We start from the raw sequence: 142,075 nt of genomic DNA, 5'->3' as shown, positions 1-142,075 counted from the left end.
ATAAGAGATGAGTTTGCAAAGGAAATAAGAGGCCACATTGTATAAGGTCTTTTCCTTTAATTTAAAAGATTTTTTTTTTTCAATTTACTCGAAAGACAGAGAGACAGAGGTCTTTCATCCATTGGCTTTTTCCCCAGATGCCTACAACAGCCAGGGCTGGGCCAGGCCTTGGCCAGGAGCCAGGAACTCCATCCAAAGTCTCCAGCATGGGTGGCAGAGACCCAAATGCTTGATCCATCATCTGCCTCCCAGGATACACAATTAGCAGGAATGCTGGATTAGAAGTGGAAGAGGCCGGCGCCGCGGCTCAATAGGCTAATCCTCCGCCTTGGGGCGCCAGCACACCGGGTTCTAGTCCCGGTCGGGGCACTGGATTCTGTCCTGGTTGCCCCTCTTCCAGTCCAGCTCTCTGCTGTGGCCAGGGAGTTCAGTGGAGGATGGCCCAAGTGCTTGGGCCCTGCATCCCGTGGGAGACCAGGAGAAGCACCTGGCTCCTGGCTCCTGCCATCGGATCAGCGCGGTGCGCCGGCCGCAGCGTGCCGGCCGCGGCGGCCATTGGAGGGTGAACCAACGGCAAAGGAAGACCTTTCTCTCTGTCTCTCTCTCTCACTGTCCACTCTGCCTGTAAAAAAAAAAAAAAAAAAAAAGTGGGAGAGCCAGAACTTGAACCAGTCTCCAGTATGGGATGCAAGTGTCCCAAGTGGCTCCCTTAACCCCTGAAGCAAATGCCTGCCCCTGTCTGACAGGTCCTTTGACTTTTCTCTGGGTGACATCAAAGTTTGGGATAGGAGAGTGATGTAATAATTCCTTTACATCATTACAATTAAGAGTATCTGGATGATATTGTGAATCTCAGTTCAGGATATCAAACTGTTGGAACAAAATATTGTGGTTGTTCAAGGGTTCCACTGGAGAACTATTCCTCTCACAAATGTGGCAGATGTGGGGCCGGAGTTCAGCCTTCTGTATCACGTCAGGTTCCCCCTGTGGTCCTGTTACACGTGGCTGGGATCTGTAAGTCGCAGAACGAGTCTATACATCTTCAACCTCATCCCCTGTGTCTTCTTTCACATCTTGTGCTTGTTTGTACTTCTGCCTCGTATGTGCCTGCTTCCAGAAAGTGGTGGAGGAGACTTACAAAGAAGCCACAGACACAACGTGGCTGGTAAAATAGCTCTAGCAAACCAAAAAGTCTTGTGCAGGGAAGAGCAAGTCTACCCACAAACTGGCTTCCTACGCACAGGTGTCATTCTGGGCTGGGGCTGCCTTTGAGTGGAGCCAGCTGGGGTGCTCTGGGCTGCAGCTCTCGCTTGAAGAGTCTCTCTCTGCTGTGTGAGTGAGGGAGAGAAGTGGGTCTGTGTGTGTGTGTGTGTGTGTGTGTGTGTGTGTACAGCATGGTAAGAGAAGGGAGCAGAGTTTGTCCAAAATTACAGGAGATGACATTCTTGCATAACTTTTTCCCCCCAAGAATGTGTATTTTCCATGAACATTTTGAAGACCCCCTGTATGCATGGATTTCAAAATGCTTTTATACCAAAATAAACTTATCTTTTCATCCCATTCTTCCACACACTCTTGGAGTTCCCTTGTATGGAACATCTAGGAGGTTTAATGCATTAATAATTGAAGGCACTTAGAATAGGCACTGGCACCTCTGCCTACTGGGCCATGGAAGTGTCAAATCAAAATAAGAGCACAGAGGCAAAGAGGCTGCTTAATTAGCGAAAGGCGGACACATTTGGCAAGAAGTAGATTTGAATACTTCCAAGTATAGCACTGAAACTGAAAGTAGGTTATCAAACACTACCGCAGGTCTCCTAATGGAGGTCACTGTCGGCAGCTGCTCAAATACAGCGGGAGCTGCTTTCCGCCCGCCCTGCTGCCTCTGCAGCTCAGCCTCCCTGCTTCACACCTGGGGCTGCCACACCCTTCTGAGAGCTGGTAGCAGGGCAGAGGAGGCTGCACGGGGAGGACTGACAGAGCTCTGACCTTCCACCCAAAACTAAGGTAGCAAATGGTAAAGAACAGCCTCTGATACAAGGAGAGTGCCAGGACGCTGCAGAGTTTGTGGAAAATGCAAGGGAAAGATGTGTTTAGTTTGATACAAAAAAAAAAAAAATTAAATCCTTGCACAGTTTTTTCATGGTATGCATTTTCTGGGGGCTTTTTGAAGCACCTTCATGGGTAGTTTTTTTTTTTTTTTTGACAGGCAGAGTGGACAGTGAGAGAGAGAGACAGAGAGAAAGGTCTTCCTTTGCCGTTGGTTCACCCTCCAATGGCCGCCACGGCCGGCGTGCTGCGGCCAGCGCACCGCGCTGATCCGATGGCAGGAGCCAGGAGCCAGGAGCCAGGTGCTTTTCCTGGTCTCCCATGGGGTGCAGGGCCCAAGCACCTGGGCCATCCTCCACTGCACTCCCTGGCCACAGCAGAGAGCTGGCCTGGAAGAGGGGCAACCGGGACAGAATCCAGCGCCCCAGCCGGGACTAGAACCCGGTGTGCCGGCGCCGCTAGGCAGAGGATTAGCCTAGTGAGCCACGGCGCCGGCAACATGGGTAGTTTTAAACTCAAGGATGGGGGACTTGCGTTGTGGCATAGCAGGTAAAACTGCTGCTTGCCATGCCGGCATCCCATGTGCACACTGGTTCAAGTCCCAGGTGCTCCATTTCCAATCCAACTCCCTGCTAATGGCCTGGGAAAATCAGTGGATGATGGCCCAAGTGTTTGGGCCCCTGCTACCCATGTGGGAGACCTGAAAGAAGCTCCTGGCTCCTGCCTTCAGCTTGGCTCTTCCTTGGCCATTATGGCCATTCCTCCTCTCTCTCTGTAACTCTAATTTTCAAATAAATAAACAAATCTTAAAAATAAGAACTATATGAGGCTTGTCTAGTACTATCCATATTAGAGTGATATGAAAACATTTATTTCCTTAAATTGTTTAATAGTAATATTATTTATAAATAACATGTTTACTAATTCCTTTCTCTATAAATAAAGGTTAAATGGGCCAGTCACTTTGCCAAATATCTCAAATTACAAATTGATGAAATTTTGCTAGACTAAAACTTGCGGTTATGACCATCTTCACAAGCCAAAAAAAGCAGATGGAAAGAGGTGTGAGATGAAGACAGACGTGTGGGACACTTTGGCACATAGATTGGCATTAGAGTTAGGAGAGCAGGTGGATTACTTCCTGGAGATGACGTAACACAGGGAGGCCTAAAGCAAGCGTTGATTTACTGAATGATTCTGGAGGCTCTGCCCGCTGCCCCAAGGTGTCTCTGAAATCTGCAGAGGAGAGTGGTTCCTTGCCTCCTCCTGGCTTCTGGAGTCTGGTGGCCCTCCCTGGCACAGGCACAGGCGGGTGGAGGGGGTACTTGAATCTCTGTTACAGCAAGGCGTTCTCCCTGTGGGTCTCTACCTCTGTGTCTCTTCTCTACTTAGGGAGACTCCAGCCATTTGGGGTGAAGTGTCCACCGAACTCAAGGACGTCCACCTACAACTGCAATCACCATTGCTCTCCCCAAGGTCACACTCTGAGGACTTCGACATGCCTGTTTGGGAGACACCACTCCATCCGGGACACTGGGGATGATGTCACCAAGAGAGTGAAGATAGAGAGAGGGGACCAAGGGCTGAGGCCTGGAGCATTCCAACAAAGCAAGGGTGGGGAGAGGGGGCTAAGAAGTGAGTTGCTGGGCACCAATAATGAAAGCATTTCTCAGAGGCCAGGGTGCTCAGCTGCAGACAGGCCAAGGACAAAGCGGCCTGAGGATGGATCACTGGACTTGGCAGAGGTGACTTGTGATCCTGATAAGGGCATATACAGTGGGGCAGGGTGGCAATGGGGTGTAGCAGATAAGGCTGCTGCCTGCAGTGCTGGCATCCCATATGGGCACCTGTTCGAGTCCCGGCTGCTCCACTTCTGATCCAGCTCTCTGCTATGGCCTGGGAAAGCAGTAGAAGATGGCCCAAGTCCTTGGGCCCCTGCACCCATGTGGATGACCCAGAAGAAGCTTCTGGCTCCTGGCTTTGGATCAGACCAGCTCCGGCAGTTGTGGCTATTTGGAGAGTGAACAGTGGATGGAGGACCTCTCTCTCTCTCTCTCTCTCTCTCTCCCTCTGCCTCTCTTTAACTCTGCCTTTCAAATAAATAAAAATAAATAAATCTTAAAAAAGAAGGAATATATCTATGTGTGTTGACATGAAAAGTTGTCCGTAACAGAGAAAAGGAAAAAGTTTCAAAAATATACAGGTAGTATGAGCTCAGGTTTATAAACATGTATGTGTCCATGTGCACATGTGTGTGAACCTTAGACATCTAGAAGAGCAGACAGCAAAGCTGGAAGAATGCGTGCACTTCTGCTTAAAAATTTGGAGTTGTATTTGGATGTGGGGTAGAGGGAACAGGCATTTTCACTTTTTACTTTGTATTGAATCCCTTATGGTAGGTGTGTGCTATTTTGTTATCTTAACAGTGTACTGTTAAAATGAAAATGCAAGTTATTTAAACACTTGATTTTAGAAAAAAAAACAAGCATGTTTATACATATGTGTGTTTTCACCTACAACACACATTATTTAAAGTTTTAAAAATTAAAAAATAATTTAAAAGATTTGTTTGTTTGAAAGGCAGAGTTAGAAACAGGGAGAGCCAGAGACAGAGAGAGAGGTCTTCCACATGCTAGTTCACTCCCCAAAATGGCTGCAATGGCTGGGGCTGGGCCAGGCCAGAGCCGGAAGCCAGGAGCTCCATCTGGAACTCCCACGTGTTCCAAATGCTTAGACTCCCCTTCTACTGCTTTCCCAGGTTCATTAGCTAGCAGGAAACTGAATTGGAAGTAGAACAGCTGGGACTTGAACAGGCACCCATATGGGATGCCAGCACCACAGTCTTGCAATGCCAGCCCCTACAGCACATATTTGTTAAGTACGTACCATGAGCTCCAGGGAGCAACAGTGAGCGAGACAGATGAGGATCCGTGTCCTCCAGGGTCCTTCAGTCTAACCGCAGCTACAGTTTGATATCAAGAGGTTAAGGGACGGAGGGTAGTTTTCAATATTAAATAGGGTGGGCAGGCCAGGGCTCGTTGAGACTGGACACTCCATCAAAGACGGAAGGAATGAGGCTGAGAAAAGAGCATCCTATTCAGGTGGCCCTGCTAATGGAAAGGACAGAGTCACCGTCACCCACGCTGCGGGAGTGGGAGGCAGGGGTTAGCGATGGGGTCACAAACTCAGTCGGGTCGCAGTGACTTCACGATGTCTACCAGTCATCCAGTGATAACGTGAAGAAAGCAGGTGGAAAGAGGTGTGAGATGAAGACAGACGTGTGGGACGCTTCGGCACATAGACTGGCATTAGAGTTAGGAGAGCAGGTGGATTACTTCCTGGAGATGACGTAACACAGGGAGGCCTAAGGCAAGCGTTGATTTACTGAATGATTCTGGAGGCTCTGCCCGCTGCCCCAAGGTGTCTCTGAAATCTGCAGAGGAGAGTGGTTCCTTGCCTCCTCCTGGCTTCTGGAGTCTGGTGGCCCTCCCTGGCACAGGCACAGGCGGGTGGAGGGGGTACTTGAATCTCTGTTACAGCAAGGCGTTCTCCCTGTGGGTCTCTACCTCTGTGTCTCTTCTCTACTTAGGGAGACTCCAGCCATTTGGGGTGAAGTGTCCACCGAACTCAAGGACGTCCACCTACAACTGCAATCACCATTGCTCTCCCCAAGGTCACACTCTGAGGACTTCGACATGCCTGTTTGGGAGACACCACTCCATCCGGGACACTGGGGATGATGTCACCAAGAGAGTGAAGATAGAGAGAGGGGACCAAGGGCTGAGGCCTGGAGCATTCCAACAAAGCAAGGGTGGGGAGAGGGGGCTAAGAAGTGAGTTGCTGGGCACCAATGATGAAAGCATTTCTCAGAGGCCAGGGTGCTCAGCTGCAGACAGGCCAAGGACAAAGCGGCCTGAGGATGGATCACTGGACTTGGCAGAGGTGACTTGTGATCCTGATAAGGGCATTTTGTAGGAGTGCGTGGGCCAAAGCCTGGTTGACATGGGTTTACTAGAGACCGGAAGGAGCAAAACGGGATGAGTCCAGAAATTTCTTCTGAGGAGTCTGGCAACAAAGGAAGCGGAGATGCAGAGAATTGCTGGATATGTGAGGTGGGACCAAGAGGAGGTTTCTCTGGGTTGTGTTTCTTTGAAAGATTTATTTATTCATTTAGCTGAAAAGGGAGAAAGGAGAGGAGAGGAGAGGAGAGGAGAGGAGAGGAGAGGAGAGGAGAGGAGAGGAGAGGAGAGGAGAGGAGAGGAGAGGAGAGGAGAGGAGAGGAGAGGAGAGGAGAGAGAAATCTTCCATCCGCTCGTTCACTTCCCAGATGGTTGCAATGACCAGAGCTGGGCCAGGCTGAAGCAGGAGCCAGGAGCTTCATCCAGGGCTTCCATGTGGGTTGCAGGGGCCCAAGCACTTGGGCCATCTTCTCTGCCTTCCCAGGAGCATTAGCAGGGAGCTGATTCAGAAGTGGAACAGCTGGGTCTTGAACACTTGTTCAGATATGGGATGCCAGTGTTACAAGCAGTGGATTAACTGGCTGCGTGACAATCCTACCCACCTTGTTTTCTCGTAAGTATGAGCAAACGGAGGATAAACCCCGGAATTATCATGTAGGAAGGAAAAAATGTTGGTGTAGGAGAGAGGGGGAGTTCCTAGAGCGATGTCCTTGGAGGCTGGAGGGTGCGAATCCAGTGCCTGAGTGGGGGGTTGGCTGAGGTAGGGCAGGCAGAGGTTGTCTGTGGGAACCCAGTGGTGCAGGGGGCGCTAAGGAGTCTGAGGACACTCTCTGCTGAGTGCCTCAATCCTCTCAGAGCAGTCAGAAGCAAGGCAAAATGCCCACATGGTCTGTGAAGGGTCACATGCTGTCTCTGACCATTCATCCACACGAGCCTTTGATGGCATCTCCACAGTTTCTTGTCTTACCCCCGACTCTTCATACACGATCATGCATTAGGACCAGGGCATGTCAGCATGGCCCTTTTAATTCACATATATATTATGTCATGAGATCCAAGATACAGCTGATTGTGAGATACATCACGGTTTCAGGTATGACAAGTGTAAAGAAAATAACTATGGGCCGGCGCCATGGCTCACTAGGCTAATCCTCTGCCCGCGGCGCCGGCACACCAGGTTCTAGTCCCGGTCAGGGCGCCGGATTCTGTCCCGGTTGCCCCTCTTCCAGGCCAGCTCTCTGCTGTGGCCCGGGAGTGCAGTGGAGGATGGCCCAGGTTCTTGGGCCCTGCACCTCATGGGAGACCAGGAGAAGCATTGGCTCCTGCCTTCGGATCAGCATGGTGCGCCAGCCGCAGCGGCCATTGGAGGGTGAACCAACAGCAAAAGAAAGAACTTCCTCTCTGTCTCTCTTTCTCACTGTCCATTCTGCCTATCAAAAACATAAAAAAAAATAATAAAATAACTATGTATCTTTCAGCTAGTGCTATTGGTGTAGGGGGTAAAGCCCCTGCCGCCAGCATCCCATATGGACATTGGTTCAAGTCCCAGCTGCTCCATTTCCTATCCAGCTCTCTCCTATAGCCTGGGAAAGCAGTGGAAGATGACCCAAGTGCTTGGGCCCCTGCACCCACATGGGAGACCAAAAGAATCTCCTGGCTCCTGGCTTCAGATTGGCACAGCTCCAGCCATTGTGGCCATTTGGGGAGTGAACCAGCAGATGGAAGACCTCTCACTCTCGCTCTCTCTCTCTGCCTCTGGGTAACTCTGGTTTTCAAATAAATAAATAAGTCCTTTTTTTATTTTGACAGGCAGAGTTAGACAGTGAGAGAGAGACAGACAGAAAGGTCTTCCTTCTGTTGGTTCACCCTCCAAATGGCTGCTACAGCCGGCACACTGAGCCTATCCGAAGCAAGGAGCCGGGTGCTTCCTCCTGGTCTCCCATGCAGGTGCAGGGCCCAAGGACTTGGGCCATCCTCCACTGCACTCACGGGCCATAGCAAAGAGCTGGACTGGAAGAGGAGCAACCGGGACAGAATCTGGCGCCCCGACTGGGACTAGAACCCGGAGTGCTGGCGCCACAGGCGGAGGATTAGCCTAGTGAGCCATGGTGCCGGCCCTAAATAAATCTTTTTTAAAAAAGAACTATGTATCTTAGAGTTGGTGGGAGATATCCACATATAGCAAAACAAAGTACATGTAGGACCACATATGTATATATATACATGGACCAATATACATAGCTATGGACCCATATATGTATGTGTGTGTGTGTGTGTGTGTATCCCAGCTAATTTTCTAGACCCCTTTACTGAGGATACCTTGTGTGTCCCATGACTGCCCTGATTTAAGGCTTGCCAAATTCCTTGAAACTTTTACTGTATTACTAAGTGAGTATTTTTTCCTGCCACACATTTATTAGCTTTCCCAGGGAAATTGATATCACCGTGCTATCGGTCATCAGCCCAGGGTTACATCCAGAATGGAAACCCTGGACTCCTGGGGAGTGAGTGGCCTCAGTCCCACCGTGAGGCGGTGCCTCGGCTCCACCAGGTCAGGATGAACGAGCATCCCCTCTGTTTCCTCTTCAGCTTGGCCCCCTTCAATCTGACAGGTTCTCCTGGACCCCAGCCTGGTGGTCTGGGTAGGTGTGGGAGGCAGAGGTAAAGGAATCAAAACCCCTGGAGTTCCAGCCCCCAAATCTGGCAGCCACCAGACCCGGCTCTCCCATTTGCAGAAGGTATGACTTCCAGTAGGTCAATGAATATTCCCTCGCCATCCCGTGTGTACACGTGTGCGTATTGGCATGTGGCTATGTACGTTAGTACACATAGACCCTCATGCACACAGTTTAGCATCAGGGTTATTTCATCAAGTTGAAGTGCAGATGAGAAAACTGAGGTAGGATCGTGGGAATGTGGGCAGGGTAACAACCTTGCCTCACACAATTTTTGTCATAGTTGCATGTGGCAATACGCACAGTGCAATAAAAACTGAAAATCCTGGGGTCAAGCTGCATAGTTCAAGTCTGTCACCAGGGGCTGGCATTGTGGTGCAGCTGGTGAAGCTGCCACCTGTGATGCTGGCATCCCATATGGGCACCGGTTCAAGTTCCAGTTACTCCACTTCTGATCCAGCTCCCTGCTGATGGGCCTGGGAAAGCAGTGGAAGATGACCCAAGCACTTAGACCCCTGCACCCACATGGGAGACTCAGAAGAAGCTCCTGGCTCCTGGTTTCACCCTGGCCCAGCCCTGGCCACTGCAGCCATTTGGGGGAGTGAATCAGCAGATGGAAGATCTGTCTCTGTCTCCTCTCTCTCTCTCTCCCTCTTTCTCTCTAACTCTGCCTTTCGAAAACCCACAATTTTTTGAAAAAAAAAAAAAAACACCATAAACAAAGTCAAAAGAATAATGAGAAACTGGAGGGGGAAAAAACATTTGCAACTCATGTTACAAAGGAATATGTGACAATTAGGATCTTGGCAGAGATCAGAATCCACTCCCATATGGCTTGAATAAAGAGGTTTTAATAAAGGAATTCCGTGCAGAGCCACTGGCAGGGTTAAGGGAACACACAGGGGTGTGAAACACCCAGAGAACAGATCATGGGGTTGTCCTTAGCTCCTCTGGAGCCGAGATCCGAGAGGACCTGGTCTGGCGCTGTGGGCCAGGAGGAGCTCGCGGGAGCCCTCTGCAGGAGGGAGCAGTCACTGCTGGAGCCGTGGGAGAAGGGGGAAAGAGCTTGACTGGGCTCTCATTCTTCCCAGCCCCTGTGAAGTGACTTCAAAAGATCACGAAGGTTGGCTGGCGCCATGGTGCAGTGGGTTAAAGATCCGCCCTGCAGCGCAGACTATCCTATTTGGACGCTAGTTCAAGTCCCCGCTGTGGCCTGGAAAAGCACTAGAAGATAGCCCAGGTGCTGGCTCCTGGCTCCTGGCTCCTGGCTTTGGATCAGCTCAGCTCTGAACCAGCAGGTGGAAGGCCACTGGCTTCACTTCTCTATGTAACTCTTTCATAAAAAATAAAAAATAAATCTTCAAAAATAAAATAAGTTCATGGAGTGGCAGGAGGGCCTAAGTTTGACCCCCCAGGGCTGCTCCTGACTCCGGCTTCCTGTTGATGTAGAGCCATGGATGGCCTTCTGCATGGGAGACCTGGATTGAGTTCCTGGCTCCCAGCTTTGGCCCTCGCTGCAGGCCTTTGGGGAGTGAATTAACACATGGGAGCACTTGCTTCCTCTCCCTCTTGCAAATAAATTAATTAAAAAATTAAAAATTCATTTAAAATAGGATTTAAAAATTTCATTTGTCAACATAAGCTGCATCAAGTTAAAGATCCCTTTACAAAAGATTTACTTATTTATTTGAAAGGAAAGAAAGAGACCTTCTATCCACTGGTTTAATTCCCCAGATGCCCACAACAGCCAGGGCTGGGCCAGGCCAAAGTTAAGGAGCCAGGGACTTCACCTGGGTCTCCCACATGGGTGGCAGGGGCCCAAGGACTTGAGCCATCATCTGCTGACCCCAGCCACATATTCCAGGAGCTGGGTATGGGGTGCGGGCATCCCAAGCACAGCCGAACCCACAGTGCCACAACAGCTGCCCTGTCTTGATCCTTCAAGGTAGTGGGAATGTTTTTATTTATTTAATTAATCTGAGAACAGAGAGGTGGAGAACCCTCCTACTGGTTACTCCCCAAAGCATCTTCAGTGGCTAAGGCTGGGCCAGGAATTGAGGACTCAATCTAAGTCTCCCACATTGGTGGCAGGAACCTAACTACTTGGGCCTGTGATGCCTCCAAATATCTGCATTAGCAGGGAGTGGGATTGGGGGGTGGAGCCAGGACTCAAACCCAGGACTTGGGGTGGAAGGCATAATACCCACTGGGCTAAATGCTGCTCCCGTGGTGGGAATTTTGGGGTGGTAGAGGTTGGAAGAGGACCCATGGTGACTGTGCTGGTAATATTCTATTTTTTCATCTGGGTGTTAGTATGTTGACTTTATGGAAATTTAGTGACTTGTACATTTATGCTACGTGTGCATTCTGCACATTAATAGATTTCAATTGTTTTTAAAAACTACATTGTAATAACATATTCACCTATTAGATTCACCAAAACCCTAAAATGTGACACCATGCTAGGTGGCAAGGTTATAGGGAAATGGACAGTCTTACCAATTCCTGGAGAGGGCTTGGACACTTTGCTCATCACCCCCATTTCCTTTTCTGCATCTCTTCCATTTGGCTGGTCCTAAGTTGTTCCTTTTGTAATGAACTGGTAAAAAGTTAAGAACAGTGCTTTCGGAGTTCCACAAGCAGTGATAGCAAATGATTCAACTCGATGAGGAGGCCATGGGGACTTCTGATTTGAACCCAAGACAGTCCAAAGCGCTGCAGGCCTGGGACTTGTGATTGGCATCTGAGGTGGGGATCAGTGTGTGGGATGGAATTGGGACCTGAGGCTTCTGCCCTGACTCAGGTAAGCACTGTCAGACTCAAGCTAAATTCTTGCACATCCAGTTGGGGCTGGAGAATCAGAAAAAAGAGAGGATGTGTCTGGTGTCAGCAGAAAAAAAAAAACCTTCACAAAAATACACATTTACCCTTTGACCTGTGACAGTAACACTTCTAGGAATCTATCTCAAATAGAAAATGTTGACAATAAAAGGCAGAATTATTTGTAATTACAGAAGATCGCAAGCCCTCAAATGTCTGTCAATAGTGTATAATGTATGTTATAATTCAGTAGCAAAAATAAAGGAAGGAAATCTCTATAAATGAGCATGTGGTGATCTCTTTTTAAGATTTATTTTTATTTACTTGAAAGAGTCACAGAGAAGTGGGGGAGGGAGAGAGAGAGAAAGATATCGAAAGAGAGGTCTTCCATCCACTGGTTCACTCCCCAAATGGCCACAATGGGCAGAGCTGAGTTGATCCAAAGCCAGGAGCATGGAACTTCCAGGTCTCCCACATGGGTTTTGGGGGCCAAGGACTTGAACCATCTTCTGCTGCTTTCTCAGGTACATTAGCAGAGAGCTGAATCAGAAGTGGAGCAACCAGGACTTGAACCAGTGTCCATATGGATGCCAGTGCTGCAGGTTGGGGTTTTAACCTGCTGTGCCACAGCACCAGCCCCTGTGTAATGATTTCCAAGAAGCATTGTTACTTGAAAACAGAAGGTATAGGAGGGGCCGGCGCTGTGGCGTAGTGGGTAAAGCCACTGATTGCAGTGCCAGCATCCCATATGGGCACCGGTTAGAGACCCAGCTGCTCTACTTCCGATCCAGCTCTCTGCTATGGCCTGGGAAAGCAGTAGAGGATGGCCCAAGTCTCGTGGGAGACCCAGAAGAAGCTCCTGGCCGCCTCTCCTTCTTTCTCTGTATAACACTGACTTTCAAGTAAATATATAAATCTTTAAATAAAAAAGGTATGGGAGTATTTGTTCTATGTTACCTTTTGTGTGAGTAATAGAAAGAATATGGATACACAGATATTTAATTATATTTAAAAGTGGAAGAACAAACCAAGAAACAATTGATAGTTTCCAATTAGGGAGAGGCAAATGGGTCCTGGGAAGTTTCCTGGGTTGTATGATTTTGATTTTGAAATTAGGTACATATTTTACAAAGTGAAAAAAATGTTAACTCAAAAAAAAAAAACCCTCGAAAAACTGGAGGGGAAAGCCTTAGAATAAATATTACACTACTGGCATAAGACTTCATAGTTTTCTATCACTCCACAAGGATTGCCACGAATGTAGCAGCTTGAAACACCCATTTATCATCTCAGTTTAGAGAGACGTTCATCTGGACTCAGCTGGGTTCCCTATTCACGGGCTCCCAACGCCAGAATCAAACTCTATCCTAAGCAAAGAGTTCAACAAACAGTATTAAAAAAAACTTGTTTCTCAACAGTCCAGACAAGGGCTGTTTAAAGTCACTACATCTTGAAGTGTTAGTTTCACTTCTACAGAATAGCTTTTAGGTGCTCTATTAGTTATCACAGGTCAGAGGAAACATATGATATTTGTCCCTTTGGGACTGGCTTAATTCTATAAGTATGATGCTGTCTAGTTTCATCCATTTTGTTGCAAGCAAAAGGATTTCTCTCCTTCTTTTTACTGCTGTGTAGTATTCCATGGTGAACATATCCCATAATTTCTTTCTCCAGTCTTCAGTTGACAGGCATTTGGGTTGAATCCATATCTTAGCTATTGTGAATTGAGCTGTAATAAACATGGGAGTTCAGATAACTCTTCCATATGCTGATTTCATTTCCCTTGGGTAAATTCCCAGGAGTGGGATAGCTGGGTCATAGGGTAGGTCTATACTCAGATTTCTGAGGTACCTCCATACTGTCTTCCACAGTGGCTATACCAGTTTACATTTCCACCAACAGTGCATTAGGGTATCTTTTAATCCACATTCTCATCAACCTTTGATGTTTGTTGATTTCTGTATGTAAGCCATTCTAATTGGGGTGAGGTGAAACCTTATTGTGGTTTTGATTTGCATTTTCCTGATGGCTAGTGATCCTGAGCACATTTTAATGTGTCCTCTTTTGTTTTTCTTTAAAGATTTATTTTTATTTATTTGAAAGACAGAGTTACAGAGAAAGGTAGAGACAGAGAGAGAGGTCTTCCATTCAATGGTCACTCCCCAGGTGGCCGCAATGGCTGGAGCTGGGCCGATCCAAAGCCAGGAGCCAGGAGCATCCTCCAGGTCACCCATGTGGGTGCAGGGGCCCAAGGACTTGGGCCATCTTCTATTGCTATCTCAGGCTACAGCAGAGAACTGGATCAGTAAAGCAGCAGCCGGGACTAGAACTGGCGCCCAAATGGGATGCCGGAGCTTCAGGCCAGGGCTTTAACCTGCTGTGCCACAGCGCCTGCCCCATAATGTGTCCTCTTTTGAAAGATGCCTGTTCACTCGGATCTGGCTGAAAAGCCCATGAGAGTATTTCAGGCATGGAAAGCCAAGACACTCTGGCAAAAAGATCTCTGTGAGTGAGATCCCAGTGGAAAGAACAGGTCTTCAAAGAGGGAGGTGCCTTTCTCTGAAGGGAGGAGAGAACCTCCACTTTGACTATGACCGTGTCTAAACAAGATAAGAGTCGGAGAACTCAAGGGGCTTCCATAGCCTTGGAAACTCATGACTGGTGCATAGGGAGATTACTGATGCCATAAACAGGAGTGTCAATTGGTAAAGTCAACAACAGGAGTCACTGTGCACTTACTCCTCATGTAGGATCTCTGTCCTTAACGTGCTGTACACTGAGGCTTAATGCTATAACGAGTACTCAAACAGTATATTTCACTTTGTGTTTCTATGGGGGTGCAAACGACTGAAATCTTTGCTTAATGTACACTAAACTGATCTTCTGTAAAAAAAAAAAAAAAAAAAAAAAAAGAAAGAAAGAAATTATCAATTCCCAACTTGACTCTCACTGGGATTAAACATGACAATAGGTCTGATCTGATTTCATCATCATTTTAAAAAAATCATCTATTATTTTTCACTTTGTTTCTGTGTGGGAGCAAACTGTTGAAATACTTAATTAAGGTATACTAAGCTGATCTTCTGTATATTAAGATAATCGAAAATGAATCTTGATGTGAATGGAAGGGGAGAGGGAGTGGGAAAGGGGAGGGTTGTGGGTGGGAGGGACGGTATGGGGGGGGAAGCCATTGTAACACATGAGTCGTACTTTGGAAATTTATATTCATTAAATAAAAGATTAAAAAAAAAAAAAAAAAGAAAGATGCCTGTTTAATCCTTTGCCCATTTTGTAACTGGATTTTGTTGTTGAGCTTCTTGATCTCTTTATATATTGGGGTTATTAATCCTTTATCAATTTTATAGTTTGCAAAAAATTTCTCCCATCTGTCCATTGCCTCTTCACTTTCCTGAGTATATCTTTTGCAGTGCAAAAGCTTCTCAATTTGATGTAATCTCATTTTTCAATTTTGGCTTAGATTTCCTGGGCTTCTGGGGTCTTTTCCAAGAACTCTTTGCCTATGCCAATGTTTTGCAGGGTTTTCCCCAAAGTTCTGTAATAATTTGTAATAATAATTTAATTAATTTGTATCCGGTTGCAAATTTAGGTTTTTAATACATTTTGAGTGGATTTTTGTGTAAAGTGTAAGGTAGGGGTCTTGCTTCATATTTCTGCATGTGGAGATCCAGTTTTCCCAGCACCATTTTCTGAAGAAAATGCTCCAGGGATTGATTTTAGTTCTTTAGTTGTAGATGCATGGGTTGATTGCTGGCATTTTTATTCTGTTCCTTCGGTCTATCCATCTGCTTTTGTACCAGTACCGTTTTGATTATAACTACCCTGTAGTATGTTTTGAAATCTGGTATTGTGATGCCTCCAGCTTTGTTTTTGTTGTACAAGATTGCTTTAGCTATTTGGGGTCTCCTGTATTTCCATATGAATTTCAGCATCATTTTTTCTATATCTGAGAAGAATGTCCTTGCTAGTTTGTTATCACATTGAATCTGCAAATTGCTTTCAGTAGTATGGACATTTTGGTGATATTGATACTTCCAATCTATTAATATGCAAGATTCTTCCATTTTTGTGTGTGTCTTCTTCTTCTATTTATTTCATTAATGTTTTGTAATTCTCATTGTAGAGATCTTTGACATCCTTGGTTAAATTTATTCCAAGGTATTTGATTTTTTGTAGCTATTATGAATGGAATTTATCTTACAAGTTTTTTCTCAGCTTTGGCATTGTCTGTGTATACAAAGGTTATTGATTTTTCTGTGTGATTTTATATCCTGGCACTTTACCAAACTCTTCTAGGAGTTCCAATAGTCTTTTAATGGAGTCTTTTGGATCCCCTATATATAGAATCATGTCATCTGCAAATAGGGATAGTTTGACTCTCTCCTTCCCAATTTGTATCCCTTTGATTTCTTTTTCTTTCTTAATGGCTCCGACTAAAATTCCAGGAATATATCAAAGCAGTTGTGAGTGTGGGCATCCTTGTCTATTTCTGGATCTCAGTGGAAATACTTCCAACTTTTTCCCATTTAATACAACACTGACTGTGGGTTTTGTCATAAATTACTTTGATCATGTGAGGAATATTCCTTCTGTACACAATTTGCTTAAAGTTTTCATCATAAAAGGGTATTATATTTTATCAAATGCTTTCTTTGCATTATGAAGATAATCTAATGACTTTTGTTCTTCAATTTGTTAATGTGTTGTATCACATTGATTGATTTGCAAATGTTGAACCATCCCTGCATACCTAGGATAAATCTCACTTGGTCCAGGCAAATGATCTTTCTGATGTGTTATTGGATTCGATTGGCTAGTATTTTGTTGAAGATTTTTGTGACCATGTTCATCAGGGAAATTGGTCTGTAGTTCTCTTTCTCTGTTGTATCTTTTTCAGGTATAGGGATTACAATGATTCTGGCTTCATAGAAGGAATTTGAGAGGATTCCCTCTCTCTCAATTGTTTTTTTTAAAAGATTTATTTATTTATTTATTTGAAAGGCAGAGTTACAGAGAGGCAGACACAGAGGGAGAGAGAGGTCTTCCATCTGCTGTGTCATTCCTCAAATGGCTACAATGGCTGGAGCCAAGCCAAACCAAAGCTAGGAGCCAGGAGCTCTTTCTGGGTTTCCCTTGTTGGTGCAAGGGCCCCAGGACTTGAGACGTTTTCTACTACTTTTTCGCCAGGCCATAGAAGGGAGCTGGACCAGATGTCAAGCAGCCAGGACCCCAACCAGTGCCCGTATGGGATGTTGGCGCCGCAGGTGGTGGCTTTACCTGCTAAGCCACGGGATCGGCCCCTCAATTGTTTTGAATAGCTTGAGAAAAATTGGAGTTAGTTCTTCTTTAAATGTATGGTAGTATTCAGCAGTGAAGCCATCTGGTCCTGGACTTTTCTTTGCTGGGAGAGTCTTTATTACTGATTCAATTTCTGACTTGATTATGGGTCTGTTTAGGTTTTCTATGTATTCACGGTTCAATTTAAGTAGGTCATATGTGCCCAGGAATCTATCCATTTCTTCTATGTTTCCTAATTTGTTGGCATACAGCTCTTTGTAGTAATTTCTGATGATTATTTTTATTTCTGTTGTGTCTGTTGTTATATTTCCTTTTTCATATCTAATTTTATTAATTTGAATCTCTCTCTCTCTCTCTCTCTCTCTCTCTTTTGGTTAGCTGGGCCAATGGTGTGTCAATTTTGTTTATTTTTCAAAAAAAACAGATCTTCATTTCACTAACCTTTTGTGTTTTTTTTTTTTGTTTATTTCTTCTCTAATTTGATTTCTTTTCTCCTACTAGTTTTGGGTGTGGTTTGCTGTTGTTTCTCTAGGTCCTTGAAATGCTTTGATAACTCATTTGTATGGTGCCTTTCTAATTTCTTGATGTAGGCACTACTTGCTAAACACTTTCCTAGTAACACTGGTTTTGCTGTACCCCATAAGTTTCGACATGTTGTACTATTGTCTTCTTTCATTTCCAGAAATTTTTTGATATCACTTTTTAAAAAAAATTTATTTATTTATTTGAAAGTCAGAGTTACACAGAGAGGAGAGGCAGAGAGAGAGAGAGAGAGGTCTTCCATCTGATGGTTCACTCCCCAGGTGGCTGCAACAGCTGCAGCTATGCTGATCTGAAGCCAGGAGCCAGGAGCTTATTCCAGGTCTCCCACATGGGTGCAGGGGCCCAAGGACTTAGGCCATCTTCTACTGCTTTCCCAGGCCATAGCAGAGAGCTGAATCAGAAATGGAGCAGCTGGGACTAGAACCAGTACCCATATGGGATGCCAGCGCTTCAGGCCAGGGCTTTAATCCACTATGCCACAGCACCAGCCCCTTGATATCATTTTTTATTTCTCTAATGACCCACTGTTCTTTCAGAAGCTTGTTGTTCAGTATCCATGTGTTTTCATATGTTCTAGAAATTCCTGAGTGATGATTTCCACCTTCATTCTATTGTCAGAGAATATGATTTCAATTTTTTTGGTTTGCTGAGACTGGCTCTGTGGCCTAGCATGTGGTCTATCTTAGAGAAAGTTCCATGCACTGGTGACAAGAACGTGTGTTCTACAATGGTAGGATGAAAAGTTCTGTAGATATCTGTTAGGACCATTTGGTCTATAGAGCCAATTGACTGTTCTGTTTCCTTATTGATTTTCTGTCTGGTTGATCTGTCTATTGCTGAAAGTGGAGTATTGAAATCCCCCAATACTATTGTATCAGAGTCTAAGTCTCCTTTTAGATCCAGTAACATTTCTTTTAAATAGCCAGGTGCCCTGTAATTGGGTGCATATACATTTACAATAGTCACATCTTCCCGTTGAATAGATCCTTTGATCATTATATAGTGCCCTTCTTTGTCTCTTTTAACAGTTTTTGTGTTAAAGTCTATTTTGTCATGATGGCTACACCAACTCTTTTTTGGTTTCTGTTAGCATAGAATATCTTTTTCCATCCTTTCACTTTCAGTCTGTATGGATTTTTGTTGGTGAGATGTGTTTCTTGTAGGCAGCAAATAGATGGGTTTTGTTTTAAATCCATTCAGCCAATCTGTATTTTTTAACTGGAGAGTTGAAGCCATTTACATTCAAGGTGATTATCAATAAGTAACAACTTGGCCCTATCATTTTCCCATAAATATTCCTATTATTCAATTTTCATTTCTTTTGTATTTTTACTGGGAGATTTTCTCTCTTTGCCTTCTTTCATAGTGATGACCATGTTTCTGTGTTTCTGTGTGTAGCGCATCTTTAAACATCTTTTATAAGGCTAGTTGGGTGGTGTCAAATTCTTTCAGTTTCTGTTTGTTATGGAAAGTCTTTATTTCACCCTCATTCATAAATGAGAGCTTTACAGGGTACAGTATTCTGGGTTGACAGTTTTTTCTCTTAAGACTTGGAATATGCATATGGGGCTGGTGCTGTGGCACAGTGGGTTAATGCCCTGGCCTGATGCACTGGCATCCCATATGGGTGCTGGTTTGAGACCCGGCTGCTTGCTCCATTTCCAATCCAGCTCTTTGCTATGGCCCTGGAAAGCAGTAGAAGAAGGCCCAAGTCCTTGGGTCCCTGCTCCCACAAGGGAGACCCAGAAGAAGCTCCTGGCTCCTGGCTTTGGATTGGCACAGCTCTGGCAGTTGCGGCCAACTGGGAAGCTAACCATTGGATGGAAGACCCCTCTTTTTCTCTGCCTCTCTTCTCTCTATGTAACTCTGACTTTCAAATGAATAAATATTTTTTTAAAAAAGACTTGGAATATGTATCACCATTCTCTCATAGCCTGTAGAGTTTCTGATGAGAAGTTTGCTGTGAGTCTAATTGGAAATCCTCTGAAAGTAATCTGGTGTTTCTCTCGTGCACATTTTAGAATCCGTTCTTTATGCTTTACTGTGGAGAGCTTGACTATGATGTGTTGTGGTGAAGATCTTTTCTGGTTGTGTCTATTAGTTTTTTGTGCTTCCTGTACTTGGATGTTCCTTTCTTTCTCCAAATTAGGGAAGTTTCCTGTAATTATTTCATTAAAATTGCTTTCTAATCCATTCTGTCTTTCCACACCTTCAGGAACTTCTAAGACCTGTATGTTAGGTCGTTGGATAATATCTCATAAATCTCTGACATTATTTTTTAGTTTTCCTATTTCTTCTACTTCTTCTAGTTTTTTTTTTTGTCTGATTATAAAATTTCCAGAGATTTGTCTTCTAACTTGCGTATTCTTTCCTCTGCCTCACTGAGTCTGTTGTTAAGGTGGCTTTCCACTGTATTTTTTTATTTGTTCTATTGAATTCATTTCCAATATCTTATTTTGATTTCTCTTTAAAATCTCAATTTCATGGGAAAAATTTTATTCTTGTCATGTACGGTTTTCTTTAGTTCATGAATTTGCTTCTGATTACGTCTAAGTAATCCTAAAATCAATTTTTTGAATTCCATTTCTGGCATTTCATCAATCTGCATCTTCACATTCTAGTATTGACGTGTTGTGTTCTTTTAGGATTGTCATGTTGTCTTCCTTATTCTTTTTTGTTGAATTGCTGCATTTATTATGAGGCATTTGTGGTGCTTTTTTTCCCCTATGATGGCTTTTATCTTTGAACTATGCCTCTGTGGATTAGTGGAGTGTCTGCTCTTTCAGTGAATACCCAGAGGCCTGTGCTACGTGTGGCCTGGGAGCTCTGTTCAGTGCTCTAGGGTGAGGGGAGTGTCCAAGATGACACCCAAATTGGGTGTGGTAGATTTTTTTTTTTAATCAGAATTGAGGGTCGGTGCCACAGCTCACTAGGCTAATCCTCCGCCTTGTGGCGCCGGCACAGCGGGTTCTAGTACCGGTCAGGGCGCCGGATTCTGTCCCGGTTGCCCCTCTTCCAGGCCAGCTCTCTGCTGTGGCCAGGGAGTGCAGTGGAGGATGGCCCAAGTCCTTGGGCCCTGCACCCCATGGGAGACCAGGAGAAGCACCTGGCTCCTGCCTTCGGATCAGTGCTGTGCGCCGGCCGCAGCGCGCCAGCCATGGTGGCCATTGGAGGGTGAACCAACGGCAAAGGAAGACCTTTCTCTCTGTCTCTCTCTCTCACTGTCCACTCTTCCTGTCAAAAAAAAAATAATAATAAAAATTAAAAAATTAAAAAAAAATCAGAATGGAGGTTTGTTCTGCTCTGTTGGTGTATTCTCATGCTCACCTCATCTCCTCAAGGGAGACCAATGCCTGGGTATTTTATTTATTTTAAAAATAAAATAAAAGTACAGTTTTCAACTGTGCTGCCACAAGAACCACACAAAGGATCCACACAGTTCTAGGTGTGAACACAGATCCTGCAGCAGTGACCCTCAGCAGGGAATCAGGGAGCCCTGAGCATGTGGAGCCACCCACAGTGACTGCCTACAGTCCCAGCCACACCCTGCGCCCTCCCATGCAGCCACAGTGTTTTCGCAGTCCCAGCACACAAGCTTCCCACAGTCAAAAGACCCAGACCCCATCAATTCTCCCAGCCAGACTCAGTCATCTTCTCTAGGCTCGTTGCTGGTATGCAGACATGAGTTGGCGCAGCTGTTGCATATGTCCAAAACAGCCCTGCCCTCTCTTGGCTAGTTACAGGCTGTCGGTGCTGGTGGTCAGGGAGAGAGAAACATGCCCCCTTTTTTTCCTCTAGGTTGGCAGGTACCGTGTCCCCCACAGGGCTCCAAGCTGGGCCCATGCCAGGCTCTCCCTGCAGTTTTTTCGCCAGTGGCTTGGGCGGCTGTATACTGGTCTCACCTTACTCCAAGGCTGGTGCTGAGGCTCTCGGCTGCTGGGGTCCTGATCTATGCATGTCCACACCCTCCACTAGGTCCACAGTGTCCCCCCAATTTACATGGAGTTTCCTTTGCCATTTTTTCCTTAACCCTCCCCTGAGATTGCATTCTACCCACTTTTTTAAACTATCTTCCCCTAGACTAGAGCAGTAAGTTCCCCCAAAATAACTTTTCAAAGTGGAAACATGAACAACCAAAGAAGACACAGATATGTCTTTGTGTGCAGTTGTTTTATTCAGCTTTAGAACTCAAGAGCCCTTATTGTAAGAGGCACAGTAAACTCATACCTTTCTATTGTTACTGCCATTATCTTTGCTTAAAAAAAAGTCCCTCATGCATGGCTCTTGAAGGAGTAATTACGGTTCTCACGGCAGTTCCCAGGTTGGAAGTCCAAAGACTTGGCTTCTGCTGCTGACGCTGCCCAGGCTTGCTGATGGTGGCTATTCCACAGTGAGGCAGAGATCCTCAGCTTGCAGCACTGGCATCCCATATGGGCACTGGTTCGAGTTCTGGCTGCTCCACTGCAGTGGAGGATGGCCCAAGTCCTTGGGCCCCTGCACCCACGTGGGAGACCTGGAAGAAGCTCCTGGCTCCTGGCTTCGGATCAGCTCAGCTCCAGCCATTCACTTGGGATGCCCACATGGAGTCTCCAGCGCCCGGCTTCATCCTGGCCCACCTAGTGCCGGCATTTGGGAAGTGAACCAGCAGATGAGCACTCTCTGGCTGTCTCTTTGCCTTTCAAATTCATAAAATAAAGGACAAAAATGACCAAGTCAGATCCTGTCGAGTAAAGGGGTTGAAGAGCTCCAGACTCTCCAGGCTGACTGACAGAGAGAAATGCCAGCTAGGTTGGCACAGGGAGCCCAGGAGATCCAGTTCCCCAGGGTGGAGGCACACACAGGGACCGGGAGAATCTGCCTCAGGTTGTTCCAAGGGAAGAGACAATGGTTAATAGCTGAGTGCTGAGAGGCAGTCACCCTGCTAACCCTCAGATCAGGGCTACTTTAATTTTGTGATTGGTTTGTGAGAGGAAGGAAGACTGGACTCAGTGAGCCTTATCTAGTAAGACTGCTAGACCCATGTGTTGACAGCTTGGGGCCGGGGGAGGGGAGGATTGCTACTGGGAGGTGATGCAGCCATTAGGAGATGGGGCCTGTGGGACCATTGATTTGTCTCAAGAGAAGCTGTTTGTGAGAGCCTGGGGGAGACCAGCAGTTCTCTCTGCTTCCTGGCTCTCTGCGTGATCCTTTTCCCACACATGCTCTGTGCTTGCTGTTCCTCGCCCTGAGACTTGACCCTCCAAAACTGTGAGCTAAATAAACCCTTTCTCTCTTTTCAAGGTTTTTTTTAAAAATCTATGTATTTGAGCTGCATAGTTACAGACAGAGAGAAAAGTCTTCTATCCACTATCCATTTACTCTCCAAATTGCCACAATGGCAACAGAGAGCTAGATGGGAAGTGGAGCAGCTGGGACTTGAACCGGCATCCATATGGCATGCTGGCACTGCAGGCCGATGCTTAACCTACCATGCCACAGAGCCAGCCCTGAACCCTTTCTCTTTACAAAGTTAATTGCCTCGGGTCTTTGTTGCATGAAAAACAAACTAATACAGTCATTTTAAACTTGAAAGCATGCTTGTTGCTCGGAGGATTTGTTCTTTAGTTCTCTTTATTTTCCCTCAGTTTATTAGGAATTTTATTTTGAAATTATCCATGAGACTTATTTCTATTAGGAAAGTCAGAAAGGGGAGAAAAAAGACATTTTTCTCTCCCCTTAGGACAAGGGAGCAGAGGGCCCCTAGTGGTCAATGTTGGCGCTGCAGCCGCACCTGCAGAAGGCCGGCTGGGCCTGCTTGCTGTTGGCCAGCCGGAGTCCCTCAGAGAGCTAGCACTTGGTTCCCTGTAATCTTGGTAAAATGGGGTCGGCGTGGGGACAAGGGGAAGGGGTAATGTAAGAGAAGAAAAGCCAATAGAGGTTTACAAAACACACGGTATGTTCAGTATCTACTTTTCACAAATACAACATTCTCTGTGAAAATGTAATTTGTTTTTCTAACCAGAGTAATTGAGAATACTGAAGCATTTTTTATTGATACAAATAACACAAATTTTACAGAAAGTTAATGCTGCTGAAAGAACTGTTCCAGCTTCGGTTTGAATAATGGCCTTACGTCACACAGAAGATTTTGACCGAATCAAACTGTAAATGTCTCATGGCAGATTGCAGTGTTCTGCTGTATGATTGTGCTAACATCAGAAATGGACACCATGGCGCAGTAGGCTAAGCCTCCACCTGTGGTGCCAGCATCCCATATAGGCACCGGTTCAAGTCCCGGCTGCTCCACTTCTGATCCAGCTCTCTGCTATGGCCTGGGAAAGCAGTAAAAGATGGCCCAAGTGCTTGGGCCCCTGCACCCACTTGGGAGACTTGAAAGAAACTCCTGGATCCTGGCTTCAGATAGGCCCAGCTCTGGCCATTGTGGCCATTTGGGGAGTGAACCAGTGGATGGAAGACTCTCTCTGTCTCTCCCTCTCTGTCTGTAACTCTACCTTTCAGATAAAGAAATAAATCTGAAAGAAAGAAAGAAAGAAAGAAAGAAAGAAAGAAAGAAAGAAAGAAAGAAAGAAAGAAAGAAAGAAGGGAGGGGGGGGAGGCAGGGAGGGAGGGAGGGAGGGAGGGAGGAAGGAATCACCAGTGGGGTGGACTGGCAATGGGATACCTGACTAAGGTTGAATGATTAATATTTTCTTGCTTCAAGTCCTATCAGAATGTTTCTGTACTTAGAACGTTATTCAGTGATAAGGTGAAAAGTTTAAAGTTGAAGCCCCTTAGGAAAGGGAGTCTCCATCCATGATCCTCTTGATCCCTGCCCCCTGACAAAACCTACAGTGATGTGAACCTGTGACTCTCTAACCTCATCATCTTTTAGAATTATGGGTAGAACCCTGAAAGTACTGTGGTCTCAGGGTCCCTCCCAGCACCTATGAAAGGGGTGTTTCTGGATGTGGCCTGTTCCAAGGCTGGCATTTGGAACAAGAGTGCTACTGGTCAAGGTACATACTTATATGGCCATGTGGAGTGCACCTGGCAATGTCTGCTACATTAACATCAATACAGTTTGTCCACCCACTCCAGGAATCCTATTCCCGGGTCAATATCCCATAGGGTAACAGCACCACTACAGAAGAACACACATATGCAAGAAACAAACATTGTTTATCGGTGCAAAAACTATAAACAAAGGAAATGCCCATCACATAGGGAAGGTTGAAAGACCATAGAGGGGCTGGTGCTGTGGCGTAGCAGGTAAAGGCACCACCTTCAGTGCCAACATCCCATATGGGCGCTGGTTTGAGCCCCAGCTGTTCCATTTCCAATTCAGCTCTCTGCTATTGCCTGGGAAAGCTGTATAAGATGGCCCAAGTACGTGGGCCCATGTACCGGTGTGGGAAGACCCGGAGGAAGTTCCTGGCTCCTGGCTTCGAATCAGTGCAGCTCTGGCTGTTGCAGCCAATTGGTGAGTGAACCAGTGAATGGGAGACCTTTCTCTCTCTCTCTCTCTCTCTCTGTCTCTCTCTACCTCTCTGCCTCTCCTTCTCTTTTTGTGTAACTCTGATTTTCAAATAAATAAATAAATAAATAAATTTCAAAAAGAAAGACTGGACATTGGATTATAGCACTGAATGACAGAGAGTGATAGCAATTGGCCTGGAAAGATTTTCACGATATATACTGTTTTTAAAAATATAGGAATGGCCGGCGCTGCGGCCCAATAGGCTAATCCTCTGCCTGCAGTGCTGGCACACCAGGTTCTAGTCCCAGTTGGGGCGCCAGATTCTGTCCCGGTTGCTCCTCTTCCAGGCCAGCTCTCTGCTGTGGCCCGGGAGTGCAGTGGAGGATGGCCCAAGTCTTTGGGCCCTGCATCCGCATGGGAGACCAGGAGAAACACCTGGCTCCTGGCTTCAGATCAGTGCGGTGCGCCGGCCGCAACGCGCTGGCCGCAGCAGCCATTGGGGGGGTGAACCAACGGCAAAGAAAGACCTTTCTGTCTCTCTCTCTCTCACTGTCCACTCTGCCTGTCAAAAAATTAAAAATAAAAAAAAATATAGGAAGTAGGGGCAGGAGCTATGGTGTAGTGGGTAAAGTTGTCTCCTGCAGTACTGGCATTGAGTCCCGGCTGCTCCACTTCTGACCCAGATCTTTCTTATGGCCTGGGAAAGCAGTGGAAGATGGCCCAAGTGCTTGGGTCCTTGCACCCACTGGGAGATCTGGAAGAAGCTCCTGGTTCCTGGCTTCAGATCAGCCCACCTCTGGCCATTGCAGCTATTTGGTGGAGTGAACTAGGTGATAGAAGACCTCTCTCTCTCTCTCTCTCTCTGCCTCTGCCTCTCTAACTCTGTCTTTCAAATAAATAAATAAATCATATATATATATATATATGGCAAGGGTCTGCTGTTGTGGTGTAATGGTGCGAGGAGTCAGACTGGTTAATAGATTGATCTTAGTGGAAATGGAGGGTGCAAAATGCTTGCTTCCCCAAAAACTTATTTTTAGCAAGGTCAAAAGTGCCTGCCCCACTCCTTGGGAGCTTCCAGGTTTTACCATGAGACTAGCTAGGGAATGGTGATTCCATCCTTCCAAGCTCACAGTTCACTGTGAAAACAAGTTACTGAGGCCGGTGCTGTGGCATGGTGGCAGGGCCGCTGCCTGCAGTACCCGCATCCCATGTGGGCGCCGGTTTTGTATCCTGGCTGCTCCTCTTCTGATCCAGCTCTCTGCTGTGGCCTGGGAAAGCAGTAGAAGATGGCCCAAGTCCTTGGGCCCTTGAACCCAAGTGGGAGACCCGGAAAAAGCTCCTGGCTTCAGATTGGCCCAGTTCTGGCTGTTGTGGCTATTTGGGGAGTGAACCAGTGGATGGAAGACTTCTCTCTCTGCCTCTGCTTCTCTGTAACTCTTTCAAATAAATAAATTAATCTGGAAGGAAGGAAGGAAGGAAGGAAGGAAGGAAGGAAGGAAGGAAGGAAGGAAGGGAGAGAGGGAGAGAGAGAGAGAAAGGAAGGAAGAAAACAAGTTACCTATCCCACCCCACAGGTGGCATTTTTGTTTAATCATGAACAAGCCAGACAGGGCAAAGAAGGTTACAGATCAGGTCTTTTAATGGGTTTTGTCCCCACCTTGTTACTGATTATCAAGTTGATTGTCACGTTTTTATTTACTTTCTTCCCCAAAATTGTGTTTAAAAACCCTGCTACCACCAGCTCCTTTGGTATCGCCTCTCTTAGAGCCCCTCCTGGCCACCCTGCAGCAGGTTTCTGACTTAAATAAATCCTGCTTTTAAGTAAGTCTTGCTTTTCTCTCTGACTTGTCCGCCTGGAAATTCTTCTTCCATGTGAGACAAAGAGTCGAGGTAATCTTTTCTCTGCCCTGTTTCACCTGTAACAGTGGGTGAAGCCCCTGTCTACAGTGCTGGCATTCCATATGGGCACCAGCTTATGTCCTGGCTGCTCCATTTCTGATCCAGCAGAATGTGTCTGGAACAGCAGCAGAAGATGGCCCAGGTCCTTAAGCCCCTGCACCCATGTGGGAGACCCGGATGCAGCTCCTGGCTCCTGGCATCAGCCTGGCTCAGTCCTGGCCATTGAGGCCATTTGGGGAGTGAACCAGCAGATGGAAGATCTCTCTCTCTCTCTGTCTGTCTCTGCCTCTCTGTCTCTGTCTCTCCATCTCTTCCTCTCCTCTCTCTCTGTAAATGCTGCCTTTCAAATAAATAACAACAAATCTTTTAAAAAATGCAGCAATAACTTAAAAAAGATATTTTGGAAGAGTATGTGAGGGTACTTGAAAACATTTGTGGAGGGCCAGGCATTTGGCCTGGTGGTTAAGATGTGGGTTAAAAAGCTCACACCCCACAATCAAGTGCCTGGGTTGGACCCCTGGCTTAAGTTCCTGACTCCAGCTCTCTGCTAATGCAGACCCTGGGAGGAAGCCAGTGACTGCCCAGTTAGTTGGAACTCTGCCTCCCACGAGAGACCTTTATTGCCTTTCCTGCTCCCAGCTTTCCCACACTCTGAACCTTTGCAGGCACTGGGGAGTATTTATTGGGACTGATGTTGTGACACAGCGGGTTAAGCTCTTGCTTGCAACACCAGCATCCCATATCACAGCACTGGTTCCAGTCTCCACTACTCCGATTCTGATCCTGCTTCCTGCTTATGCTCCTGGGAAAGCAGTGAATGATGACCCAAGTGCCTGGGCCCCTACCACCTATGTGAGAGACCTGGATGGAGTTTCGGGCTCCTGGCTTTGGCCTGATTCACCTGCCGTTGCAGCCATCTGGGGACTGAACCAGTGGATGGAAGATTTCTGTCTCTGTCACATTGCTTTTCAAATAAAAACATGAATCATTAAAAAATAAAAATACAATGTAATCTATAGAATTCTACCTATAGTATCATGGTAAATAAGAAAAGAGTAAGTATACAAATGGAAAGTTCTAGAAAGTGGCAAATGCAAGTGAGCATTGATTTCATTTTTAAAAAAGATTTATTTATTTATTTGAAAGGCTGAAGTTACATAGAGGCAGAGAGAGGAGAGAGAGTGAGATCTTCCATTCGCTGGTTCACTCCCCAGATGGCTGCCATGGCCAGAGCTGTGCACAAGACAGGGAGACACACAGAGAGAGCTTTCATCAGTTGTTTCACTCTCTGGATGCTGGCAATGGCCCAGGGGTTAAAGCTGGGAGCCAGGAGCTCAATCCAGGTCTCCCTTGTGGGTGGCAGTATCTCAACTACTTGAGCCACCAGCCACCACCTCCCAGAAACTGAAATTAGTAAGAATCTAGAATTGAGACTGGAGCCAGGAATTGAACCCAGACACTCTGATGGGGAAGGTGGGATCTTGTCTGCTAGGACGAATGCCTGCCCTGCTTTGATTGTTTTATGAAGACAAAAGTTTAGTGTCTTCTTGGAGTTGTTTTTTTTCATGTGGAATCTGTCATTATATAGGCTTTTAAAATTTGTTTTTGGAGGAAGCAGGAACAGAAACCACTGCTTTAGACTCTGATGAGGAAGGTTTGCTCACTCATACTGAGCAGTGAGAAGAATTTACAGCCAATACTCTCTTGAGCTCAAGTTTTGATACTATTAATTGGGAGCTTTTAAAAAAAATTTTTTTTTTGAGAGAGAGAGAGAGAAAGTGGCCCAGGCTAGGCCAGGCTGAAGCCAGGAGCCAAACAACATGTGGGTCTCCCATGTAGGTGGCAAGAGCCTACATACGGGGCCACCCTCTGCTGCCTTCCCAGGTGCTCTAGTGGGGATTGAGATCAGAGTGGAGCAGCCAGAACTCCAACCAGCACTAATATGGCTAACCAGCTGTGCCACAACTCTGGCCCCACACTTGTGATTTTTTTTTAAGTTTTATTTATTTATTTGAAAGTCAGAGTTACAGAGTGAGGGAGGGAGAGACAGAGGGAGAGATCTTCCATCTCTCCCAGTGATCTTTCATCACTCCCTAGATGGCTGCAATGGCCAAGGCTGGGCCAGGCTGAAGCCAAGAGCCAGAAGCTTCATCAAAGTCACCTATGTGGTTGGCAGGGGCCTGAGCACTTGTGTCATCCTGCACTCCGTTTCCCAGTCCATTAGCAGGGAGCTGGATCAAAAGTGGAGCAGTCAGGACAGGAACCGGTGCCCATATGGAACGCTGGCATTGCAGGCAGCGGCCCCTACACTTGGGATCTTGAGATATTTGACCTCTTTAAGCTCTGCTTTCTTCAGCTATAAAACGGGGCTAGTAATTGTTCCCATCTTATGGGTACAGGGCTTTGTACAGTCTGCACACAGCGAGCTCCTAAGGAGTTAATTATTTGTGGCAGATTAATGCACTGAGCTATGTATTTGTAGTTTATTTTTATTTATACTGCTGTGGGAATATAAAAAAAAAACTCTCTGTATTGTGCTGTTGGTATTTTCCCTCCCCCTATTCCAAAAGTATTGCGTTGGTTCTGTGCACCCATGCTTTGCAGGAGATTTATATTGCTTGGTGGGAAGAACACAAGTCAGCCAGACTGCAATTTCTGCAAAATCAGAAGGGCTGTGGGAGTTGGGGGAACTGTGATAGAGACATTCCAACTCAGTTCAGGTGTTTGGGCACAAGGGGTTAAGCTGCTGCTTGTTGGTTGAGTTTGAGTTGCTCCACTTTGGATGCAGCTTCTTGCTAATGCACCTGGAAAGGCAACCAATGATGGTCTAAGTACCTGGGACCCTGGCATCCATATGGGAGACCTGGATGGAATTCCAGGCTCCTGGCCTTAGCCTGGCCCAGCCCCAGCCATTGTGGCCATCCTCCACTGCTTTCCCAGGTGCATTAGCCGAGAGCTGGATCAGAAGTGGGGCAGCCAGGACTTGAACCTGCACCCATATGGGATGCCAGTTTTGCAAGTAGTGGCTTTATCTGCTATGTCAAAATGCTGGCCTGTCAAAAATTCTTTTCTTGTGCTAAGTAAAACCAGGACCTCTGATCCAGCCATCTCCAGTAACATCCCTACTCTATTTTTCTATGGCTGTGAGTTGGATTTAATTTGTTTGAGACAATAGGTAGGCTGTATCTTTTTTTTTTTTTTTAAAGATTTATTTATTTGAAAGGCTGAGTTAGAGAGGGGGGGGGGGGAGAGATATCTTCCATCCAGTGGTTTACTCCTGAAATGGCCACAATGACTGGGGTTGGGCCAGGCCAAAGCCAAGAGCCTGGAAATCCAACTAAGCCTCCCACGTGGGTGCAGGGGTCCAAGTTAGGCTGTTCTCTGCTGCTTTCCCAGTTGCATTAGCTGGGAGCTGGATGGGAAGTGGAGCGAGCAGCTGAGACACAAACCAGTGCCCATATGGGATGCCGGCCTTGCAGATGGCAGCTTAATCTGCTGCACCACAACGCCAGTGCCCTTAGGCTATCTAATGTGGATGCAAACACCTATCACATTCTCCTTTACTGATTTGCTTCCTTACTGTGTGACACTGGGGGTATAGGTTATCAACTCACTGTCAGCTTCCCGGTCTATAAAATGAGTGGTGATAACCCTCAGCCTGTGGAGTGGCTGCAGGGAACTTTGAGTGAGAGATTCCATATGGTGTCTGTGACTGTCCACGACTGACCACGTCTCTGGCCCTGACCTCATTTTCTCAGGCCTTCTCAGCTCTTGACCTCTGAACGTGATGCTCTGGCACTTGCAACAATTTTTCCTCCTCTGCCATCTGAATCTGATTTTGCTCATCGGTCCTAGCACTAGCACTGTCCATTTCCTAACCGCTAGACATGGTCCTTTCTCTGAGCTCCAGAGGCATTTACCCTGCTCATTCCTTGTTCAAACAGCAGATATTCTTTTTTTTTTTTCTTTTTTGACAGAGTGGACAGTGAGAGAGAGAGACAGAGAGAAAGGTCTTCCTTTGCCGTTGGTTCACCCTCCAATGGCCGCCGCGGCCGGCGCACCGCGCTGATCCGAAGCCAGGAGCCAGGTGCTTCTCCTGGTCTCCCATGGGGAGCAGGGCCCAAGCACTTGGGCCATCCTCCACTGCCTTCCCGGGCCACAGAGAGAGCTGGCCTGGAAGAGGGGCAACCGGGACAGAATCCGGCGCCCCGACTGGGACTAGAACCCACTGTGCCGGCGCCACAAGGCGGAGGATTAGCCTGTTGAGCCACGGCGCCAGCCCAAACAGCAGATATTCTGAGGACCCCCCGGAGCTGCAGGCACACTGGGTGATTGTCAGTGTCCTCACAGAGCTCACATACACAGATTGGCTCCACGTCTTTTTATATGCAGGTGTCTCCTTTCCTCAATTCCTCTTATTTTTTTTTTCTAATTGTATTGGGGAGTGGTGGGTTAAGCCACCACCTGAAATGCTGACATTCCATATTGGCACTGGTTTGAATCCCGGTTGCTTCTTCCAATCCAGCTCTCTGCTGATGCACCTGGGGAAGCTGCACAAGATGACCTGAGAGCTTGGGCTCCTGCAGCCAGGTGGAAGAACCAGAATGAGTTTCTGGCTCCTGACTTCAACCTGGCCCAGCATGGCTGTTGTGGCCATTTAGGGAATGACCCAGCACATGAAGATCTCTCTCTCTCTCTTTCTGTCTGTCTCTCTCTGTAACTCTGCCTTTCAAATAAATAAAGAAGTAAATAAATAAATAAATATTTTTAAAGAAAAGTTTATTGGGACTGATGTTACGGTGCAGTGGGTTAAGCCACCACCTTCAATGCTGGCATTCCTATGAGTGCTGGTTTGCGCCCCAGCTCCACTTCCAATCTAGCTCCCTGCTAATTTACCTAGGAAAGCAGCATAGGATGGCCCAAGTATCTGGGCCCCTGCCACCCCTGTGGGAGACCCAGCTGGAGTTCCAAGTGCCTGACTTCCACCTGGACCAGCCTAGCCATTGTGATCATTTGGGGAATGAACCAGCAAATGGAAGATTTCTGTCTCTTCCTCTCTCTCTCTCTCACTCTACCTTTCACATAAATAATTCAATCTTAAGAAAAAGAAAAAAGTAACTTGTCATCTACTTGAAATATAAAGGGAGATCTTTCATCTGTTGGTTCACTCCTAAAATGGCTGGCTGAAGCCAGGACTTAGGAAAACCACCTGGGTCTCCCACGTGGAAGGCAGAGCCCAAAGCACTTGCACCACCACCTGCTGCCTCTCAGCAGACATTACAGTGGGATACATTAGCGGGAAGTTGGATCAGAAGCTGAGCAGCTGGGTTGCGATCCCCAGTACTCCATATAGGATACAGGTGTTCCAAGCAGGTGCTTAATCCATGGCACAACACCCACTCCTCCTTTCCCCAGTTCTGCACTATCTGCTTCCTAAAGCCATTTAGTATCATCTTTTTGCCTAGAATTTTACAGCAGTTTCTTGAGAATGGAAGACATGCAATGTGTTGCTATGCTGCATAAATGTGCCTTAGTCAAGCTGCCCCTCCTTCTCCTTATGTCCGTACCTAAATTGCCCCTGGGGGTCATAAACTCTAAAGCAGCTGCTCCTGGGTGCTGAGGTCCATATCTCTCCTCTCTATCCCCAGCCCAGCCCAAACCAAGCTCATTCATGTTGGAGTACAGGGAATAATAGCATCTTCATGAGCTGGCTCCCTGAGGACTGAACTGTGCTCCTTTCCAACTGGGCATCTGGGATTCTTGAAGAAGCGCACACCCTTGGGGCCCACTTTTTATCTGCTCTGTCACCTGACCTGACTCTAGGGCTGCTCTTAGATTCCTAGCGGAACAGCAAGCTAAGTCCCTGGGGATTCCTTGAGCTCTGCTTTGGGATCAAATAATAGTACTGGCATCTTCTCCACATTTGCTTCTTAACTAACTTTCCTGCTCAGAAAACAGAGTGGTGTGTTTGAACACTTTCAACTGCTATAAAAATGAGCATTTGTGGAGACAGCATTGTGGTGTAAGTGGGTTAAGCTGCCACCTGCAGAGCCAGCATCCTGTATGGGCACCAGTTTGAGTCCTGGCTGCTCCACTTCTGAACCAGCTCCCTGCTAATGTGCCCGGGAAAGCAGTGGAAGATGGTGCAAGCACTTGGGTCCCTGTGCCCATGTGGGAGAACTGGAAGAAGCTCCTGGCTTCAGACTGACCCATATCCAGCCATTGTGGCCACTTGGGGAAATGAACCAGTGAATGAAAGACCTCTCTTTCTTCCTGCCTCTGCCTCTCCCTCTCTGTAACTCAGCCTTTCAATTTAAATAAATAATTCTTTAAAAAAAAAAAAAACAGATATTTGTGTATCAATGGTTTCTGAAGGGACTTCCACGGAGCAAGTGCAGCAGATAATACTGTTTTGGATTATTACTATTCCTACTCTGTTATGGAAAAGAGATGATGAAACCTTGTCTAGAGTTGAACAGCCAGGATGTAGCGCATTCAGGAAACTGGAGCCTGCTGACTCCAAGTCTTTACATTACATCACACAGTATATGGATAAGAACTTTCCCTGAAGTCACCCTCAGCTAGCCCACAAGCATTTGGTTAGCATTTAGGGAGGGAAGAGCCTGACACACCCAGCCACTTCTTGACAGACCTAGCTTATGGTCAAGCTGAAGTAATCGCCCTTGGTTTCAAACACCACCCCCGCCCCCTGCCATTTATTTGGGGAGGAACCAATAACGCCCAGGTTTAATGCCAGATGTGCTTTTCAGTAGTTAAAAAAGAGGTATTTCTTAGAGGGGTACTTAAAGGGAAAGAGATTAGGAAACTTCCTTTGCTATTACAATCATGTTGATTTCCCTAATTGTGCCTTGATTGGAAAGTACTTATAAACTGAATTACGCTTAGGGAGAAATCAATTAGCTCCAGCTCTGTTAGGAAAAGATAATTGTTTTCAAGCTCGTGTAATAATAAAATCCAGCATCATCAGGGCCTCTTCGCTTGTTCTGCAACGCAGACAGCTGCGCCATCTGAGCATTCGCAGAGCTGGCCTCTGCTTCTTCACTGGGTCACCTCACTTCCAAGGCATGCCAGGCGTGAGAGCAGGCAATGTTTCTTAGTTTTTAAAATAAATTTGTAAACGATCAGCTTCTCTCGGCACCTCAAATCCTTGGAGTCCTTTTCTCTACTTCTCCCAACCCTGTCCTCTGACTAAAATATTCATATCCTGGGGCCGGCGCTGTGGCATAGTGGGTGAAACCGGCACCTGCAGTGGTGGCATCCCATATGGGCGCCGGTTCTAGTCCCAGCTTCTCCATTTCTGATCCAGCTCTCTGCTATGGCCTGGGAAAGCAGTAGAAGATGGCCCAAGTCCTGGGACCCCTGGAACCACGTGGGAGACCCAGAAGAAGCTCCTGGTTCCTGGCTTTGGATTGGGAGCCATTGCGGCCATTGCGGCCATCTGGGGAGTGAACCAGTAGATGGAACACCTCTCTTTCTCTCTCTGCCTCAGCCTCTCTGTAACTCTGCCTTTCAAATAAAATAAATAAATCTTTTAAAAAATAAAATATTCATATTCTGATTCCTATTGGGCTCCCTTTTGGAGGATGTATCTTGCTCTGAATTCTCATTCTCTACCTTTCCCACCTCCCCCCACATCTGGAATCTCCCTATATATTTTGCGTGAGTATTGTAGGGATGAGGGAGTTTACTGAGGGAATGTTACAAGTAGAGCCTTGTTTCCACTGAGCTCTTGGGTGGGAAGGAACAGAGACCCCATCCCAGTTTTCTCAAGCTGCAAGGGGCTTGATGTGAGGGGACACAGCAGCTCGAGGGAGAGCAAGCTCAGCTCAGGGTCCGAGTTGTCGCTGGTCCCCCCTCCCCCGTGAGTGGCTCTCCTGTTGGTAATGGGTGCTTCCTTTCTTCCGTCTGTCTGACGCATTGATGCAGTAACTTCCCTGGGACAACAATTCTCCGTGGGTGGGCTCCTGCCTTCCTCTCTGTACTGTGCTTTCTCTTCATGGAGAGATTAATGGGAAATTGGAAGTTGTTGGAATTGAGGTAAGAGGATGAGTGAAATAAATGGACCCAAGAAGATATAAAGGAGGGTTTGTGACATCATGGTGCCATCCGCTGTATAACGACAGCCTGGGAGAGCTGTGGTTTAGTGCAGTGGGGTTCATTTGGATGATGGAACCATGCTGCTAAAACCCAAAAAGCAACTATTTTGTTGCTCATCCTTCCTCATATAACTCAGAAAATTGGACAGGGTGGAGCCCTGGGTGGTTTTTATCTGTATTTGTGCAGACCCACCCCCACTTCTCCCCTGTGTGAGTTCTAGGTTATCCTTTATCCACCATGGGGATCCTGGAAGAATCCAGTGAACTGAGTTCCGGGCTGACTTTTCCTGACACTTGGAAGGTCCCTGCATTCCAATACTCCCATCATCTGTGCAGGGAAAGTAAAACACATTTAAAATGCTGTCCAAATTATTTTGTTATTGGAAATGGTTTCATTGTTGAGATTTTAGAAAAGCTGAGTTTTAGAAATCTCTTGAAATATATAATGGAATTATTTCTCTACGGATATTAAACTTTCATTAGCTGCATATTTATAGATAACCAAAACCAAAAACACAACAACAAAAATCCCATAATGAAACAGACCTCTAATGGTTATAAGTAATAATGATTGATGCTGGTGGGTTAGAGCTTCCCAGACTACCTGCGGTTCACCACACTTTTTTCTGTTTTTTTTTTTTTTTTTTTTTTAAAGATTATTTATTTATTTGAAAGAGTTACAGAGAGAGAGAGAAGGAGAGACAGAGGGAAAGAGAGATCTTCCATCTGTTGGTTTACTCCCCAAATGACCAGGGCTAGGCCAGGTCTCAGCCAGGAGCCAGGAGCTTCTTCCAGGTCTCCCACGTGGGTGCAAGGGCCCAAGGATCTGGGCCATTGTCCACTGCTTTTTCAGGCTATAGCAGAGATGGATGGAACAGCTGGGAATAGAACCAGTGCCCATATAGGATGCCATATGGGCCATGGCTTTAACTGTGCCACAGCGTTAGCCCCGACACCACATTCTTCTCACCTTCACAAAAGGGCCAGAGACTCCTTTTTTTTTTTTTTTTTTTTTTGACAGGCAGAGTGGACAGTGAGAGAGAGAGAGACAGAGAGAAAGGTCTTCCTTTGCCGTTGGTTCACCCTCCAATGGCCGCCATGGCTGGCGCGCTATGGCCGGTGCACCGCACTGATCCGAAGGCAGGAGCTAGGTGCTTCTCCTGGTCTCCCATGGGGTGCAGGGCCCAAGGACTTGGGCCATCCTCCACTGCACTCCCTGGCTACAGCAGAGAGCTGGCCTGGAAGAGGGGCAACCGGGACAGAATCCGGCGCCTCGACCGGGACTAGAACCCGGTGTGCCGGGGCCGCAAGGTGGAGGATTAGCCTAGTGAGACACGGCGCCGGCACAGACTCCTTTTTTCTTGGCCTTCTTTCAAGTGAGAATGTTATCACTGTTCTACTACAATCAGTAGCTCCTTTCTCTGAATTCTCACAGCACTTCCTAACTTCCTACATGTGTTTAATAGTGTTAGTGGCACCTTGTATGTCTTTGGTTTCTATGTGCAGAAGTAAATTCCTTAAGAGGAAGGACCTTGTCCTATTCACCGTTGATTCCTTGGCATTTGGGTTAGTTCTTGAGTAAACGTGCAAGCATATTGTTATGAAGAAAGGTTACTCCTGGTTCCCTCCCCTACATGTGCTCTTCTGCATGTGCCCATTTTCCCTCCTACTTTTCCACCATGTATAGAGCAGTATCTGGTCCTTACAAAAGCCATGAACATGCAGTCCCTACACTGATGGCGAACTGAAGTGTTTAATTCCTGGAGACTTTTCAAGGCTCCTGTGAACTGCTCTTTGCCCAGGGCTCCACTAACTCACAAACCACTCTCTTCACTCCTTGTTCTTAGGAAGCTTCCTAGGCCTATTTCAGAACCCAGTAAGGATTCCCAACTGCAGTCTCCTCTATTGGTTTTGGGATACCACAATTCCTTTTGAGAATTAAAAAAAAAAAAAAAATCAGACACTTCGTGAAAAGAGGGAGTCAGAGAGTGCATTTTTTTCAGACATGAGTGGAAAATAAAGTGAGGAGGATGATCAGAGTCAAAGCATTCCGAGGTCTTTATGTTGTGTGGGGTTGGGAGGGTAGCATACTTTGAGCATCTGTAATCTGAAAGTCCAAAATCCTGAATGCTTCAAAACCTCAGTCTTTCTGAGCACCTGATCTCATGTGACAAGTAATGGCCAAAACACAAATACACCAAAATAATTGTATAAGGTGTACGTGAAACATGAATGAATTTTCCACTTAGAGCTGGGTCCCATTCCCAAGATATTTCAATATGTAATGCAAATATTCCAAAATCTGAAACACTTTCAGTCCCAAGTATTTTGTATATTTATTTATTTATTAAGATTTTATTTATTTATTTGACAGGTAGAATAAGAGAGAGAGAGAAAGAGAAGGTAAGAGAGAGAGAGAGAGAGAGAGAGAGAGAGAGTCTTCTGTCTGCTGGTTCACTCCCCAAATGGCTGCAATGGCTGGAGCTGGGCTGATCTGAAGCCAGGAGCCAGGAGCTTCTTCTGGGTCTCCCACTGGGTGCTGCTGGAGCCCAAGGACTTGGGCCATCTTCCACTGCTTTCCCAGGCCGTTACAGAGAGCTGGACTGGAAGAGGAGCTGCTGGGACATGAACTGGTGCCCATATGGGATGCTGGCATTGCAGGCAGAGGCTTAACCTGCTGCACCACAGTACTGGTCCCCCTTGTATTTTGGATAAGGGATACTCAACCTATAATAGAGATTAAGTAGGCTTTCTTAACTAGGCATCTGAAAAACTTCAGGGGAACCACTAAATGTATGGAAAGGGAAGACAAAAGCTGAATTGTTGGTTTAGAGACTGTAAGCTGGAAAATGAGGGAGTTTCTGTGGCTGCCTACCATAAGCATCTCTGAACAGCTATAAGGCCGACATGGCAGAAAGTGAGCTGCAGTAATGGTCCTGCAAGTTGCTGGATTTCAGCACAGGTTCAGTTCACATGGTTGTGGATCTCCTGTGTGATTTAGGACATTTATTGGGCCAAGACTGGGAAATTTTGAGTTGGAGTAGTAAGATTTGGGGAGATTCCAAATACCCTGATCCTGTAATCCCCAGCCCCTCTTCTCTCTGATGAGGTTGGTTCTGACTTGACTGAAGACTCTAGAATGACCTCACCTGAGGCTGCTAGCTGGCAAGAGCATTCCAGTTCTCCTTGTGTCCATACTCATCACTTCTCATTGCTTCTAGATCCTGTTCTAGAAGATTCTGTACTCAATCCCTGCACACCCAGATGACAGGCTGGAAAATGAAATCCAGATGGGGAACTTGAGAACACCCAAGGAATTGCTGTGTTTTGCTAATATATACTGGAAAAATTCTGGGAAACAAGTGTGGGAATCAAATCTGAAGTAGCTGTTACAAAGAGGGAGGATCATAATCTCAGAGTGAGTTGAGTGAGTGTATTGATAGGTTATACTCAACAGACATTCTGGATGCATTGTGGTAGTATGAGCAATTGGGACTTGTTTGCTCAGTAGACTGACTAAAATCTGAACTCAACCACGACTCTTGCTGAAAGAACTAGAGATACAGATTTTCCTTGGTTTAATGTATACAGTTAATGTTTAGAGTAACAGTAATGTTGGAGTGGGTTTTACTACATGTAATCTACTTACCCACCTTATCCACTTTATGTCCCTTGGGAGATCCAGAGGACATAGGCTTTACAGAGAATTAGTTTAATTAAAGGGGCACAAGAAGCCTTGTAAAGTGCTTAAGTGGTTGACCTCTGTAGGCTGGAGATAAAGGTGAATGATGCCCCATTGGCCTGAGCTCCTAGATTCTCATGGTTTGCCCAAGATGAGAAAGGCCAAATAGGAGCACCTGATTGTCAAAGGCAATCTGGCTACAGGAAGCAGCAAGAACAGTGTGATGATCAGGGCGAGTTAATCCACAGAGATCTCGGGCAGGGGCAGTAAGTGATAGGTGCTAAGTCAGGAAAACAGTGCACTAGGGCGTTACTTCATCTATACTACCAGCACAACCCTGAGTATAGTAAACAAGTACTTGATTTGAGTCACCTCCCATGGCCCCTTTCCCCAATTGCAGACCTGAAGCAGTTCTTACAGCCTAAACCTTTTGCATGAAGGGGAGGCAGCAAAGACTTGTGCAATGGGCAATTTAGCCAAATTATGAGCATTTTCCAAATCCATCTGTCTGTCTGTCCCAAGTTTTGTGCAGAAAAGAATCATTGTGGGACAGAAAAGAGGCTGTTAAACTACAATGAATGTAGTACACACATTGGAGTGTTGATTTTCTTTGAGGACCATGGTCATGCATTCAGAGTGCCCCTACAGAGACTAGGGAATACAGATACTAGCATTAATTGTCTCTGTGCATTGTGTGTGAAATTTCACATGTAGAAGAACAAAGGGGCTCAGGCGGACATGAGACTCCACACACTCTTCCTCAGAAAATTCAAGTTTCTTCTCTTGTGTTTGGTCATCTCGCCCTCTGTATTATATGTCCTCTTCTTTCTAATCCCTCTTCTACTGTCTTCATTTACACCAATGGTTCACAAGGCCTTTTGATCATGTGCCATCAATATCTGTAAAGTATTGAGCATGTGTTCCAATATTTGTGTACAGATAACATGCATGTGAATGTGTGGTATATTATGAACATTATGAAACAAAGAACTAAAAGAAGAGATAAATACAAATATTAATATATTCTTCCTCCACTCCAGTACATTTTGTACATAACCTGGAGTGTGTGTATATATCTCACTTCAAAGAGTTAAGTTTACATCACCGTGATCTCTCTAGAAGCTGGCTCCTAATCACTTACTGAAACTCTCTAAGTTCCTTAGTGTAGCACCAAGTTCTTCCATGATTTGGCTCTCTCCTATTTTTCTTGACTCACCCTTCCAGTAGCAATTTGTTCGAGCAACCCCCAGCCAGTTTCTGCTCCTTACTCACACCATGATGTCCCACACGTCTACATCTATACATCTGCTGTTCCTTGTCCCTTAAGCAAACGTTTCCTCCAGGTGTGATTTTTTTTCTTTGCCTTTAAAACCTTGTTCTGGGATCAGCTATTTGTGAATCATTCCTACCCTATGCAGAGAGAATTAATTACTCCCTCCCCTCTACCATTTGTATGTTTACATACTATTTTATTGTTTATTATTTGCATTTACTTTTTTAAAATGTGCTTTAAAGTTTATTTGAAAGGCAGGAGAGAGAGGAGGGAGAGAGAGAGAGAGAGAGAGAGAGAGAGAGAGAGAGAGATTCTATCTGCTGGTTTACTCCCCAAATTCTGGCAACAGCCAGGGCTAAGCTAGGCCAAAGCCAGAACCTGGAATCCAATCTGGGTTTCACACAGTGGGTGGCAGAGACCCAAGCACTTGAACTATCACCTACTGCCTCCCAGGGTGTGCGTTAGCAGGAAGTTGGATTGAAAGTGGAGCTGGAATTTGAACTCAAACACTCTAATAGGGATACAGGCATCTCAAGTGGTGTCCTTACCACTGTGTCAACTGTCTGCCCTGTGTTTTGTTTCTTCTGTTTGAGTGCAAACTCTTGAGGTTGCAGGCACTGTGTGATGTAGCTCTGTATCTTTACCACTTGACACAGATGCCTTGAACCAAGTGCTAAAGGCTGAGGAGTATCAGAGCCTATTCATGTTACTCATGGTAATGCCTTTCTTTAAGTATTACACCCTGTAACTTAAACATACATTCGCAGAATAATCAAGCAGGTGGATAGATGAGTGGAGATATAGACAAATGGGCAAAGGAAAAGAGAAGGGGAAAAGCATGAAAGTTGTTTTAAAATTAGAACAGAAAGGAGAATATACCTTTTCCATGCTATGCCAGAGGATGAAACCAGGTTCAGTTAATACAAGTAATAAGGAAGCACAGTTTAGCTTAACCTAAGGCAGACACCCTCATCATTTGAACTTCATAAACAGAGCAGGCCGTTTAGAGATAGGAAGCTTCTGTTTAACAGAGTTTCTATGTTTTAATTGTGTCCACTTGATAAGGCTGCTGAGAAAGAAGACGGTGTGGCTGATAAAGTCTGTATGCTCAAGCCTTTGCCTGCCTCTCTGAACTCTGCCTGGTTCCCTCCACTCAAATCTTAACGTGTGACATGTCCATTGCCTTTAGTGGCCCTGGATACCTGAGTCTCCCTCGGCCTGGAATGTTCTCCCTCTAGATATTCTCCTGTAATCTCCTTGTCATCAGTAGGTCTCTGCTTGAGTGTGACCTACCCAGAAAGGATTCCTTTGATCACTACATCTATACCAGTCTGCTCTCACTCCCCACGCTCTTACCCTCTCCGGCAGAATTTATCAACATCCAACTTCACAAATTTTGTTTCCATTACAGTGTATGCTCCAAGATGAAAGGGATCTTTTCTGTCTTATTTACTGCTGAATCCTTAGTACCCAGAAGAGTTTCCAGCACCATAGTAAGTGCCAAAAAATGTTTGTTGAATGCATACATTTTCACAATAACTGGTTAGTAACCAACTTGCCAGCTGGTTGTTCTCAGTGTTAAATCTTGACAACTAGCAGAATAGATGGTTTGATTTGGTGGCTGTAACATACTTTTCCCAATCTGGTTCAAAATGAATGCCCACCCTCCATCAAGTCACAGCTAATCACTGTATCTCAAGTACCGGCCTTATGGGGCTGGAGTTGCAGCGCAGCAGGTCGGGGTGCTACCGTTAATACCCGCATCCCATATTGGAGTACAGGTTCACATCCTTGCTGCTCCCTGCTAATGTGCCTAGGAAAGCAGATGAAAAATACTCAAGTACTTGGGCCCTTGCAACACATGTGGGAGTCCTGGGTGGAGTATCAGGCTCCTGGCTTTGGCCTGGCACAGCCCTGGCAACTGCGGCCATTTGGGGAGTGAATCAGCAGATAGAAAATTCTCTCTCTCAGTCTCTCCTTCTCTCTCTCTATAATTCTACCTTTCAAATAGGTAAAATCTTTTAAACAAACTCAGCTTTACAAAACAGCTAAAACAAAACAGACAGTTGTTCTATGATGGTATTTAAATGGGCATGAAAATCCCTTGCCAATACCCAAATATTTCTCTAACATATGAGTGCTTGAAATTATACAAAGACAGTCTTTTTTTTAAACTTTTATTTAATGAATATAAATTTCCAAAGTACAGCTTATGGATTACAATGGCTTTCCCCCCATAACGTCCCAAAGACAGTCTTAAAGTCCTCTAATATAATATTGGGTTAGAGGACATAATTGGTCTAATTTTTGGATTTGTATTTAAATAAACAAGTTCCTATTAGAGCAAGTCTTCATTATATGTTGTCTAGGGAAATTTTGGAAAATGATACGTGTTTTAGGAGGGTAGGTTAGGAAAACACTAAGACCTGGATAGGGTGGCCTGGTACTTCTCTATCAAGGTCAATTCATAAATATTCATAGAATATTTTATAATAAAATGGCTTAGACTGTTGTGTAATAACCCTCCAAACTAGTTGGAGGTGTTGCTATTGAACCCCTAAACCTGAGTTTACTTGCATAATATGCAGAAAACCAATTACTGGCACTGGGTGGTGGAAGAAAGTGGGTATTTACTGCAAAGTATAAAGCAAGGAGTTGGGCAGCTATTGCTCACTTCCTGGGCTCCTGAAGGGGTTAGTAGTAAAGGGTCTTTGGATTGGAGATGTGGCTGAGAGGTGCATGTTCAGCTTGTGTCCAAGTTCCTGGTTTGCCAGTGGTGCTTGTGATCTTCTTTTGATTGGCCAATGGTGCCATGCTCTTAAGGAGTTTTTATGGTGGCCAAGTGGGTTTCAGTATGTCTAGGGGGTTACATGTAGGTGGTGTTTACCTTCTGCCTCAGACCTGGAACTTCCTTAAACAAAACTCCCCTGGACAGTACTTGCCAGCAAGGCTTTATCTGTTGCAAAAGCAAATGACTTCTTGAGTCTTGTGATCAGAACTTTGTAGGGCCAACTGTGCCACTCCCTGAATTCAGGGAATTCCTTTTGATAAGTGGTTGGTTAATCCTAAAAGAAAAGCAAGGACACCTTGGCCTAAGGGAGACAGAAAAAGGGTGTATCCTGATTCTACATTAGGGACATTTGTATGAAGATTCGGTCTCCAGGCTAAGATGGATACAATTGATTAAGCAAATCAGTGGCTGTTCCCCTTTCTAGAGGCAGTTGAAATTTTAAATGGAATTGGACAGATGGAAAACACATTTTTTTAAAAAAATTATTTGACAGGTAGAGTTACAGACAGTAACTCCCCAAATGGCCGCTACGGCTGGTGCTGCACTGATCCGAAGCCAGGAGCCAGGTGCTTCTTCCTGGTCTCCCATGTGGGTGCAGGGGCCCAAGCACTTGGGCCATCCTCCACTGCCCTCCGGGGCCACAGCAGAGAGCTGGACTGGAAGAGGAGCATCTGGGACTAGAACCTGGCGCCTATATGGGATGCCGGTGCTGCAGGCAGAGGATTAACCAAGTGAGCCATGGTGCTGGCCCCTGGAAAACACATTTTAAGTAGCAGGAGCTCTGACTTATGTCACTGGAATTATATTTTGATATTCCATTGTGGTTTCTGTTATGAGACAAGGTGTAGGTGCTGTTTGGTAATACAAAGAATCCTTGGCAAATAGCAGGTGCTCAGCTTTTTTAACCTTCATTTGGATGAATGGACAGTGATAACTGGAGTAAGCAAAATTGGCTTAAATGTTGGCTTACAGGAGGAAGTGATTAAATTCATCTCCAGGGCTTGGGAAAAACCTTTTGAAGGAGTTGTGTCAGAGCAAGGTAGATTATTCCAGACTAGTGCAAGGTGCAGAGTCTAGAGAATCTTTATTTTTAAAAGATTTCCAGGGGCTGGTGCTGTAGTGCAGCAGGTTAACGCCCTGGCTTCAAGTGCTGGCATCCCATATGGGCGCTGGTTCGAGACCTGGCTGCTCCACTTCCGATCCAGCTCTTTGCTATGGCCTGGGATAGCAGTACAAGATGACCGAAGTCCTTGGGCCCTTGCATCCGCATGGGAGACCCAGAGGAAGTTCCTGGCTCCTGGCTTCAGATCCTGCACTTCAGGGAGCGCAGCTCCGGCCGTTGAGGCTGATTGAGGAGTGGACCATTGGATGGAAGACCTCTCTGCCTCTCCTCTCTCTGTGTAACTTTGACTTTCAAAGAAATAATAAAATAAAATAAGATTTCCAGATTGTGTCTGAAGCAAGGAAGGTTTTGGGCAGATAGAACCACAGCCATGAGGGTGGAAAGTGCAGGTTAGAAGGGTTGAGGAGTGAGTAAGACAGGTTTTGGAGATACCCTAACATCAAACCACCTCATTTTGAAACAAGTGAAGCCAAAAAGTCTTCGTTAAGTCGTTTGCCTATGAATGCATATTGCGTTGCAAAAGCAGATTTAGGGCCAGGCTTGTGGCATAGCACTTAAGTTGCTACTTGATGGTTCGAGTCCCAGGTACTCCCATTTCAGAATCAGCATCCTGTTGACGTGCCCCCCTGGGAAGCAGCAGATAGTGGCTTAAGCACTTGGATCCCAGCCATCCTTGTAGAAGACCTGGATTGAGTTCTGGGCTCCTGGTTTCGGCCCCACCCAGTTCTGGCTACTGTGGACATTCAGGGAGTGAACCAGCAGATGCAAGATCTTTATCTCCCTGTCTCTCTGCCTTTGAAACGGAATGAAAACTAAACAACAGAAAAAGTGGATTTATTACCACGTCTCTAACGTTGCTTCCACTATACTGGGTGCCTAGGTAGCAGCTAGACCGTGAAAAGTCTTGAAACACCTGGAGGATGAAACATTTGACAGAAGTCTGTCTTAGTCAACTATGGCTAGGTAGCCACTTTCAAATCATGCTGTTGTTTGCACCCCCGAAACTCTGAAGGATTACTATTTTTCTGCTGCAACAGAATGTTGGATATTTCTTAAGATTCACTAATACACGAGGTAACTACACTGCTTTGCGAGGTCTGTAAAAATCCTGCTGCAGTCGTCCACCCTACCCCTGTCATTTCGCAATAACTTCCGCGACGACCTCAACCAAACAGTTCAGAAGGGGCGGGGCGTCTCCAACCACGCCCCTGCCGCCGAAGCCCCGCCCCCGCAGGGTCTCCTCTCCCTCTCTTTCCGGTGCGTCGCAACGTAAGACGCGGGTCACGCAACATTAGCAACTGGTCCCGGAAGTAAAAAGCGAAGGGGCGGAGAAGAAGGCGGAAAAGAGGGCCCGCGTCCGAGTCGGCGGGCCGGGGGTGGGGCGGGGCCGGGCATGGTAACGGCTCGGAAGCCGAGGGGGCTGGGCCGTAGGGAGGCGGAGGAACCGGTGTTGGGCGCCGCCGCCGCCGCCGCCGCCTGTGCCCTGTGGTCCCCGCCGGCTCCGGGTCAACCATGATGATCCACGGCTTCCAGAGCAGCCACCAGGACTTCTCCTTCGGGCCCTGGAAGCTGACGGCGGCCAAGACCCACATCATGAAGTCAGCGGATGTGGAGAAGTGAGACGCTGGGACACGGGGTCCGGGCGCGGGCCGGGCCCCTGGGCCGGGGCGGGAGGCAGGGAGGACTCGAGGCGGCCCCTGTCTGCTCCGCTGGCCTTTAATTGACAATGTCGCCAATTATCCCATCCCCACCTCCATACCTTCGGCGAGCGTTCGCCAGGCGCCGCCGTGGTGAAACTGTCACTTCCACCTGGGATTGAGTAGAGCTTGCCGGGGGGGGTGGACTTTGCCTGCACCAAAGGTCTCTTCCTGCCCCAAGCCTTCGCCTCCCCTCTGGGCGGCGGGGACCTGTGTTTTTGGGGGGTTAGCGATGAGGGTGATACGTAGGTTTAATTTTGGAGCGTGTCAGGTGCTGCGCCAGGCACTTGGGATACGGGTACACGAAAGACGACCGGAACCTCAAGGGAGATAGACATACAGGGTGGGTGATGTGTGCACGGAGCGGTCTGAGCTGTTTTAGGGGGACAGCGCTTCTGGGAGTTGGGGTGCCTTGTACAGAGCCCTCATAGTCTGGCCTGCGGGTGGGTGCGGGTGTGAGGCCTGCAGGCCAGGCACAGGGAGGCGTTGGTGATGCCTGGCAGTTAGGGGAGGTCAGAGTGAGTTGTGATGTGTTTGAAGAACTGTTTGCTTGTGACAGGAGCGAGGTAGCGGAGGGAGAACCAGGAGAAATAAGAGGTAGGCCCTCGGAGAATCAAGATTGGGAGGGGGAAGGATTTTTATGCTAAATTAAGGAGTTTGGGGTTTTATCTGACAACCACCGGGTGCAATTTTATCCAAAAGAACTACGTTTCTCCTCTGGAGGTGGTGTGGCGGTTGGTTTCTGGGGGCTGCAGGATTGCAGGCCGGTTAGTAGGGAGAGAGCCGTTTGATAAGGAAGAAAAAAGGAAGAAGATACAAACTGATGGCAAGGTTTCTGCCGTGAGCGGTTGCATCGCCATTGAATGAGGTGAAAAGCACAGAGGAAAAAAATAAGCGCAGAAGAGGAGCAGATGGGGGCCACTTGGTGGGTAGAGGGAGAGTTGAGTTGGTTGAAATGTGAGGTGCGTGTGGGCCATAAAGTGGAGGTGTTCAGTACCCATTTGGAGATATTTATCTTGGCGCTGGAAAAAGATGACACATGTGGGTTTAGGTTTGGGAATCATCAGCTTACTGGTTGGCACCTGGCACCTCCAGAAGAAAAAGAAAAGGCCCTGTGGTCGAACCCTGGCGAGCGTTCTCATTTGTAAGGCAGAAGGAATGATCAGGAAAGGGGGGGGGTCCCCAAAGGGTGTTTAGCTCCCTAGATATAGAAACCGTGTGCTTCTTGCAGGCTCTTTGGAAGAAAGTTAGGGAAATACAGAAGAGAAAATTTCCCATCGCTGCACCACACAGATTGAATGACTCTTTGTCCCCTCCATCATAACTTTCTGTTATGTGTTGCACCAGATGTAATTGTGCTGTATGTAAAGCAGTCAGCTTCAAATTAGGGTGCTCATCTAACTTGCTTGTAAAATTCTTCCAAGAGTTCCTGTGTTCATGGGACGATTTAAGGGGATCAAATTCATTTAGATCTGTAATCTCATCAGGTATTCTTAGCCCCTTTCTCCATGTGAGAGAAGGAAGGCTTACCTTTACCTATTCCTAAATTTTTCTGTGATGCATCTCGCTAGGGCAGGGTGGGGAATGTCTGGCCCATTGGGCCGTATAAGGCTCATGAAATCATGTGGTCTGGTTCTACTAAGGCAACTGCAGGGGTACTCAAAATTCAATAAATCTATAGCAGGCTAATTTTAAGTTGAAAACTGTGTATGACCTGTGAATTATAAATATCCAAGTGGCTCTTGATTGGGAGGGGGGTTCCCCACCCCTGCCTTAGGGTATAAAAACCTGTAGGGTGCTGTTGAGGCATTTGGGGAGTGAACCAGTGGATTGGAGCTCCCTCTGTAATTGTCTTTACTTCTCAAGTAAATTACAAAAGAGTGAAGCTTGATATTAAAATGGAACATTTTGGCCTGTGTTTAAAATATTCTGAATCTGAGGCAATGTAAGTTAGTAACAGTGATCCTTTTATATGTATAACTGGAATATTTTATAGGACTACCAGATTTTTCCAGATAATTTGGGTAACAAAACAGAAAATAACATTTTATAGTAGTTCATATTTGGTATACATTATTCAGTAAAGTAATTAAGAATTTTTTTTTAAAGATTTATTTATTTGAAAGTCAGAGTTACACAAAGGAAGGAGAGGCAGAGAGAGACAGAGAGAGAGAGGTCTTCCATCTGCTGGTTCACTCCCCAATTGGCTGCAACAACCGGAACTGCGCCAATCTGAAGCCAGGACCTTCTTCTGGGCCTCCCATGCAGGTGCAGGGGCCCAAGGACGTGGGCCATCTTCTACTGCTTTCCCAGGCCACAACAGAGAGCTGGTTCAGAAGTGGAGCAGCTGGGTCTTGAACTGGAGCCCATATGGGATGCCTCACTGCAGGCGGCAGCTTATTGGAAGTGCCAGGACTCAAACTGGTGCCAGTATGGGATGCCGGCCCTGCAGGCATGGGCTTAGCCTGCTGTGCCACAGCACTGGCTTCTCAACTTTCTAAGGATCCAAGAGGACTCCTGAACTGGAGAGTCCCAGCCCCACTTAAAGGGGGGCAATCTCTACTCAACTGTTGCCAATTGATGGTGCATGGCAGTGCAGTGCAAGTCTAATGTTGCTGGGTCTTTTTAAAAATTTTTTAAAGATTTATTTGTTTATTGGAAAGGCAGAGTTACAGAGAGGCAGAGACAGAAGGACAGAGAGGTCTTCCATCCTCTGGTTCACTCCCCAAATTGCTGCAACAGCCAGGACTGGGCCAGGCTGGAGCCAGGAGTTCCATCTGGGTCTCCCATGTGGGTACAGGGGCTCAAGCACTTGGGCCATCTTCTGCTGCTTTCCCAGGCGGAAGTAGAGCAGCCGGGACTTGAACTGGTGCCCAAATGGGATGATGGTGCTGCAGATGGTAGTATAACCCACTGTGCCACACTGCTGCAGTCCTGTTTTTTTTTTTTTTTTTTTTAAGAGAAACTGGAAGCCTAGATTATAAAAAACCCACAGTTTTAAATACTAAAAAATTAAACATATTGTACAGGCCAATAAAAACACATCTGTGGATTACTAATTTGTGGTCTTGGCTTTTTAGTATGTCTCATATAACTTTCTTTAATAAGACTGGCTAAATGAGGTCCCAGTATATATAAAGCTGTCTAGTATATTGGAAAGAGACCTGGTGTTAGCAGTTACTGGTTCCATAATCTTGAGTTAGCCATGCAAATATTCTGACCCTTTCTTAGCTCACAGAATATTTTGTTTGAGTATGGTATTTTTTTTTTTTAGATTTATTTATTTATTTGAAAGGCAGAAATAGAGAAGGAGGGAGAGAGAGAAATTGATTCTGTCTGCTGGTTCACTCCCTAAATGGCCACAACAGTCAGGGCTGGGCCAGGAAGAAGCCAGGAGCTTTTCCCAGGTCTCCCATGCTAGTGCAGGGGTCAAGCCCCTGGACTATCTTCTGCAGCTCTCCCAGGAACATTAGCAGGGACCTGGATTGGAAGTAACAGAGCTGGGACTTGAACTGGTACTATATGGGATGCTGGCACTCCAGGCAAAGGCTTACCCATCAGTGCCACAGTGCAGTTCTCTGTGTTTGTTTTTGTAGCATGCTTTTTTTTTTTTTTTTTTTATTTTTTATTTTTTTTTTATTTTTGACAGGCAGAGTGGACAGTGAGAGAGACAGAGAGAGAAAGGTCTTCCTTTTGCCGTTGGTTCACCCTCCAATGGCCGCCGCTGCAGCCGGCGCACCGCGCTGATCCGATGGCAGGAGCCAGGATCCAGGTGCTTTTCCTGGTCTCCCATGGGGTGCAGGGCCCAAGCACTTGGGCCATCCTCCACTGCACTCCCTGGCCATAGCAGAGAGCTGGCCTGGAAGAGGGGCAACCGGGACAGAATCTGGCGCCCCAACCGGGACTAGAACCCGGTGTGCCGGCGCCGCAAGGTGGAGGATTAGCCTATTGAGCCACGGCGCCGGCCTGTAGCATGCTTTTAAAGTCCTTGTCTTTTTTTTTTTTTTTTTTTAAGTTTGATTTATTTTATTTGAGAGACAGAATGAGAGAGAGGTCTTCCATCTGCTGGTTTACTCCCCAAATGGCTGCAATGGATGAGGCTGGAGCAGGCAGAAACCAGGAACCTAGAACTTTACAGGTATCCCACATGGTGCAGGAGCCCAAGCACTTGGGCCATCATCTGTTTCTTTCCCAGGCATATTAGCAGAGAGCTGGATTGGAAGTGAAGCAACCAGAACTTGAACTGGGGCTCCGAAATGGATTGCTGGCATTGCAAGGGCACTTCACCCACTGTGACACATAGCCTGTCCTATCATAGGGTATTTTGATGCTTGAATTTTGCTGTCTCAGAAGTGATTTCTGATCTTCTTACCTAAAATAGTATCCCCCCCTGCCCCTGTCCCTGCCTGTGGCTGACACTGGCATATTGGGTAAAGCCACTGCCTGTGGTGCTGGCATCCCATATGGGCACCAGTTTGAGTCCTGGCTGCTCCATTTCCATTCCAGCTCCCTGCTAATGTACGTGGGAAAGCAGTGGAAGATAGCCCCAGTCCTTGGGCCCCTGCACCCATGTAGGAGACCCGGAAGAAGCTCCAGCCTTCTGGCTTTGTTTTGACGCAGTTACCTTGCTTCATTTTTTCACATAGCACTTACCACTATCATTATAATATGTATCTGTGTATTGTCTGTCTTATTTAGCCCACTCTCTAATACAGGACCCTATAGATCTGATTATGAAAGATCGGATGTTGAAAGCATTTTATAGACTACAAATATATCATGTTTATTAACTCATCTCATTTAACTCAGTAATGTGGGAAGAATTCTGTTGGGATAAAAAGGTGAGAAAAGTGCCAACAGTGACATAAAATAATCTCACCTGACTTTTGGTTGTGTATAGGTTAGCCGATGAATTGCACATGCCGTCTCTCCCCGAAATGATGTTTGGAGACAACGTTTTAAGGATCCAGCATGGTTCTGGCTTTGGGATTGAGTTCAATGCTACAGATGCGTTAAGATGTGTGAACAACTACCAAGGCATGCTTAAAGTAGCCTGTGCTGAAGAGTGGCAGGAAAGCAGGTGAGAGCCTGGGCAGTTACGGGTTAAACCAAAAGAAGAGTTAAAAGGAATATTTACTAAGGCTCTATGTGTATCTTATTAAAATGAAAGGCTAATGTTATTAAATTTGTAGTTGGGTTATTCTAGAATTCATTTTTCTCAGCCATAATGTGGAAGTTAATTATCTCACTACTTGAATATTTGTTGAGTTAAATTGGACTACAACTGTACTGAGATATATAGGATTTACTTTTAAGCCTTCAGTGTTCCTTGGTCAAGAGTCAGTACACTATACTTTAATGTTCTTGTTTTTAAAGAAAAACACAGTCTTACGATTTACATTGAATGTTTGTGGAACACTGAAAGTAAAAAAAGAAGTGTATGTTCTTCGAAAATCCAATCAGCAATTCTTTGTGCCTACTATGTACTAGGTACCTTGTAGAATACAAAGAAATATAAAGCTTTAAATCATGTTCTCAGGCAGTGTACAGACTCCTTTGAAAGACTACATCGGCCGGCGCCGCGGCTCACTAGGCTAATCCTCCGCCTAGCGGCGCTGGCACACTGGGTTCTAGTCCCGGTCGGGGCGCCGGATTCTGTCCCGGTTGCCCCTCTTCCAGGCCAGCTCTCTGCTGTGGCCAGGGAGTGCAGTGGAGGATGGCCCAGGTGCTTGGACCCTGCACCCCATGGGAGACCAGGAAAAGCTCCTGGCTCCTGGCTCCTGGCTCCTGCCATCGGATCAGCGCGGTGCGCCGGCCGCGGCAGCCATTGGAGGGTGAACCAATGGCAAAGGAAGACCTTTCTCTCTGTCTCTCTCACTGTCCACTCTGCCTGTCAAAAAAATAAAAAGACTACATCAGGACACGAGAAGTTAAATAGCGGGGCCGGCACCATGGCTCACTTGGTTAATCTTCTGCCTGTGGCGCCAGCATCCCCTATGGGCACTGGGTTCTAGTCCTGGTTGCTCCTCTTCCACTCCAACTCTCTGCTGTGGCCCGGGAGGGCAGTGGAGGATGGCCCAGGTGCTTGGGCCCCTGCACCCACATGGGAGACCGGGAGGAAGCACCTGGCCCCTGGCTTCGGATCATTGCAGCGCTGGCCGCTGCCGTTTGGGGAGTGAGCCAATGGAAGGAAGACCTTTCTCTCTGTCTCTCTCTCACTGTCTATAACTCTACCTGTCAAATAAAAAAAAAAGAGAGAGAGAAGTTAAATAGCAATGAATGTGCAGAACACTGTAAGAAGGAGCTTTTGCTAGTGAATCATGGCAAGTTTATACATTTAATAGGATAGTTCATATGATTTAAAGAATATCATTTGGTATGATAGATGAATACAGATATTCTGCATCACCGAATCTGATCATTTTCATTTTGCTATTTGAGGACGGAGGGTGAACACTCCAAAGAGGTTATTAAACCATACGATTGGACCTATACAACAGATTATAAGGGAACATTACTTGGAGAATCTCTTAAGTTAAAGGTAAGTCTATTTTTTGCTTTTATGAGTCATTAGCTGTCTTAGTCTCAGTGTGGGTTATTTTATTTTCCTGTGGCAGGCCTCAGAACCTAATGTTAGTGGATTTTGCTTGTTGAATTTTAGGTGATAAAAGGCCATGTGAAATAACATATTCTAACATAGTGTGCTTGGTAACAATGGCAAACTGCCTTAATCTTATCATCCTCATTATCATGAAACATTTGCTCTTGGTACTGCATTAGGTGATTTAAGTTTTTTATTTATTTAATTCTAAAGATTTATTTATTTGAAAGATTCAGAGAAAGAGAGTCAGAGGCAGAGAGAGAAAGAGAGAGATCAAGATCGAGATCTTCCATCTAGTGGTACTCCCCAGTGGCCAGAATGGCCAGGACTAGGCCAGGCTGAAGCCATGTGTCAGGAGCTTCTTCGGGTCTCCTATGTGGGTGCAGGGGCCCAAGGACTTGGCCATCTTCTGCTGCTTTCCCAGGCGCATTAGCAGGGAGCTGGATCAGAAGTGGAGCAGGTGAGACTTGAGCTGGCTCCCGTATGGCATGCCAGCACTACAGGCAGTGGCTTTACCTGCTATGTCACAGTGCTGGCCCCTAGGTGATTTAGACAGAATTTGCAAACTAGAGGTTTAGAGTTTACAGAAGCACAGATAAGTGGACAAACAGAATTATGGTCAGACAGATTAGATCTATGTCCTGCCTGCATTATGTATGAAATTGGTTTGACTCTAGGCAAGTTACTTAATCTGTCTGAATCTCTGTTTTTATTAGTAAGTTGGGCAAACAGAGATACCTGCCTCACAGCAAAATTTTGACATAGCTATTGGGAAAGTTCTCAGTAAATCCTGAAGCTCTGTATTAATGTGAAATTTTATCTGTATAAGCTTGTCAGAGATTCACTTCGTGGTAAATGATATTAGAAAGGTAGAATTGGTAGGTTTTATATTGGGAGCTTTGCTATATTTTGAAATCTTACAGTATGACTGAAATGAAGAATATTTCCTTAAATTACATGTCTGTCACAGGGAGTCATTAGGATCGATTATTATTATTACAGATTATTATGTAGAGCAAAATTACTTCAGTGGAAATGGTTTATGTTAAAAGTAATTATTGAAGACTCTATGTTGTTATGTTTATGCTTGCACAGAAATGTTGAAGTTGAATGTGGGCTCCTTATCTCTGCAAAGATTTTTGGAGTCTAAAGAAGGTAGACATTCATAGCAGAAACTTAATAATTTTTGTAGTCAGTTTCTGGCTCTCCATCATTTCAAGCTTTAAATATTTCTCTGTGCTTCCATGACAGAAACAGCTTTTTGAGAGAACATGTGTTCAATCATTTAATAAATATTTCTTGAGCTCTACTCTGTACCAGGCCCTAATCCCAAGAGCCAAGGGTGTAGAAGAGAACAGACAAAAATTCCTCCTTTGTATTCTCGGGAGGGCAAAGTTATTTCAAGTCATTACAGCCCTTCATAGATTAGTGTTCTCCTCCTTTACTGAGTGGAAAAGTTTGCAGAGAGGATAGGCCATTCGACGTTTCATTGCAGGAGTGAGAAAATTGGCACTTGTTTTACTTTCATGCAATGAGACTATGAAGCAATATTTTTTTTAAAGATTTATTTATTTATTTGAAAGTCAGCATTACACAAAGAGAGAGGAGAGGTAGAGAGAGAGATTTTCTATCCACTGGTTCACTCCCCAGATGGCTGCAACAGTTACAGCTGCGCAGATCTGAAGCCAGGAGCCAGGAGCTTCTTCTGGGTCTCCATGTGGATGCAGGGGCCCAAGGAGTTGGGCCATCTTCTACTGCTTTCTGAGGCCATAGCAGAGAACTGGATCGGAAGAGGAGCAGCTGGGATTTGAACTGGTGCCCATATGGGATGCCAGCACTGCAGGTGATGGCTTTAACTGCCATGCCACAGCACTGGCCCCTGTGAAGTAGTATTACCTGTGACCAAGGAGCAGAAGCCATGGCAGCAAACCAGGAAGTGTAAGCGTAGTAGGAGGAGAATGTATTTTTGGTGCTCTCTTATTGACACTTCAGCCTGTAGTGTAATTTACCCTAGGGCGTGGCTAGTAAACAGCAATGTGATCATGTGTGCCCTGGTGGCAACGAGCTCAGGCTTTGGCTAAATAGTCGGGTTCAAATTCCAGCACCACCATTTACCATCTTGGAAAAGTAGTTTAATGTTGCTTATCCTTCTTTTCCAGTTTTTGTAAACTGGTAATCACACCACTTGTGAGATATTAAATAAAATTACATATGTGAAGGAGTTAGCACAGCATCTGTTATATAATAAAATCTCAGTAAATGGAGCTGTTATTATTATGATAACATATCTCAAATATCAGGGAACTAAAGTAATATTACTAATATACCAGGATTAAAAGAAAATATTGTCTAAATATTCTTGCTTTGTGGTTTAGAGTTGATGAATGTCTTGTTTTATTGCTTAAAAAACAGGGTGACTCTTTTCCAAGAAAATTTGTTAGGGCTTTGTTGTTTAATTTTCAAAATAACCTTATAGGGTTAATTTTCAAAATAACCTTATTATTTTATAGATAATGAGATAGGTTCAAGTTTTTAAAGCATGTGGCTCTTCTGTGACATATGGTGATACGCAAGCAATATATGCTGTAGCTTATTTTTAAAGAACATTTGTTAATATTACTCCATTGGACCCTAAGGACTTTTGTTTTGTTTTTTTCTTATAATATTGGTTGAGGCTTTTCATTCTTTAATTCTTTTTTTTTTTTTAAGGAATTATTTATTTATTTGAAAGAGTTACACAGAGAGAGAAGGAGAGGCAGAGAGAGAGAGAGAGAGAAAAGGTCTTCCATCTGCTGGTTCACTCCCCAAGTGGCCACTGCACCGTTTCAAAGCCAGTAGCCAAGAGCTTCTTCCGGGTCTCCCATGCAGTTGCAGGGGCCCAAGAACTTGGGCCATCTTCTACTCCTTTACCAGGCTATAGCAGAGAGCTGGATTGGAAGTGGAACAGCTGGGACTTGAACCGGCAGCCACGTGAGATGCCGGCATTGCAGGGGACAGCCTCACCTGCTATGCCACAGCGTAGGCCCCAATTCTTTAATTCTTTAGCCCTTCCTCAAAACACCATTCATAATCTCTGATATGTTCAGGAAGTGTTTGTGTAGGTGGGGATATATATATGTGTGTATATATATATATATGTGTGTGTGTGTGTGTGTGTGTGTGTGTGTTTTTAAATGTTCATTTGAGAGGTAGACCTACAGACAGGGAGAGAGAGAGGTTTTCCATCTGCTGGTTCATTTCCCAAATGGCTGCAATGGCCTGAGCTGGGCTGATCTGAAGCCAGGAACCAGGTGCTTCTGTGTCTCCCACTGGGTATTGGAGCCTAAGAACTTGGACCATCTTCCATTGCTTTCCCAGGCCATAGCAGAGAACTGGATCAGAAGTGGAGCAACCAGTAGTAGAACCAGCACCCATTTGGGATGCTGGCACTGCAGAGGAAGGTTTAACCCACTACACCATAGTGCAGGCCCCATAGGCGGATATATTTTATATGTATAGTAAGAGTGTCAGAATGAGGTATTAAAATGAAGCCTTTCCTTTGTCTTTATTTATTTATTTTTTCTTTCTTTCTTTTTTTAAATTTATTTATTTTTTAATTAATTTATTTACTTGAAAGAATTACACAGAGAGGAGAGGAAGAGAGAGAGAGAGGTCTTCCATCTGATGGTTCACTCCCCAATTGGCGCAATGGCCAGAGTTGTGCCAGTCTGAAGCCAGGAGCTTCCTCTGGGTCTCCCACGCGGGTGCAGGGGCCCAAGGACTTGGGCCATCTTGTACTGCTTTCCCAGGCCATAGCAGGGAGCTGGATCAGAAGTGGAAAAGCCAGGTCTCGAACCGGCACCCATATGGGAAGCTGGTGCTTCAGGCCAGGGTGTTAACCCACTATGCCACAGTGCCAACCCCTCCTTTGTCTTTAAATTCTTGCTTTGCAGTTACTGGAGGCTGGTGTGTGTGTGTGTGTGTGTGTGTGTTTTAGTGTTTTGTCTTTTGGGTTGTTTAACCTATTACTCTGAGTTGTACCATGATGTGAGAAAGGAGAGCCACTTGCTGAGTTGTACTCACCTGGCTGCAATCAAATCCAGCCTCGCCATTTATGAGCTAGACTGCCTTATGCACCTAAGATTATGGCATAAGAATGTGATGAGAAAACAAATCAGTGCTGTACCTGGCCCATAGTAACCTTTTGATGTATGACTGTTTTCTTCTTTGCTGTTAAATAACTGAATAGATTTGTAGGGTAATTGAAGTTAAAAGCCTGCCTCTCCTGCTTGTGCTGTTTTAGGAATAAAACATGTACTTAATGTTCAAGTAGTTAAAAAGCTTTTTTTATTGTTTTTGAAAAAGCACACTGGAACATTTGCCCAGGTCAATGTTCTTTAATATCTTGAGCATTAAATTTAGTATCTTGTCACTAAGTATTGAGTTCAGAAGTGTTAGGTATATATCACTAAGTATTGAGTTCGAAAGTGTTAGGTATATAAGTGTTAGTTGTATAACCAAACTCCAGAACTTTTACACCTTGGAAAACTGAAATGCTACACCCACTAGACCCTCCATTTCTCCCACCCCTGCAACTGCCATTCTCCTTCATATTTATGTGAGTTTGTCTGCTTTAAGTACTTCATACAACTGGAAGTGAAAATTATTTTATCTTCCATCCACTTGTTCACTCTCCAAATGACCACAATGGCCAGAGTTGGGCCGATCCAAAGCCAGGAGCTTCTTCCGGGTCTCCCACATGGGTGCAGGTGCCCAAGTACTTGGGCCACATTCTGCTGCTTTCCCAGGCCATTCGCAGGGAGCTGGATTGGAAGTGGAACAGCTGGGACTTGACCCTGCCCTCAGATGGGATGCTGGCACTGTAGGTGGAGGCTTAACCTCTATGCCACAGAGCTGGCCTTTCCTTCGGAATTTTTAAAAAAGTTCTTATTTATCTCGTTATTTAAACTATTTTGTTTGTAGGTTTGGGAAAGTAGATTGGAGATCTAAGATATATAATATTCTAGTGGAAGATATTTTCAAATTCCAAATGAATTTTTAAAAAGTGGACCTTTTTTTTAAAGATTTATTTATTTATTTGAAAGGCAGTGTTACAGAGACAGGGAGAGACAGAGAGATCTTCCATCTGCTGGTTCACTCCCCAAATCACCACAACAGCTAGAGGTGGGCTGATCTGAAGCCAGGAGCCTGGAGCTTCTTCTAGGGCTCACGTGGGTGCAGGGACCCAAACACTTGCACCATGCTCTGCTGCTTTCCCAGGCCATGAGCAGAGAGCTGGATTGGAGGTAGAGCAGCCGGGACTCAAACCATTGCCCGTATGGGAATATGGGATGCCAACATGGCAGGCAGAGGCTTAACCTACTACGCCAAGGCACCAGCCCCCTAACAGTGGACTTCATAACACAAAATTGCTTTGATCTTTTATAATAGTAGTAATTCATCGCATGTACTGATTTTTAGTTAATTGATTTTCTCATAATAACAAAACATTTGATTTTAATCTGACTTGTATGAAAGATGATAAATTTGATATAATTTTTTTATGAAACTGATATCAGGTATCTGTAATGACTTCAGTGTTTCAAAGTCTGCTGGTAACTGCCAAATTTAGAACTGTGCTCTAGTGTAGCAGAAAAGATGATTGGAGAAACTACTTTCCTGTGTCTCTGTAGTTCCTTACATTTTTTTTTTTTCCTAAAATGCTGCTGCTTAAACTTTTTCTTTTAGGTTGTACCTACGACAGATCATATAGATACAGAGAAGTTGAAAGCCAGAGAACAAATTAAGTTTTTTGAAGAAGTTCTTCTATTTGAGGATGAACTTCATGATCATGGAGTTTCAAGCTTGAGTGTGAAAATTGTGAGTATTATGATTTTTGTTTAAAATCATGTCTGTCTCCCATTTGTACCATTGGACAGAAATAAAGCACTTAACTTTGAAACACACTGAGTCTTACGATGATGATATATATAGTTTCACTTGGGTCTATACAGTGTATATTATTGAATGTCCATTAGAAAATTCACAAAATTTTAATACAGTTTTAAGATCTTATCAAAGCATTTTTAATAGACCTGTCAACTTTGTAATTTGTTTGCTTATTTAAGTTGAATGAAGACTATCAGTTAATTTTTACAGTTTAAGTTAAAAATGATATTGGTGGGATTTTCAGACAGAAGGTGGATATTATGTTTTTAAAATAACCTGTGTTAGAATTGTAGCAAATCATTAAATAACTTCTTCAATTTACAGCATAGTCGCATTGTTTTCTATAAGAGGAAGGTAGATTACTTCCATTCATACTATTAGTGGTGGAATGCACTTAAAAGGAATAGTAGTAGGTCATTGCCAGTTATTTATTTACTACCAAGCTATAATTGGATTTCTAACACTTTCCAAAAGAACCTAGACTGAAGCTTTTTATTAAAGATACAGCTAAAATTCAACTCTTCCGTAAGGCCTTTCACAACTCCCCTAGGCAACATTAAATATCCCTTTTCCATTCTTCCATAGTAAGTATTATTTTTTAAACCTTTTGATTATAGTACTTTTCATGAGCTCTATAGAAGACAGAGACCCCAACATCAAACATTGGTTTTGGAACATATTGATTGTGGATATTTTGATTTAAGCAATAAAGAATGAAAACAGTAATACTAAAGCATTAATAAATTTGTCTTGGAGTCAATTTCTTTTTGCAAAAATCATAAATCTTAGTGTTGTAATGGATTTTTAGGGAATCATTTAGTCCAGTCTAGTTTCATAGACAAGGCCCAAATGATTAGTTTATCTAAAGTGTTGAAGTTGGTTAGCTACAGAGTTTTCTTTGTGTCATCTGATATATATTATTATTCCAGCATTAGATATTTTTTTCTTTTATTTGAAAGAGAGACACACAGATTAAAACTATTGTTTCACTCTCCAAATGCCCACAACAGCTGGTTTGGACCAGGCTGAAGCCTGGAGCCTGGAACTTAATCTGGGCCTCCCATGTGGGTGGCAGAGACCAGATAGTTGAGCTATCCCTGGCTTCCTCCCAGTGTGTGCATTAGCAGAAAACTGGATTGGAAGTGGGTGACTCAAACCAGGCACTCCAATATGGGTTGTGGGTATCCCAAGTAGTTACTTAACCACTGCACCAAATGCCTGCCCTTGGATAGTTATTTTCTCTCTAATTTGTTCTTCTGTATAGTTATTTTCATAGCAACTTACCCTTTGCTCACTTATAACCCTCTTCAGATATACTGTTTTTCACTTATATTCATTCTTCAACCTATCCAGTCATGTACCTCCCCACTTTCCTACCCTCCTAACTGAATTGTCTGTGTTGAATATTCATTATGAGTTTGCATATCTGAGTGACCATTTGCATCCAAGTGAGTGTCTGCCACTATACAGTAAACAAGTGTGTAGGTGTGTGGGAGCCACATGTGTTTTTGTGGATGAGAGAGTTAGGATATGGGCATGAACGTGTATGTCTTAGAGAAAGCAGCCTCAAACCAGAGTGAGTTGTTAACTTGCTTTTTCTTCCTACCTTGTGGAAACTTTTGTAAATTAGGTGATAGGATTGTATTTTTAAGAATGCATGGAAAAAATTTTGTTAGAATAATGTTTTTTTGAGTTGGTTTCTTTGTAACAAGTAGCAGATACTGTTTTAAATGGAATAAAGGGGTAGTTCTGACTTAGAGGTAGTGGGATGTGTACAAATGAAGTTGTTACCTTCTCCACAAGCAAAGACTAGCCTGGTGAATATGGATGCAGGCAGGAAACTAGGAATGAATGAGGAGAGGGGGGAGTGAAACACCATGTTGGATACCTGCAATTTTTCATTTAATCTGCAAAATTCTATACGGCAAATACTTTCATATCCTTGTTTTGCAGATGAGGAAATGGAGGGTCAGAGGTATTAAGTGACTTGCCCAAGATCAAATCACACCTTGAATCAGTTTGACTCTGCTCCTTTTCGTAATCTCTAGGATCATGGGTGGATGGTTTGCCCTTTGACAGAGGGAGAGATGCTTTGGTGCTGATGGGAGTAAAGGGGATGGAATGTAGGAAAGTCTTCCTCTGTTCCAGGGATGCACACCTGGAGTTTATCAGCATTATCTAGATGAATTAGAGATTCAGTTGGCCTTTAGCACTGTTTTTCTTGTTGGGCTATATACATGATATACTTTGTGTGTTTTTGTTGCCTGTAAAGCTGGATAGACATATGTGAGACTGGAGGGAGAAGGCGAGGGAGGTGGCCCCTGAATTTTTAGTTTTATAAGTTTCTCCAGCCAAATGAAGCAAGGGCATAACAGTAGAACAAGATGAACATGGATGTGTTTTCTGAAGTCGTGGTCGTAAGAATTGGTAACTGATTCAGACTGTCGTATTACTGGCCACTGCAAGAATGAAGTGAGATGATCATTTCCAAAGCCCTTGTCAGGTTCTTTCCATTTAGAGCCCACTTAAAACAATCATTTAATTGACCTTTAAAAAAAAAAAAAAACAACTTAATGCTTTCCCTGACTTATATCTATGTTTTCCTAATTGCTTTCAAATACAGTCCTTACCATCACAGGTTATGTTTAGTTTAAGGAGGCTTTTCAAGGAGCTATATATATGTCAAGGACCACCCTGTATCTTTTATTTTTGCTAGGAGTTTGGGGTTATAGAATGTATGGAAATTAGTTTTTTCTTTTTTATCACATGTGAGTTTTCCTTTTTTGTATCATCTGTCTTTCAAATTGTTCTTGCAATCATCAGGAGCAGTGGTGAGAGTTATTCCTTGCTTTTACTTGGTGTTTTAACTTTGGTAGGAAAGTTGCAATATTTTTAATTATTTTAGAATTTCAAAAGTGGTCACTTATGAATGTTTATTTCTTGGTTTCCATAATAATTATGAGATACTCTGAAAATAAATGCTGTTGAAATAATACAAACTGGAACTATTTTTTCCTACCTTAAATTTTCAGTTCTGTATCTAGGTAAGCTTTTTTTTTTTTTTTTTTTTTTTTTACTTTTATTTAGTAAATAAAAATTTCCAAAGTACAGCTTATGGATTACAATGGCGTCCCCCGCCACCCCCCCCCCCAACTTCCCTCCCACTCGCAATCCTCCAATCTCCCACTCCCTTTCCCATTCCATTCACATCAATTCATTTTCAATTATCTTTATATACAGAAGATCAGTTTAGTATAGATTAAGTAAAGATTTCATCAGTTTGCACCCACACAGAACATAAAGTGTAAAGTACTGTTTCAGTACTAGTTATAGCATTAATTCACATTGGACAACACATTAAGGACAGAGATCCCACGTGAGGAGAAGTACACAGTGACTCCTGTTGTTGACTTAACAATTTGACACTCTTGTTTATGGCGTCAATAATCTCCCTAGGCTCTAGTCATGAGTTGCCAAGGCTGTGGAAGCCTTTTGAGTTCACCGACTTCAGTCCCATTCAGACAAGGTCATAATCAAAGTGGAAGTTGTCTCCTCCCTTCAGAGAAAGGTACCTCCTTCTTTGATGGCCCCGTTCTTTCCACTGGGATCTCACTCGTGGAGATCTTTCATTTAGGTGTTGTTTTTTTTTTTTTTTTTTGCCAGAGTGTCTTGGCTTTCCATGCCTAAAATACTTTCATGGGCTCTTCAGCCAGATCTGAATGCCTTAAGGGCTGATTCTGAGGCCAGAGTGCTGTTTAGGACATCTGCCATTCTATGAGTCTGCTGTGTATCCCGCTTCCCATGTTGGATCGTTCTCTCCCTTTTTGATTTTATCTGTCAGTTAGTATTAGCAGACACTAGTCTTGTCTGTGTGATCCCTTTGACTCTTATACCTATCAGGGTGATCAATTGTGAACTGAAATTGATCACTTGGACTAGTGAGATTGCATTGGTATATGCAACCTTGATGGGATTGTATTGGAATCCCCTGGTACATTTCTAACTCTACCATTTGGGGCAAGTCAGCTTGAGCATGTCCCAAATTGTACATCTCCTCCCTCTCTTAGTCCCACTCTTATATTAAACAGGAATCATTTTTTAGTTAAATTTAAACACCTAAGAATAATTGTGTGTTAATTACAGAGTTCAGCCAATAGTATTAAGTAGAACAAAAAAATACTAAAAGGGATAAAGTATTAAATTGTACATCAACAGTCAGGACAAGGGCTGATCAAGTCAGTGTTTCTCATAGTGTCCATTTCACTTCAACAGGTTTCCTTTTTGGTGCGCAGTTAGTTGTCACCAATCAGGGAGAACATATGATATTTGTCCCTCTGGGACTGGCTTAATTCACTCAGCATGATGTTTTCCAGAATCCTCCATTTTGTTGCAAATGACCGGATTTCATTGTTTTTGATGTTGTATGGTATTCTATAGAGTACATGTCCCATAATTTCTTTATCCAGTCTACTGTTGATAGGCATTTGGGTTGATTCCAGGTCTTAGCTATTGTGAATCGAGCTGCAATAAACATTAAGGTGCAGACAGCTTTTTTATTTGCCAATTTAATTTCTTTTGGGTAAATTCCCAGGAGTGGGATGGCTGGGTTGTATGGCAGGGTTATATTCAGGTTTCTGAGGAATCTCCAGACTGACTTCCATAGTGGCTTTACGAGTTTGCATTCCCACCAACAGTGGGTTAGTGTCCCATTTTCCCCACATCCTTGCCAGCATCTGTTGTTGGTAGATTTCTGAATGTGAGCCATTCTAACTGGGGTGAGGTGAAACCTCATTGTGGTTTTGATTTACATTTCCCTGATGGCTAGGGATCCTGAACATTTTTTCATGTGCCTGTTGGCCATTTGGATTTCCTCTTTTGAAAAATGTCTATTGAAGTCCTTGGCCCATCTCTTAAGTGGGTTGTTTGTTTTGATGTTGTGGAGTTTCTTGATCTCTAAGTAGTTTCTGGTTATTAACCCTTTATCTGTTGCATAGTTTGCAAATATTTTTTCCCATTTGTCAGTTGCCTCTTCACTTTCCTGACTGTTTCTTTTGCAGTACAGAAACTTCTCAATTTGAAGCAATCAAAAATGTTAATTTTGGCTTTGACTGCCTGTGGTTCCGGGGTCTTTTCCAAGAAGTCTTTGCCAGTACCTATATCTTGCAGGGTTTCTCCAATGGTCTCTAATAATTTGATGGTGTCGGGTCATAGATTTAAGTCTTTAATCCATGTTGAGTGGATTTTTGTGTAAGGTGAAAGGTAGGGGTCTTGCTTCATGCTTCTGCACATGGAAATCCAGTTCCAGTTTTCCCAGCACCATTTATTAATAGACTGTCCTTACTCCAGGGATTGGTTTTTGGCTCCTTGATCAAATACAAGTTGGCTGTAGATGTTTGGATTGATTTCTGGTGTTTCAATTCTGTTCCATTGGTCTATCCATCTGTTTCTGTACCAGTACCATGCTGTTTTGATAACAGCTGCCCTGTAGTATATCCTGAAATCTGGTTTTGTGATGCCTCCAGCTTTGTTTTTGTTGTACAAGATTGCTTTAGCTATTCGAGGTCTCCTGTGTCTCCATATGAATTTCAGCATCATTTTTTCCAGGTCTGAGAAGAATGTCTTTGGTATTTTGATTGGTATCACATTGAATCTATGAATTGCTTTTGGGAGAATGGACATTTTGATGCTATTGATTCTTCCAATCTATGAGCATGGAAGATTTTTCCATTTTTTGGTATCCTCTTCTATTTCTTTCTTTAAGGTTTTGTAATTCTCATCGTAGAGATCTTTAAGTTTATTCCAAGGTATTTGATTGTTTTTGTAGCTATTGTGAATGGGATTGATCTTAGCAGTTCTTTCTCAGCCGTGGCATTGCCTGTGTATACAAAGGCTGTTGATTTTTGTGCATTGATTTTATATCCTGCTACTTTGCCAAACTCTTCTATGAGTTCCAATAGTCTCTTAGTAGACTTATAGTCTCTTAGTAGACTTCTTTGGATCCCCTAAATAATCATATCTTCTGCAAAGAGGCATAGTTTGAGTTCTTCCTTCCCAATTTGTATCCCTTTAATTTCTTTTTCTTGCCTAATAGCTCTGGCTAAAACTTCGAGAACTATATTGAATAGCAGTGGTGAGAGTGGGCATCCCTGTCTGGTACCAGATCTCAGTGGAAATGCTTCCAACTTTTCCCCATTCAATAGAATGTTGGCCGTGGGTTTTTCATGAATTTCTTTGATTGTATTGAGGAATGTTCTTCCATACCCAGTTTGCTTAGAGTTTTCATCATGAAAGGGTGTTGTATTTTGTCAAATGCTTTCTCTGCGTCTATTGAGATAATCATATGGTTTTTCTTCTGCAGTCTGTTAATGTGGTATATCACATTGATTATTTTGCGAACATTGAACCATCCCTGCATACCAGGGATAAATCCCACTTGGTCCGAGTGGATGATCTTCCTGATGTGTTGTTGCATTCTATTGGCCAGAATTTTATTGAGGATTTTTGCATCTATGTTCATCAGGGATATTGGTCTGTAATTTTCTTTCAGTGCATCTTTTTCCGGCTTAGGAATTAAGGTGATGCTGGCTTCATAGAAAGAATTTGGGAGGATTCCCTCTTTTTCGAATGTTCTGAATAGTTAGTTCTTTTTAAATGTCTGGTAGAATTTAGCAGTGAATCCATCTGGTCCTGGGCTTTTCTTTGTTGGGAGGGCCTTTATTACTGTTTCAATTTCTGTCTCAGTTATGGGTCTGTTTAAGTTTTCTATGTCTTCCTGGTTCAATTTAGGTAGGTTGCATGTGTCCAGGAATCTATCCATTTCTGATAGATTTCCCTGTTTGCTGGCATACAAGTCCTTGTAGTAATTTCTGATGATTTTTTTTATTTCTGTGGTGTCTGTTGTTACGTTTCCTTTTTCATCTCTGATTTTATTGATTTGGGTCCTTTCTTTTTTTAGTTAGTTGGGCCAATGGGGTGTCAGTTTTGTTTATTGGCCGGCGCTGTGGCTCACTAGGCTAATCCTCCGCCTTGCGGTGTCGGCACACCAGGTTCTAGTCCTGGTCAGGGCGCCGGATTCTGTCCCGGTTGCCCCTCTTCCAGGCCAGCTCTCTGCTGTGGCCAGGGAGTACAGTGGAGGATGGCCCAAGTACTTGGGCCCTGCACCCCATGGGAGACCAGGATAAGTACCTGGCTCCTGCCATTGGATCAGCGCGGTGCGCCGGCTGCTGCTCGCCAGCCGCGGCAGCCATTGGAGAGTGAACCAATGGCAAAGGAAGACCTTTCTCTCTGTCTCTCTCTCTCACTGTCCACTCTGCCTGTCAAAAAAAAAAACATTTTTTTTTTGTTTATTTTTTCAAAAAACCAGCTCCTCATTTGGCTGATTTTTTGTAATTTTTTTTTATTCAATCCTATTGATTTCTTCTCTGATTTTAATTATTTCTCTTCTCCTACTAGATTTGGGTCTGGTTTGCTGCAGAATTTCTAGATCATTGAGATGATTTTGAAAGCTTATTTCTTTGGTGCCTTTCCAATTTCTTGATGTAGGCACCTCTTGTTATAAACTTTCCTCTTAACACTGCTTTTGCCATATCCCATAGTTTTGGTATGTTGTGCTGTTATCCTCATTTACTTCCAGAAAGTTTTTAATTTCTCTCTTGATTTCTTCTATGACCCAGTGTTCATTCAGGAGCATGTTGTTCAATCTCCATGTGTTTGCATATGCTCTAGGAATTTCTGAGTTGCTAATTTCCAACTTCATTCCCCTATGGTCTGAGAAGCTGCATCGTATGATTCTAATTCTTTTGAATTTGCTGAGACTTGCTTTATGGCCTAGTATGTGGTCCATCCTAGAGAAGGTTCCATGTACTGCTGAGAAGAATGTAAATTCTTTATGTGTAGGATGAAAAGTTCTGTAGATATCTGTTAGATCCATTTGGGCTATGGTGTCGTTTAAATCTACTGTCTCCTTGTTGATCTTCTGTCCGGTTGATCTATTTCTGAGAGTGGAGTATTGAAGTCCCTCAGTACTATTGTATTGGAGTCTAAGTCTCCCTTTAAGTCCCTTACCAAATCTTTTAGATAAACTGGTGCCCTGTAATTAGGTGCATATACATTGATAATTGTTATATCTTCCTGTTGAATTGATCCCTTAATCATTATATAGTGCCCCTCTTTGTCTCTCTTCACAGTTTTTGTATTAAAGTTTATTTTGTCTGATATTAAGATGGCTGCACCTGCTCTTTTTTCATTTCTGTTGGCATGGTATATCTTTTTCCAGCTTTTCACTTTCAGTCTGTATGCATTTTTTTTTTTTTTTTTTGACAGGCAGAGTGGACAGTGAGAGAGACAGAAAGGTCTTCCTTTGCCGTTGGTTCACCCTCCAATGGCCGCTGCAGCTGGTGCGCTGCAGCCAGCTCACCACAGTGATCCTAAGCCAGGAGCCAGGTGCTTGTCCTGGTCTCCCATGTGGTGCAGGGCCCAATGACTTGGGCCATCCTCCACCGCACTCCCGGTCCACAGCAGAGAGCTGGCCTGGAAGAGAGGCAACCGGGACAGAATCTGGCGCCCCGACTAGAACTAGAACCCAGTGTGCCGGCGCCTCAAGGCAGAGGATTAGCCTAGTGAGCTGCGGCGCCGGCCTGTATGCATCTTTGTTGGAAAGGATGTGTTTCTTGTAAGCAGTAAATGGATGGGTTTTGTTCCTTAACCCAATCAGCCAATCGGTGTCTTTTAACTGGACAATTCAGGCCATTAACGTTCAATGTGACTATTGATAAGTAGTAACTTTGCCCTGCCATTTGCCAAAGATATTTTCTAATATATGCTTTGAACTTCCTGTGATCTTTTGCTGTGAGGTTTCCTTCCTTTATCTTCTTTCATATTGATGACCTTGTTTCTGTGTTTCTGTGTGTAACACATCTTTAAGCATCTTTTGCAGGGCTGGACGAGTGGCGACAAATTCTTTCAATTTCTGTTTGCTATGAAAGGTCTTTATTTCACCTTCATTCACAAATAAGAGCTTTGCAGGCAGTTTTTCTCTCTTAGTACTTGGGCTATATCTCTCCCTTCCCTCAGCCTGTAGGGTTTCTGATGAGAAGTCAGTGGTAAGTCTAATTGGAGATCCTCTGAGAGTAATCTGACATTTCTCTCTTGCACATTTTAGGATATTTTCTTTATGTTTCACTGTGGTGAGTTTAATTACAATGTGTTGTGGTGAGGATCTCTTTTGGTCATGTTTATTAGGGGTTCTATGAGCTTCCTGTACTAGGATGTCTCTCTGTCCTTCTCCAAACCTGGCAAATTTTCTGCTAGTATCTCACTAAAAAGGCCTTCTAATCCTTTCTCCCTCTCCATGCCTTCAGGAACTCCTAGAACCCTAATGTTGGTTTTTTTAATAGTATCCTGTAGATTCCTGACAATATTTTTTAGATTTCTAATTTCCTCTTCTTTTCTTTGGTTTGACTGTATACTTTCCTGTGCTCTGTCTTCTAAGTCCGATATTCTCTCTTCTGCTTCACTGACTCTGTTTTTAAGGCTCTCTAATGTGTTTGTCATTTGATCTATTGAGTTCTTCATTTCATTTTGATTCCTCCTTAAGATTTCATTTACACGAGAGAGATTTTCTATCCTGTCTAGTAAGGATTTTCATAGCTCAAGCATTTGTTTTTGAAAACTTCTAAATGTTCTTATCATAAATTTTTTGAAATCCGTATCTTGCATTTCTCCCGTCTCATCATCTTCAGAATCTTGGCTTGGGTTGTTTGTTCATTTGGGGGAGTCATAATGTCTTCCTTGTTCTTGTTTCCTTGGTTTCTGCGTTTGTTGCTTGGCATTGTGGAGATATCCTTTGGATTCTTCTTCCCTTGCTGTGGTATTTTTTCCTTGTTATACTATGACTGTATTAAGTGGACTGTCTACTTTTGTTGGAGCCTTAGAGGCTTGAGATGGGTGTGGCCCGAGAGCTCTGTTTGGTTCCTCAGAGTTAAGGCTGTGCCAAAGGTGACACTCCCAGGTTATGTGTGGTAAATCTCTCTCTCTCTCTCTCTCTTTTTGATTCAGAAGGGAAGTAATTCTGCACAGCTGAGTGGAATTTAAGGTAGTCAGCTTCTGATCTCTGGCTCCTGTGGGTATCTCATTTGCCTGCACTGCCCTCAGTGTGGGCTCAAATTCGCCTGCAGTCTCCCGCTGGGTTGCCAAGGTTACCGAAGTGTAGGGTCTCTGGAGAGTACTCACTTGAACTCCGTGAGTTCTCTCACCCACTGTCTCTTTTATCACAGTCTCAGTGCATTAGCACCACACATTCACTAGGTCCTAATCTCCTGTTATTTCATCCCATCTGAGTCAGGTTTTTCTGCTTGGCTGAGGGCGGGTGCAGCCTGAGGTCACGCTGCTTTTACGTATGTCCAAGGTGGCGCCTGCTCTTTGTCTTGCTCGCCTTTGAGAGGTGAGCAGAGAGAGAGAAACTCGTGTCCATACCAGTCACTTTTTTTTTTTTTCCTCTCTCTTCTAGTTAGCCTGGTGAACTTTCCCCCATGGGGCTTCAAGCTTCGTTCCCTCTAGGCTCCTCCTTCCGCTTTTCCTGCCAGTGTTTCGGGCTATTGAGGTTCGGCTCACCTCGAATTCCAGCGCTGATGTGTTGATTCTGCCTCTGGTGTCCTGAGCCGTGGGCTCCCATGCCCTCCAAGCAGGTCCACCATGAATCACTAGTTCCGGAAGAGTTTCCTCTGCTGTTTCTTCCCCAACTCTTCCTTGAACCTGCAGTATCTCCACTTTTTTCTTTTTCTTCTTCTTCTTCTTTTTTTTTTTTTTTTTTTTGACAGGCAGAGTGGACAGTGAGAGAGAGAGACAGAGAGAAAGGTCTTCCTTTGCCATTGGTTCACCCTCCAGTTGCCACCGCAGCTGGCGTGCTGCGGCCGGCGCACTGTGCTGATCCAATGGCAGGAGCCAGATACTTATCCTGGTCTCCCATGGGGTACAGGGCCCAAGTACTTGGGCCATCCTCCACTGCACTCCCTGGCCACAGCAGAGAGCTGGACTGGAAGAGGGGCAACCGGGACAGAATCCGGCACCCCAACCGGGACTAGAACCCGGTGTGCTGGCGCCGCAAGGCGGAGGATAAGCCTAGTGAGCCGTGGCTTTGGCACAGTATCTCCACTTTTATTAAACTGTCTCTTCCCGGACTATCAGTGTGCTCCCTTCCTATTCCGCCATCTTGCCCCCCCCCCTTTTTTCTTAAAATAATAATTTCCTTGTGGTTCAGGTCCCCAGAGGAAAGATCAGGTTGAGAGCATGTTTCTTTTGTATTTCTAACTCGGCTTCTCTTGGCAGTGTTTAGGTTTCAGTTTTGTGTCCTTAACATTCTGCTTATGGCTTGTACAGTTGTTCTAATAATAGATAGGCAAAGAGAACCTATTTCATGCATTTAATGTATTTTTAACTTTCAAATGAAGTAATTTTTTCTTTCAAATAATGGCAAGTTCCTTGGTGGTCTGAAATGGCTGTTGCTATTCATTGCAAGTAGAGTCAGGAGTGAATGTTGTCTGCCTCTGCTCCTGTGTTTCACGTAGCTTCCGAGTTTACTGGGCAGCAGCAAATCCTTCATCTTAGCTGTGCAGAGAATTCGTAGTGCCTGTGCCTGTGCACAGAGAGCTTTTGTTAGAAATACAGTCCTATAGAACTGTCAAATTTTACACTAAGATGAGGCTTCGAGATTGTTTCTTTACATCTTTTTTTAAGAGAATTTAACTATTATTTTTTAAAATTTATTTATTTGAAAGTCACAGAGAAGCAGAGAGCAAGACAGAGAGAGAGAGAGAGAGAGGGAGGGAGAGAGTCTTCCATCCCCTGGTTCACTCCCCAGGTGGCTGCAAAGGCTGGAGCTGTGCCAGTACGAAGCCAGGAGCCAGGAGCTTTTTCCGGGTCTCCCACAGGCATGCAGGGACCCAAAGGCTTGGGCCATCTTTTGCTGCCTTCCCAGGCCATAGCAGAGAGCTGCATCAGAAGTCTATCAGCCAGGACTCAAACCGGCACCCATATAGGATGCTGGCCCTGCAGGTGGTGGCTTTACCTGCTACATCACAGTGCCGGCCCCACATCCCATCTTAACAGATGAAGAGGGAGACCTGGGGTGGTTGAGTAAGTTTTGCCTTAAGTTACTGGTTTTCAATTTTCGTCACCTGCCTTGTCCTTTTTAAAAAAATCAAACCTGTAAGCTAAAATACTAACTCATAGATATGTTACTCCCCCAAAGTAAAATTCTTTCTAATAAATCAGCCTTCTTTCTAATAAATCAAAATGATATCCTAATTATAAGATAAAAGGGAAATAAGGGCCGTTGCTGTGGGTAAAGCTGCTGCCTGCAATACTGGCATCCCATATGGGTGCCGGTTCAAGACCCAGCTGCTCCACTTCCGATCCAGCTCTCTGTTGTGGGCTGGGAAAGCAATAGAAGATGGCCTAAGTCCTTCAGCCTCTGCACTCATGTGGGAGACCTGGAAGAAGCTCCTGGCTCCTGGCTCCTGGCTCCTGGCTTCGGATTAGTGCAGCTCCACCCATTGTGGCCAGCTTGGAAGTGAATCAGCGATGGAAGACTCTCTCTCTCTCTCTCACTCTCACTCTCTCTCTCTCTCTGCTTCTCCTTCTCTCTGTGTAACTCTTTCAAATAAATAAATAAATAAATCTTTTTAAAAAGAATATAAAAGGAAATTAATTTAGAATAAAATGATATATATTTCAGTATGTAAATATAATGTGACTGCACTAAAGATGTAATGGAGTTGTCAGAAACTTCTGTTTTATATTGAGTCACTATGAGTGTGACAGCTACAGAAGTAGGCAGTGCATAGCAAGTATGGATGAGTGACTCAGATGGCACAAACGACGCTGCCACTGGGGGCGCAGTTTTCCAAAATGATGGGTGACTCTAAAGTCCTTAATGTTACATTAAGTTCCTTAATGCATAAGGTACTTTTCTCCTGGATAACTGAGTGAATTTTTTATTTACATGTAGAATGGAATTAGGTTCTAAGGCCAGATAATAATTACGAGTAGGTCCCCCCCACCCCCTTATATCAATGGTAGGTGAGATATTTGAAAGTTTTGTTGGGTACAAGACTGAGTGGACTTTTTGTGTAGAGTTGTTCTGTGCATCATAGATCTGTTGTCTCTGATTCTTACTTGCTAAATGTTCAAAAATGCCTCACAAATCCAGACATCCTGTAGGGAGAACGACTGCCCCAAACTGTGCTGTGAATTATGGTAGAACTGGACCTGGCACTGGAGCTCTGCTGTCCTAATTTCTAATCTCGTCACCATGCCATTACCAAAATGAAAGTTCAGCTTGCTGCCCTGCTGTACCCAGTGTGACTGAATAGTTAATTTGGAAATTTGAAGAAATATTGCAAATCGGTTTTTCCCATAAGTAACACTTCTGTTTAATGTAAGGTAATTATGTGCTTTTTAATTTGTGGTGACATCTGATGTTGTTGTAAGTTGGGTTCTTCTCCAGCCTTCATTGCAAGCCTTGGTTTTCAGCCAGTTGCTGATTAGCTGCATCAGAATGTATACCCTCAGAAAAAACCTCTCCCTGCCTCTCCCTGCCTCCCCTTCTCCCTCTCCCTCTCCCTCTCTCTCTCTGTCATACTCACACATGCCTTTTCCTTTTATCTGTCAGTCCTGGGATTATAAGTGCATTTCACAAGCAGAAGCTAATACAGTGGAATGAATAATGTATAGCATGTTTATAAAGTGGATCTTTTTGTTGACTATTACTGCACCGAAGTCGAATTCACTAAATGTTTCTTGAATCGAGTTTGGAACCAGACTCTAGTTAATAATGTTCTTCTAATTGCTATTTTCAATTAGAACAGACCCAGATTTTCCCCCAGCAAAGGTAGCTTTTAGCCTCTATTTCATTCAGCAGATAGTTAATGAGCACCTACTATGTGCTAGATACTTTTCTAGTAAGATATAGAGATAAGCAAAGCAGATACTCTCACCATAGTGGAGCCCACAATGCAGTGGGGAGAGAGGCATTAAGCAAGAGTATAGTTCCAGATCTGTAACTAAGAGAGGATAACAAGAGGAACATGCTGTGGTACAGAATGGGGCGAAAGGCCTCCCTGTGGAGGTGACCTAGCAGGATCTGAAGGGCAGGTAAACTTAGATAATCGGCAGAATATGCCAGGTGGAGGAAAAGTGAGTGTGAAGGTCCTAAGGCAGGAAAGAGCTGGGCCTGGGGCTAACGTTGGTCCAGGCAGCCTCGCCACTGTCAGTACTGCGTTATCCTGTCGGTTCTTCCTTCCTCATCAGTGCTGTCCTGAGCTTAGACGGAGCTCTAAGTGGTTCTCTGGATGTGTCTTACTATTTCGTGTCTTGGTGTTTTTTGTACTATTTGCTGTTTTTGAAATTCTCTTTTCCATCCCCAGCTATTCTGTTCTTTCCATGGTAACTTCAGGCATTGCCTTCTCTGAATTTCTTTAGCAGACTTGGGTACTTCTTTCTCAGGGTGTTCATTCAGCCTTGTACATACCTCTGTTATTGCAACTACCACAACATTTTAACTGTTTGCTTATTTCCCATATTGATGCACTTGTTAAGCACTGAGATTTTATCTTTTCATTTATATATCCAGGACCTGTTATTTAGTAAATGGTCAAGCATATTTTTTCTTAGCAAACATTTACTTGTGAATATCGTAAACTTTTCCTTACAACATATGTACATGCACATAGGCCTGTGTCTTTTCCTTTTATCTATCGATCCATGTATCGATCCATGTAAACACATTTCATAAACAAAAGCTAAACTTGGTGAAATGGTATTGTAGTATATTTATAAGACGGATTCCTGCTGCACAAAAGTTGATTTCACTAAATGCTTTTTGATTTGGCTTTGCAGCCAGATCCTAATTAATAATGTTCTAGTTGTTATTTTCTAAGACTTGGCAAACATGTTCTTTTTAAAGCTCTAAATACCCCACACCCCATCCAATTCCTTCCTAGTTGCCACCAGCACCCATCTTACTATCTCAACTACTTCTGGCTTTCTTCATAGTTACATTTGGAAAGCACAGGAATATGTAGGTGTTCTACAAATGAAAGACATTGAGAACATGTTCTAATGTTCTGATAAGCCTGTCTTTGGCAATATGAAATAGTGTTTAGTGGGTTGGCTGAATTTGAGCCTTCAGTTTAAGCTCTCTTGCCTTTATTTTAGGTAAAGTGAACACAAGTGAGTAGCAACGAAGAACTAGGTTTGTGCATTTTGGTTCTACTGGTGTTGAAGTTTACTCCCAGTGCTGCCATTTTTTAAAACAAGCAGTATGATTTCACATTGCTTGGGATGTTTTAAGTAACTTAAACCTCAATTTCTTTGACCTAGAAAAATGTTTTTCTATTGTAGGAATTGAAAATTAGGATTTTAAACAATTTGCACAAGGTTTTGAGGCTAGTTTGAGCTAGAATTAAAGAAGTTCTGTGTCAGAGAATTTTATTTACAGATAGTCCTTAACTTAGTAGTGGTTCAACTTCAGATATTTTGACTTTACCCTAGGACAAAAACTGTAGGCGTTCAGTTTTCTCCTGGGCTGGCAGTGTGGGTGTGGTGGTCAGTTGTGATGCTGGGCAGCAGCAGTAAAAGCTGCAACTCGCATTCAGCCCTGTGATGGGGAGGCAGCCAGCGGCGTTGCTAAGCTGTGACGTTTCGTAGGTTGGAGTATTGAATGCAGCTTTTACTTAGGATATTCTCAACTTATGGTCTGTCTGTTAGGATGTAGCCCCATCGTGAATCCAGGAGCATCTGTACTTGTAATTCAGCCCTCTTCCATGCCTTTGTTTTTTTACAAAATAATTTTTCCTTTAGTGAATTGATGAAATATCTATTTTTTAAGAAATTAATGCATTTTTTTTTTCAGAGAGTGATGCCTTCTAGCTTTTTCCTGCTGCTGCGATTTTTCTTGAGAATTGATGGGGTGCTTATTAGAATGAATGACACGAGGCTTTACCACGAGGTAACTGTTCTCATTTAATGAACGTACTAATTGATAATGGCCTGTTTCTGTTGTTTTCATTGTCAGTCTTGAGAATTTGAAGCTTAAAAATGTTTTATATTATATGTCAATCATTCTTTTTTTTTTTTTTTTTTAAGATTCATTCATTTATTTCAAAGAGTTACACACAGAGAGAAGGAGAGAGAGAGCAAGAGAGGGAGAGAGAGAGGTCTTCCATCCACTGGTTCACTCCTCAGTTGGCTGCAACGGCCAGAGCTGGGCCAATCTGAAGCCAGGAGCCAGGAGCTTTCTCCTGGGTCTTCCCATGCGGGTGCAGAGGCCCAAAGACTTGGGCCATCTTCCACTGCTTTCCCAGGCCACAGCAGAGAGCAGGATTGGAAATGGAAGAGCCAGGACTTGAACCTGTGCCCATATGGGATGCCAGCTTTGCAGGTGGTGGCTTTACCCACTAAGCCACAGTGTCGGCCCCTCATTCTAACTTTTAACTTTGGGTCTTTCAGACTCACTGTTGACTGCACACTGTTACCAGTCATTACATGCTTTCTGTAAGTCCTGGTGATTAAAAATGTTTTTTAAATACATTTGGTAAAATATGGTTGGGGTAGGAGGCAGGCTTTTGGCCTAGCAGTTAAGACACTACATCCCATATCACAGAGTCTGGGTTTGAGTCCCTGCTGTGCTCCTTATAGGTAGCAGACTTGCATTGAGTTTACTGTTCCTGGCTTCTTTGTAGGCTTTTGGGGAATGAATCAATGGACAGGAGCTCTTTGTCTCTCTACCTCTCAAATAAACAATATAACTATATTGCAACTTTAAAATTTTTTAATATAGGCTGACAAGACTTACATGCTACGAGAATATACATCAAGAGAGAGCAAAATTTCTAATTTAATGGTAAGTATTTAAATTTTAGTTTTGGAAGTTGAATCTTAATATTTTAAGTATGGTATCCCCTAAAACCCTATCATTCTACCCAAACTTACATCTCTAAATTCATTCCCTTGGGGATCTATAGGATAAATCCTACTGGAACATAACTTTTCTGTGCTTATCTCAAATGCAAAAACATTTGGTGTTGTTCTACACCTTAGACACCATCCAGTCTAATTTTCCCATTTTATTCTGGAGACACTCACTGAGAGTTAGATGTGTGACTTAACCTGAGTCCCAGCTGGTTACTGGTGATGCTGAAGCTTGCACCAGCAGATGTCCGTTCCACTTTGCACTCTGTAATTTCTTCCTACTGTCTCCTTTTTTCTTCCCTAAAATGCGATAATCCTGTATCATGACTTGTTTTGACATCACTTTATTTTTGCTTCTTTGAGACTTGTAAAGAGCTGCTTATCATTTAGGATTTTACAATGGGTTTCTTAAGAAGTTACACCTTTCTACTAATTTGGTAATTTTTTATCCTTAGTGCTTGTTTCTCTCTGAGTGTAGAATATACTTGAGTTAGAAAAATTACTCAGATTCTATTGTAGGCTTCATACTGGGCTATAACTGAACAGTAATATTTTCAGGTTACAAAACTAACAGGGATAGGGATTGGATGAAGATGCATTAAATTCTTATGATGTTTATGGGACCATTATAAATTGCATAACCCTGTCATCCCTGAAGAAATCATTCAGAAACAAAATGGAATGATTCAGTAACAGGAAATACCTGTTATTTTTAGGAGCACTTAATCATGCTCTTCGTATGCATATATTACACTGATTTTGAAATTGCTTGTTTATTAATACTTGAATCAAAACATTTTCACTAAGTGTTCATGTGGTAATGGAGTGTATGCTAACAGGATTTATGTATTTCTTAGCATGTTCCACCTTCTCTCTTCACGGAACCTAATGAAATATCACAGTATTTACCAATAAAGGAAGCAGTCTGTGAGAAGCTAATATTTCCAGAAAGAATTGATGCTAACCCTGCAGAGTCACAAGAAAGTACACCTGTGGAATAGAATGTGATACAACATACACTCAACGTGGATCTGACTGGACACCTGGCTGTTTGTAGGGGGATATTTTTATTATGAGAACTGATCGCCTTGTTTATGTGCAGATTTTCTGTAGCCTTAAAGGAAAAAACAATAAAGGATTATTGCAGGCAGATTCCATTCAACTGCTGTTTGTCCTGTCTTCAGATTCATATTCCAGATGTCTGTTTTCTGGAGTTAAATTTGGATTTCTATGATGTCATAAAGTGGCAGCTTGGCAGTAGTGATGCGTTTATGTCTGGAGCAGTGGGCGTAATTTGCAGCCATCATGACAATGTCTTCAAGTGCAGAGGTGACATCACTGAATCCCGGGCTCGTGACTGTGTAGGATTCCTGATTGTGCATGCTCTTCCTTTGGACTTTCTGACAGTAATCACACTTCTGCATATCGTGACTTGCCGCCTAGGAAATTAATCTCATAATTTAATGATCTTCACCCACAGAATTTTAAAAGTATGTTTACCCCAATTTTAAATTGGCTTTAAAATTAAAAGAAAGATTCAAACATAGGAAAAGAGCTAGTGTTTTGGAGAACTTAAGCTATCATGTATCTGGAAATACATGAATGTGGTTTAATCACTGACAGGATGTCAGAGGTGTCTTTCCACCATCTTAAAGTGCTCTCTAGTACAGGACCTACGTAGTACACAGAGATAAATTTCAAATCTATTTGGTTATGTTGATGATAACCCATTAAACATTTTATGTTGTTTTCTACCTTTCTAAGTGATTTTTCATAAAGTGGCTATAAAGCATAGATTTTTGAAAATGTCTTAAATAGTAGGAGGAAAAAATGGAGTCCCTTTGTTGTGATTTAAAATAATTGTGCATATTTCCACCTGATGGAAAACTCTCTAAATAGAATAAAAATTTGAAAGGATTAGCAAAGCTCTTCACGTATTAGTCTGAAGAAAATTGTGAGACAAATAAATTTGGTTATTCATCATTGCTCAGCCAGGCAGGATCACTTTTATTAACTAAATTTGATCACAAATAGTTTTGTATTTATCTGCCTTCTGTGTCTTGCCCAAGGTATAAGAAATCAGGATTTTGTTAGCTTTAAGAAAACACATGGTATGTATACTGTATATTAAATATACTTGTATTTAATATTCTCTGTTAGGACAGGAAAGTGTGTATACATTGTACTCAGTTTTATGTTTTACTTTGTTTGCCATGCAGATTTGAACAGAACAGACTCTATTCCTGCAAAGTATAAGAAATGCAAAACTTGTAAGAATATTCATTGGTTGGAGTTTCTGGGCAACATCATATTGTGTGTGTGTGTGTGTGTGTGTGTGTGTATGTATGTATACACACTTTTTTTTAACTTGTTGATTTAGATGTCTTGGTACCTGAGTAGTCTTAGGATTATGTATTTTGAGAATCCACTGTTAAAAATCATAGGAAATGAAAAGAATTGGCCTTTTTTTCCTTTTTAAAGGAAGTGGGAAGTGGGTGGATAAATGTGCTTCTGAAAACTTCACTAGTTTATTCCCGTGGAGGATACCAAGAAAATTTGTTTTTGGCCAATGCTAAATATGACATATATCATTTTATATTTATTTGTTCCAAGTGTCTTTTTGTAAGTGGAGAATAAACAATAAGAAATTTACTGATCTGTGTTTCACTATTTCATTTATTTCAGTTTTTCTTAAAGCTTAACTGAAGAAGAGTGGTTTGGGATGTACCTTCTCATTTGTGCTTTATAGTTTTTTTTGAAAGATTTATTTATTTACTTGAAAGTCAGAGTTACACAGAGAAAGGAGAGGGAGGGGGAGAGAGAGAGAGAGAGAGGTCAAGAGGTCTTCCATCCACTGGCTCACTCCCTAGATGGCCGCAACAGCCGGAGTTGCCCGGATCCGAAGCCAGGAGCCAGGAGCTCCTTGCTTTATGTTTTGAACTTGGTCAACATTGTAGACAGACTCATGCAGAGTATAAATGAAAACGGACTAGGTATTTCAGAGTGTCATTCTTTAGTATACTTCGGCTTCTTGCCTGTCCTCTCCCTCTGTTCCTCCATACTTCAATGGGTACTTTAATTAGCCAGTGTTTTCTGTTGGCTGGGTTAGTGTTCTCTGGTCTTGAGAATATGAATCATTGCCATATAAGCACTGTGTGTCCAAGGCGGTGCTAGGGATGGGGGGTGTGATGATGAAGAGGAAGAGTACGGTTGAGCCTCCCTGTTTGTGGGCTCTACATCTGTGGGTTCAACTGAGCACGAATGAAGATCTTAAAAATAATTATCTGCTCTGCATATGTGCAGGCTTTTTTTTTTTTTTTTTTTTTTTTTTAAACAAAAAGATTTATTTGAAAGAGTTAGAGGCAGAGGCCAGAGAGAGAGGTCTTCCATCCACTAGTTCACTCCCCAAATGGCTGCAATGGCCAAAGCGGGGCTGATCCCAAACCAGGAGCCTGGAGTTTCTTCTGGTTCTCCCACGTGGGTTCAGGGTACCAAGGACTTGAGCCATCTTCCGCTGCTTTCCCAGATGCATTAGCAGGGAGCTTGATTGGAAGTGGAGCAGGCGGGACTCAAACCAGCACTATTATGGGATGCCCATGCTGCAGGTGGCAGCTTTACCTGTTACTCCACACTGCCCCCCGCTGCTCATTCTCTGTTCACATTGTGGAGCTAATTAAAAGTATACACGAGTGGGGCCTGCACTGTGGGATGGTGGGTAAGCTTCACCTGCGGTGAAGAAGCTGTGAAGACCCACAAAGAGGAAGCTCCTGGCTCCTGGCTTCGGTCTGGCCCAGCTCTGGCTGATGCAGCCATTTGGGGAGTGAACCAGCAGCAGATGGAAGATCTGTCTCCCTTTCAAATAAAACCTTAATTTAAAAAAAAAAAGTATACGGGAGGATGCAGATAGGCTATATGCTAATACTGTGCCTAAAACTAATTTGAGATGCAGATAGACCCCGTCCTCTAGTTCACTCAGCAGGTGAGACTGGATTGAGCTGAGCCTTGGAACTGAAATCTCAATCCATGTCTCCCACGTGTGTGGCAGGGTCTGACTGCTTAGCTGTAAGATGCTCCCCATCAAGGTCTGCATGGCCAAGTAACGAATTGGTACCTGGAGCTGGGGATGGAATTCAGGCACTCTGATATGGGATGTGGGCATTTTTTACAAAATATAGATTTATTTACTTACTTGAGTTTGGGAGATAGAGTTTCCAATCCACTGGTTCACTCTCCAAATGGCTGCAACACCGGCACTGTGTCAGGCCAAAGTTGGGAACTTGGAGCTAAGCACTTGGGCCATATTCTGCCGCTTTCCCAGGTGCATTAGCAGGGAACTAGATCAGAATTGGAGCAATCAGGACGTGAACTGACACCCATATGGGATGCTGGCGGTGCAGGTGGCTCAACCCACTGCATCACAATGCTGGCCCTGGACCTGGGCATCTCAATCAAGCAGTTTTCCCGCAAGTTCCAACACCTGTCCTTACTTTGTCATTTTATATGAGGAACTGGAGCATTTACAGATTTTGGTATCCACTGGGGATTCTGGAATCAATCTTATGGATGCTGAGAGGCAACTATTTTTTTTAAAGATTTATTTATTTGAAAGGCAGGGTTACAGAGAGAGGAGAGACAGAGATCTTCCATCTGTTGGTTCCCTCCCCAAATGGCTGCAATGGCCAGGATTGGGCTAGGCTGAAGCCAGGAGTTAGGAGCTTCTTCTGGGTCTCCCACGTGGGTGCAGGGGCCCAAGGACTTGGCCATCTTCCACTGCTTTTCCAGGCACATTAACAGAGAGCTGGATTGGAAGTGGAGTAGCCAGGACTTGAGCTGGTGCCCTTATGGGATGCAGACACTGCAGATGGCGGCTTAACCCTCCCTGCCAGAGTGGCAGACCCTGTATTTGTTTTATGGGGTTAGTCTAATGGGGAAGACCAAGAGAGATTTTGGTAGGTGTGATGATGGGGAATTACTGGTATAAGAGAATAACAGTAACTTTAGTAGAGTTCTGCTTCTGAAGATGTAGAAAGCCTGGAGACTATTGTTCCCAACTGTACAAGGAGAAAACACTGGGTCATTACAGAATTGCAGCTTTTTCCTGAGTTTATCAAGCTGAAATCACAAAGCAAGCTGAATCCCAAAGAGTAGTAAGTCCTTCAAGGAGGTATAGAACTTAGAAACTTCCCTCGTAGGAAGGACATAAGAGAAAGAGGTGGCCACTCGACAAGCTGGTCAGAAAACGTTAGCAAAATTTTAACAAAAATTTTTTTTTGTTTTAAGATTTATTTATTAGAGAAGGAGAGACAGAGAGCTGTTTCATCTACTGGTTCACTCCCCAGATGGCCGGATGGCTATGGCTGGGCCAGGCCGAAGCCAGGAGCTTGATCCCAGTCTCCCACTTGGGGGCGGGGACTCAAACACTTGGGCCATCTCCTGTTTTTCCCAGGCCATTAGCAGGGAGTTGGATCAGAAATGAAGCAGCCGATGGGCTGGTACTGTGGTGTAGCGGATGAGGCCGCCACCTTCGGTGCTGGTGTCCTGGCTGCTCCACTTCTGATCCAGCTCTCTGTTATGGCCTGGGAAGGCGGTGGAGGGTGGCCCAAGTCCTTGGGTCCCTGCACCCGCTTGGGAGACCTGGAGGAGGCTCCCGGCTCCTGGCTTCGGATTGTCACAGCTTCGGCCGTTATGGCCAGTTGGGGAGTGAACTGGCAGATGGAAGACTCTCTGTCTCTCTGTCCTCTTTGCCTCTCCTTCTCTGTGTAGCTCTGCCCATTTGGGATGCTGGTGTTACGTGTGGCAGCTTTTCCTGATACATCACAATGCCAGACCCAACAAACTCTTAAAGGCTACATGTGGGTTAGAGTATCAGTTTGGAATAGTTGAGAGTTTCAAATAAGGGGACTTCACACACCCTCACTAATTCTTTCCTAAGGACCTTCTCCAGGTGGTCACAACAAATACTGAAGCATGTCAGGGAGCCAGAAAATCCCACCTGGCCATGTAGGCATGCAGGAGGCAGTTGGCTGCTGCTGGGGGGTAGGAATGAAAACCTGCCGGCCCCCAGACTCGTGAAGGATGTAGAAGCTTTAGGCTGCTGTGGGGAGGAGCAAAACCAAGCTACCACTGCCAGGCAAAATGCCACTGCTTTTGGGCAAGACCCACATGCCTCGGGGAATGACAGGAAGCGTTCTGCAAGTGGGACAGGTCAAGAATCACTACTGCTGGAGAAAGCGTGGGAAACAGCTGTGTGCCCTTGCAGGAGAGAGGCCAACAACTGGCTCCCACATGCATAACCAAAGGAGACCTGCTGCCACTGGGGAATGGGCATGACACTGTTGCGATGTGAGTTCATCTGTGTTACGATTCTTGTGATTCTAAGTAAATAGATATCTTAATTAGGATTAATATGGCTGTGCTTTCTAACATTGCCTCCATTTTTAGCATTTTCTTGTAGCAGGTTATCACTGAGCCAAGTGGCTGGCAGATAGCCATGCAGCCTGTCACTTCACACTGGCTGACTGATGAGCCACACTGACAGCTGTGTGCTGAGATGCGAATGAGGCAGCTGGTTCCCAAACTTTTCCCTCCAAGGCTGACATTTGGAAGCAAAGATATTACAACTTCAGAGGCAATTACAAAAATACTAGTGTCTACAAACTGTCATTAAGGGACATATCTCACTGTGATTCCGTTCTCTGCAAGGACTCACTCTGAAAAGTCAGGGGCCATTGGAGGCTCCGCTGAACTGAACAGTCCTTTACGTCCTTGCCAAAGGCTCGGTGGCATCTGGAACCACTGGGAGTCACCTTGAAGGGTGCTTTCCAGAGCATTTGAAAATTTTCCTCCACGGATGCACAGTGTTTGGTTCATTACTGGCACTCTGTGCTCAGATAACTTTATTTGATCCACTTTTGTCTGCCTTTTCGTATTTTCCTTTTGCTTATTCTGCTTTTGTGTGCGTTTCAATAAACTGATTAACTCAGGGACTGTCTTTGCCACACTTAGTTTGTCAATTGAGTAAAGGGTAAAAGGATCTGACTGTCTTAGAAAAATTATAATCCACCGTGGCTGGTCCAGCAGACAGTTTCTCACACGAGACCAGAACACATTTAGAGCAGAATCTGACTACTGTTGGGAAATGGAACAGGAATATTGAGAAAGTTGTACCCTTGAGGGCCAGGAACACAAAGTCCACTGAAGGTTAGCCAAGGTCAGCGGAGAAAACCTTCCTGTCCCTACTCTGAGCCTGCCACTAAATAACAAGGAACACCACTCTACTGTGGGGTGTAGGTGTGTGAGGATCGCTGTAAACTGACAGTAGAAGTCAAAGAAAAATCTTGGGCAGACACTTGGCACAGCAGTTAAGACGCTGCTTGGGACACTGTATCCCTTGGCCTACTGATTATGTTTGAGTCCTGTTTAGCCACTTCCTGCTAAAAAAAAACACCCTGGGAGAGAGCAGGAGATGGCTCAGATACTTGGATCCCTGCCACCCATGTGAGAGACTTAGATGGAGTTCTGGGCTGCTGACTTCAGCTTCACCCAGTCCTGGCTTTTGTGGGCATTTGGGGAGTGAACCAACAGATGGAAGATGTCTGTATCTCTCTGCCTTTCAGATAAATAAAGAAGTTCTATAATTTAAAAAATTCTTCTGCGCTCCAGGTGTACTGTAAGCACAGGTTATAGCTGTCAACCTCTGGAAGAATTTGAAACCTGTGATATACTGAAGACAGCAATAGTATAATCTAAAACCATGCGAACTTCAGTCTGCATTGACACAGAAATGTACACATACCCAGAGGTAAACACAATCTAATTCCTTCAGTTATACACATGATATGTGGTGCTCAATCAGAATTCAACAGAACCTGATTCAGAGATGAAACAGAGGTTGGACTATCAGATTTTAAGACAACTGATATATTAATGTTTCTGGTGGAAAAGATGGATATCACAAATGGGGAACTTTAGCTGAGAAGTGGGTAACTCGCAATTTTTTTTTTTTTTTTTGACAGGCAGAGTGGACAGTGAGAGAGAGAGACAGAGAGAAAGGTCTTCCTTTGCCGTTGGTTCACCCTCCAATGGCCGCCGCGGCCAGTGCGCTGCGCCAGCGCACTGTGCTGATCCAATGGCAGGAGCCAGGTGCTTTTCCTGGTCTCCCATGGGGTGCAGGGCCCAAGCACTTGGGCCATCCTCCACTGCACTCCCTGGCCACAGCAGAGAGCTGGCCTGGAAGAGGGGCAACCGGGACAGAATCTGGCGCCCCGACCGGGACTAGAACCCGGTGTGCCGGCACCGCAAGGCGGAGGATTAGCTTAGTGAGCCGCGGTGCCGGCCGCAATGTTTTTAGAAAAGCCACATCAGAGATAGCAAATTCCTTCAGGAACCTTGATACAGTTGAAGAGACAATCAATGAATTTGAAGAGAGGTCACTAGAAATTATCTAAATTGGGGCCAGCACCGTGGTGCAGTAGGTTCATCCTCTGCCTGTGGCACTGGCATCCCATATGGACGCCGGTTCTAGTCCCGGCTGTTCCTCTTCCGATCCAGCTCTCTGCTATGGCCTGGGAAAGCAGTAGAAGATGGTCCAAGTGCTTGGGCACCTGCACCCACATGGGGAACCTGGAAGAAGCTCCTGGCTCCTGGCTTCGGATTGGTGCAGCTCCGGCCATTGCGGCCATTTGGGGAGTGAACCAATGAAAAGAAGACCTTTCTCTCTGTCTCTTCCTCTCACTGTCTATAGCTCTACCTCTCAAATAAATAAATAAAAAATCTTAAAAAAAAAAAAAGAAATTATCTAAATGGGGATACAAAGACGAAAAAAGACTAGTGGAGGGGCCGGCGCTGTGGCGTAGCAGGTTAAGCTGCTGCCTGCAGTGCCAGCATCCCATATGGGTGCTAGTTCAAGACCCGGATGCTCCACTTCCAATACAGCTCTCTGCTATGGCCTGGGAAAAAGTGGAAGATGGCCCAAATCCTTGGGCCCCTGCACCCATGTGGGAGACCCAGAAGAAGCTCCTGGCTCCTGGCTCCTGGCTTTGGATCAGCACAACTCCAGCCGTTGCTACCAACTGGGGAATGAACCAGCAGATGGAAGACATCTCTGTCTCTGTCTCTCCTTCTTTCTCTGTGTAACTCCGACTTTCAAATAAATAAATAAATCTTAAAAAAAAAGAAAGAAAGAAAAAAGACTAGTGGTAAGGAAACAGTACTGTGCATCCAAAAATTGTGGGATGAAATCAAATAGTCTGGGGGCAGCATTGTGGCGCAGCCAGATAAAACCCTGGCCTGAAGCACGGGCATTCCATATGGGCGCTGGTTCAAGTTCCAGCTGCTCCACTTCTGATCCACCTCTCTGTTATGGCCTGGGAACGGAGTAGAATATGACCCAAGTGCTTGGGCCCCTACACCCATGTGGGAGACCTGGAAGAAGCTCCTGGCTCCTGGCTTTGGATCAGCTCAGCTTTGGCCGTTCAGCCATTTGGGTAGTGAACCAGTGGATGGAAGACCTCTCTTTTTCTCTCTTCCTCTCTCCCTCTCTCTCTCTCTCTCTTTCAAATAAGTAAAATAAATCTTTAAAAAGATCAAATGGTCTTATATCTGAAGCTACTTCAAAATGTTCATGAGAAATGGAACTAAAAAAATTTCGAATCTATGCATATAAGGATCTTTTAAAAATTCATAAAAATTCATATGATAAAAATACACATGGATTTCAATTTTTTGCTCCAAAATAAACATAAATCTAAATATTTATTTATTTGTTTGAAAGGCAGAGTGACAGAGAGAGGCAGACAGAGGGATCTTCTGTCTGCTGATTTACTCCCTAAATGATCACAATGGCTGGGGCTGGGCTGGGCCAGGCCAAAGACAGGAGCCTGGAACTCAGTCTGGGTCTGCCATGTACTTGGGCCATCCTTTGGTGCTTTTTAAGGTGCATTAGCAGGGAGCTGGATCTGAAGTGGAGTAGCTGGCATTCAAACCTGTGCTCTGATATGGGATGCTGGTGATGCCTTTAACCTAATACACTATAACATTTGTCCCTAAAACTTTATTTTCATTTTATTTGAAAGGCAGAGATACAGATGGAGAGGGGTCTTCCCTCTGCTGATTTGCTCCCCAAATGCCTGCAACAACTAAGGCTGGGCCAAATTGTTGTCAGGAGCCTAGAAATCCGTCTGATTCTCCCACGCAGGTGGTATCAACCCAGTTACTTGAGCCATCACCTGCTGCCTCCCAGGGCGCACATTAGAAGGCTGGACTGGGTGTGGGGTAGCCTGGACTGAAACCAGGCCCTCGGATATGGGATGTGGATACCCCAAGTGGCAACTTTAACTGCTACCCATAAACTTTAGTTTCATTTTCTTTACAAACACTTTGAAGCATCCTTATATATAATGGGAGTCCCAGGGGCAGTAGTGATTCACTGAGGAATAAGAAATACCAAACAAGATAATGACTGGGGCTGGCACTGTGGTGTAGTAGGTTAAGCCCTTGCCTATGATGCCGGCATTCCATATGGACCCTGGTTTAAGTCCTGGCTGCTCCACTTTTTTTTTTTTTTAATTAATTAATTTATTTGAAAGAGTTACACACAGAGAGAAGGAGAGACAGAGAGAGAGAGAGAGAGAGAGAGAGAGAGAGAGGTCTTCCATTTGCGTTCACTCCCCAATTGGCTGCAATGGTTGGAGCTGTGTCAATCTGAAGCCAAGAGCCAGGAGCTTCTTCCAGGTCTCCCACATGGGTGCAGAGACCGAAGGACTTGGGCCATCTGAGAGGCAAAGTATGGCATTAGAAATATTAATTTGGGACTTGGGACCTCTTAAGCAGCTTGTCCTATACTTTTCTAAAACTTTGGATACATTTGCACAGGGGTGGCCTCACTGACTGCCGATAACAGTGGCTGCTGCTCTATTGGCAACCCGATTACAACAGGACAAGAAATCATTCTCTATACCTCACAGCAAATAAATTCCCTACTGGAATGAAGAAGTTCTCATTGGTTGATGGACAGAATACTCAAATACCAGATCCTCCTCCTAAAAAATCCTTAGATCAAAATAACAAGCTGCTCCTGTTTAAACCCAGCTACCCAGGAGATAAGGGTCCCCTTCATTCTTGTACCTCGGTTATTGACCTGACCTATGCTAGCAGAAGGTCCTAAAAGACCAAGCCCTGATCAATGCAGATAAGATTCGGTTCACCGATTGAGACAGTTTTGTAAGATATAAGATCATATTTTGGGGATATGCAGTAGTCAAACCATGATGAGTTACTGAAGCCCACGCTCTTCCACAGGGAACCTTGGCTCAATTAGCAGAATTGGTTGCCTTAACAAGGATACTGGAAGCAGGCAAAAACAAAGGGATTTATATTGGTTCCAAATATGCCTTTTTGGTCTTACATGCCCATGCAGCCATCTGGAGAGAGAGGAGATACCCTGAAGGAACTGAGACACGGCCATCACATATGGGGCTCAAATACTCCAACTCCTTGATGCAATATATCTTCCTAGGTAGGTTTCAGGCATGTGCTGCAGAGGCCATCAAAAGGGGCCTGGTGACATTTCTGTAGGTGACTCTTTTGCAGTTTCAGTGGCTAAAAAGACTACCACTACTCAGCCTGCCCTTTTAGACCCTCTAATCCCAACAGTCCCAAAGGAAAACTGAACCCCTCCATACACCCTGGAGGAGGATGCTTGGACCAAAGAGCAGGAATACATTAAAACAATGGGAGGCACGCCGGCCATGGCGGCCATTGGAGGGTGAACCAACGGCAAAGGAAGACCTTTCTCTCTGTCTCTCTCTCTCACTGTCCACTCTGCCTGTCAAAAAAAAAATAATAATAATAATAAAATTAAAAAAAAAAACAATGGGAGGATTGTATCAGTGAGTGGAGACAACATATCTTCCTCAGGTGTCGTACTGGAAAATTATAAATGGCCTACTTACCTCCTGCCACCTTGAGAGGGACAAATTTAAGGATTTAAGTTAATTATCAAATTAAAGACAAATTGAGACAAATTACCAGGAAACTATTTTCCTGGAAAGGGCCTGACAAAAACTATCCAAAGAATCTGCCAAAATTGTACTCTGTGTACTGTCAATAATTCCCAGGGGTCCCTACCTCCACTCTCAATAAAACTCATGCAGAGAAAGGGGGCTCACCCTGGGGAAAATTGGCAATGGACTCAGAGGGGTTCACGTACTATTGAACTCCTTCTGGGTATCAGAACTTGTATGTGTCAACCAGGAAACATGGCCTCTCATATTCTTTATGGGGCCAATTTATATGGAGATCAACCTGAAGGCTGCATTCCCACTCCTCACCTACCCCATCCTCCTCCATTTGCCTGAGTTTTCCTAGGGACATCCTATGGGATCCTTCGATAACTTTCTGTAACTTCAGGGTCACCATACACAATAATGATCAGATACCCTTCTCAGATCCCCTCTTACTCACCTCTCATTTCTCATCCCTACCAAACATGCCCGTGGCACACTGGCTAAGTTATGTTAGAGGTGTTTGCTGGGAGAGGCCTAACCTATCTCTGATGGCCAATTCCCAGTGGAGTAGCACAGAGATAGAAAATTGCTTCCTTTGGGGCCAGTATTATTGTACAGTGGGTTAATTCGTTGCCTGCAATGCTGGCATCCCATGCTGGAGTCCTGGCTGCTCCAGTTCCAATCCAAGTCCCTGCTAATGTGCCTGGGAAAGCAGCGGAAGATGGTCCAAGTGCTTGGGCCCCTGTACCCATGAGAGAGACTCAGATGAAACTCCTGTCTCCCTCTTTGGCCTGGTCCAGCCCTGGGCTGGTGTGGCCATTTGGAGAGTGAATCAGTGGATGGAAGATCTCACTCTCTGTTTCTCCCTCTCTTTCTGTAACTCTGCCTTTCAAATAAATATTTCTTAAAACAAAAAGAAAAAGAAAATTGCTCCTCATCCATGAAGATAAAAAACTAGTTCACACTTTGATCAGCATCACATGGTGTGTAATGTTCTAGGAAGAACCGGACTAATAGAGCCTCCACAGCTCCCACAACACCCCATGCTTTAGTCCACTGGTTGGCATGTCATTTGCTGCCACATACTTATGGAAGTACACCTTTAATGGGAAAACTTCTCATAGAACCCAACTTAATATATATCACATGTTGGGATGTCTCCCTCTTACAAGAGTGGTGTACTTTGTGGAAATTCTACCTACCAATGCTATCCCAGTCATTGGATGGGGCTCTGCATGGTGGCCTATGTCTTATCTACCACATCTATTGCCAATTGCTCAGCTCCTATTTCCTTACATACCACTTCTTGGGTCTCTAAGAAAGGTGGCCCCTTACTCTCCATCCTGGTGGGAATTAGCACCAAGGCTGGGGCAGCAGGGGTCACCACAGGAGCAACTTGGCTAACACCTCCACCAGATTAGCTGGATCCAGACTGCAGGCCTCCCTCGACATTCTTGAAAATCAGATCAACTGTCCTTTAAAATAGGTGGGGCTTAAACATGCCAACCACTGCCCAAGGGGCTATCTGCACCCTGTTCCAAGAAGAATGCTGCTTTGGGGCCAGTCATACTGGGCAGGCACAACACCATATTCAGCATTTCTTGAATGTTGAATTTTTTCTCCAGACAACTTCAGGCCCAAGCTAAAAGGGGTTGGAAATTTTGGCCTAATGTCTGGTCATGGAGATCCTGGCTCTCCTACCTTCTAGACTCTTACTACTTCTCTTTGAACCATGCGTCTTTAATGTCCTTGCCCATTCCGTTGCTAGCAGATTACATGTTGTTCAGCTCCAGGTGGTCTTCTATTTTTTAAAATATGTATGTATTTATTTGAAAGGCAGAGTTACAGAGAGGCAGAGGCAGAGAGAGAGAGAGAGAGAGAGAGAAAGAGAGAGAGAGAGGCAGACAGACAGACAGATCTTCCATCTGCTGGTTCACTCCCCAGGTAGCCACAATGGCTGGAGCTGGACTGTTCTGAAGCTAGGATCCAGGAGCTTCTTCTGGGTCTCCCACACTGGTGCGGCCCAAGGACTTGGGCCATCTTCTACTGCTTTCCTAGGCCACAGCAGAGAGCTAGATCGGAAGTGGAGCAGCCAGGACTCAAATCTGGTGCCCATATGGGATGCTGGCACTGCAGGCAGTGGCTTTACTGGCTATACCACAGTGCCAGCCCCTCCAGGTGATAGTAAGGTAGGGGTTCTGGCCCACCCCGTCGGGTGATATGACTGGTCCTCTAGATTGTGTGGGATGATCTTTTGCCAGGCCATTGTCAAACACCACGGGAAAGACAGCACAAGAAGAATACCCATAAGCTGTTGTATGCCCCTATGCCATCAGGAAGAAACTAGAGGAGACTGATTTCCACCCATGCTATCCCTATACGATTTATGGGTTAATTCTCTTGAGGGAGGAGTGTTAGTTTAGGCCGAAAGACATATATGAACCCCTGTGTGCAAGAAGAAAGAATGACAGTTCATGCAGGAAGGGCCTGCATGTATTAAAAGCAGCCCAATGCTTGCAAATCAAAATTCTTGCCCAGTCTCATTCCAGGAGATGTTCCGTGTCCTGGGAACCTTCCTCCTTGGTAACATTCCAGGAGAAGTCCAGTGCCCCAGGAATCTTCCTGCTCAATAACATTCCAAAGGAGGGAAGAATGGAAATTGGCAGGAAAAAAATCATTCTATACTCATAAAAACCCCAGTCTACACACAGCCAGGGCACCCAGTCCTCTGCCTGTCTGGTCTGTCAGGTATGAGCCTCATTAAACTTCACCAGCTTGCTTATTGCCAACCTCTGTCTCTCATATGAATGCTTTCCTATAGGGAGATCAGGCCCGGAGACTGTTCCAGAATGAAGTTTCTCACTCCATTATTCAATATGTATTTACTCAACACTGTTTTCTAGACCTCTCCTCTCTCTCTCTCCTCTTTGGGGAGTAAAGAGCTGAATGATACCATGAAGACCTCGTAACCTAGAGGTGACAGACTGGAACATGAACAGTGATTATATGGTGAGTGTTGCTCCCCCATTCGCAGAGGAACGACACTGGACCCTGCGCTGTTCTTTTGTCTGCTCGGCCCTTCCGGGTTTGCTGCTGGTTCTTCCCGGGTTGGCTGCCAACCCCTCCACCTCCATGGAGGGGCAGCTCCCCCTGCCACTTTCCCCACTTCCGCGGAGGAGCGGCACACCATCGGCCGGCTCTCTTGGGGGTTGCTCAGATGTTATCCGGATGTTCCCTGGTGCATGTTGTCTCTCTCCTCCTTTATAGTCCTCTTCCACCAATCCCAACTCTGCTACCCACACGCCGAGCACGCTGCTCTCCTCCCATCAGGAGCAGGATCAGCTCCTGCAGCTTGTCAAACTGATGAGGCAGCTGCGTAGAGGTTGTTTGGTCTCTTTCTCTCAGCGCCATATTGTGGGAGAGCAGATGCATAGAATAAGTCTTAATTCCAGTAACTTAGTCTAGTCTCAGTTGCTCCCCACAGTGAGTCTCACAGGTGTGTTTAAAGTGCACAAGTGGGTGTTTAGTGATACAGATACCTGTCTCCTTCATCAGAGTGCCTGGATTTGATTCCTAGCTCCAATTCCTGACCTGTTTCCTGCAGCTCCTAGGAGGCAGCAAAGGCAGCTCAAGTAGTTGGGTTCCTCCTAACCATGTGGGAGACTGGGATTACATTCCTGGCCCCTGGCTTTGTCTCCAGCCCATCCCCAGCCATTGCAGGCATTTGGGGTGTGAAGTAGCAGATGGGGACTCTCTCTCTCTCTCTGTCTTTATCTGCCTTCAAGTAAATAGAAACAAATAAAGTGCTACGGAAGCGAAGAGGACAGTGCACTGCCCATGCTGGAGTAAGCAGGCCCAGGCAAGGTTTCAGAGATGGCACAGAAGCTCATGTAGGTTCTATTCGATGCTAACTGAATGGCTGCTATATTTACTAACTCTCTGCCTACACAGATTTCGTTCCCACAAGACCTTCCAGAGAGTCATTTGTGTCCATTTTACAAAGCAAAAGACTGAGGACACAAAGGTTGAGTAACTTGCTCAAAGCCACACAGCTATTAAGTGATGGTGCTAGAGTTGCAACTCTCACCATCCCAGCTCCATAGTGATGGGCTTTGGAAAGCTTTGGAAGATGTAAAGGAACTTTCTTGTGTGGGACAAGGTGGGCTAGGAGCAAGGAGAACCAGGCAAATACAATAAACTTGGTTATTTAAGATCGGAGGTGAGGGCCCGGCACTGTGATATAGCAGGTAAAGCTGCCTCCTGCAGTACTGGCATCCCATATGGGCACCAGTTCGAGTCCTGGCTGCTCCACTTCTGATCCAGCTCTCTGCTATGGCCTGGGAAAGCAGTAGAAGATGGCCCAAGTCCTTGGGACCCTGCACCTGCGTGGGAGACCTGGAGAAAGCTGCTGGCTCCTGGCTTCAGATCAGCAGAGCTCAGCTGTTGCGGCCATCTGGGGTGTGAACCAGCGGACGGAAGACCTTTCTCTCTCTGCCTCTCCTTCTCTCTCTGTGTAACTCTGACTTTCAAATAATATAAATAAATCTTTAAAAAAAAAAAAAAGATCGGAGGTGTAAATTAAAACTACTAAACAGGCCGGCGCTGCGGCTCACTAGGCTAATCCTCCACCTTGCGGCACCAGCACACCGGGTTCTAATCCCGGTCGGGGCGCCAGATTCTGTTCCGGTTGCCCCTCTCCCAGGCCAGCTCTCTGCTGTGGCCCGGGAGTGCAGTGGAGGATGGCTCAGGTGCTTGGGCCCTGCACCCCATGGGAGACCAGGAGGAAGAACCTGGCTCCTAGCTTCGGATCAGCGAGGTGCGCCAGCCTCAGCAGCCATTGGGGGATGAACCAATGGAAAAGGAAGACCTTTCTCTCTCTCTCTCTCTCTCACTGTCCACTCTGCCTGTCTAAATAAAATAAAATAAAATAAAATAACTACTAAACAAAGTGGGCTTGAATATCCATAAAGATGGAATCACATATGGGTTGTACCATTTGACTGACTTGGGTATGGTTTTGTGCAAATCCCTTTGCTTAATTATTATTAAATTCTAAGAGATCCAACTTCTTGGTAACATTAGAATTCCTACTTAGTTCCTCAGCATTGTTGTGAGTATTAGGAGCAGATGCTGTAACCGATCTTCCAGTGGGTGCTCCTGAAAATCTATGCATGTTCCTGGCTGATTCAATCTCAGAGTAGGTTTCCCAGGCCTTATCCAGCTACCAGTTTGCCACCTGAGTCCATGATTTGCCTTTGATCTTGCCTAGGGGATAACACATGGATTCTCCAAAACCAAGCATTAGCACTGGAGTCTGGTGGGAGGTCAGTAAAACAAATCATTTAACAAACAGAACAGTCTAATATTGCTTCCGGGTCCACCAAGGTCTAACACGTGCCTCGAGATCACCCACCTTGATGCATTTCCAGGTGGAAATACAGCAGTGTTGCTGCTTCTCTTTCTTAAGATTTATATATTTATGGGAGGCCGGCACCGTGGCTCAGTAGGCTAATCCTCCGCCTGTGGCGCCAACACACCGTGTTCTAGTCCCGGTAGGGGCGCCAGATTCTGTCCAGGTTGCTCCTCTTCCAGGCCAGCTCTCTGCTATGGCCCGGGAGTGCAGTGGACGATGGCCCAAGTCCTCCCCGGCGGCCATTGGAGGGTGAACCAACGGCAAAGGAAGACCTTTCTCTCTGTCTCTCTCTCTCTCTGTCTACTCTGCCTGTCAACAGCAAAGGAAGACCTTTCTCTCTGTCTCTCTCTCTCTCACTGTCCACTCTGCCTGTCAAAAAAAAAAAAATTAAATATTTATTGGAAAGGCAGAGTTACGGAGAGCACGATGAATTTTCCACCTGCTGGTTCACTCCCCAAATGGCCACTGTGGCCAGGGCCGGGCCAGGATGAAGCCAGGAACTCCATCCAGGTCTCCCATAGGGGTGCAGGGCCCATTTTACACTGCCTTAATGATAATGCCAGGCGCATTATCAGGGAGCTGGAAAGCAGTGGGGCAGCCCGGACTCCAACTAGGGCTCCTATGGGATGCAGGGGGAGTTGCAGCGGGCTCAGCTACTCTTCTTTGCCATCTCTACAAAGCTTGTTGGATGGCGTTCACTCCAGTTAGCCTCGCCCGATTTTTTTTTAAATCTCTTCCCTGTCAGTACACTCACAGGGTGCATCAGCCAGGGCACCCGTTCCCAAGTGCGCACGAGGCCGCACCTCCTCCGGTCCGCAGAGCCAGGGGCGGCCGCGCGGGGCACGCCGGGGCCGGCCAGGTGGGCAGGTACCTGGGCGGGGCGTGCCGTGGTTGGCGGCGGGGCGAGGGGCGGCGGCCGCCGCGGCCCAGACCCGGAAGAGCCGTCGGCTCGGCGAGCGCAACAGGCTGCTTGCCGAGGGACCAGCCCCGCGATGGACAAGCTGAAGAAGGTGCTGAGCGGGCAGGACACCGAGGACCGCAGCGGTCTGTCCGAGGTGGGTATGCCCGGGCCGGCCGCACCTCGCCGGCCCCCGACTGTCCCCAGCCGATGGCCGTGCCCCCGGCCCGGGCCTCCGAAGTCGGCGCCGGCGGATGCGGGCGGGAAAGCCGGGCAGGACTTCCAGGGTTCCTTGGAAAGCAGCTCTGCCCCTGTTGCTTCCTCCCCGCTACCCCACTGCGGGCCTCCGCTAGGACCCCCGACCCAGGGGACGGGAGCGCAGGAGCTTTTTAGCACGGGGCTTGTCGCCCTCTGTGTCCTGTTTTGTTCTGCGCCCGGTCAGCCTTCTCAGCTTCATTTCCCGTAAAGAGGGGGCGGCGCTGGAGGGAGAGCTCGGAAGAGTCTGCGAGAGCGAGCGAGCTGGCGTGCAGGCCCTGGGCTGGGGGCGCTGAGCCGAGGCGGAGAGAGCCGTGGCCCGGAAGGTGGCTGGTCCGGGCTGGCGGGGCTGAGGCTTCCCGGTTCGCTGCCCCGCGCCCGCCTCGGCTGCACAACTGGCTCCACGAGCAAACCGCGAACTCCCGGGGGACAGGGGCCAACCCCCATCCCCTATGCCTCTCTGTTCACGCCGTCTGCGCCTAGGCTCTGCCCGCGCCTTTGTTTATTTTTGATGGAGCAGAGAAACGCGGTCGCTAATGCCCGGAGCTCTAGAACCGCACAGCATCGTGTTTCTGTTTTGAGTGCTTTTTATAGCTTTGGTTTTCGTTTGGCGTTCTGGATGGCAGACAGCGTTTTCCTCTGCTGTTTGGTGCATTCCGTAGTCTCACTTTTCCCACCTGTGAAGTTAAGGACGTTGTGCAAGATGATGCACCTGCTTTCGGCTGGGAACTCGAGTTTTCGCTGTAGCTTGAGTCTGTTTTCTCAGCACGCCGCTTTCCCGCTTGGGGGATTGCTGATTTTATAATGCGTGTTGTTTTGTATGTTGCTAGTACCTCCACTCCCTCCGTGAAATCTCAGTGTAAAATCTGTTCTTTGAATCTTTGCTTTGAAGGGGTGAACACTCTAAGAGTCAAGGGTTAGCAAAAATTGAAGTTTGACTGTTTTTTTTTTTTTTTTAAAGATTTTTATTTACTTATTTGAGAGGTAGAGTTACTGAGAGAGAGAGAGAGAGAGAGAGAGAGAGAGAGAGGTCCTCTGTCCGCTGGTTCACTCCCCAGATAGCCACAACAGCTGGAGCTGAGCTGATCTGAAGCCAGGAGCTTCCTCTGGGTCTCCCACTTAGGTGCAGGGGCCCAAGCACTTGGTCCATCCTACACTGTTTTCCCAGGCCATAGCAGAAAGCTGGATCCAAAGAGGAGCAGCCAAAACTTGACCCAACACCCATATGGGATCCCAGCAATGCAGGCGGAGGCTTAGCCCACTACGCCACAGCGCCAGCCCCAAAGTTTAAAAACAGTTTATTTATTTGAAAGGCAGGGAGAGAGAGAGAGAGAGATCTTCCATCTGTTGGTTCATTCCCCAAGTGTCAGCAACAGTTAGGGTGGGCCGGGCTGAAGCCAGGAGCCTGGAACTCCATCTGGATCTTCCCGTGGGTGGCAGAACCCAAGTACTTGGGCAATCATATGCCATCTTCCCAGGGTGTGCATCACAGGAAGCTGGATGGGAACCAGGCAGGACTCAATCTCAGGCCCTCCAGTGTGGGATGTGGGCATCCCCAGCCTGATGTGCTTGGGATGACGTGTTCACTGGTTTGGCTTTTCTGACATTGCAACACAGCTCTGTTGGTTTTAAAAAATTTATGACCTTTATTAATTGGCCAAAGCTCAGGAGTGATTTGATGGGTTCTTTTTTCTTGATTTCTGGTCTCTTGTGAAGAAAGGTCTGACACTCAGGAAGTTGATCCTTATTGTTCCTGAAAGCCTTGTGGCCCCACTGACTGCCCCCAAACTCTTAGGAGCTGTGGGTACTCAAGAGGGAGACCCTTGGGGCACGCATTGTGGCCCCCAGCATTCTGTATCTGAAGGCTGGTTCAAGTCTTGGCTGCTCCGCTTCTGATCCGTTCTTCCTGCTAATGCAACTGGGAAAGCAGCAGAAGATGGCCCGAGTAACTGGGTCCTTGTCACCCATGTGGGAGACCTGGCTGGAGTTCCAAGCTGGGCCCAGCCCTGGTTGTTGTGGGCATTAGGGGAGTGAACCAGTGGATGAAAGATCTCTCTCTCTCTCTCTCTCGTCTGCCTTTCCAATAGTTCAGTAAATCTTAGAAAAAGAGGGTGACCCTTTCTCCTCCTGAAGACTCTTGGGGGTGATGTGGATATTATGCATTAGAAAGTCTTCGTGAGGCAGTGGACGGGCCCTCAGAAGTGCAGTTGGGAAACATAAATGCTGTTTGTTTTTCCCCTGAAGTGGTGGATGCCGTGGAGGGCTTTAATGTGTTGTCAGTGCACACATGTATTAAATCTATTTTACAAAGAGTGGATGCCCCTCTCTCGTTCTGAAATACGAGTCCCTCTGAGTGAGATTCATTTTGTGTGCTTCTTGTGTTTCCTCGGAAACATCTTGTAGCCGGCAGACGTGTTTTCAGGGCTGTCTTGGCTTAGTTTTTACTGCCTAGGCTAGGTCCTCCTTGAAAATGCCGGCACTGATGCAGTGGTGTCGCGTTTTCATGGGCGGCTTCTGGGGGCAGATGTTTGTGTGGTGTGGCGAGTTGGACTAGGGACCCTTAGAATTTCTTGAAATTCAATTACAGAACCTGGCAGAGGGCACCCGAAGCGAGCACCTTTGATATCTTTCTTTTAAAGCCAGCCAGCCAGCAGAGTATGACTAGTTCTGTCCCCCGTCCCCGCCCCCGCCTCTCCTGGCAGCTGTAGGATTTGCCTGGCAGTGCTGATCATAAGCAGCCGTGGGATGATACCTCATCAGTGCTGATTGTACCTCATCTTCCTGAACACACCTTGGGTCCTTAGTCCGGACCGACTGCTTTCTGGAAGTACTGGTTTTATGTTTTCTATCAAGGATGCTAGACGTGGAAGGCATGAATGAGAAGGGCTGGGAGAAAGCAATGTCCCATTCTCATCTTCTTCTGGTTTCTCCCTGTTTGCCCAAACAATTCTGAGCCTTGCTTTTTTGGCAAGAGCCCTTTTCCTCTCCACCTCCCGGAGTCAAAGCACCTTTGTGCGTAGCTGCCAGTTGGAATGCCAGTGAGCACATGGCCTGCAAATTCTTCCAGGTGTGAGTTTACCCACTCTGATTCCCAAAATGGTGCACTGGCGTAGCTTTCAGTGACCGTGAATTTAGAGGGACTTTTTACACTCACTGTTTTCCAAAATTGGCATGATGTTTTTCTTTCACTGAGTCCAGTGTGAAGAAGTGGCCTCCTTCTGCGCGCAGGTGGCCAGGAGCAAGAACCTGTAGCAGCACGTGGAGGGAAACAAGGGTGAAATGACCCACCCCGGACCCTTGCCCCATTTGGCCAGAAAGGCAGCATTTGGGTGGCTTCAGCTTGAGGGACCTATGGAGCCAAAGTGGTGCTTCCCTCTCTGAAGTGAGAGCCAGAGACAGGTTTTGGTGGAACTGCTTCCTGTCGCCAGTGGTTTTGAGGTTTATGCGGGCTGGGATCTCACTGTCCTTTTGGGACCTCTACAGGTCTACAGCCTCTTCAGGCTAAGGCTAATTCAAATTTTCTACCAAACCTTATGAGACGTATAGTCTTTTTTAAAAAATATTTGTTTGAAAGGCAGAGCTACAGAGAGGCAGAGAGGGAGAGAAAGAGAGAGAGAGAGGTGTCTTCTATCCGCTGGTCCAGTCCCCAAAAGGCCGCAACGGCTGGAGCTGGGCCCATCTGAAGCCAGGAGCCAGGAGTTCTTCCAGGTCTCCCACGCAGGTGGAAGGGCCCAAGGACTTGGGCCATCTTCCACTGCTTTCCCAGGCCACAACAGAGAGCTGGTGCAGAAGTGGAGCAGCTGGGTCTTGAACTGGAGCCCATATGGGATGCCACACTGCAGGCGGCAGCTTTACCTGCTACGCCACAGTGCCAGCCCAGGGCTTATAGTCTTAAGAAAGAGCGGATCCTTTTCAATATCTCTGTTGACGCCAGGTAGTACTCAGGCAACAACCCCAGTCCAATCCAGTCCTGCCATCATGCTTCTCTCCTACACACAGCTCGGGTCTTTTTCCCCACCCTAGCAAGGCAAGTTCTTTGGTTCTTGCCTGAGTAGGAAGAGGGGTGGCTGGTGGGGTCAGTCATGCTGTAAGTTGAAGACAGACCCATCTCACAGGGTGCATTTTGGAACCCACGGAGGTTCTACAAAGCAGACTGCTCAGCATGGAGTCCAATAGTTCTGCTGTCAGGTCCCTAGATGTGCTTCTGGGTAGGGCCACACAGTGCCAGGAGTTCCTGCAAGTGTTCTGAGAGTGTGTGTGTATTGTGTGTGTGTGTGTGCATGCATGTGCATGTGCACATGGTGTTGCAGTGCTAGAAGCCCAACTTCCGTTTCAGTATGTGAGTCTATGTGATAGAAAGGGACTCTTTTCTGATGACCTAAATTCCTTTCTCCTGGGTGGAGATCAAGCCATTCTGTAATAACACCTGCCACCCCGGTGGAGCCTCTGGTCCCTCTCTGCCAAGCTGCTGGTCGGACAGGAAGTTGGGAGACAGGATTGAAAACAACTCCCTGAGCTGGGGCAGCCAAGGCAGAGGGAGCTGTCCGTCTAGTGACTCCTATAGCCTCTGCTGCCACCTGCCTTCCTCCATCGGCCAGGTGGAAGTGGGGCAGGCAACGCCGACCACAGTGTCTGATGGAGACTGTGCTGGCTACACAAGCAGAGCCCTTTGTGGGCATGTGCTGGGCCTGGCTGCCCTGCCTTGCTTTGGTTTCTCTATGGCAACTGTCTGTGTGCAGCTTGGGGCAGCCGTGCCCACCCGTATCAGGTGGACAGACTGGGAAGGTCTCTGACGTGGGGAAAAAAGTGTTGAGGCTCTCCTGTTTTCATAGAGTTTTCCTGGAAATCATGGCTTCTCCTGAACTCTGCCCTGGGCAAGAGTCAGAATGGGCAAGTCAGTGATTGATTAACTAGGATCTGTCCCACACTTGGGTGACTTGGCTGATGCCGGCATCCTGTGAGCGCAAAATCATCATCAAGGGTGAAGAATGTGAACGCGTCTCCTGGTAAGGACGGGAGCCGTCACCCTCCGAGGTCCCACAAGTGCCACTGCCCCAGCCTGGCTCCTGGGCGTAGGAGCGGGGACCCGGGCACCCAGCCCCCTGAGCGCCGTCTGCTGCAGCCTCGCTGGAGGAGCCCATGGCTTCCTGGCTGCTAGGAGGCTTTGGGCAACTCCAGGCGCTGCTGTCCTGCCTCCGTGTTTGTGAAATGGCTTGAGATGTTCAGTCACCTGCAGGGTGAGCTCTTATCAGCTGCTGGAGAGGAGATTCATGTCTGGATCAGAGCTCCCAGCTCTGATAAGAGCTGGATTCCGTGACGCCTGTGGCTATGAGCAGGTCGGATTCTGTGTTCCCTGCCTGCCGCAGTACAAGCTAACCCTGCCTCTGGATTTAATGACGTGCTTGGTTTGTTTTTCCTAAGTGTGCGTGGACATAATATGAGTGTGTCATTCTTCTTTAAAATTTCAGGTGGTTGAGGCATCTACGCTCAGCTGGGGTACCAGAGTTAAAGGCTTCATCGCATGCTTTGCAATAGGAATTCTCTGCTCATTGCTGGTAAGATCTCCCTCCCACCGCTGTCTTTACCCCCAGCCTCCATTTGCTGTGTCTTTACCCTTCATCCACCTCCATTTCTTGTTTGCCCTTCGCTAAAATGCATGAATTAAGAGGAGGGGGAGGTAAGGGAGGCGGGCAGCAAAAGGCTCATCATGGCTGCCTCCCAGCTCCTGGTTTTGTGGCAGGGCTCCGAGGGGCTGCTCATGGCAAATGCCCTGTGCTTTACTTTGCAGGGGACTCTTCTGCTGTGGGTGCCCAGGAAGGGACTGTCCCTCTTCGCAGTGTTCTATACCTTTGGTAACATCGCATCAATTGGGAGGTAACCCAGTCGTTAGATGGGAAAGTGGCTGTGGAGTGGGCTTGAGGGAGGCGGTGGAGGAGGGTGCCCAGTACTTCCATTGGTTTTAAGAAGAACGAGATAGTTAGGATACATTGCATTTGTATCCTGTTATTTTGGAACATTTCATATCTTAGTTTATCTGTGAAACACCCCTGGGAGAAAGCAGGGACTACGTTACCACTGTGGTTCTACATGTGAAGCAGCTGTGGCATACAGCAGGTGAATGATTTCTGTGTCGTTTACAACACGGTTCTCCCCATTGCTCTCTTTCTGCTGTGGTCAGGGGCTGAGTTGAGGGCTTTCAGAGGGCTCGCCAGGCCAGCGGCCATGAGGGAAACTGGTCGTTATTTAGTGTCGGACCGTTTTGGACCCAAGTTTCCATCCAGATGGGCAGGGCGTCTGATGGATCACTTCCTGGAGGTGGGCGGGCCATGTCGTGTGCAGCAGGTGCACAGACATCCCAGGTCAAGCTCATGCTCATTCACTCTAATGCTCCAGTGTGGATCTTGCCTCTGCAGCTCCGGTTGGTGGCCTGCTCATTACCTGAATGGCCCCCAGGAGCCTCAGCTCAGTTGTCCTTCCCTCCTATCTCTATAAACACCCTCAGGGTCCTGGGAATCCAAGTTTCCTCTTCTCCCATGTGTTGACTTGTCTTCACTGGTTCCTTCTTCCTTGTCCCATGCTGTTTGCCCCTTACCGATGGACTTTGCTCAGTGGGTGAGTCTGGGTCACCCTGCAGGTACCAAGGCAAGTACAGTGTGGTCCCTGCTGTAGTACAGCTCAATGATTGGCTGGCAGTTGGACCCGGCACCATGTGGAAAGAGAGATGCCCAAGGAGTGGAAGCTGGCTGGCCCCACCTGACCTGGGTGGTCCAGGAGGGCTTCCTAGGGAAGCTGAGACTGGAGCTGGCCTTACCTTTGCCTTGGATCGTTTCCCACCTGAACTCCTAGAAGATGCCTCTGATGGGTTCCTCAGCCTGCCCTGTGGCTCCTCTCCAGGCCATTTTCTGCTGAGCTGTCGAGTCTCAATTAAAGCCCTGCCTAACCCCCTCAAGTGGCTCCCTGCCCTTCAACCTGTGTACGAAAAGGGTCCTAGGAGATCTGGCTTCACCCAGGCCCGGCTCCACACCCCTGTACTCCCAGCCAGGCTGCAACCCTCGTATTTCTCCCAGCGTCTCTGTGCCTTTGCTGGGACCATTTGTTCCACTTGGAGTGTTGTCTCCTCAGTACTTCCCCCCATTGCTGGGCAGAGGCACAGAGAGGTCTTCCATCCACTGGTTCACTCTCCAATGGCCACAATGGCTGGAGCTGGGCTGATCCGAAGCCAGGAGCCTGGAGCTTCTTCTAGGTCTCCCATGTGGGTGCAGGGGCCCAAGCACTTGGGCCATCTTCCACTGCTTTCCCAGCACATTAGCAGGGAGCTGGATTAGAAGTGGAGTAGCCAGGACTCTAAACCGTGCCCTTATGGGATGGCGGCACTGCAGGTGGCAGCTTTACCGCTATGCCATGCCGCAGCACCGGCCCCAAGTCACCTCTTCTGTGACGCTTTCTCTTACTCCTCCTCCCCAGGATTGGTGACTTCCCCCTTTGTGGCTCTTTGTACCCCATACATACTTATGAGACACACAGGTAGAATTTTATCACAGTGACGGTTACAAGTCTGTAAGCCAGTTGAAAGGGGCTGTGCCTGTGTTTTTCTGGTCCTCAGTTGTACCCAAATTTAGCTCTGTGTCTGGCTGAAATGTTAGCCAAATGGTTGAGTGCATGATTCTGGCCATCTTCTTACAACTTAATTTATTAATGTTTGTGACAATCAGATGGTGGCTTTCAGAGTCATCTAATGTTGCCTTTAAAGCTTTCTCAAGCACTAACTTTGGTGGAGGGGGTGGTTTCTGTTAGACAGTGTAGGTTCTAACGGGGCCGGCGCTGTGGCATAGCAGGTAAAGCTGCCGCCTGCAGTGCCGGCATCCCATGTGGTGCTGGTTAGAGTTCCAGCTGCTCCACTTCTGATCCAGCTCTCTGCTATGGCCTGGGAAAGCAGTGGAGGATGGCCCAAGTCCTTGGGTCCCTGCACCCGCGTGGGAGACCTGGAAGAAGCTCCTGGCTCCTGGCTTCGGATTGGCGCAGCTCCAGCCATTGGAGCCATTTGGGGAGTGAACCAGCAGATGGAAGACACCCTTCTCTCTGCTTCTCCTGTCTCTGTGTAACCCTGACTTTCAAATAAATAAATAAACCTTAAAAAAAAAAAACCCAGATAGTATAGGTTCTAATACATAGTCTAGAATGAGCATAAATATATGGGTGTGTTGTTTGGTCCAAAAGATTTGCTATTTAGCAGATCCCAATGGGACAGACTCTTCAGAGCACCATGTAGGGAAATATTAGAGGGAGCAGACTGTTCTTTCTAGCATGCATCTAAGAGCTCATGGTTTTACCTGTAAAAGTTTGCTGTGTTTAATTTTTAAGAACAGCCTTGGCTATTGCTTCTTGTTCTGTATAGGCTGGAGGTACACTCTGAGCTTGGACACTTGAGCTGAGAGTGCAGCCTTGAATTCAGGTTGGAGCTTAATGGCACTTCAGAGAGAAGCAGAATTTTAAATTTTTTATTTTTATTTTTGGTATTGACAGCAGTAGCTGATTTCATCTGCTCACTGACCTGTGTTAAACACTACCTGTGGGGAGCTACCATAGGATGATGCCGGGTGGGTGTTTCCGCAGGATTCAGGAAGCACAGCCGGAAGCTGGCCCTGGTGTGTGGCGTGTTAGGCGTGAGGCAGTGCTTCATGGGTAATGCCGCTTTCTCACCAGCCAGCTCTCAGGTTCAAGCCCTGCAAGGGGGCACGTGACAGACGTCTTTCAGAGCTTGGGATCCAGTTGATGTGGGTTGAGTGTCAGCTCCTGGGGTTCCTAGCTGCGTGATCTTGCATAAATAGATCAACTTTTCTGAGTTTCATCTTCTCATCTCTAAAGTAAGTGTGATAATACCTCACTCGCACAGTTGTTGAGGAGCTGCCGTGAGGTAAGGTTTGCAATATCTGACATTCAGCAAACAGTTGACAGATAATAGACGAAGTTATCATCATGGAAATTACTCCCTGGAGATTATGAAAGAAAATGAGACGTTCTGCTTCTTAACACAACTAACCAGGGCTGTAGGTGTGTTTTTTCTTAAGTTGCCTGAGCCTTGTTGGTTGGTTGGTTTCTGTGGCTAGGTGGGTGTCAGGGAAACCTAACCTGGTGGGATGGCTGGGACTGTGCATTTACAGCTGTGCTCTGTCATGTGCTCATCAGGTGGCCTTGAGTCAGGAACCCCTGGGCTCATCTGGAAAATCAGCATGATAACTGTGCCTGTCCTATAGGTTGTTAGAATAACGTATAAGACGCTCCGCGTCAGCTGCTGTTGCTGCCGTTACTGCCACAGGAAGTCTAGGAGGGGTGACTCCGTGTGCCTGGTGTGGTTCTGTCTGTTCTGATCAGCTCGTGTGTGTTTTCTCTTAGTACCATCTTCCTCATGGGACCGCTGAAGCAGCTCAAGCGCATGTTTGAGCCCACGCGATTGATTGCAACCATCATGGTGCTGGTAAGGCCTGCTTTTTAGTTGCACTTCTCAAATGATTTGGAATTTTTTTCCCTCTTAAACCCAAGGACCTCTATCCTTTTTCCTTTTGTCTTGACCTAACTTATAATTCTGTAACCACAGGGCAGAGGGAGAATTCTTCAAATAATCACCGCACCCCTTTCCCCCTCTGCATTTCAGTCGGGGTCAAGGTACTAGCAGTTCTACATAGAACCTCTAGAGGGCGATGCTCGTCACATAAGCACAACTGCTCGAGTTGCAAGAGAGCTCAGCACACTTGGGCAGTGCTTAGAGGGATTAACTCAGAAACACAAGGTTCATTCTCTAGGGTGGCCTCCAGCCTTCAGGAAGGGCTGCTTATTTGCTCATCATCATTTGACATTGGGATCATATTTCCTCAATTTCACTGGCCTTCCTGAAGGAGAGTGCCCTCTGTGTGGCCCGTCTTCCTTGTGCCCTGCACTGACAACACTGCCTGCAGGTTTTCCATGTCTGCTTGTCCCATTCACCCAGAATGCCTCTCCCTTCTTTGGCCCTTACTCTCCTGTGTGGCATCAGGATCATTCCAGACCACCTTCTGGACTCGTGTTATGATCATTGGTGTCAGAACATTTGGAACTTGATCAACATGTTTTCATTTTTAGCATCATCTGTGTATACCTCATTTGTCCTCCTAGGTAGATTCTTTGAGGCCATGACCACGTCTGCCATGTAATTTGTTTGCTCTTAGAGCACTGATCAAAAGGCTGGACATCAGGAACCATTTAAGATGTATTTCCTGAGTAGTTACTGTACAGAAAGAGGCAGACAAAAGGCATGGCTGGCAGCTTGGACACCCCTTGTTTGTAGACAACTCCAGGTGTAGATGGCCTGCATAAGTCTCTTGTAGAAAGAACTCTCCAAGAGAGGACTTAGGGAAGGAAGTGTTAGGTGGCCTGTGAACTGAAAGCTGGCTTGCTGACTGTGAGATTGACATCTCCTGTTGAGGTAGGTCCTCACATGCCCTTTCTACTCCAACGTTTGGCAAGAGTTAAAATTCAGAGGTTTGCGTTAAACCATGATGTCCTATCATCCTGTAACTTAGCAGACCTAGGAAGACTTAAATTGAGCAGTGCACTTGCCACTTAGGATAACTTTGGAATAAATGTCGTGTTGTTGAAATATTTGCAGAATTAAAAACTTTGGACTTATTAAGTTTCCGTTAGTGTTTTTGAATAAAAAGATGGATGGATGAATGGGTAGACCAGAAATGTGATTTTATTCACTGGGAAGAGTTTTTTTTTTTTTTTAAGAAGACTTGAAAGGAGAGGTGCATCTTTCTCTTTTTAGTCTACATCATACTCTATTGATGAGTTTGATTTCATGGGGATTCATTTTTAAAAGATTTACTTGTTTATTTATTTGAAAGGCTGAATGACAAAGAGAAAAGGGGAGGGAGAGACAGGTCTTCCATCTGCTGGTTCACTCCCCAAGTGGCTGCACTGGCTGGGGCTGGGCCAGGCCAAAGCCAGGAGCCTGAAACTCCACCTGGGTCTTCCATGTGGGAGGCAGGGGCCCAGGTACGTGAGCCGTTATCCACTGCCTTCCCAGGCACATTAACAGGGAGCTGCATCCGAAGTGGAGCAGCTGGGATTTGAACCAGTGATCTGATATGAGATGCCAGTGCCACAAGCCACGATGCTGACCCCTCATGGGGATTTTAACTCTTCTGCTAAATGTGGGTGCTCAGTGGGTTAAATGCTTCAAAATTAGGTTCTGTTTGATCACGATGATAATCAGAGAATCAGATTACTGTGGACCAGCAAGTATTGTGAATTTATCAATACTCTCTCCTGTTTTATTTTTGATTTTTGCCATGTCGTCATCACCATTGTATTCTATAATGTGTCCTTTCTCCTTCCAGGTGTGTTTTGCACTGACCCTGTGTTCTGCCTTTTGGGTGAGTGTCTGTTTTATCTTCCCTTAACCTTTTTGGCTTCTGCCCCTCGTCACACACTTCCTGTAACCGTATCATTTTTCTTTCAGTGGCATAACAAGGGACTTGCGCTCATCTTCTGCATTTTGCAGTCCTTGGCCTTGACGTGGTAAGTAACCTTTAAAACCGTGTCCTCCCACACAGGCCTCTGACTAATGCAGCCAGAGAGATGAAACCCACATGCTGCAGTGGGAGGCTTGGGAAAACACAGGTGCTCTTCAATTTAAGAATTCTCGATGATGCAGGAGAAGGTAGGCTCCAGAGCAGGAGCCGGGCACCTCAGCCCACTGCCAAGAGATAGTGGTAGTGGTCTTGACGGGCCACCAGAGGGTGTGTGTTTGCTGGCTCGTGGATGGTTTTGAGGTGTTCCTAATGTTATTAAACCACTCTTGTCGGTGAGTGCAGGGCCAATGCAAGTGTTAACGCCATGAAAAGATGCTTGTGAGTCAAATGGACAGTAATGAAAAAGGGAAGTGGTCAGAAAAATAAGGACAGAGAGTGAATTAGCAGCAGGTGAGGAGCCATGGCTGGTGAAGGAGAAACCCACATGGCAGTGAGCTGGAGGGTCAGTGCACATGCTGGAGGCCTGGTGGCTTCGGGGAATTCAGGTGGCGTCTTGGGAACTGCAGATCTGGGGCCAGACATGGCAGATGGCCTGTTGGGGATCTTATCTTTCAGAACATGAATGGCGCTTTCTTTTTCTTTCCTTTTTTTTTTTTTTAAGATTTATTTATTTGAAGGAGTTAGAGGGAGAGACAGAGATCTTCTGTCCATGTGCTGGTTCACTCCCTAGATGGCCACAACGACTGAGACTGGACCAGGCCGAAGCCAAGAACTTCATCTGGGTCTCCCATGTGAGGGACAGGGGCCTAAGCACTTGGGTCATCTTCTGCTTTTCCCAGGCCATAGCAGAGAGCTGGATCAGAAGTGGAACAGCTGGGATTTGAACTGGCACCCGTATGAGATGCCGGAACTGCAGGGGGCAGCTTTACCTGCTACACCACAATGCTGCACACCCCACCCTCCCACCTCATTACCCTTTCAGACCTTGTGCATCTGAGTGAGAGAGGTGGTGGTGTCTGTGGGATCTATAGCTTCTGGGTCATCTCCGTGAGCCTTTCAAAGTGCATCAAGGAGTGGCACCTGCTAGTAGAGATTCAGTGTAAATGTGGCTGGTCCATGATGGCAACAGTGTTTGCTGTATGCAAGGAAAAGGGAGGACCTTGAGAATATAACCCTAAATGTACCTTAAAACTGACTTTCAGGGTTTACCATGTTCATGAGTAAATGAACCTCTTCTGTACCTGGTAAATGTGAGATACAGAGATGATGGTTGTTTTGTTTTTTTAAATAGAACCTGTTTTTTTTTCCTTTCTTTTCTTTTTTTGAAGATTAATGAATTTATTTGAAAGGCAGAGCAGCAGAGAAAGATATATCTTTCGTCTACTGGTTCACTTTTTTTTTTTTTTTTTTTTTTTGACAGGCAGAGTGGGCAGTGAGAGAGAGAGACAGAGAGAAAGGTCTTCCTTTTTTCCATTGGTTCACCCTCCAATGGCCGCTCCGGTGGTGCGCTGCAGCCGGCGCACTGCACTGATCTGAAGCCAGGAGCCAGGTGCTTCTCCTGGTCTCCCATGGGGTGCAGAGCCCAAGTACTTGGGCCATCCTCCACTGCACTCCCTGGCCACAGCAGAGAGCTGGCCTGGAAGGGGGCAACCGGGACAGAATCCGGCGCCCCGACCAGGACTAGAACCTGGTGTGCTGACGCCACAGGCAGAGGATTAGCCTATTGAGCCACAGCGCCAGCCCAACTGGTTCACTTTCCAAATGGCCATAGCAGTCAGGTCTGGGATAGGCTGAAGCCAGGAGCCAGGAATTCCTTCCAGGTCTTGCACATGAGTGGCAGGTGCCCAAGCACTTGGGGTAATCTTGTGCTGCCTTCCCAGGTGCATTAGCAGGAGCTGGATCAGACACTCCGATTTGGGGTGCAGATGTCGCAGGCAGTGGCTGAACTTGCTATGCCACAGCGCTGGCCCCAGTGCTCTGGTTTCAGTATTGACCTACACATTTTGGCAGTGGATGTTAAAAGGGCCTGCTGTGATGGCTTATGTTTATATTTTGGGTTTCTTCTTGTGGAATAAATTCGTATCCAGACACACACACCCCTTTCTTTGCTTATTTTGGAGCCAGCTTCAAAGGTTCACCGTTTTTGTGGACTCAGGTAAACGGTGACGTTACTGCCAACGCTGGCCTATTCTGACTGTACTTCCTTTTCCTAGGTGTGGCCAACTTAGCAGCCTGCCTGACACACAGGGCTTGCTGCCTGCCCTGCGTGCTGAGCTGACAGTGATTTCCCGAGAAACCTTGGGTTGGGTCCTTGAGTAATCATAGCTGTGGCAGATTTTTCAGAGTACTTGGTAGTGCTTTTCACAAGTAGTAGGAGCAGGGCAGGAAATGTGTCCATGTGAGTAGAAGTTCCATTCTGCTGAGGTTTGTAAGATGTGATGTGGATTTTGTGTCGCATGTTTTCAGGATGGGGCTGCCATGCCATCTGAATATTTGGCATCTCTTTTAGATGATCGCTGCTGTCTCCTGGTAAGGCAGGACCACCGTGAGGCTGGGGTCACAGAAGTTATCCCTGCAGAGGCCCTGGCTTTCCTTTTGTGGCCACCCAGCTCCGTGCACGGCCTGTGTGTGTGCGTGCACACCCCAGGCCCAGGAGGGGAGGCCTGCACAAGTCACTGCAGATGCTCCCAAGCTCGGGCCTCTGTCCTGCTGTGCAGTTGTCTGCTCCCTTCATTGGATTTCATCTTTTGTTTGTTTTTCATTGTAGGTATAGCCTTTCCTTCATACCATTTGCAAGGTAAGACTATTTGGAAATGTCATTTCTGTGGTTTGAGGATGGTATATTGGCACAGGGCCTTTTGGTTTTGAAAGTGTGTTCAGAGGGTACCTGCTGTTTTACCTATCTGTACTGAAGTCCTTTAAACCAGATAGGCAAATGTTGTATATATTTTTCACAGGGGAGTAGCTGAGGGTCACCTTTCCACCCACCCTGATTATATGGGGGTTGTTCCAAGGTGGAAAATGGAAGGGATCAGTTTATTTGGTACAAACTACTTGGAAATCCCTGCATAGTTTCCCTGTAATACACATATTCCGTGAACTTTTTGAAGACCCCTTCATACAGCTAATGATGGGTGTGGCCTAGGCCATCATTTCCTGGTGTCACGAACCTTGTCCTGTGTGCACATTATCATTCTTTCACTCTGTAGCTTTGAGTAGGCTTTTCCCCCCAAAGTGACTATTATAACCTTACCATCATCGAACAAGAAACGGGCATCTCAATCTGTGCTTGTTTTCTTCCAGTATCCCACTTAGGGGAAAGCATCAGAAGAGGTTATAAAGGGGAAGTGAGCAAGGCCAGGGCTTCCCAAGTAGCAGGTGACCTTGGGCGACTCTCTCAACCCCTGCAGCTTCAAATGAGGCATTGGTAACTAGAGTGGGTGGATTAGTCCATCCCCAGAGGCCCTTCCCTGCCCTGAACCTCCTTACGAAAGCACTTTTCTTAATGGGCCTCTGACTCTGTTCTAATGCAGCCATTTGGTTTCCATTCTTCTCTGTCATTACCTGTTAACGGCAAGCAAGCTTTCCCTTAAATGTGCAGGAGCCTGGAAGGTGGGAAGATCAGTCTGTTTCTGCAGCATTCCACGTCTGCTGCTGCCAGTGGTTTGGAAGTTCTGGGGAGTGATTGATCAGGCGGGTCATTAAGCTGATCATGTTACAGCTCATCGTGCTAGAAGCTGGCTGTCTTTATGGATGGCCCTGGGAGGACAGCAGTTATGAGTCGACTCCGTGAGGGAAGGCCTGGCCAGTTGTGGGATGGTGGCTTATCTGAGAAGAGCGTGGGCAGGGATGTCCTGAGAAGCCAAGTTTTTATGTGAAGTAAGCCAGAGCACATCATGTGTGAGTAGCCACTGAGGTACTGGCTAACCTGCCAGTGTTTTGAGTGTATCTGGTGCTTGATCCAGCTGTATAATTTGCAGGAAGGGCCCAGTGCAAAATACAAGTATGGGCTCCTTGTTCAAAAATGATTAAGACTTTTAAGATGGCAACATCAAGGTGTTAGTCCAGATGTAGACCCTTCTAAATAGAGGTCCAGGGCAATTGCTCAGGGCTCACTCACGAGCCTGAACTTGCTTGGTGTCGTTCCTCAGGACTTCAGGTTTGCTCTGGATTGGCGTGTGTAGGTCTTAACAGACAAGGGAATAGAACTGGGAATTCTGTTTGAAGCAGTGAGTTTCACGTGCTAAGCTGATGAAAATTTCCTATAGCCAGGAGGGAGTCACAGTGCTGGGTCCTACCCTTCTGTTTGTAGCTTCCCCTGGAGTAGCTTTTCCCACTGTGTTCCACAGAAATGTGCTTATGTGGAAGAAAAGGGGCCTCTGAGCAAGTACCTGGGCAACAGGTTAAGTCTAGTCAGGCGGGTTCCTTGTTGCCTGGCTTTCCCCATCTTTAATAGGCTGTGTGTGTTGTACACTGCCACAAGGGGCACTTCCCTGGTAGAACATTTCCTGGGACTACAGTGTAGACCCTGTCTCAGGACGTGCAGCCCTAGAGTCGTTAGTGCTGAAATGCAGTGTTGTCTCACGGGTACATTCGCTCACCTCTCCTTCCCTCGTGTGCCTCCCGGTGTCCTTAGTGCAAGTGCAGCTGGGAGCCTGGCAGGAGCCATGTTGGGGGCAGGTGGGGAGGCTTGCTGGGATGGAGGCATAGTTGTCAGGTGCCTGCTTTGTCCTTGCACTCCCTGCACTGACTTCCCAGGGGTAGATGCCTGGGATGGGGCTCTCAGTGTGTGAATTAGTGCTCAGTACCTACGGAGACTCCCTGTGCTAGTGAGCTCCTGATGGATGTCCCTTTAAGAGTTCCCACCGCTTGGTTAGAATGAAAGAAGCCTCGAATCAGTGTTTGACTTAAGGCGTTCAGTGAGTTCTGTGATTGTGGCTGACGTGGAAGTAGCAGTCCTGATTCCCGTGTCTGGAGGCCTGTCCTTTCTTCCTGTTTTACACTGCTTGTGATGACAGCTATCATTTATTACCTATCTATTCTATTCAATGCACCAATTCCTACAACTTGTCTATGGGGGGGGATATCCCCTCTTATAGAGGAGGAACTTGAAACTCAAACAGGACAAGTGTCTCATCCAGGTTAATCCTGCCAAGAAGTGTCAAAGCTGCAGCTTGCTGTCCAGGAGGTCTGATGTCCAGCAAAGTCTAAGGGAAGGTCTTTACTTGACACAGGAACGGTCCTGGGGGCGGGGGTGGGGGGCGTGCCGTCCAGGAGGTCTGATGTTGCCGTTGAGGCAGTTTCTACTCTGCTGTGTGCTATTCCAGGTGCCCAGCAAAGTCTAAGGGAACCCTGGAGGGTGAGGGATGCTCTCCTACTCATCTTTGTTTTTTCCTTTCCAGGGATGCGGTGAAGAAGTGTTTTACTGTGTGTCTTGCATAATACACTGCCACTTGTGCGAAACTTTGGAAGGCACTGCGGAGCAGAAGTCGGAGGCCTGTTGTGTAAATATCTGCTACATCTCTGTCTTACAGGGTGTGCTTTTTATCTTGTAGCAGTGTGTTGCTTGCAGTTTGGACATTGGAGGGTTGATTTTGGAAGCAACAGAGTGTTCCTAAACCCAAATGTCTGTAGCACAATACGAGAGGTGGGTTCTGGGTCTTATGGAGTCAGATCTTTCTCACGCACCTGTTTCTTCTTTAGATGGTGTCCCACCAAATTCTCATGAATAAAACCTTGTTCAGCAGCAGCAGCTAAGCTTCCGGGGCCAGTGATTCCCAGGTGGTGACAGACAGCCCCCCTGGAGATCACGGGAGGTGAAAGTGAGAGACACTGGGGTCAGCAGGGACTTTGCAGACGTGTCTCTCAGCATGGAAACTGTCCCCACTGCTGCACACAGCAGGGACCTCCTGCTCTGTGTCTGAGAGCAGGTGATTCTGCTGTGTCGTGGAGTGAAGTAATCAGCACTTTTTCATGATGGCAGGATTTTTTCTTCCTCTGAACATAGGTATTCTTGCTATTCTAATTCTACAGCTGACGGTGGAATCTATTTTGGAGCATTGAGCACAGACCCCTTACTTTTCTGTGGCTCCCTGTTCTCCTTGGCCTTTACTCTGACCTCCTAGCACTCAGGAGAGAGAGAACAAAGCACACAGAAAACACTGCTCTTTCCTTTTGGACTAGGGCCAAGGAGAGGTGAAAAATCTTGCTGCTCTCTGCTGTATTTTTTTCGTTCATTTTTTATGAATGTTTGCTGTTCAGTTGGTTTTATTTTCTGTTCTCTCTAGAGCAGGGCCTGGCAAAAGAAGGTAAAGACAGATCCCTGCTGTGGTGCCAACAGGAAGTAGGTTACCTTTACACAATCCTGGCCTTTGCACTTAGCCTGTGCTGGAGACATGGGGAGGACACCATGGACTGCAGGTCATTGTGCCCCAGCCTGGTGCCTGCCCAGTGTGTTTATATCTGTGATGTAGTGTCCATTGTTATCCCACTGTGCAGTCAAGAAAATTGAGGCCCACACTAGTTTCTGAATCCACGCGGAACACAGCTGCAGCAGAGTTGAACCAGATGCTGGCTGCCCCGGCTTCAGACTCCACTACCCAGTGTCTCCCTGTGTGTCTCTGGTTGTGCTTCCTGTAACAATTTTCCTGGTCTTTTTTTTTTTTTAATCAGCCAGGCCTTGTGCCTTTCTGGTTGTGGTCTCTGTGTGTCGCTTGTGCCATCTATCTGGCCCTCCCACCCCAGTTCTCCTTTTGGAAGCTTCCTCTGAGTGTGTAGGATGTTCCTTGTTCTCTTGGGTTCCCTTTCAGCTCCTCCTTGCCCCTGACCACCGTTAGTGCCCCATCTTGATCAGCCAGAGTTCCTGGTGCTCCAGGACCTGCAGAGCCCCCTACACTGAAGTCTCTGGGTTTGCCTTTGTGCTCTTTACCCAGGGCCAGCCGGCCTACTCAGCCTCCTGCTCTGGCTGTCTCCTTGCATGTGGCTGAAATCCACCATGGCTGAGAACTCAGACTGACCGCATTTCTCAGGAGCTGGGGAGCTGATGGCCTGATGCGGGCCAGTCTTCCTGGGCCCTGTGTAGGCTGTTGGGGGTGCTTGCTGAGGTTCCCAACCTGCATTCAGCCAGGGAAGAAAATTATTTGCTACCCTCTGGCTTCCGTGGGGCTCTTTGGCGTCAGCTGAGACCTGGGAAGGGCTCTGGTGTCAGAAGCGGTATGAAAGAGATCAGGAGCACTCATGGTTCCTCTTTAGAGTGGGTGTGAGGCCAGGCTGGTCACGGAAGAGCTCCAGCCGGCTTGGAGTAGTGCACCTAGAAGGCTGACCCCTCTGCCCATTTTAGAGGCTGGACTTTGTGGGGCGTGAGGCTGAGGTACCTCTAAGAGTCACTGGGTTGTTAGTGTTAGCAGTGGCTTAGTCACACACTGGTAGTGTTGTGTTGAACAAGTTCTGTAAGCTCGCTTCCTGTTTCTGCCTCTAACAGCAGTGGAGACAGCAATCCCCACTGGATCACTGCAGAATGTCGGTGAGTTAGGTGTCGGGTGCTTAGCGTGGGGCCAAGCGTAGAGTCTCAGTGAAGGGGAAGTGTTACCTAATCCGAGAAGTGCCTGGTAACCCGTGAAGGTGACAGGATGAACATTAATCTGTCTAACAAATATTTGGTGCTGTCTGGCACTCTAGACTCTGCCCGGTATTTAATATTCCCGGTCTCTGCCAGGCTGGTTGGGTTGTCTGCGTTGTTATAGAGAAGGAGCAGCCTTGCAGGACGGGGACCGGCACCAGCTCTCACCAGTAGAGGGCGTCGGGGGTTCCTGGCAGAGAGCAGTCTCTGGTGAAGGCTTCAATCCTGGTCTGTGGCCGGCTTGCTCACACAGCTCTGGTCATGACGGACTCTATCAGGATCTTCTAAACAGAAGTTTCCCTGAAGTTGCCATATGCTGTGGTGGGCTTGTGCAGTCTGTGGGAAGAGGGAGTCCATTTCAGATCTGAAGTCTGTTCCCTAGCAGCAGCACTGGGTCAGTAATCTAGTGGGAGGGACGTGGCTGGCAGTAGTCTCTACCCTGACGCCTTCGCTGCTGGGTGAGGGAGGGGTCAGTGCATTTCAGGAAGGAAGGGAACCTTTAAGGTGACTGTCGGTATCAGCCAAGGGTACACTTCCAGCTGTGTGGGAGCACTGGCCCCGGTGCTCTGGTGCCTGGGCCGTTGGCCCTGTGGACACTGCATGGGGAGGAACATTGCCTCCAGACCAGGGGAGGCAGCTTTCAGTCTCCTAGGTGCCCTCCCCATTCTCCACAGCCCCCAGAGACTGCTTGTTTTTTTTCAGGGTCGTCACATGTTGTAACTCACTGGCCCCTACCTCCTGTCTCCCTAGCAAAACGGCTCTTGCAGACTGTGCTCTAGGGAGCTATGGGTTGTCCAGCTCTGTGTGGCCACAACCCAGCTTGAGGTGTCTCGTCACTGGGAATGGCGAAACACTGTCCCGGGTTAGCATCTTTGCCAGCTTGCCTGTCGCGGTGCTGGGCTGTCTGTCTCTCAGCCTCATACAGTGACTTTGAGGATTATCTACCCGAGAGCCACCTCCCTTCTAATTAGCACGTGTTCAGCAAAAGTGATGTCATGAAATGCATTCCAAATGAAATTACTTGTTAATTCCACCATTAGAGCAGGTAATAAGTGCACTGTACCTTTAAAAAAGGCTTTGGCTGGTTTGGTTTCTGCTTTTGAGGTCCCTGTTGAAGGTGTTGCTTTGCACTGGAAGTGGTGAGACTTAGTGGGATGAGCTTGGGAAATCAAAGGGCAGCCCTGGATTTCCTTTCCCGTGGGACAGACTGCTCCAGGCCTCCCCACCTCTGCTCACACAACTTCTGATTACAGTCGGCTGCAGGATTACAAATACCTTAAAGTTCATAGCCTTTCCTGAAGCCTCACTTTGAGCAAATAAATTAAAAATCAGTGTTTAAAAGTACGTGAAGCTGTTTGCTAGATTTTGGGGCATATTTTTTAAAATTTAAAAACCCATGTTTGCTTTTGTAAGCTCAAGATATGCTACAGTTTATTTTTCAGATATCATTTTTCAGCCAGTTCATAGACCTTTAGCTGAAGTTACATGCAGACTCATGCTTATATAACTCATGATAAGCTGTCAAAAATCTACAAGTCCAAGTTGTTTAGAAATTTTTCTTTAAAAGCAAGGTGTGTGTTTTTAGTCAGGTAACCAGGAAAGTGCTGTAGAGTTTATTTGATCACCCAAAATAGGGTGCTTGGTTCCGCTTTGGTTAGTTCCACTTACACCCCAAATACACAGGTGGCGCCCCCTAGCGCTGCTGCTGCTTAACTTTGCTGTCTATTGGGTTATGTTTTTGGGCAGGAGCTGGCAAACTGTTAAATAGCTTAGGAGATGTACAGGATATTTCTGTAGACAGGATGATCTAAAACCAGGAGAAGCGTTGCTATTTAAAATGAAAGATCAATCTACAGCATTATAATGAACAACAATGTATGTGTTCACAACAAAGCAATGCCACTTGATCAGCAGACACAAGAATCAAAAATAAAGCAAGATAAAAAGGACATGTGTTCCCTGGTAGAAATGGACTGGCTGCCTGGACTTAGCACCTTGCACAGCAGCTTTCAACATCCAGCTGAGGCTGGAACCTGGGTGAATGTCACGCTTTGCCTCTCAGATGTCCCTAGCACAAGACGTGATACGCTGTGTACTAAGTACAGATGAACTTGTGATTTTGTCATTTCCTGAAGCAGAGCCAGAGTTTACCTTCGATTCTGTGGCCTTTCTGCTATGAAAAGTGTTTATTTTGCCATTTTCAATGTGTTTGCTTGAATACCGGAATGAAAAAAACAAATCGCTCTGAACTCAGATCTCTGGCTGCATTTGTATATTGTGCTTGTGACCTGGCGTGGGGCCGTTCCGTAGCCCATAGTGAGTTTATATGCCTTCAGAACACTGTGCCTCTTCTCACATGATGAGCTCTTAAAACACTTCGTTAAAACATGAATCCATTTTTATAATTGTAGAGACACACATAGCTAATTTTGAATGCTACTGATTGCATAACTGAATTTTTATATCTAAAAATATATTCTTGAGTATGATTTTTTGTAACTTGGGAATCTATTTCATATAATAAATATTGTGTTCCTTTTACTAACTTATTTTAAAAAGAACATTGCTGGTAACCAAGCTGCCTCTCCCCCACATCACAATTATTAATTTGCTTATTTTCTTCTCCAATAAATGTTAGTAAAATCATCTTTAATAAATTGAGTGTTGTCTCTTATTCATGTGTGTTTTTTACTATTGTATAACTATAAGAAAAGATCACATCCTTAATTTGAAATCTTGATGTACAGGCACGTAAGGATGGTTATTTTCAGCTAGATTGATATGTAGTCCTCTCTTTGAAATTACCTGGGTTTAACCTGGGTTTAAGGACAGTTTTGAAGGTGTTTGAAGGGTAAGAAATTTCCTGAAGTATTTGTTTTTGAATATTTCTGCATCCTCAGCTGGTTTAACTCTTTGGTGTAAACTAGGTTATCAAATTATTGATATTAAAGCTGTCCATAATAACCCAGTCCTCTAGTATCTGTAACATTTGTACTTAGACCCCATCTTTAATTGCTAATATTATTGTGAGTCTTTTGTTGTTGTTGCTTTGACCTATGTAACTAGATCTTTTTTTTTTTTTTTTTTTTTTAAGATTTACTTAGTTATTTGAAAGGCAGAGTTACAGAGAGGCAGAGGCAGAGGGAGAGGAAAAGAGAGAAAAAGAGAGAGAGAGGTCTTCCATCCGCTGGCTAACTCCCCAGATGGCTGCGATGGCTGGAACTGTGCCAATCTGAAGCCAGGAGCCAAGAGTTTCTTCTGGGTCTCCCACGTGGATGCAGAAGCTGAAGGACTTGGGCCCTCTTCTACTGTTTTCCCATAGCAGAGCACTGGATCGTGGAAGTGGAGCAGCTGGCACTTCAGGTGGCAGTTATGCACCGTGCCATAGCACTAGCCCCTAGAACACATGTTTAACAAAGGAAGATGCATGAGTGGACAGCAAGCACATGTATTGTATTATCATGTGAGGTTTTTTTAAAAAAATTAAGTATAGACTTAAAGATACATTCTTACATGATAATATAATAAGCATGCAAGTTAGGATAGTGATGATTATGGGGAGGACAGAGAACAGAGGGAAATGTTGAAAGGGGAGTGGATGTGAGGGTGCCACTGGGTGCTGGTCCTGTCTTCTGTGATCAAGTGGTAGCTCCCTGGTATGTGGGAAGTCATACTGTATTTTTTGTTGTTTGTATACTTCTGTTACATGATATGTTTTACAATAGAAGAATCAGCTTTTGGTTTCATTAATTTTCACTATTGGTTGTCATATAGCTGATTTTTTTCTCTTTATTTTCTTCTTGTGCTTGCTTTGTGTGTTTAATTTGTTCTCTATTTAAGGTTTAACCTTAAAGTTTTGATTTTAGACCTTTTTGCCTTTATAATACTATTTAAGCTATAAATTTCCCTTAAAGCACTGCATTAACTACATCTTGCACATTTTGATAGGTGGTATTTTCATTTTAATTCAGTTTAAAATAGTTTCTTATTATCCTGTGATTTCTTTTTTGACCTTTTGATCATATGTACTTAGAAGTACATTTAATTTCCAAGCATTTGGGAGAACTTTTTAGAAGTCTATTACTGGTTTTAAATTTAGTTTGACTGTAGTTAGAAAACATCTGAAATGATTTTAATCTTTATAAATGTCCTGGGCTTTAGATGGAGAGGAGTTCCAAAATGGTGGAATAGGGAGGGAGCTTACTGCTCTAGTCCAGGGGAAGATAGTTTAAAAAAAGTGGAGAGTGCAGTTTCAGGGAAGAGTTTGTGAGAAAATGGCAGAGGAAACTCCACACAAATTAGAGGGACACAGTGGACCTAGGTGGAGGGCGTTGATGCCCACAACTTAGGACCCCAGCAGCCAAGAGCCTATGCACCAGTGTTGGAAAATGAGGTAAGACCAGACCGCAGCAGCCCAAGACACTGGCGCTAAAGCTTCAGGAAGAGCCTAGAGGGAACCCAGCTTGGAGCTCTGTAGGGGATAGTGTACACGCCAAACTAGAGGAGAAAAAAAAAAAAAAAAAAGGAAGGTCACATTCCTCTTTCCCCAGTGGCGTCCTATAACAAGCCAATAAAGTGGGTGCCATTTTGGACATACATAACAGCTGCACCAGCTCATGTCTGCGCCCAGCAACCAGCTGAGTGGAGACTCCTGACTCTGGTGGGGAGAACTAACAGGGAGCTGGGAGTTCATGATCTGGGAGGCATCTGTGCTGGGACCGTGAAAAAAACAGGCTGTGTAGGAGGACTCATGGTGTGGCTGGGACTTTGGGCAGTCACTGTGGGAGACTCTACATGCTCAGGGCTTCCTGTTTACTTGGTGAGGGACATTGCTGGGGAATCTGAGCTTACACTGAGGACTGCACAGATCCTTTGTGTGGTACTTGGGGCAGAGCGGATGAATATTATACCCACTGGGGCTGGCGCCTAGGTACTGGTCTCCTTTGAGGAGAAGAGCTCAGCTGAGCAGAATAAACTTCTCTTCTGATTAAAAAAAAAAAAAAAAAAAAAAAAAGATTTACTGAGCCAAACCTGGGTGTGTCACCTTAGACATGCTCTTCACCCTGGAGAACTGAGCAGAGCTCCCTGGCCACAGCCTCTAGATATTCACTGAAAGCAGACACTCCGCTTATCTACAGAGGCATAGTACAAAGATAAAAGCCACTACAGCAAAAAACAAACAAAAACCAAAGAAGAAACCAAAGAGTATCTCCACAAATGCTGAACAACAAACGCACTAGTTCAAGAAACAAGAATAAGGAAGACAACATGATGCCCCCAAAAGAACACAACACTTCAATACTAGATTGTGAAGATGATGAGATGGAAGAAATGCAAGAAATGGAATTAAAATTACAGGATTATATAAAAGTAATCAGAACCAAATGACAAACTACTGAAATCTGTACATGAGATGAAATTTCTCCCATGAAATTCAGATCTTAAAGAGAAATCAAAAAAAAAAAAATTCAATTGGTGCTTACATCAAGAAGTTGGAAAGACCAAATAAATGAACTATCAATGCATATCAAGAAAACAGCAAACCAGTAGGAGAAAAGAAAAAATTAGAGAAGAAATAAACAAAACTGAATCCAAAAAAAAATAATGCAAAAGATCAGCAAAATGAAGAGCTGGCGTTTGAAAAAAAAATTTTTGACACACCATTGGCCCAACTAACCAAAAAAGGAGAGAGAAGAAACAAATCAATAAAATTAGAGATGAAAAATGAAATGTAACAGACACCACAGAAATAAAAAGAATCATCAGACATTACTACAAAGAGTAGTATATGCCAACAAACTGGGCAACCTAGAAGAAATGGATACCTGAACACATTTCTTACCTAAACTGAGCCATGAAGACACATAGAAAACCAAAATAACCAATAACCAAGATGGAAATTGAATCAGTAATAAAGGCCCTTCTAACAAAGAAAAGCCCAGGACTGGATGGCTTCACTGTTCAGTTCTACAAGACATTTAAACAAGAACTAATTCCAATTCTCAAGTTATTCAAAACAAAGAGAGGAAATTCTCCCAAATTCTTACTACGAAGCTAGCATCACCTTAATTACTAAACCTGAAAAAGATGCAACAGAGAGAATTACAGATGATTTTCTCTGATGAACATAAATACAAAAATCCTCAACAAAATTCTGTCCGATTGAATCCAACAATACATTGGAAGGATCATCCACCCAGACCAAGTGAGATTTATCCCTGGTGTGCAGGGATGGTTCAACATTCACAAATCAATCAATGTGATACATCACATCAACAAACTGCAGAACAAAAATCATATGCTTATCTCAATAGATGTAGATAAATCATTTGATAAAATACAACACCCTTTCATGATGAAAGCTGTAAGCAAATTGGGTATAGAAGGAACATTTCTCAACACAATAAAGGCAATTTATGACAAACCCATGGCCAGTATCCTATTGAATGGGGAAAAGTTGGAAGCATTCCCACTGAGATCCAGTACCAGACAGGGATGCCCGCTCTCACCACTGCTATTCAATATATTCTTAGAAGTTTTAGCCAGAGCCATTAGGCAAGAAAAAGAAATCAAAGGGATACAAATTGAGAAGGAGGAAGTTAAACTATCCCTATTTGCAGATGACATGATTCTATATGTATTGGATCAAAAAAACTCCACTAAGAGACGATTGGGATTCATAGAAAAGTTTGGTATAGTAGCAGGATATAAAGTCAGTACACCAAAGTCAACAGCCTTTATATACACAATGCCAAGGCTGAGATTGAGCTTCTAAGATCAATCCCATTCACAGTAGCTACACAAAAAACATACCTTGGAATAAATTTAACCAAGGATGTCAAAGATCTCTACAATGAGAATTACAAAACATCAAAAAAAAAAAAAAAAAAAAAGAAATAGAAGAAGATACAAAAAAATGGAAAAATATTCCATGTTCATGGATTGGAAGAATCAATATCATCAAAATGTCCATTCTTCTGAAAGCAATTTACAGATTCATTATGATACCTATCAAAATACCAAAGACCTTTTCAGATCTAGAAAAAGTGATGCTGAAATTCATATGGAAACACAGAAGATTTCGAATAGCTAAAGCAATCTTGTACAACAAAAACAAAGCTAGAGGCATCACAAAACCAGATTTCAAGACCTACTACAAGGCAGTTATAATCAAAACAGCTTGGTACTGTACAAAAACAGATGGATAGAGCAATGGGACAGAGTAGAAACACCAGATATCAATCCAAACATCTACAGCCAGCTTATATTTGATCAAGGAGCTAAAATCAGTCCCTGAAGTGAGGACAGTCTCTACAACAAATGGTGCTGGGAAAACTGGATTTCCACATGTAGAAGTATGAAGCAAGATCACTACCTTACACCTTACATAAAAATCCATTCAGCATGGATTAAAGATCTAAATCCATGACCCGACACCATCAAATTAGTAGAGAACATTGGGGAAACCCTGCAAGACATTGGCACAGGCAAAGACTTCTTGGAAAAGGCCCCAGACACACAGGTAGTCAAAGCCAAAATAAACAACTGGGATTACATCAAATTGAGAAGTTTCTGTACTGCAAAAGAAACAGGAAAGTGAAGAGGCAATCGATAGAATGGGAGAAATTATTTGCAAACTATGCAACTGATAAAGGATTAATAACCAGAATATACAGAGATCAAGTAACTCCACAACAACAAGACAAACAATCCAGTAAAGAGAGGGGCCAAGGACTTAAACAGACATTTTTCAAAAGAGGAAATCCAAATGGCCAACAGACACATGAAAATGTTCAGGATCACTATCATCAGGGAAATGCAAATCAAAACCACAAAGAGGTTCCACCTCACCCCAGTTAGAATTGTTGTTGTTGGCAGTTCCTGTTGTCAGTAAATCTTTTTTTTTTTTTTTTAATCAGAAGAGAAGTTTATTCTGCTCAGCTGAGCTCTTCTCCTCAAAGGAGACCAGTACCTGGGCGCTAGCCCCAGTGGGTATAATATTCATCCGCTCTGCCCCAAGTACCACACAAAGGATCTGTGCAGTCCTCAGTGTAAGCTCAGATTCCCCAGCAATGTCCCTCACCAAGTAAACAGGAAGCCCTGAGCATGTGGAGTCTCCCACATGTTGTTATACAGATATCAACAAACAACAAATGCTGGCAAGGATGTGGGGGAAAAGGTACCCTAATCCACTGTTGGTGGAAATGTAAACTGGTGCAGCCACTATGGAAGACAGTTTGGAGGTACCTCAGAAATCTGTATATAGACCTGTCATATGACCCAGTCATCCCACTCCTGGGAATTTACCCAAGGGAAATGAAATCAGCATATGGAAGAGTTATCTGTACCTTCCATGTTTACTGCAGCTCAATTCACAATAGCTAAGATACGGAATCAACCTAAATGCCCATCAACTGAAGACTGGATAAGGAAATTATGGGATATGTAAACTATGGGAAACTACACAGTGGTTAAAAAAATTAAAATACTGTCATTTGCAACAAAGTGGATGAATTTGGAAAATACCATACTTAGTGAAATAAGCCAGTCTCAAAGGGAGAAATACCATATGTTCTCCTTGATCTGTGAAGACTAATAGAGCCCCTAAAATGAAATCTATAGAAGTGAAATGGACTTTGATAAAGGATGACTTGAGCTGCCCTTGTCTTGACTGTTGAGGAATAGCTTTGCTTTCATTTTATTTTATTTTTTTCATTTTTTCTTCATACTATTTGTTGAAATCTTTAGTTAACATAGAGTTAATCATATGTGTAAATAAAGTCAATTGAAAATGGATCTCAGTAAAAAATAAGAGTGGGAATAAGAGTGAGGAGGAAGTTTGTAACCGTTAAGCTGTATAGTTCTGCATACATTCCTACAGACTTACTTCTAAGGGTAGAGTTTAAAAAACTTGTCATGGGATTCCAAATCCTACAAAACTTGGTGGTAAAAATGCTGTCTTAATTGTTAAAGTGATCATATTAAGTGTTAAAGTGAACATATAGATAGGATTGTTAAAGTGATCATATAAATAGGATCAAGTACCATGTAATAGTAATAGATAGAATTAAAAAGTAGAGAATGTTCCAGTATGGGAAGCAGTCCACACAGCAGACTCATGGAATGACAATCACTTTAAGTAACACTCTGACCTCAGAATCAGTTTAAGGCTTCCTGGTCTGGCTGAAGAGCCCCTGAGAGCATTTCAGGCCTGGAAAGCCAAGACACTGTGGCAAAAAATGTCCTACATGAAGGACCTCTGTGAGTGAGTCCCCAGAGGGAAGGAGGGGCCATCAAAGAAGGATGTATTTTTCTCTAAATGGAGGAAAGAACTTCCATTTTGCCTATGGCCTTCTCCAAATACTGACTGAGTTTGTGGACGCCAAAGGCTTCCATAGCCTAGGCAGCTAATGTCAAGAGCCTCAGGTGGTCATTGACATTGTACATAAGAGTGTTAATTGTTAAATCAGCAACAGGAGTCACTGTGCACTAACTCCCCATGTAGGACCTCTGTCCTGAAAGAGTTGTATTATGAGAGTTAACTGTAAAACTAGTTCTCAAACAGTTTTTTTTGTGTGTGTTTGTGTGCAAATTGTTGAAATCTTCACTTAGTAAAGAGTTGGTCTTCTGTGTACAAAGTTAATTGCAAATGAATTATAATGAAGAATGAGACTGGCAAGGGGAGAGGGAGGAGGGGGAGGGGTGGGAGTGTGGGTGGCAGGGCGGGAATGATGGGAAGAATCACTATATTCCTAAGTTGTACTTATGAAATTTGTATTCCTTAAAAATAAATTAAGGGGCTGGTGCTGTGGCACAGTGGGTTAACACCCTGGCCTGAAGTGCCGGCATCCCATATGGTCACCGGTTTGAGACTTGGCTGCTCCACTTCTGATCCAGCTCTCTGCTATGGCCTGGGAAAGCAGTAGAAGATGGCTCAAGTCCTTGGGTCCCTGTACCCACATGGAAGACCCTGAAGAAGCTCCTGGCTCCTGGCTTTGGATTGGCACAGCTCTGGCCGTGTGGCCAATTGGGGAGTGAACCATTGAATGGAAGACCTCTCTCTTTCTCTCTCTGTTTCTGCCTCTCTGTAACTCTGACTTTCAAATAAATAAATCTTTTTAAAAAAATAAAAATAAATGAAAAAAAGTACTGGGACTTGTTTCATGGCCCAGCATCTGAGTCTGTCTTGGTGAGTGTTCCAAGTGTATTTCAGAAGAGTGTGCATCCTGCCATTGTTGGTTGGACTGTTCTCTTAACTGTCAGTTGGATCAAACTGCTTGTTATGATGTTCATGTAGTAACCTTACTCATTTCCATTTCTATCAGTTGTTGAGAGAGAAGTGTCAATTATAGTTTGGATTAACTATTTCTGTCGCATTTTGCCAGTTTTATCCTGTATTTTGAGGCTCTGCTCGTGTGTTGTGCTACTCCGCAGAAGTGAGATGGACTCCACCGAAAATTTCATCTGAGGGAGACTAATGATGTCACATGCTGACAGAGGGGCTGTGAGGAGGTTTTTACTCCTGGAGAGAGGAGGGAAGGCTTCCCAAGCAGGTTCAAAGCTGGCTGGAGAGGTCGGGAAAGGGTGAGAGTTCCTGCCTGCCCCCACTTGCTTCGTTTGGACCTCCTGCTGGTTCTGGTGGAGGGAGCACCCAATCACTGCTCCAGCATGGGACGGAAGGCGTAGAGGGACAGGTGAGGCTGAAGAGGTGTCAGCAGTCACATTTGAAAAAAGTGAAATCAGACTCATTATTACCAGGTACACAGACATTTAGAGTTATCGCTTCTTTTTGATGTGGTAATGGAATGTCACTAAGTGTACTTTGTCTGAAATTAACATATAGCAACTCCAGCTTGCTTGCTCTTTGTCTCCCATGCCCATAATGGCCTGACCTGGCTAGGCTGAAGTTTGGAACTCATTGCAGGTCTCCCTAGTGGGTGGAAAGGGCCCAGCTACTCCTCCCTCTCAGGGTTTGCATTAGCAGGAAGCTGGAGCTGGTAAACAAACACAGGCACTCCAGTGTGGGACACAGGTGTATTAAGTGGCATCTTGACTGCTAGGCCAAATGCTGCCTCCTGCCCTTCCCCCAAGTTTGCTCACTTGTGTTTTTTTTTTTTTTAAAGGATTTATTTATTTTTGGGTGGCGGCCTATGGCAGAGTGGGCTAAGCTTCCACTTGTGGTGCCAACACCCCATATGGGTGCTGGTTCTAGTCCCAGCTTTTTTGATCCAGTTCTCTGCTGTGGCTTGGGAAAACAGTAGAAGATGGCCCTAGTCCTTGGGCCCCTGCACCTGTGTGGGAGACTGTCGCTCCCCCTCTTCGTGGAGGAACGACACATGACCCTGCGCTGTTCTTTCGTCTGCTCGGCCCTCCCCGGGTTTGCTGCTGGTTCTTCCCGGGTTGGCTACTGTCCCTTCCACCTCCGTGGAAGGGCAGTTCCCCCTGGCCACATTCCCCACTTCCGCAGGGGAGCGGCACACCGCCGGCCGGCTCTCTTGGGGGCTGCACAGGTGTTCCTTCAGGTAGATGTTCCCCTTAGATGTTCCTGGTGCATGCCGTCTCTCTCCTCCTTTATAGTCCTCCTCTGCCAATCCCAACTCGACTGCCCACACGCCGAGTACGCTGCTCTCCTCCAATCAGGAGCAAGTCCTACAGTTTATTGGCTGAACTGGAGGCAGCTGTGTAGAAGCTGTTTTCTCCTCTCCCAGTGCCATATTGTGGGAGAGCAGATGCATAGAATAAGTCTTAATTCCAGTAACTTAGTCTAGTCCGAGTTGCTCCCCACAGATCCCCCTTTCTTTTTATTTTTTGGCGTTGATACGCGCCTGTCTTCGGTGTCCCACGGCACACACTCTGCTCTGCTTGCTAGAGTTGCCACAGGTTCTTACAAGTCCTATCAATCAGGCAAACCGAATCCGGGTCCTCTCTTCGCCATGTTGTGAGGAGGTTTTTAGGCGCTGATGCGTGCCTGTGTTCGGTGCCCTGCAGCGCATGCTCTGCTCTGCCTGCAGGTGCTTACAAGCCCTATCAGGCAAACCGAATCCAAGCCTTCTCATTGCCATATTGTGGGGAGGCTTATTGGTGTTGATTCGTGCCTATCTTCGGTGACCTGCAGCTCACACTCTGGTCGAGCTGCCTGCTGGTGCTTACCGCCTTACTAATCAGGCAGACCGAATCCAAGCCTTCTCATTGCGGTATTGTGGGGAGACTATTGATGTTAATAACGTGCCTGTCTTCGGTGACCTGCGGCGCATAAGCTGCTAGCCGCCCGCAGGTGCTCATCGCCTCACTAATCAGGCAGACCGAATCCAAGCTCTCTCATTGCCATGTTGTGGGGAGGCCTTATTTTTCTCTATTTCTCTATCTCCGGGCATTCCTATTTCTCCCATTTTACTTCTGTCTGCCAACATTCCTATTTCTCTCATTTTACTTCTAAACTTCTGTTTCTCTTATCCTTGCGGCTTCCCGGCGCCCGCCCCGAGACTGCTTCTCGGCGGCTTCCCGGCTCTGAGCCGCTTCAGCCCGCACTTCTCCGATCTGCGCGGCTTCCCGGCTTTGCGCGGCTTCCCAGCGCCTCGCCCCGCCGGCGGGCTCCCGGCTCTGCGCGGCTCGGCTTCGCGCGCACGCTCCGCGGTCTCCACGCACTTCGCGCCCGCACCACGGCCTTGCGCCAGCCCCGCGTTCCTTATCTATTCACGCCCTGTGCTCTCTCTGCACGCGGCGGCTTCCGCGAGTCACACAGCGTAGCTTACGTCTCCGCCACTAGTATTCAATCCAAGTTCCCCGGACTAACCTGGCGAATTCCAACCTGGCGGCCCACGTCTCTGGTTCCAGATCTTCGCCTCTTGCTCCCCGGGGTGACTTGAAGAATTCCAAGGTGGCTTACGTTTCCACCTCGGCCTGCACTCGCGGCTTCATCCTCCCTAACATTTTTCTCTACCCGGTATGTTTCCCTAAGTTTTCTTCCAACAATATTCCTCCCTCATTTCTCCTGGCCTCTCCCCACAGTCCGTATCCAAGTCTAAGTTTCTTATAGGTTTCACTTTCACTTTCAACCTGCAGTCCGTATCTGAGTCTAAGTTTCTTCTTGCTTTCACTTTAAATCCTAACTTCTTTCCCACAGTCCGTATCCGAGTCTATGCCTAGGCTTTCAATAGCTTCTTCTGGCACCTTTTTCGTCCGGCTTTTCCCTAGGCTGTTTGCTAGTCTCTCTCTCTGGCATTTTCCACTTCTTCCCGTTTCTTCCCTCCTAAGTTTCCTATCCGAGTCACGGCACCATTATGTCGCTCCCCGTCTTCGTGGAGGAACGACACAGGACCCTGCGTTGTTCTTTCGTCTGCTCGGCCCTTCCCGGGTTTGCTGCTGGTTCTTCCCGGGTTGGCTGCTGGTCCTTCCCGGGTTGGCTGCTGGTCCTTCCCGGGTTGGCTACCGTCCCTTCCACCTCCGTGGAAGGGCGGTTCCCCCGGCCACATTCCCCACTTCCGCAGGGGAGCGGCACACCGCCGGCCGGCTCTCTTGGGGGCTGCACAGGTGTTCCTTCAGGTAGATGTTCCCCTTAGATGTTCCTGGTGCATGCCGTCTCTCTCCTCCTTTATAGTCCTCCTCTGCCAATCCCAACTCGACTGCCCACACGCCGAGTACGCTGCTCTCCTCCAATCAGGAGCAAGTCCTACAGTTTATTGGCTGAACTGGAGGCAGCTGTGTAGAAGCTGTTTTCTCCTCTCCCAGCGCCATATTGTGGGAGAGCAGATGCATAGAATAAGTCTTAATTCCAGTAACTTAGTCTAGTCCAAGTTGCTCCCCACAGGAGACCCAGAAGAAACTCCTGGCTTTGGATCTGTTCAGCTCTGGCTATTGGCAGCCATCTGGGGAGTGAACCAGCGGATGGAAGACCAGAATTCTGTCTCTCCCTCTCCCTGTTTGTAACTCTACCTCTCAAATAATCAAATAAAATCTTTAAAAACAAACAAACAACAATAGAAAATATTTATTTATTTAGTTGAAAGGCAAAGTTTGTGTGAATGTGTGAGAGAGAGCGAGAAAGCTGGGAACCTGAAGTTACATCTGGGTCTCCCTTGTTGGTGATAGAGGTCCAAACATTTGGGCCATCTTCTGCTGCTTTCCCAGGTGCATCAGCAGGGAGATGGATTGGAAGTAGAACAACCAGGACATGAACCAGTACCCATATGGGATGCCGGCGTTGTAGGCGGAGGCTTTACCTGCTACTCCACAGTGCTGGCCTCTAGCTTTGCTCTTTGTTTTATTGTTTTAGTGTTTGCTCCAGTGCTTATAATATGCATTTTAAGTACACTACAGTCTGCCTTCAAAAATATATTGTGGGCCGGCGCTGCGGCTCACTAGGCTAATCCTCTGCCTTGCGGCACCGGCACACTGGGTTCTAGTCCCAGTCGGGGCGCCGGATTCTATCACGGTTGCCCCTCTTCCAGGCCAGCTCTCTGCTGTGGCCAGGGAGTGCAGTGGAGGATGGCCCAAGTGCTTGGGCCCTGCACCCCATAGAAGACCAGGATAAGTACCTGGCTCCTGCTATCGGATCAGCGCGGTGCGCCGGCCGCGGCAGCCATTGGAGGGTGAACCAACAGCAAAAGGAAGAAAGACCTTTCTCTCTGTCTCTCTCTCTCACTGTCCACTCTGCCTGTCAAAAAAAAAATATATATTGTACGTTAAAAAATTTCATAGCAGGCTGCTTCCATGTCCTCATCTTAGTTGTTTTTGAGATCATTGTCATACATTTTAGTTCCATGTATTATAACCCTCATGACGCATTATTTTGGATTTAAACAGTTATCTTTTTTTTTTTTTAAGATTTATTTACTTATTTGAGAGACAGAGTTACACACACACACACACACACAGAGGTCCTCCATCTGCTGGTTCACTCCCCAAATGGCTACAATGGCCGGAGCTGGGCCAGACCCAAGCCAGGAGTCAGGAGTTGCTTCTGGGTCTCCCATGTGGGTACAGGGGCCCAAGCACATGGGCCATCTTATACTGCTTTCCCAAGCTATTGCAGAGAGCTGCATTGGAAGTGGAGCAGCCAGGACATGAACTGGTACCCATATGGATGCAGGTGCCGCAGGCAAAGGCTTAGCCTACTACGCCACAGCACTGGCCCAACAGTTATCTTTTTAAAATATTTAAGAAACAAGGAAAAATTATTTTATATTCCCACTTTTTTTAAAACAATTTTCTGTGCTTTTCATTTCTTTGTGTAGCTCTAAAGGAATCATTTTTCTTCTGCCCAAAGAGAACTGTCTTGGAGAGTTTTTGAGTTCAGATCTGACAGTGATGAATTATCTTAATTTTTGTCTGAAAATGTATTTGCTTTTTAAAAAATTAAATGGATTTTATTTTATTTTATTTTAAAAATAATTAATGGAATTTATTTGAAGGCAGAGAGAGAGAGAAGGAGAGAGGGGCCACATGTGCTAGTTCACTCTCCAAATGTGTGCAGCAGCCAGGTGTAGGCCAGGCAGAAAGCAGGCGCTGAGAACTCAGGTCAGCTTTTCCACGTGGGTGGCAGGAGCCCAATCACCTGAGCTGTCACCTGCTGCCTCTCAGGATGTGTGTCCACAAGCAGCTGGAACCGGGGAGCAGAGACATGGCTTGAAGCCAGGCAATCTGATAGCAGATGCTGGCGTCCCTAGCTGTGTTCTAACTGCTGTGCCAAATGCTCACCTCCCACCAGGCCCACCTCTCAGAGGCCACAGCTGGGTCTGCATCTCCACCCTTGCTTCCTCATCCCCTCGACAGAAGACGGCAGAGTTTAAACTTCTGTGTGAGTTTGGGAAGCCATGTTCTGCTCAGTCTGAAACACAGATGGGAAGTGGAGGCGGGGCTTGATCCCAGGCACTGACTGTGGGATGCAGGCATCCCCAAGTGGTGGCCTTGCCTGCTGTGTCACCATGCCTTGTTTTCATTCTTCTCACCTTCCTCATAACCAGAGAAGTTTGTTGGGCCCCTTTAGGAACTTTTTGCTGGGAAACTTAAAATAGAAGCTAGTATATTTAGTGATTTAGGTACAGTTCTCCAGTTGTACATATTTTTTTCTTGTCGTTTGGTTATTTATATGTAATTTTCAACTAAATTATCCTGGGAATGAGGAGATAAACTATGAAGTAAAGGAATATGTCAAATAGGACCATTGGGGGATCAAAATTGAGTGTTTTAAAGTTTTCATATACAAGGGCAGGCATCGTGGTGTAGTGGGTAAAGCTGCCGTCTACGATGGACAGAGAGAGAAATCTTCCATCCACTAGTTCACACCCAAAATGGCCACAAAGGCCAGGGTTGGGCCAGGCCAAAGCCAGGAGCCAGGAGCTTCTTTTTGGGTCTGCTGTGTGGGTGCAGGGGCCCAAGCACTTGGGCCATCTTCTACTTCTTTCTTAGGCCATAGCAGAGAGCTGGATCCAAACAGGATCAGCAGGGACACGCAACAGTGACCGTATGGGATGCTGGCACTGCAGGTGGCGGTATTACCCGCTATGCCACAGCACTGGCCCCTGTGCCATATTTTGAACCCCAAATGTGTTCCTTCTCATCATTCTAACAGAGCACATCGGGGATTTAGAATGACCTCCTCATACACACACGGAGACTTGGTGCAGAAATCACGTTTAGGTGGTGTTTCTGCTGGCTGGCGCCGCAGCTCACTAGGCTAATCCTCCGCCTTGCGGCACCGGCACACCGGGTTCTAGTCCTGGTTGGGGCGCCGGATTCTGTCCTGGTTGCCCCTCTTTGAGGCCAGCTCTCTGCTGTGGCCAGGGACTGCAGTGGAGGATGGCCCAAGTGCTTGGGCCCTGCACCCCATGGGAGACCAGGATAAGTACCTGGCTCCTGACATGGGATCAGCGCGGTGCGCTGGCCACAGCGCGCTGGCCGCGGCGGCCATTGGGGGGTGAACCAACAGCAAAAAGGAAGCCCTTTCTCTCTGTCTCTCTCTCTCACTGTCCACTCTGCCTGTCAAAAATAAATAAATAAAAATTAAAAAATAGGTGGTGTTTCTGCTTAAAAATCACAGATATCTGGGAGCCTGGGAGAAATAGGCTGCCAGAAGCTTGTAAAACGTAACCTTTCAGACACGGGAAGAGCTGTTGGCACGGGAGGGCAGCTCTTATGACATTGTTTGGAATGAACCCCAGGCACTAATGAAAGAGTAATCCTCCCTAAATCACCCCAAAGCTCGTAATCCCCAGGGCTGCCTTTTGGTGATTAGAAAAGAAAGGTGGGAGCAGCTGTCTCTTTTGTTCAATTTAATTAGGACCAAGGACCTGGATGAGTGTTAATTTCCTGGTGGCACTGGCGGTGGCGGGTGGAGGAAGGTGTTAGGTTTCTTAAGGACTGGATGTTCGGACGGGGACTCGACCCAGCGTGTGCCCAGGGACCCAGGTGCTGTCAGAGGAGCTCAAGCTTGTGAGCTCAGGTTGCATGGCTTCTAATGTCTGTCCTTTAAGTTAGAGACCTGGGCCGCTATGTGCCAGAGGACACAGCAGTACTATCAGGTGTCAGCTAGACTGCACACCTGTAATTAGTAGCTCATCACCTCCGCCTCCCCCCTGCCCTGCAATACCAGATACAGGGCAGCTGCTCGGTTCAGAGTGTGCCAGTCGGTGCCCATCCACTTCATCAAAATGGACCATCCTGCCAGTGATGAGCGTGGCCGGTCACTCTGCCTACCTTTCCTCTCCCTGCGTTCTCCCTCCCGGAAAATGGAGCCGCTCTCCGTCCTGCACCCATGCACTCTTCCTGGGTGCTTCTCCTTTCAGAGGTGTCTCAGTCTGTTTTCTGTGGTTGTCACTGAATGCCATAAGGGAAAGGAGTTTACTCCAACTCATTGTTGGGAGACTGGGAAGTCCAAGGTTGAGGGGCAGCATTGGGGGAGGAACAATGATGGGGACTCTGTGGAGTCCCGGTGTAGTCCAGGGCCTCACATGGGGAGAAGGTCACATATGAGAGACTGAGCCAAACTGGCTTTTGCAAGAGACCCACTCTTGAAAGAACCCATTAGTGCATGAATGGATCCACGCATTCATGAGACCAGAGCTTGCCTCCCACTTGTCTGAAACAATACTCTTCTTAAAGGCATTGGTTCCACGTGCTAGTTGCATTTCTCTGCTGTAACAATTGTAACAGCTGGTAGCCTATGGGCCAGCTGAAATAGTTTCCTTATGGGAAGTGCTGATATCTAAAGCCCAGGATCATTACTTTGCAATTTAATGGTCCATTGGGCGGAGCTTTGTTATTTGAATGGTCAAAGTCTTTGTGCCCTCTGACCTTTCCCTGGGCTATTCTGTCTCCTGGAATGTAGTTCCCCTCCCTGTGTCTGAGCCAAACATCTGCTGCTTCACATCTCAGCTTCAGTGTCCCCTGCTGTGTGAGGTGTCCCTGGGGTGGGGCAGAGTTGCAGGCTGAATATAGTGATTCTTCCCACTGTACCTGCCCTCCCACCCACACTCCCACCCCTCCTCCTCCTCCCTCTCCCATTCCCAGTCCCATTCCCAGATCCATTTTCCATTAACTTTATATACGGAAGACCAACTCTGTACTAACTAAAGAGTTCAACGATCTGCACATGCTCAGACACACACAAACTGTTCCTCAACAGTGGAGACAAGGGCTGTTCAAAGTCATTGCATCTTGAAGTTAATTTAACCCCCCCCCCCTTTTTTAAAGAAACTTAATTAATTTTATTTATTTATTTATTTTGACAGGCAGAGTGGACAGTGAGAGAGAGAGACAGAGAGAAAGGTCTTCCTTTGCCGTTGGTTCACCCTCCAATGGCTGCCGCGGCCAGCGCGCTGCGGCTGGTGCACCGCGCTGATCCAATGGCAGGAGCCAGGTACTTATCCTGGTCTCCCATGGGGTGCAGGGCCCAAGCACTTGGGCCATCCTCCACTGCACTCCCTGGCCACAGCAGAGAGCTGGCCTGGAAGAGGAGCAACTGGGACAGAATCTGGCGCCCCGACCGGGACTAGAACCCGGTGTGCCAGTGCCACAAGGCAGAGCATTAGCCTAGTGAGTCGTGGCGCCGGCCCGAAACTTAATTAATTTTAAAGAAGTACCCAAGAATGATACATCTTTTGCAAGCACTTAGACATAATTATAATACAACTCTTTGAGAACAGAGGTCCTGCATGGGAAGTTAGTGCACAGTGATTCCTGTTGTTAATTTGACAACACTTTTATGTGTGATGTCCGTGATCACCCGAGGCTCTTGCTATGAGCTGCCTAGGCTATGGAAGCCTTCTGAATCCACAGACTCCATCAATATTCAGACAAAGCCATAAGCAAAATGGAAGTTCTCTCCTCCCTTCAGAGAAAAGTACCTCCTTTTTTGATGACCACTTCTTCCCACTGGGGTCTCACTCACAGAGATCCTTCATGTAGGAGATTTTTTCCCACAGTGTCTTGGCTTTCCATGCCTGAAATGTGAACTGCACTTATAAACTTGAGGGCATTTGGGAGATCCAAAGGTTTCAACTCCTTCTAGCATGTGAAGAAAGAGGTGGAGCGAAGTTACCTGCCCATAGACCCATGGTTATTCATGGAAGAGCCTGGAACCTTCCTTCATTCTTTTTTTTTTTTTTTTTTTTTTTTAATATTTATTTCAGGGCCGGCACTGTGGTGCACTAGGTTAATCTTCTGCCTGCGGCGCCGGCATTCCATATGGGCACCGGGCTCTGGTCCTGGTTGCTCCTCTTCCAGTCTGGCTCTCTGCTGTGGCCTGGGAAGACAGTGGAGGATGGCCCAGGTGCTTGGGCCCCTGCACCCGCATGGGAGACCAGGAAGAGGCACCTGGCTCCTGGCTTTCGATCAGCGTAGCTCCAGCCGTAGCAGCCATTTAGGGGGTGAACCAGAGGAAGGAAGACCTTTCTCTGTCTCTCTCTCACTGTCTAACTCTATCTGTCAGAGAAATAATAATAAAAAAATATTTATTTCAGGGCTGGTGCCGCAGCACACTAGGTTAATCCTCCACCTGCAGTGCCGGCAGCCCATATGGGCACCAGGTTCTAGTCCTGGTTGCTCCTCTTCCAGTCCAGCTCTCTGCTGTGGCCTGGGAAAGCAGTGGAGAATGGCCCAAGTGCATAGCCCCTGCACCCGCATGGGAGACCAGGAAGAACACCCGGCTCCTGGCTTTAGCCTGGTCCAGACCTGGCTGTAGCAGCCATTAGGGGAGTGAACCAATGGAAGGAAGACCTTTCTTTCTGTCTCTCTCTCTCACTGACTGTAACTCTACATGTCAAATAAAAAAATAGTTATTTCTTTTAGAGGTCAAGTTATAGGTAGAGAGAGGGAAAGACAGAGACAAATGTCTTCCATCTGCTAGTTCACTCCCCAAATGGCTGCAACGGCCGGAGCTGGGCTGATCCGAAGCCAGGAGCCAGGAGCTTCTTCCCGGTCTCCCATGTGGGTGCAGGGGTCCAAGCACTTGAGCCATCTTCTACTGCTTTTCCAGGCTATAAGCCGAGAGCTGGATTGGAAGAGGAGCAGCTGGGATTTGAACCAGCACCAATATAAGATGCCGGCACCACTAGCAGAGGCTTGGCCTATTACACCACAGCACTGGCCCTAAGAATCATCATTCTTTTACTCTTTCCTGTAGACTTCAACATTTCCAATGTCTCCTGACAAGGTGTCCCACCTGGGGACGATGAACACACACGGGCCCCAGCCTGAGGAGCACAATCCCAAGTGGCCAAGGTTCCCGCCTGGGCCTTGCCACCTACTAGCTGGAGCTCTTGGTGCAAAGCAACTGGAAAAGCAGTTCAGATGTTTGGGCCTCTGGATCTTTATAGGCATGAAACTTGGCCGCTTAATTCGACAATCAGCCTCACCAGTGCAGGGAGAGGAGCGGTTCTAGATCCTGTGCATGGCCATTGGACAATTAGGAATTATTCTCGGGCTATCCCAAGTGAAGCTTTCCTCAAATCCTCCTTTTCCTGGAGTGCTTTATCCATGCCAGGATTGTAAGGTGCCCAGGGATTTGTATGACTTCGGAGTATTCCCATCTCCAAGTTAGCGTGAAATCGCTGGGGTGTAGCAGCTTCATGGTCTTCCTAGGCCAGGAATTGTCAGGATTTTTGTTTCTTCATTGCACTGACTTTTGAGGATGTGTATGTGTGAGTGTATGTGTGTGTGCATCTGTCCTTGTTTTACCTGACTCAACATTGTTGAAAGTTAGTATTCTCAGAATCTAGGAAGCAGCATGTAAAGGAGGAGGTACCTTATCTGAAGGGAGGAGAGAACGTCCACTTTGACTATGACCTTGTCTAAATATGATCAGAGTCGGTGAACTCAAAAGGCTTCATAGCCTTGGCAGCTCAAGTTAAGAGCCTTGGGGGTCACTGACATCAGAAATAAGAGTGTCAGTTGTTTAATCAACATCAGGAGTCACTGTGCACTTGCTCCCCATGTAGGATCTCTGCCCTTAATGAGTTGTGCTATGAGAATTAATGGTCAAACTTGTCTTCAAAGAGTACTTTAGGGGCCGGCGCTGTTTCAGAACCAGTAAAGCCGCCACCTGCAGTGCCGACATCCCATATGGGCGTTGGTACATGTCCTGGCTGCTCCACTTCCAATCCAGCTCTCTGCTGTGGCCTGGGAAAGCAGTGGAAGATGGCCCATGTCCTTGGTCCCTGCACCCGCATGGGAGACCAGGAGAAGCACCTGGTTTCTGGCTTCGGATCGGTGCAGCTCCGGCTTTTACAGCCAATTGGTGAGTGAACCAGCGGATGGAGGACCTCTCTCTCTCTCTCTGCCTCTTCTTCTCTCTCTGTTTAACTCTGACTTTCAAATAAAAAAACTTTTCAAATAAAAACAAACAAACAAACAAACAGTACTTTATACTTTGTGTGTCTGTATGGGTGCAAACTGTTGAAATCTTTACTTAATATAGAGTTGATCTTCTGTATATAAAGGTAATTAAAAATGATTCTTAGGCTGGTGCTACAGCTCACTTGGCTAATCATCCACCTGTGGTGCCAGGACCCCGGTTCTAGTCCCAGTTTGGGTGCCGGATTCTGTCCTGGTTGCTCCTCTTCCAGTCTAGCTGTCTGCTGTGGCCTGGGAAGGCAGTGGAGGATGGCCCAAGTGCTTGGGCCCTGCACCCCATGGGAGACCAGGAGGAAGTGCCTGGCTCCTGGCTTCGGATCGGTGCAGTGCGCCAGCTGTGGCAGCCATTTGGGGGGTGAACCAATGGAAAAGGAAGACCTTTCTCTCTGTCTCTCTCTCACTGTCTAACTCTGCCTGTCAAAAAAAAAAAAAAAAAAAAGAATCTTAATGAAGAATGGGATGGGAAAGGGAGTAGGAAATAGGACAGGAGTGGGGGTGGGAGGGCGGGTATGGGGGAAGAACCGCTACATTCCAAAAGCTGTACCTATGAAATCTATATTTATTAAATAAAAGCTTTCTAAAAAATCTGACTTAAAATAATACTTTTGTTATTTATTATCTTTTGTTTTTATGTTTTATGCTTTAATATCTCTGGGTGGAAAGTTATCTTTTAATGTTTTTCATCAAAATTTCTTCAGACTGTCTCAAAGATATTTTAGGAGCAAAATGTTTAAAAACAAAATGTTCTTGGGGTGGGTATTGTAGCCCACTGCTTTTGGGATGCCTACATCTCATATTGAAGTACCTGGTTCAAGTCCTGGCTCCTCTGTACTTCCAGTCCGCTTTCTGCTAATGAATCTGGAGGCAGAGACGATGACCCCAGTACTTGGGTTCCTGTGACCCATGAGGGAAACCCAGATGGAGTTCAGGCTCCTGGCTTCAGCCTGGCCTACCCCCGCTATTACAGGCATTTGGGGAGTGAAGCAGAGGATGGAAGATCTCTCTCTCCCTCTGTCTGCCTTCCAAATAAATAAGTCTAAAAGAAATTACAAAGTGTTCTTGAAAAAATATGAAATTTTTTTCTTAAAAATGCCTCAATAAATATCAGAATGCCTTAAAGGTACATGAGTAAATAAATTTATTTTTATTTTTTTAAAAAAATGTTTCCATAATAGGACATCACCACAGTGGTGATGATGGAGAGTTTTAAAATGTAATTTTAACTGATGTATTTATTTGAGAGAGAGGAGCACTCCCATCTACTTGTTCACTTCTCAAATGGCAGTGAAAGCCAGGACTTGGGAACTCCATCTCTGATGTGGGTGGCAGGGACCTGACTATTTGAGCCACCACCTGCTGCCTCCTGGGGTGTGTGTTGGCAGGAAGCTAGAATCAGTAGCCCTCCACTGTAGGATGCAGACATCTTAATCAGTGTCTTAACCACTATGCCAAACGCCCACCCCCTTTATATTTCTTAACATCAGTTTTTACCTCATTCCATCTTGATATATTAAACAACAAATCAGGCAATATTAATTAACAGAAAGCCTATATGCCAGCTACTAGGTTTGATAGTTAAGAGAACTCTCTCTCTCTGCCTCTGCTTCTCTGTAATTCTGCCTTTCAAATAAATAAATCTTAAAAAAGATCTTTATCTCTGTAATTCTGACTCAAAATAAATAAATTTGTAAAAACAAAAAAACAGAAATTCACACGTGTGTGTATTTGGGAATGTTGGTGTTCTGTCTGCTTTACGAGCTCATTTCTGTAGCTCTTAAATAAATCAACCTTATTTGCTTTACCCAAATGGTCTCAATTCCTGTTTTTTTTGTAATTCCTATCCTACCGTTGACATTTGTCTGTTCAGTAGTTGCCATTCCAAGGGCTTTCTTTCACTTTTCTCCTGTATTGGGTCTCCTGTTTCCTGGGTTTCATGTTTTGCTCTCTTTTCTTGGTTTACTCTCCTGTTTTGCTTAAGAGTATTCTGCAGACACATAGAATTACAAATGCCCTAAGCAGCACTCTGGCCTCAGAATCAGCCTTTAAGGCATTCGGATCTGGCTAAAAAGCCCATGAGAGTATCTGAGGCATGGAAAGCCAAGACACTGTGGCAAAAAATAACCTAAATGAAAGATCTCTGTGAGTGAGATCCCAGCAGAAAGAACGGGCCATCAAAGAAGGAGGTATCGTTCTCTGAAGGGAGGAGAGAACTTCCACTTTGACTTGCCTTGTCTAAATAAGGTTGGAGTTGGTGAACTCAAGAGGCTTCCATAGCCTTGGCAGCTCATGACAAGAGCCTCGGGTGATTACTGATGTCATAAATAAGAGTGACAATTGTTAAATCAACAACAGGAGTCACTGTGCATTTACTCCCCATGTAGGATCTCTGTCCTTAATGTGTTGTACTATGAGAATTAATGATAAAACTAGTCTTCAAACAGTACTTTATACTTTGTGTTTCTGTGTGGGTGCAAACTGTTGAAATCTTTACTTAGTATAGAGTTGATTTACTGTATATAAAGATAATTAAAAATAAGTAATAATTCTGAATATAAAGATAATCTAAAAGATAATTAAATTAAAAATGAAGAATGTTATGGGAGAGGGAGTAGGAGATGGGATGGTTTGCGGGTGGGAGGGTGATTGTAGGGGGGAAGAACCGCCACAATCCAAAAGTTGTACTTTTGAAATTTATATTTATCTAATAAAAGTTTTCTATATAAAAAAGAGTATTCTGTAGAGACTTATGATAAAGAGTGCATGGGAGATAAAATTTTTGATAGCTTCCAGGGTTGAAAGTGTCTTCATTTTAGTTTCATACTTAATTGTTTGGATGTTATGGAATTCTTGATTAATAATAGTTTTGTAGGATGGACATTTAGCCTAGAAGTTAGGATACCCACACCCTGGGGCTGGTGCTGTGGCATAGAGGGTAAAGCCACCACCTATGGTGCTGGCATCCCATATAGGTGCCAGTTCAAGTCCTGGCCCCTCCACTTCCAATTGAGCTCTCTGCTATGGCCTGGGAAAACAGCATAGATGATCCAAGTCTTTGGGCCCCTGCACCCACAGGGGAAACCTGGAAAAAGTTCTTGGCTCCTGGCTTCAGATCGTCTCAGCTCTGGCCATTGTGGCTGTTTGGGGAGTGAACCAAAGGATGGAAGACCTCTCTCTCTTTCTGCCTCTGCCTCTCTGTAGCTCTGCCTTTCAAATAAATAAAAAAACTTAACAACAACAACAAAAAGATATCCACACTCCACATCAGAGTGTCTTGCCCTGCTTCTGACTCCAGCTTCTTGCTAATGTGGACTTAAGGCAGCGGTGATGATTCAACTAGTTGGGTCCCTGCCACTCATGTGAAGACCTGGGTTGAGTTTCTGGCTCTTCGTTTCAGTCTCCCGGCTATTGCAGGCCATCAGTAGATGGGAGTTCTCTCTGCCTCTCAAATAAGTAAGTTAAAAAAATACATAAAAGTAAAAAGTAATTTTCCATCATAAATATAAAGCCAAAACTCAATTTTCTTATAGCTTTCAGGTTGTTGAGAAGGCTGATGGCATTGTAATTTATGATATTTTTGCATATGACCTATTTCTCCTTTGGAGACTTTTATTATTTTTTTCTCTTTATTGCCAGTGTTTAAAATTTCATGATGACACGTATGTGACTTGAAGTAGATCTGCTTGCATTCATTGTGCTGTGCTCTTAATGGACTTTTCAGTTTGGGAACTTAAACCTTCAGTTCTGGGGACTTCTCCTGCTTTATATCTTGGAGACTTTCTGCCCCTTTATTTCTGTATTCTATTTGGAACTCTTTGTCATTTGTTTTACTTTCTAGAGACTTTTTCAACTTTATCCTCCAAGTTTTTATTTTTTTAAAGGATTTATTCATTTATTTGAAAGGCAGAGAGAGAGAGAGAGAGAAAAAAAAAACGCACTCCCATCCCATCTTTTGGTTCACTTCCCAAATGCCCACAATAAAGTGGGGAGCCAACAATTCCATCCAGGTCTCCCACATGTGTGGCAATCACTTGGACCATCATTGCTGCTCCTTAGGTTTGCATTTGCAGGAAGTTGGAACCAGGAGTGGAACTGGATATCGACTCAGGCGCTCTGATAGAGCTGGAGTCCTCACCACATCTTAACCGTTTTGCTCCTTTACTGCGTGATCATATTTAAGGAAAGACATATGAGAGAACTTCAAAAAGTTCATGGGAAAATGGCATTAAATGATAAGTTTATTTTGGTGCAAACATTTTAAAAAATGATGTTTATTTATTTGAAAGGCAGAGTGACAGAGAAAGAGGGAGAGACAGAGAGAGCAATCTTCCATCCATTGTTTCACTCCCTAAATGACCATGGCTGGGACTAGTCCAGGCTAAGAAACTCTACCTGGGTCTCCCACATGGCTGGTAGGGACCCAAGCAGGTGGGCCATGTTTGCTGCTTTCCCAGGCACATTACCAGAGAGCTGGATGAGAAGCGGAGACTTGAACTGATGCTCCCATGTGGGATGCGGCCAGCGACTTAACCAGATGTAATATGATAGTGGCCCCAGTGCAAACATTTTTGAAATCCATGGCTGTTTGATTTATAACGAGCATTTTCATGAACGTTTTGAAGATCCCACATATAGCCAACACTGAAATTACCATGTGCATGCATAGGGCTTTACAAAGGTTGACTTTACCCATGGGATTGGGATAGTTGGTGATTGGGGATGGATCAGTTCACTAAGGAATCCTGTCTCTTAACTACGAAGTGTTTTTTATCCTCTATTTCCAGTATGTCCAATCAGTGGTGGGGGTGTATGAGTACAAACTCTCTGAAGTCCACTGTCTTCAGAAAGCCAATGTCTTATTTCCTTCTGCAACCAGCAGGGGGCAGTTGCCTGGCTGAAGGGCAGAGATCTCAAAGGTTAACTGATTCTCATACAAAGTACAAGATTTCAAGATAGCTGCTTTTTGGTCCTAGCTAGGCCTACCCTCCTCCTTTTCAGAGCTATATTATATGTCCAATCCCTGAGCTGTCAATTTGCTTGTTTACTTCCTAAATGGCTGCAATAACTGGAGCTGTGCTGATCCAAAGCCAGGAGCCAGGAGCTTCTTCTGGGTCACCCATGTGGGTGCAAGGGCCCAAGGACGTGGGCCATCTCTCACTGCTTTCCCAAGTGAATTAGCAGGGAGATGGATTGGAGGTGGAGCAGCTGGGACTCGAACTAGAGCCCATATGGGATGCTGGCACTGCAAGTATTAGCTTTACCTTCTATGCCATAGCCCTGGCTCTCTCACCATCTAGTAATTGGTCACAGCTGACAATCAATTTCTCTCTTTCCCTTGCCCTCACGCCGAGTGCTCTGTACTGTTCTGTTGTGTATACTGCTGAATGTATTGAGAATCTACTTCCCTCACTCTGGGGCCACTGCAACCTCCTTAGGCTAAGCCACCATCATCTCTTGCCTGACCATTATAATGTCCTCCTGATTCCCCCCCCCCCTTTTTTTTGACAGACAGAGTGGACAGTGAGAGAGAGAGAGACAGAGAGAAAGGTCTTCCTTTGCCATTGGTTCACCCTCCAATGGCCGCCGCGGCCTGTGCGCTGTGGCCAGTGCACCGTGCTGATCCGATGGCAGGAGCCAGGTGCTTCTCCTGGTCTCCCATGGGGTGCAGGGCCCAAGTACTTGGGCCATCCTCCACTGCAGTCCCGGGTCACAGCAGAGAGCTGGCCTGGAAGAGGGGCAACCGGGACAGAATCTGGCACCCCGACCGGGACTAGAACCCGGTGTGCTGGGGCTGCAAGGCAGAGGATTAGCCTAGTGAGCCACGGCGCTGGCCCTCTCCTCCTCCTTTTCCTCTTCCTCCTCATCTTCTCCTCCTCTTCCTTCTTTTAATTTATCTGTGTATTTTTATTTTAAAGGCAGAGAGACAGAGGAGAGAGATCTTCTGAGATTCACTTCTCCAATACCGCAGTATCTGGGGCTCAGCCAGGCCAGCCAGGAGCCTGGAACTCAATCCAGGTGTCTAACACGAGCGACAAGGACCGGCAGATTGAGCTACCCCTGCTGCCTCCTGGAGTGTGCATTAGGAAGCTGGCTCAGAGGTGAAGGTGAAACTTGAACCCAGACACTCCAATGGGGGATGTGAGCATCTTAACTGCAGTGCAAAATGCCTGCCCCTCTTAACTTCGACTCTTGCCTTTTCCAGTCTATACTCTACAAATCAGCTGGCATTTAAAAAAAAAACACAGAGTGGATCATGCATTTCTCCTGCTTCACACTCTCCAGTAGTTTCCTATATCAGAAGTGGATAGGACCCAACGCATGGCCCTGCTGCCTCCCATCCACGCCCCAACCCTTCTTCCTCCTCCTCCTTCTGTTCCCACTCTTAATTTGTGCAAAGATCTACTTTCAGTCTACTTTTTTTAAAAAAAGATTTTTAAAATTTATTTATTTGAAAGGCAGAGCCACAGAGAAGCAGAGGCAGAGAGAGAGAGAGAGAGAGAGAGAGATCCTTTATCTGCTGGTTCACTCCCCAGGTGGTCACAATGGCTGCAGCTGCACCGATCTGAAGCCAGGAGCTTCCTCCGTGTTTCCCACATGGGGGCAGGGGCCTAAGGATTGGACCATCCTCCATTACCCTCCCAGGCCACAGCAGAGAGCTGGATAGGAAGTGGAGCAGCTGGGACTTGAACCAGTACCCACATGGGATGCCGGCATTGTAGGTGGTGGCCCCACTGCCATGCCACAGTGCCGGCCCCTCAGTTTACTTTATACTCATAAGGTTAACCCCACACTAAGAGGTCAAAAAATAGTATGAAGGAAAAAAAAACCATTCCTCAACAATAGAGACAATGGCTATAAACAATCATCCCATCTCAAATGTCACTTTTGCACCTATACATTATGTTTTAGATACTCTATTAGTTACTCCAGATCAAGGACAACATACAGTATCTGTCTTTTGGGGACTGGCTTATTTCACTAAGTATAATGGTTTACAGTTGCATCCATTTTATTGCAAAAGACAGGATTTCATTTTTTTTATAGCTGAGTATTACTCTATAGTATATATATATATATACTCTATAGTATATATATATATAGTGTATATATAAGATTTATGTATTCATTCTAAAGAGTTATACACAGAAAGAAGGAAAGGCAGAGAAAGAGGTCTTCCATCCACTGGTTCACTCTCCAATTGGCTGCAATGGCTGGAGCTGTGCCAATCTGAAGCCAGGGGCCAGGAGCTTCCTCTGGGTCTTCCCATGCTGGTGCAGGGGCCTAAGCACTTGAGCCATCTTCCATTGCTTTCCCAGGCCATAGTAGAAAGCTGGATGAGAAGTGGAGCAACCAGGACTTGAACCGGTGCCCATATAGGATGCTGGCACTGCAGGCGGTGGCTTTACCCACTACACCACAACACTGGCCCCTCTACATACTAATTTTCCAAGTTTATTTTTACTCACTGAGAGCAGAGTGTTTCTTTTTATAAAATAATTTTATTTAAGGTATATAAATCTCATGTATTTCATAGATATGAATTTAGGAGCATAGTGATACTTCCCACCCTACCTTCCCTCCCACCCACGCTCCCACCCTTCTTCCTCCTCCCTCTCCTAGTCCAACTCTT

The 142,075-nt window shown here is 45.7% G+C and overlaps 2 protein-coding genes across 2 annotated transcripts; both read left to right on the top strand.

The window, feature by feature from the left end:
* Positions 1-44,922: 44,922 nt before the first annotated feature.
* On the top strand, positions 44,923-77,552 carry TIPRL (TOR signaling pathway regulator). The gene is made up of 7 exons (XM_002715661.5): positions 44,923-45,322; positions 50,304-50,483; positions 51,845-51,944; positions 57,732-57,863; positions 73,843-73,938; positions 74,770-74,832; positions 75,758-77,552. The coding sequence occupies exons 1-7, from the start codon at positions 45,219-45,221 to the stop codon at positions 75,899-75,901; spliced, it is 819 nt and encodes a 272-aa protein (XP_002715707.1). The 5' UTR covers positions 44,923-45,218; the 3' UTR covers positions 75,902-77,552.
* A 15,624-nt stretch (positions 77,553-93,176) lies between these two features.
* SFT2D2 (SFT2 domain containing 2) lies at positions 93,177-115,256 on the top strand. Its single transcript, XM_002715646.5, has 8 exons — positions 93,177-93,373; positions 98,940-99,026; positions 99,260-99,345; positions 102,865-102,946; positions 104,847-104,882; positions 104,969-105,027; positions 107,749-107,778; positions 110,384-115,256. Exons 1-8 carry the CDS (start codon positions 93,311-93,313, stop codon positions 110,421-110,423), a joined length of 483 nt encoding a protein of 160 aa, XP_002715692.1. The 5' UTR covers positions 93,177-93,310; the 3' UTR covers positions 110,424-115,256.
* Positions 115,257-142,075: the final 26,819 nt, after the last annotated feature.

Source organism: Oryctolagus cuniculus, chromosome 7 (genome assembly GCF_964237555.1).
Source record: "Oryctolagus cuniculus chromosome 7, mOryCun1.1, whole genome shotgun sequence".
Taxonomy (NCBI): Eukaryota; Metazoa; Chordata; class Mammalia; order Lagomorpha; family Leporidae; genus Oryctolagus; species Oryctolagus cuniculus.
Note: the sequence above shows the minus strand (reverse complement) of the source record. Positions and strands in the feature narration are given on the sequence as shown.

Coding starts and splice junctions, on each gene's coding strand:
- TIPRL (XM_002715661.5), top strand. CDS start 45,219: ATGATGATCCACGGCTTCCAGAGCAGCCACCAGGACTTCTCCTTCGGG. Junction 57,864..73,842: donor CAAGCTTGAGTGTGAAAATT/GTGAGTATTATG, acceptor TTTTTTTTTCAG/AGAGTGATGCCTTCTAGCTT. Junction 74,833..75,757: donor GCAAAATTTCTAATTTAATG/GTAAGTATTTAA, acceptor TGTATTTCTTAG/CATGTTCCACCTTCTCTCTT.
- SFT2D2 (XM_002715646.5), top strand. CDS start 93,311: ATGGACAAGCTGAAGAAGGTGCTGAGCGGGCAGGACACCGAGGACCGC. Junction 105,028..107,748: donor CAGTCCTTGGCCTTGACGTG/GTAAGTAACCTT, acceptor TTTTCATTGTAG/GTATAGCCTTTCCTTCATAC. Junction 107,779..110,383: donor TCCTTCATACCATTTGCAAG/GTAAGACTATTT, acceptor TTTCCTTTCCAG/GGATGCGGTGAAGAAGTGTT.